Source organism: Trichosurus vulpecula, chromosome 7, assembly GCF_011100635.1.
Source record: "Trichosurus vulpecula isolate mTriVul1 chromosome 7, mTriVul1.pri, whole genome shotgun sequence".
Classification (NCBI taxonomy): domain Eukaryota; kingdom Metazoa; phylum Chordata; class Mammalia; order Diprotodontia; family Phalangeridae; genus Trichosurus; species Trichosurus vulpecula.
This window is the reverse complement of record NC_050579.1, coordinates 148,233,293-148,377,471: the sequence shown is the minus strand read 5'-3', so window position 1 is coordinate 148,377,471 and position 144,179 is coordinate 148,233,293. Positions and strand designations below refer to the sequence as shown.

Below are 144,179 nucleotides of genomic sequence, written 5' to 3'. Positions count from 1 at the left end.
CACAGAGGTAAGAGGTAGAATGTCCTGTATAGGGAACGTTGATTTGTCCAGACAAGCTGAAATGAAAGTCTCAGAAGCTGAATTCTGATGGTCTAAATTAATTGCTCCAGCAGGAGGCTGTCCCACCTGTATTAAATTCCTAAGACTTCTCTCCTGTATGAATTGTCTGATATCAAGTTAGAGGTTAGGTGTGGCCAAAAGTCTCACCACGTTCATTGTGTTCATAAAGTTTCTCTCCAGCAAGAATTCCCCATCCTTGTGAACAGTAAACTTTTCAGAGGGGATTAATTTTCTATTTCTTTTAAAATGAAATGGTAACTCAGCTGATGTCATTTTGGCCTGTGTCCTGCAGGTGGCAGGTTGGACCCTGATAGCTCTTGTTGTGCTTGCTCTTCTGATTTTCACGTCCATCACTAGATGCCGATCTCCAGTTAATTTTCTTCACCTTAAGTTCTGGAAACTATATTGTCAAAAGGAAGAAGAGATATTGATGAATGAAGCTAAGCAGCACGCTACTGAATTAGCAGAAGAGAATGTCAAATGCTTCTTTGATGGCTCCCAGCCAAAAGAGTTCAGCCTACCAAACTACAAAGCCTGGAAGAAGATTTCACTGCACCATACATTCATGCCTGAGAGTCAATATTACAGTATATTACACAAGTATGTTAACAAGCAGGAGGATGACAGTAATACTTAACCATCCAGAAAGGATGTTGTGAATCCTGTTCTAAGTTTTGTGGATTCACTTGATCCTACCAATTCTGTTAATGTAATGTAATAACAAACAAACATTATATGATACGGCATAATGCTATATGTGGAACAATGTAACTACATGTAGAAAATATTTCCTATTTCTACTTCCTTTTTGTTAGATATCAATTTTGCTAATAAACAGGTTTGTAATTCTACTATACTTTGCTTTTTGGTGGTGGTACCTTTGCTATTTCATCGAATCATAAGATATTAAAGCTGAAAGGGACATTAGAAGTTATTTACTCCTACCCCTTTATTTTACAGGTGAGGAAATTCAAGGCCCCAGTCACACCGACTCTAAAATTTACTAGCTGTGCTACCATGGACAAATCATTTCACTTCCATTAGATATAGTTTACTTGACTGCAAAATGAGTGCAAATAATACTTGTACTATATACCTCACAGGGTACTTAGGAAAGCATTTGCATTCAGTCAATTGAAATTTATTAAACAACATGCAAGGTAGTTAGGTGACACAGTGGGTAGATTGCTGGAGTCACCAAGAAGACTCATCTTCCTGGGTTCAAACCCCGTTTCATAGACTTACTAGCTATGTGACCCTAGACAAGTCACTTAACCCTGCCTGTTTGCCTCAGTATGTAAAATGAACTGGAGAAGGAAATGGCAAACCATTCTAGTATCTTTGCCAAGAAAATCCCAAATGAGGTCAAGAAAAGTTGGACATGACTGAAAACACCTGAACAACAAAAATAAATTATTGTGCAACAATCACAGTGCTAAGCACTGGGATATCAAGAAAAGGGGAAAAATCCTTTTCCTCGAGGAGCTTATATTCCACTGTAAATAACTAGGTACATACAAGATATGTGCAGAATGGATGGCAGAGCAAACAGGATTAGCAACAGGGGAGACAGAGAAATGCCTCTTGCAAACATGGGATTTGAGGTTAGTCTTATAGGAATCCAGGGAAATAAGAATTGGAGGTGAGGTGAAAGAGTATTTTGTTAATGTGTAAGTGTGATTATGTCATGCTCATACACACACCCCAACTTAATAAACTCTAGAGGCTCCATTCCAGGCAAAGGGGGATAGCTAAACAGTGCAAAAGGCACAGAGAAAGGACATGGAGTGCCAGGAGGAATATCAAGTAAGCCAGGATTGCTGGATGGTAGAATGAATGGAGGATGAATGAGAAGTAAGGTAATTAAAAAGGTAGGAAGTGGCCACTTTATTAAGGGCTTTAAATGCCAAATTATTGTTGTTTAGTTGTTTTACTCACATTTGACTCTTCATGACCCCCTCTTGGGGTTTTCTTGGCAGTGATACTGAAGTGGTTTGTTATTTCCTTCTCCAGCTCATTTTACAGATGAAGAAACTGAGGCAAATAGAGTTAAGCGACTTGCCCAGGGTCAGACAGCTAGTGTCTGAGGCCAGATTTAAACTCAGGTCTTCCCAAGCACCCTGGTACTATACTCATTGTGCCACCTCCTGCTTTATATGCCAAATAGTAGCTTTCATATTGATCCTGGAGATGACAGGAGCTACTGGAGTTCATTGAGTTGGTATGTGTGTGTGTGTGTGTGTGTGTGTGTGTGTGTGTGTGTGTGTGTGTGTGTGGTGGCTGCACCCACGCTTTAGTAGTGCTACGAAAGAAGGAATGGAGTAAGGAGAGACAAAATGAGGGCATCAATTAGGAAGCCAAACCAATAGATATGATCAGCATTTTGGTGAACTGGGCAATTAATTCAAGTATAGGAGATAGTGGAGAGTTGAATTAGCCCACCAAGGAGTGAAGATATGAAAGGAAGAAGAGTATAACCAGTGCAGGGGTAATATCCTGAAGAAGAATTTGGGGGGCAGGGGGAGGGGATAAAAAGAACAAGATTAAAGTGTGCACAGCAGAGAACAAAAGAAAACGCAAGAAAGCAAAGAAAAGATGGACCATTCTCAACACAAGGTATATTATTTCTCATACAGGCTTTCTTGAAATGAAAATTTATTGTTACATATTTTGAATCCTCTCCTATGTTCTGCTATGCACATGACATGTTTTTTTTTCTTTTTTACTTTATATTTAAGTATATAATAAAAAAAGAATTCGGAGTGAAGCGGCTGGAGAACATGGTGAGAACTAAGGATTAGGTTAAGGGTTATAGGCATAGGGAAAGTTGGAATGATGAAGATTATGATAAAATAAAGGGTTTGTGAATAAGGAAGTATTTTTGTTGTTCTTCAGTCATGTCTGACTCTTCCTGACTCTATTTGGGGGTTTCTTAGCAAAGATACTGGAGTGGTTTGCCATTTCCTTCTCCAGCTCATTTTACAGATGAGGAACTGAGGCTATCAGGGTGACGTGACTTGCTAGTAAGTGTCTGAGGTCAGATTTGAACTCAGAAAGACAAGTTTTCCTAACTCAGGCCCAGCAGTCTATCCACTGCACTGCCTAGTTGCCCAGGGAAGTATTTTTTAGATAATGGAAAAAGCAAGGGCAGGATCATTTATATGTGTAACTGAAGTAGAATGAGTCAAGGGAACTGAGTAGATTTGTATTTGGAGAAGTGTAAGTCTGTTATTTCCCCTAGAATGAGGAGAGGAGTTAGAAAGGAAAGAGAAACTGTGAGCCTGGATTTACTGAGAAAGAAAGGAGAATGTGCTGTGGATCGATAGTTAAGGGCCACTGGGATCTGGATTGAATGTTAAATTTGGATGAGAGGTTATTGAGTGACAATAGTAGTGGGAGAATCTGGAAGTGATGATGGGGAGCAAGAGGATTTTGACAACTAATTAGAGAGTATGAGAGAAAGTGTAGCCAGTACTGGACAGGTTAGCAAGGGAAGAAAGCCAGGTCTTGGTGAGTACCAGAAGGTGGAAGCAGTGAGAAAGAGGGTTAAGATGAAAATAGGTTGGTAATTATGGAACAGGCATTTCAGAATTCACAGTGGAAGGAGTGGGAAGATCTGGAGTGGGGCATTTGGGCGGGGGTAGATATTAATGATAGTAAGGGAATGAGTAGTTGGGGATGGGGGAAATGGTTTATATAACAGTTGTGAGAATGAGTTTTAGAATTACTGGAATGGGGAGATTATAAGGGAATGGGTATGTGTTAAGCATTAATGAGTAAGCTCAGGCAGGGTAGCAACGGTTGAAGAGAGGTCTGTTGAGGGATTCAAATAATTAGACTGTTCTCAGCCTTCTCTTAAGGTGAAACTTGTGGCAGGTTGTGATGATAGCCCCAGGAGGGCTGTCTTGTAGCCGTTAGAGCAGGAAAAAGTATAGGAACTCATTGGGAGGCAATGTTTCCTTTTTTGAGCTGGAGAAGGTCCTAGAGGAATAGGAAGTGGAGGGAGGCTTGTCCTGAAGCTGGCCGGTCTGGGAGACTGAATGCTAGTGAGTGTTGGTAGAATTGTACTCAGAAACTTAAGATCTTCCCCTTTGGCCATCTGATGTTGACCTTGAGCTCACTTTCTTGCAAACTGAATCTTGCCCAGGATTTCAGTGACCCTAGCATATTATACTGGACAGACAATGTGACATAAAGCAGCAAGAAATACTTCCCTTAAGCATGAAATCTATGATTTGAGAAAAGGGTGTTTTATTTGGTATCTGGAGATTTCCATATTTGTTTTAAGTTTGAGAAAAAGTTATGTGGCTGAAGAAGAATCAGAAGGGTTTGTTTTGGTGGGAATGAGAAAGAAAAAGAAAAGAAAAATGAAACAGAGAAACTAAGAGACTACATTATTGAGAGAGATGGCTAAAAAAAATTGGAAAAAACTGCTAAATGGGATTCTGGGAAAGGCACCCAAAAGATCTGAATGAACTAAAAAAAGAAGAAATAAGTAGAACTAGGAGAGCACTTTACATTATCACCATAATATAAAGGAAAATAGTATTGAAAGACTTATGAACTGTGTTCAATCCAATGACCAAAAAAGATTTCAGAGGACTGACAATTAAGCATCCTTCTGTTACGACAGCGGTGGTAGACTATCAGTTCAGAATGAGACATGCATTGTCAGACACGGCCAATGTATGAATCTGTTTTGCTTAATTGTACTTTTTTGCTTTAAGCGGGGTTCTATTGGAGGTGGACAGGAAAAGTCATTGTAAAAGGACCCTTGGGAAATAATGGTGATATAAAAAAACACCTAAGAAAATGTTTAAAAAGAAAAAAAGAGCAAAATTTAAATCCTAATCTTGTTGATTAAAGAGTTTTTGTTATTGTTTTTTGCATTGTTGTCAATGTGCTATTTGAAACTTCTGGAACTTTGGCTCTGCATTGCCCAAACAACTCCTTGTGGATTCTATCCAGGCCAGAACTTTGAGCTCCTCTGTCTAGTGGTCATTTTTTCCAAGAACCAGTGGAGAAGTTGCCAAGGACTCTTCCAAAAACCCAGTTAGCACAAACTTAGGATCCAGGATCTCAAGATCTCTGACTCATAAGATGGCCTCCACGTCTGGACACGTTCATTTTTTGATCAACGTTCAGTCAGGCAAAGCATGAAAAGCAGCTAGAAGATCAGGCTCAAGATTGCCTAGATAAGTCATAGTATTGTAGCTGTGACATGGGAGCAGTCAGCATGCTGTGAGGGGAGGGGCAGGGAAAAAGGCACCCTGTGTTTAAAAAACATCTTTAAAAATACAGGACAGCCAAGTCATGGTTGGACAGCCATTTTTCAGGGAAAAAAGATATCCAAGCATTTTAGTGGATTGTAAGCTTCTTAGCCTTTTGGCTAAGATCAAATGTAGTATATGTCCTTATCAGTTTAATATCTCCATGTCCTCTATTTGAAAAGGACATCCAAGTGGCACAGGGGATAGAGTGCTGGGCCTAGAGTCAGGAAGATTTCATCTTCCTGGGCTCAAATCTGGTCTTAGACATTTATCGTGACCCTGGGCAAGTCACTTAACCTTGTTTGCCTCAGTTTCCTCATTTATAAAATGACCTGGAGAAGGAAATGGCAAACCACTCCAGTATCTTTGCCAAGAAAACCTCAAATGGGGTCATGAAAGGTCATACATAACTGAAATGACTGAACGACAACAAAATCTCAAGAAGATTGAGCAGTGTGATAATATCAGCCAAAAAGCTCATGGGGTTTTAGTCTACAAGAAGAGGAACTCGTGGAGCAGTTTTTGTTATGTCTTGTATATAGTAGGCATTTTGTAAATGTTTGAAAAATTAAATTCAACTGTCTACTAAAAGGAAGGTTACAGTTTGATTTGGTGAAGAGAATCTGTACATTCTATAGTCTATGATCACACTCTCTGATTTTGCTCATAGTTGTAAACACAATTACAGGGAATTTTTTTAATAGAGTCTTTTCTGAAATTTTAATTTATGAATAAATTCAAATATAATTTAAGTACCTGTCAAGTTAAGGATGCTTTCCATCTTCTGATCCATACTTTAAAATAAGCCTACTTTAGATAGATCTTCTAAAATCACAAACATTGCATAATCTTAGACAAATGGCAAATGTTCTTGGAACCTTGTGAACTTGGACCTGCTAAGAATTATGCCTTGAATAGTTGTATGCAGTGGGTGTGGTAGCTATAAAAGATGCTATAGAACACATGCCAAGATGAATAAATCTTTCAAATGACCATTCTGCTCCAGTTGAGATTAATCTCTTCCTGCTTTGGATTTCTCTCTGCTCTACAATTAGACTTTTGTTCTAATTGTGGGCATAATGAAATTTAGCATTTTTAGCATCAGTGTGTAGTGACCAGATATGTAATTTGCTAAATATTTCATGATAAGGTCTAGTAGAATCACACTGACTAAAAAGGCATATATGGTATGATCTGCACCCACTACTATAAGATCATGGATCCATTAAACTTAAAAATATATATATACATATCTATCTGGCACATCGTAGGTGCTTAATAAATGTTTGTGGATTCTTGATTGACCTCCCTGAGTAGATTTATCAGCTGCTATTCATAATACCTAGCATAGTTCTAGGTACAAAAAAAGACAATCAACTCCTCAGAGGTAGTCTAGAGGTAGTCTAGTCTGAGACTAGAACCAAGGTCTCCATGTGAGTCATTTCAAGAAGTGTTTGTTGAGTATTCCCTAAATGAAAGACACTGCATTAGGCTTTGGGAATACCCAGATGAAAAATAATACATCTCTTATCCTCAAGCAGCATACAGTCTAATGTAAAATATGATGCTGTCACTGATAATAATGCAAAGTAGATTATGATTAAGGCAAAGGAAAAATCCAGACAAAGACTGAAGAGGAAGAGATCGATTTCAGATTGTGTGAATGTAGGGGAAGATTCAGGTAATACTTCATGGAGGGTATGAAGGAAGAGAAAGATTTCAACTTGCACAGATGAGAACAAAGGGGGTCCTTAGCATGGGGGATAGGAGAGTCTCATGAAGGTGGGAGCAAATTTAGGGAACAAATAGTTGTCCAGTTTTCTGGAAATGTAGAGCATACAAGGGGGAGAAATGGTTAACAGTGCTAGAAAGTTAGGTTGGAGCCATACTGTGGAGGGCTTCGACGTGAAGCTAGGTTCAACTTTTGTCTTGCAAGGGTGAGGAACTTGTGGCCTTGAGGCTTCATGTGGCTTTCTACGTTCTCTGGGGCTGCCTTTTGATTGAGTCCAAGTTTTATAGAACAAATCCTTTTATTAAGGGGATTTGTTCTGTGAGGTTTGGATTTATTCAAAGAGCCCAACTTGAACACCTAGAGGGCCACATGTGGCCTCGAGGCCACAGGTCCCCACTCCTATCCTAGAGGCAATAGAAAGCCATAGAAGTTTTGTGAGCAGGGGAGTTATGTAGTTAGAGATGCAAACTGGGGAATTTATTTTAGCAGCTTTCTGGCTGACATAAGAATCAGAAATGTCAGTTATGCTAATTTAATAATTCCAAGCAAGAGGTGATGGGGACATAAAATGGCGTGTTGGGAGTGTGAGAGGGCATGTATTTCAGCATTAACAAGAGCTGGAAAGTGATTAGATGGGAGAGAGTGAAGATGAAGGAAGAGTCAAAAATTATTCTGAGGTTTTGAGCTTAGATGACTGGGAGGATGTAAGATGGAACCAACAAAAATTGGGGAGTTAGAAGGGTTAATTTTTTGAGGGAAGATAATGAGTTCAGTTTTGTATGTATTTGAGTTTGAAGTGGTAATAGCTGATTCAGTTGAAGATCTCCAGCAGGCAACTAGAGATTGGATGTTGAGGGAGAAATTGGGACTAGACATATAGTTTTAGTGATTATCTTCATAATTAAAGTCACGGAATTGATTGTAATTACTAAGAAAGAAAATGTCAAAAGAAAAGAGAAGGTGGGTAAGGACAGAAGTTTGTATGATATGAAGACCTGAAGGAGTATCCTGATTTTCAGTTCTGTTTCCTAGAGACCCCAATCTGCCCTGAATTTATCAATAATATGCAAATTATCATAATAGGGTATCAGAAGACTTCACTATAATTTTGTCTTTGAATATGTGTGTATGTATAACAAAATAAGTCTCTAATTCTAAAATTTGTTTTTAAAATATATCATAGTCTTAAATGTTATTATTAGAACTGTAAAAACTTAAATTTAAAAATTCTCTCATCTAAAGAAGGAACAGATTGACAGTTGCCATCAAAGTGCATATGTGGTGTAGCTAATCATACCGTGTAGTATGGCACCTTCTGTAATGCAACATTATGTTAAAGGCTAGATTGTTTGTATATGGACCAGAATATTTTAATTTTGTTCTTTTCATGTTTATGTATATGTTTAGATTGTCATAAACAATGGTGCAATTTTAATACAATTTTAATATGAAAATGTCAAAAGTTTGTATCAACCATTGAAACACAAGTTCCACTTGATTTCATTTTCCTAAATTATAATTTTGTATAATCTGCATATTTAATGCAAAGTAATTTTAATTTTAATTTTGAGGAAAGATGGAATTTGGGTATCTGAGGTTTCAAAAAACAGGGGGCTAAGAAATGTAAAAGATAGCATTAATATTCCATGTCTTATTTATACTGCCAAAAATTAATAATACTTTAAAATAATGATTTAAACTTTAGCATAAGATGCAACAAAAATTATCTTTTAAATTACCTACTTCATGAAAATAGATGCCATCAGGGCTTTCTGTGAAGGGCCTTTTTTTTTTAGAAAAAATCACTGAAATAGAATTCTGATTATGATAAGGGTTTTGTTCATCACTGGCTTTTCTTTTTTTGGTACATGCTGTTTTAATACAGGCTGTTGCAAAAATTGTAACATTTTCACTTTTCTTGGAATGTGCATTACTGGAGAATGATAATGGGCTGTTCAATGTATTCTAATTTCCAGCTATCATTTATCAAATGGTGTTCAAAAGCACTTTCTGAAAATGAAGCTATGGATATTTATGATGTGTTGAGGTGAGCCACCGTGGCATAAACTGTTTTCTTAGACTATCTGATGAATAGTGTTGAGAATAGCCAGGAGGATGCGGAAAGGATTCACTCTTTAACTGTCAGTTCAAGTGGTCCTGTGGACTACAATAACAATCCAATTTAGACAGTCAATTTGACTCTGTACAATTTAGTTTTTAAAATCACAGTACTTCTTACGAAAAGGTAAATATTCTAAGTTAATTATTCTTCATTGACAAATTAGTATATGTCATCCAGGGCCCACGAATTTTGCAGCACATTTTTAATCAATTTGTTTATATGACAAGGGCTGCACAAAAATATTTGCCTATACCTTTTCTCCCCTCTACCCTCACCTGGTATCTATTTATACTTGTATTTAACAGGCTTTTAATTTGTATTGACAATGTTCAAATGTCACTTCTGTAGGGTGATTATCCTCTCTATCTGCTATTACTGGCTCACAATTTCATTTAATATCTCATTCCAGGGTCTAAGGTGAAAGAGTATCTTGACTTCAGGGAGTGTTTTTTTTTAATATTTCCCCACTAACTACTAAAATTGCAAAATCTCTTATTAATTAATCAATTGGCTCTGAGCCCCACCCCAGTTTATTAAATGTTGCTCATTAAAACAAACAAATGAAGCTTTTTAAATAAGAGTTTGCTCATTTCAAAATCTTAAACCCTCTAATATCATTGTTTTGTCGTTGAGTCATTTCAATTGTGTTTGACTCTTCCTGAACCCCGTTTGAGATTTTCTTGGCAAAGATACTGAAGTGGTTTGCCATTTCCTTCTCCAGCTCATTTTATAGAAGAGGAACTGAGACAAACAGGGTTAAGTGACTTGCGCAGGACCACACAGCTAGCAAGTGTCTGAGGCCAGACCTGAACTCAGGAAGAGGAGTCTTCCTGACTCCAAGCCCAGTAATCTCTATCTACTGTGCCACCTAATCTCATAGGCTGACATAAATATCAAGGTTGCTGGCTATACAATTTACTAACAGTATAACAAATAATAAAACCAAGACAAATGATTATTTATAATGTTTTTGCAGTGAGGAAGATCATAGCCAACGTTGACTTTAACCATCTCAACGAGTGTTAATTTCTCCCCAGTTTTAAGCAGTTTTCAAAAGTAGAAATTAAAGCTATCTATAACCATATGAAATAATGTTCTAAATCGTTATTGATTAGAGAAATGCAAATTAAAACAACTCTCAAGTACCCCATCACACCTATCAGATTGTTTAAGATGACAGAAAAGGAAAATGACAAATGTTGGAAGGGATGCAGGAAAATAGGTACACTGATGCATCGTTGCTGAAATTGTGAACTGCTCTAATGACTGGAGAACAATTTGGAACTATGCCCAAAGGGCTATCAGACTGTGCATATCCTTTCACCCAACATTACCACTACTAGGTCTATATCCCAAAGCGATCAAAGTAAAGGGAAGAGGGCCTATATGTTCAAAAATATTAATAGCAGCTCTTTTTGTGGTAGTACAGAATTGGACGTTGAGGGAGTGCCCATCAGTTGGGGAATGACTGAACAAGTCGTAATATATGATTGTGATGGAAAAGACTATTGTGCTCTAAAAATGACAAGCAGGATGGGTTTAGAAAAGCCTGGGGAAATGTATATGAACTGAGGCAAAGTGAAGTGAACAAAACCAGGGAAACATTGTGCGTAGTAACAACAAAATTGTAACTATGATTAACTGTGAAAGACTTAGCTACTCTGATAAAGAAAATGATTTAAGACAATTTTAAAGGACTCGTGATGAAAAATGCTGTCCACCTCCAGGGAGACAACTGATGACCTCTGCATTCAGATTGAAGGGTATTTTTTTTCACTTTATTTTTCTTATTTGTTTTTTTTTTGCAACATAGCTATTATTCAGAAACATGTTTCACATGTATAATTGATATATTGCTTGCCTTTCAATGTGTTTGGGAGGGCAAGGGAGGAAATTTTGGAACTCAAAATTTTTAAAACCAAATGTTAAAAATAAATAATTTTTAAAATTCTCCCCTGTTCTCAAAAACACAACCCCACCTCCCATCTCTGTTGGAATGCCAATGAAAGTCTCTTCCCAAGCATTCACTTCATGTTTCTTAACATGTTGAAATAGTTCTCAATCCTTTGTCTCTATCCTCTCTCAGTCTCTTTCTAGCCATCGTAACGAATAGTTTCCCCAGTTCAATTGCCATTTCCCAAAATTCTATTATTTTTAGATATACAGTATCAGTAGCTAATGTCTCTGTAGTAGAGGCTATTAAAGCTGTTTTTATAGTTTGTGCTTTTATAGCTTGTGTCTTCTATATACGCTCAAGAAGCTTCCTCTAGAACTAACTTCTACCTATTCTTGGGATTCAGGGGTCTGGCCCAGGTGAACCATGAAACACTCTAGGCCCAGTTGTTGCTATCTATAGTTGTATTTGTGGAAATATGTTTCATAGCAAAATAGATTTTTGAGAGTCAATCAATCCACAAGCTTTTATTAAAGACCTATGATGTTGCAGGCAATCTGCTAGGTGATGGGGATGTAAATACACATGCAAAGACCTTGCTCTTGATAATCATTTAATATCATTTTTGTAACTTCGATAAAGGCCAGAGTCTGAACTGATTAACCAGAGGAAGAGACTGAACTGATTAACCAGCTGAACCTAAGCTTCTTTGTTCTCTGAGTAAACTCAGAGAATACCTCTTCCTATGTCAACAAGGCCTGATCAGGCTGACTTAAGAGCATTCTTTCCTCTTAACTCTATGGCCATTAAAGATAAGACCTTTAACCTGAGAAATTATCTTGAGTAATGTGACTTTTTCTTATCTTAATATTTTATAGGCATATACTATATTATGGCATGTTAATGGTAAATTAAACACAGAGATCCTAGGTTGTAATTTCAATTGACACTTTGTCAACTCTCTTATCTTACTGTATTTACAACCTATTCAATTAAGGAAAATCCTTTTCTTGTATCATGGTTAAACATACGTGGGGATCATAAAACTGAAGTAATGCAGTCATGCTGAGTTGGGACTAAAAATGTATTTAAGCCTTCTCGTTCTTTTGTTCAGGCTGTCAGATTTTGTCTGGCTCCATACATGTATGTATCCACTAGCTTTAAGGGAATAAACAATATGAATTTACATATCACCTAGCTTGTTTGCCTACTTTAGCCAAACTTTCAAGTCAACACTGTAAAGGAGCATGCATTCTATCAGGGGAGACAACATTTGTGCATGTATACACCCAGACGAGCATAAATACAAAGAAGTTTTGTAATGGTTGCAGCATGAAGATCTATGATAAGAGGGTGAAGTTAGTACTGTGCTAAGCAATGCTGGATATCTGGGGCAGTTGTGAAACCAGAACAAAAACAGTAGTAGGATATTGAGGTCAAGTGGGAATAAATGAAGTGAGACTTTAATCAGCCTAGTTTTCTCTCATTTGGGGGATGCATGAATTGTCTTCCAAGGTAACTTCTTTAAATAATTCATTTGAATGTACAGAATCTGATTTGCGTCAGTCAAAAAATTGTTAAGCATTTACCACACACTCTGCTAAGTGATGGGAGTACAAAGAAAGACAAAAGACAATCGCTGCCAACAAAGAATTTGAAATCAAATAGAGAAAGACAACACACAAAAAGAAGCTGAAAAGGGATTGGGGGGGGGGCACCTAGCTAAAGGACATAACAAAGACTTGTAGCCAGGTAGGATGAGGAGATGGCAACACTGGCCTGCTTCCTTAATTAGAGGATCCAGCAGAAGCACTTTAATGTCCACCCTTCATCCCTTCCAGTCAGAAAGGAAGGGCCACAGGGCCATCGAATATTGAGGAGTAAGTTACAAAGTTGATTCAATATTGCCAGAAGATGAGTTATTGGAGATATTGAGGTCCAGGAGATCATCAGGGTGGGAAATGTATGTGTGTATTTATGTATGTGGTGTTTAAAGTGTTCCAATTACTTTAAAAGCACATTTCATGCTTGTAATATGATTTAGATTGGGTGCTGATTTGGAAATAAACACTGGACTTCCTTAAATTGAATTGTGGAGACAAAAAGCAGTCAATAAACATTTATTGAGCACCTACTATGAGCTAGGCACTTTGTTAAGTGCTAAAAATACAAAGAAGAGCAAAGAACAGTTCCTGCTCCCAAGGTGCCCAAAGTCTTATGGGGGGAAGGGCATTTGAGGTGAAGTAGGAAGTAGTTGTTTGTCCTTCATTCTTGAAGAGGACCATGACGTCAGAGCAGTGATGCCATGATATACAAGTGAATTGGATTGAAGTGAGGGAGGGCTGTGCAAAGTCACCAGCCTCACTTTCTCCTCCAGAGCCATCTGGATCCAGTCGGGGGTAGAAACAACATACAAACAACCAAGTACAAACAAGATAGATAAGGATTCAATGGAAATAGTCAACAGTCTGTCAATAAACATTTCTTAAAATCATTTTCTACCTGTCAGGCACTTTGCTAAGTGCTCAGGGTACAAAGAAAAACAAAAGACAGTCATTACCTGTCCTCAAGAAGGTCACAAAGTGCTGTGGTATATGAAGGTAATGGAATACTGTTGTCCTATAAGAAATGGGGATGATACGGACTTCATAACAACTTGAAAAAACCTACACGACGTAATGCTGAGTGAGCAGAGCAGAGCCAGGAGAACATTATACACAACCACAGATATATGGATTCTGCGAGGACCAACCCTGACAGACTTCGCTCTTCTCAGCAACACAAGGTACAAAGACATCTCCAAAAGACTCACGATGGAGAATGCTATCTACATCCAGAGAAAGAACTATGAAGTATGAATGCAGATGAGAATCGATGAGGTGTCTGCCCTGAGCCCCCTCTTAAGATAGAGGATCTCAAAGGAGCTCCCTTATGCCCACCCTTCATCCTGACAAGGGTCAGGAGGTCCCTAGGAGGTATGAGTTCCAGAGTTGATCTAATCTTGCAGGAAGATGAGTTTTGGGAAACTGTGATGAAGAGAGAAGGTGGTAGTATTGAAGGAGAATGGAAAAAGGCTTCCTATATAAGGTAAAATTTTTGCTGGACTTAAAGGAAGCCAGGGAAACCAGGAGACAGAGATGCAGAGAAAAGAATATTCTCAAAGGGAACATTCAGTGAAAATACATGGAGTGAGGAGATGGAATATCTTCTATGAAGAAAAACAAAGGAGCCAGAGTCTGTAGATCATAGTATGTGTGTTTTTATGGGGGTGGGTGGTATAGTACAAAGGGTAAGAACTGGTAAAGTGGGAGGTGCCAGGTTAAAAAAGGGTCTGAATGCTAAACAGCATTCCTAGAGGTGATAGGGAACTATTAGAGTTTAATGAGTAGGAGAATGATATAAGTTAGACCTGAGATTTAGAAAATCACTTTGACAGCTGAGTAGAGAATGGACTAGAGTGGGGAGAGACTTGTGGCATGGAGACCAACCAGCAGGCTATAGTCCAGGTCTGAGGTGATGCGGACCTGAACTGGGGTGGTGGCAATGTCAGAAGAGAGAAAGGGCATATGTAAGGGACGTTAACAAAGGTAAAATTTACAGGACTTGGCAATAGATTGCACATAGGGAGTGGGAGAGAGTGAGGAGCTGAAGATAACACCTAGGTTGCAAGTCTGGTAGACAGGGAGGGTGATGGTGCCCTATAGACAAGAGGGAAGTTAGGAATCCAGATTCTCTCTCTCTCTCTCTCTCTCTCTCTCTCTCTCTCCCCCTCTCTCCCTCCCTGTTGACTGCAATCAAAACTTAATAAATATTAATTCATCTTTTTTGGAGATGACATTTGATTGTTTTCAATTGTAGGTTCATAGGATTTAGAGTTGGAAGGAGTCTTAGAGACCATCTAGTCCTTTTACTCCCTCATTTTATAGGGAAAGAAACTGAATTTGCTGGGCATTTCTCCATATCAGGATTTATCTGCAGTAGTCACAATTGCCTGCCATCCATTGAGTGTGCTCCTTTCATTTGTTTGCTAAGCCAGCATTAACTCCCACTCTCTAGAATTGTACCCAGGAAAAGAGGCGGAAATGGATCTTACACTAGTGGTATTATATCTGACTTGTAAAAATCTTTTCCATTACTATTACTTTTCCATCACTACTACTACTACATAAGATTTGGATTGTAATGTTATTATAGTAATAACTTACAAGTTCAGTTGTATTAATTATCATATATCGAGAGAGAGAGGCAGAAGGAGAGGGGCCAGAGGAACAAAGAGAAGGAGAGGGAGAGAGAGGGAAGCAGAGGGAGGGAAGGAGAGAGAGAGAGAGAGAGAGAGAGAGAGAGAGAGAGAGAGAGAGAGTAGCTTAACAAACATCTGACTATCCAACTGCTAAGTACCCTAAATAGCTAACAAAACAACTATAATATTGATTGCAAAAGCTTGCTGCTGCACTTTTGCTGCACTGGCGCCCTCTAGCAGGTTTTCTAAGCCACTACTCTAAAACTAATTTTCATTTCCTAACCCAGATTAATTTGATTAATTTGAAACTTGTAATATTGGTCCTAGAGTTGAAATAGACATTTCTTTTGGATGAATTTGGGGATTGGGAGTCTGTGACTATAAAGAGAAATACTGAAACTTCTAGAATTATTTTCTCAAAGCTTCATAAACGCCAAATATACTCAAAGAAATTACTTTGGGATAATAAAAAACAAAGCTAAACAAGCTTGATACTACCCCCACCCAGAAGCAGTATGTTATATTCAAAAGAGTAATGGTTAACATCAGAGGACCTGGGTTCAAATCCTAATACTACTTGTACTATCTATGTGGAAATTTATTTAAATTTCCTTGGCTTCAGTTTCCTAATTTGTGACCAGCCTAACCCTTCTAGTCTGAGAGCAAATGATCCCTTATGACAATTTCTTTCTAAAGATGCTGAGAAATTCAAAGAGGGGAAAACTGTCAGGAGAGATAGAAGTTTGAAAAGATAGATGAGGTGCCAAACCAGACAAAAATTGTTATTGATATCTTTTGGTTTTCCGTTATCTTTATTTCTCAATATATCATTCCCTTACCCCCCTCAAAGAACTATCCCTTATGTCAAAGAATAAAAAAGAAAGAAGAGGGGCAGCTAGGTGGCGCAGTGAGTAGAGCACCAGCCCTGGAGTCAGGAGGACTTGAGTTCAAATCTGGCCTCAGACACACGCTTACTAGCTGTGTGACCTTGGGCAAGTCACTTAACCCCAATTGCCCTGCCAAAAAGAAAAATAAAGAAAGAAGAAAAAATTGGTTCAATGAAACTAATCAACTTATCAATCAAGTTCCCATAATATGTGCTGTTCCACCTTCATAGTCCTCCTGAACTTCTTTACAGAATGGATGGTGCTTTCTATATTTCTATATCTATTGATCCTTCATTCTCTCTCTCTCTCTCTGTCTCTCTCTCTCTCTGGTTATTGGGGTTAAGTGACTTGCCCAGGGTCACACAGCTAGTAAATGTCAAGTGTCTAAGGCCGGATTTGAATTCAGGTCCTCCTGACTCCAGGGCCCATTCTCTATCCACTGTGCCACCTAGCTGCCCCTATCCTTCATTCTTAGAGAGGCAATGGCAAAGTAACAAAGGGAATCAGCATGCCTGTAGAAGAAATGGAACCACCTGGTGTGAAAATGGCAGTAGCTGAGGGTGGTGGCATAATGGTGAGCATTCTTAGGCTTAGCCTTGTGAAAGGAAAATGAGCAAACTTATGTTCTCAGAGTTGGAGTGATTAATGCACAATGTGGCAGAACAAATCCAGTCCCCTCATATTACTATGGAGACTATCCAGGTATTTTCTGAGAAGTTGTTTTGACTTTCTTGCATCACAGCAGGCATTTCCACAAGCATTTATTTAAGCCCTTACTGTATGCCAGGCACTGTGGTAAGTTCTAGGAATACAAAGATAAGTGCAAAGAAAGTCTGTTCTAAATGAGTTTTTATTCTAATGGGAGAAGACAGGAAATAAAAGAAAGCTGAAGGGAAAGTGATGAAAACAGCTAGCACATGGGGGCATGATAGAGAAAGTCCAGAGTACATCCAAAGGGGTTGGTTCCACTCACAGTTCTCCATGTTAGAGGTAGGGGTGATGGAGGCATTTAGTGCCACCACTCCATAGTAAGGAGGCTGGGGCTTAACACAGATCCAACAATTTTTGCCCAGTGTGTGGTAGAGCTGTTAAGTGTCTTATGAACAGCCGATAAAAGGGCAAGCAAGGAAACCTGATAGGTGTGGGGTTTCTGAGTAATAGGTGTTGGGGCAGGGATGGCTAGCTTACCTAATGGGGCAGGAAGTTTACTGCCCGCTGCTGCTGCTGCAGCAGCTGACAGGCTACTCTCATGCACGGACACAAACACATACAGGCACAGACGGACAGACAAAAAAGCACAAAACACAAAACAGAAAGACACCCCGGGACATATACCAGAAACCAGAACAGGCAGAGGCCTAACGTCTTAGCGCATGCTTGGGAGATTGGTACTTTTTTTCAGAAGGTGGGCCTCTCAGACTAATTAGGTCTGTCTCCCAGCCTTACTGACAGCTAAAGCAGAGTGTGGCCCCAAATCTCCACCAGAACCAGAAGGGAATTCCTACCAGAAACCAGAAAACAGAAACCTGACTCAACTTACCCTCTGGGGCTCTGGAACATCTCAGAGATTGTTTTCCCCTACAGGTTTTTTCCTGGATCCACAAAGTCCGAATAGAGGGCAGGTCGGCATGGGGGAGAGGTGGGTTAGTTCTCCTCCCTCTCCAGCTCCAGGGGCTCTGAAACGTTTGGAATGCCTCAGAGGCTGGCCCCCCTAGAAATCGGGAGGAGGAGACGCCCACTACCCGAGGACGAGACCCTACCTGGCCCAGGTCTCGGGGGGGTGCCACAGACCACCCCCAAATCTCGCTGGGGCCTCCAGAAATGTTGTGCTGAAAAAAGCAAGCAAGACCCAGATATAAATTTAGATGTGGATTTATTGAAGCTGGCAACTGTTTGGTGTAATTACTCAAATCAAACAGCCCTGAGCAAAGGGAGAGAAAGAATATTTAAAGGGAAAGAACACAATTAGATTTCTGTGGAGATGGGGACACAAACAGTGGGGTCCGTGGAGATGGGAGTACAAACAGTAGAGTGAGCTGGGGCAAGATGGAGAAACTGAAAAGGGGGGGCGGGGTAGGGCAAACAGTTTCACCTATGAACTGAACCAGTGAGAGGGGCAGGGCCTTCTTCCTCTGCTCTCCCTTTCATTCCTTGGCTCTGAGAAATATGTGTGTGTGTGTGTCTGTGTGTGTCTGTGTGTGTGTCTGTGTCTGTGTCTGTGTGTCTGTGTGTCTGTTTTCTATTTGGTGTCATTTGTTTTCAGTTTCAGGTGCTGGTGGTGATCCTCACCCAGCCTGGGAGTTCAAGCCATGATGACCTTGGAGTCAAGATTCCAGGCAGGATGTTGCAGCCAGCCAGCCCAGCAGGGAAACCCAGAGAATCCAGGGTGTCTAGTAGTCAAGCCTAAGGGGGCCAGGTTTGGCTTAGAACTGGGACTGTGCTATGTAGGAACAAGGCTAAGCTATTCTGCTTCTCGCCTGTCAGGGGAGAAAGTTTGCATACTTCTGAGTATACCTTTTGGATTAAATATTCCTTTGTAAAAGCAAATCTATCAGTGGCTAAATGGAACTAGAGTGCAAAGCACACCTCCTCCTTATACCGGAGGAAGTGCCATTGGGGGTGTTGGAGACATTTGTAGAAAGCCTACATACCCTCATCCCCCTTAAGGGTTTCTGAGATCCCTGGAGGAGGAGTGAGATGTAACCTACTTGTCTAGGCAGTAAGGTGGAAAGTAGTTAGTATTACACAAACAGTAACAACCCCCCTTTTTCATAATCCTCTTTTTAACCCCCTCTTTGACTACAGATAGGAGGGAGATTAGGTTCACGGTTTAACTCAGTTCCTGTATAGTTTAGTCCCACCAAGTTCCAAGTCCAAATCTCCTCCCCTCCCTCCAACCTTGGACTTTGTCCAGAGCAACATTGTTTCTCAGGGCTTCCCTGATAGACTGGAGCAATATCCAGCCTGGAATACTGATCCAAGGTTGCCCAAAGCTTCAGCTCTCAGGTGCTGGGACTCTATCACTTGCTGAAAAGGATAGATGCAGCAGACCAAAACCCCAAACCCATTTCTTGGGTCCACGGGGCCTAAAGGTGAGGGAGAGTGGGCTACCTTCTCCCGCCGGGTCAGGGCTAAGTGCCTAAGCCTCTAAGTGCCTAAGCTTCAGGTTGTAATATCAATTGAGTTGGGACTTTCTTACTGTTTTAAAATGATTAATTAAGTGTCTTTGAGTCTTACTAGGTGCTAAGCCCCAGGTCCAAACCCCAATTAGGTGCTAAACCTATGTGGGTGTGAATTGGTAACCAAGGTGGGGCCTCAGGTGGAGCTAACTAAGGGAGGGCCTAGTTTACACATGAGTTTGAGTGACATGTTTGGGACATCAGAGGCTTTTAGACCACGTGGGTTTAAGTCGCCTCTTTGTGACGATTCTAGGTCACGTGGGTGAGTCACATGTGTGACTCACCCTGGGCCTGAAAAAGATATAAAACCAGGGGTTGGCTTTCTATTCTTTGGAGCTCTTACCCACAGCAGTGGTGGCGCGAGTGACTCTGGGCCAGCCCTCGTTATGAGCTCCCGGGCTGAACCTAGATGTTGGTAACTATGAATCTATATTTGGTCTGTCTGTCAATGTTTGTAATTTGTTTAGGGCTCTCACTCACGGTGGTGTTGATGTGGAGACTCCGGGCAGCTGTAGCTAAGGGCCTTCCAGCTTGTAACCTGGATGCTGAGACCTTGTTAAATTCTGGTAACTATGTATTGGGATTTGAATCAGACAAGGTCTGTCGATGTTTGTAATTTGTTTGTATTTTGCTCTGAAGTTCAGGGTACTGATTTTTTCCCCTGAACTAAGAGAATGATATGTGTATGCTGAATTAAAGTAAGCTTGTCAACCCTTAACGTTGCTTTCCTTACTAAAGCACCTGTGCTTTTGCAGTGTGTTGGCAGCTTTCTGGGTGCTGGTTGTTGGTGGATCTTACACCCCCACAGAAGCTGCTAGCCAGATTGTTGAAACACAGGTGAATGGGAACTTCACCCCTCTGGACACCACAGGAAAAAGACAAAGACACTGTCTCAGTCTGGTAGTTTTAAACATGAAGCCTGTTCTGTCTATGAAGCTAATGGATGGAAGCTAGGGGATGTTCCTACCCATATGCTGCCAACACAGAATGTCTTCTCTCAGAAGCAGGTCCCTTGGTCCCTTGGTGCCTTGGTGCCTTTCACTTGAGTGCCTCCATATTGGGTGATCTGGACATGCACAAAACAAAGCCCTGTTACATATCCCTTAGGATGCATTCAATGTTTGCTGAAGGGATTAATATCTCAGAAACCACAGGAAAATATGTACCTATTACTTTTCTTTTTTAAGTAAAGGGGAAGAAGAATATAAGAATTCAACTCATAGATTAGGTTCCTTTGTGGTGGGGTTTTTGAGTTTCAGGGTCAAAGGTCATCACAGCAATGTTCAATTAGAGCCAAATGGACAGACCGACCCTAGAGGCCATCAAATCCAACTCCTTCAGTTTATAAGTGAGTAAGCTGAGGCACAGAATGGTTAAGTGACTTATCCAGAGTGACACAGCTAGTAAGAGTCTAAGGTGGTATTTGAGCCCAGATTTTCCTGACTCCAAGTCCAGAGATTTATTCATATCCCCCTGCCTCCGAGTCTGTGTCTGTTTATGAGAAAAAAGTGCTCAGTGGTTGTTTACTTAGGCTTTTGTATGTTTTGGAAATCCAGATCATTCTTCACTATTTCCAAAAGAAAAAATAAAATTCTACGAACCCTTAAACAGCCAATTAAGTTTTTATCTGCTCTTTGCAAAAATAAGAAAAGGAGGAAGGGAGAGAAAAATCGTCTGCTTTCAATACTTAATATTTGTATTAGGAGGAGAGTTTGAACAAGAGAGAGATTAGATAAGAGCAAATAAATTCCCATATGGGGACAAAGGAGAAAAGAGAGCAAGTAGAGGTGTAGGATTGCCAGGCCAGAGCTAGATCTGTGCCTGAAACAAACAAGCCTGAAACAAACAAGTTGCCAAGTTTATGGTTTGGTTAGCTGTGCTGATGGCCAGAGGCAAATCCCTCTCCTTGGCACTCCCCAGGAGTCCTATGGCACACCATCTGGAATGAATATATGTTAACTAATTTATAGTTAGACTTTCATTTGATGAGGCAGCTACGTGGCACAGGACATAGAGCGGTGGACCTAGAGTCAGAAAAACCTGAATTCAAATGTGACCTCAGACATTTTTTAGAAGTATGACTGTGGATAAGACATTTAACCTCTTTCTGCCTTAGTTGCCTCAACTTTAAAATGGGGATGATAATAGTCCCTACCTCACGGGGTTGTTTGTGAAAATCAAGTGAGATAATATTTCCAAAGCACTTAGCACAATGCTTGGCACACAGTAGGTGCTTAATAAATGCTTTCCCCTTCTGCTCCTACTGGAAGAGGGGGGTCTCCTTTTTTTTCATTTTTTTTTTGTTTTTTGGGGTTTTTTAAAATTTATTTAATATATTTAGTTTTCAGCATTGATTTTCACAAGAGTTTGAATTAAAAATTTTCTCTCCATTTCTACCCTCCCACCCACTCCAAGATGGCATATATTCTGGTTGCCCTGTTCACCAGTTAGCCCTCCCTTCTGTCACCCCACTCCCCTCCCATCCCCTTTTCCCTTACTTTCTTGTAGGGCAAGATAAATTTCTACGCAGCATTGCCTGTGTATCTTATTTTCTAGTTGCATGCAAAAACTTTTTTTTTTGTTTTTGAACATCTGTTTTTAAAACTTTGAGTTCCAAATTCTCTCCCCTCTTCCCTTCCCACCCACCCTCCCTAAGAAGTTAAGCAATTCAACATAGGCCACATGTGTATCATTATGTATAACCCTTCCACAATACTCATGTTGTGAAAGACTAACTATATTTTGCTCCTTCCTAACCTATCCCCCTTTATTGAATTTTCTCCCTTGACCCTGTCCCCTTTCGAAAGTGTTTGTTTTTGATTACCTCCACCCCCATCTGCCCTCCCTTCTATCATCCCCCCCCTTTTTTTAAATCTACTTCCTTCTTCTTTCCTGTGGGGTAAGATACCAAATTGAGTATGTATGGTATTCCCTCCTCAGGTCAAATCTGATGAGAGCAAGATTCACTCATTCCCCCCTCACCTGCCTTCTCTTCTCTTCCTACAGAACTGCTTTTTTCTTGCCACTTTTATGCGAGATAATTTACCCCATTCTATCTCTCCCTATCTCCCTCTCTCAATATATTCCTCTCTCATCCCTTAATTTGATTTTATTTCTTTTGGATATCTTCCCTTCATCTTCAACTCACCCTGTGCCCACTCTCTCTTTCTCTCTCCCTCTATATACACATACTTATATACATACATACACATTCACTTATACATATATATACATAAACATATATATATATGCATATTCCCTTCAGCTACTCTAATACTGAGGTCTCATGGATCATACACATCATCTTTCCATGTAGGAATGTCAACAAAACAGTTCAACTTTAGTAAGTCCCTTGCAATTTCTTTTTCTTGTTCTTTTTCTTGATTACCTTTTCATGCTTCTCTTGATTCTTGTGTTTGAAAGTCAAATTTTCTATTCAGCTCTGGTCTTTTCACTGAGAAAGCTTGAAAGTCCTCTATTTTATTGCAAATCCATATTTTGCCTTGGAACATGATACTCAGTTTTGCTGGGTAGGTGATTCTTGCTTTTAATCCTAGCTCCATTGACCTCCGGAATATAGTATTCCAAGCCCTTCGATCTCTTAATGTAGAAGCTGCCAGATCTTGGATTATTCTGATTATGTTTCCACAATACTCAAATTGTTTCTTTCTGGCTGCTTGCAATATTTTCTCCTTGATCTGGGAGCTCTGGAATTTGGTGACAATATTCCTAGGAGATTTCTTTTTGGGATCTATTTGAGGAGGCAATCAATGGATTCTTTCAATTTCTACTTTGCCCTGTGGCTCTAGAATATCAGGGCAGTTCTCCTTGATAATTTCTTGAAAGATGATATCTAGGCTCTTTTTTTGATCATGGCTTTCAGGTAGTCCAATAATTTTTAAATTATCTCTCCTGGATCTATTTTCCAGGTCAGTGGTTTTTCCAATGAGATATTTCACATTGTCTTCCAGTTTTTCATTCCTTTGGTTCTGTTTTATAATATCTTGATTTCTCATCAAGTCACTAGCTTCCACTTGCTCCAATCTAATTTTTAAGGCAGTATTTTCTTCAGTGGTCTTTTGGACCTCCTTTTCCATTTGGCTAATTCTGCCTTTCAAGGCATTCTTCTCCTCATTGGCTTTTTGGAGCTCTTTTGCCATTTGAGTTAGTCTATTTTTAAGGTGTTGTTTTCTTCAGTGTATTTTTCAGTATTTTTTTGGGTCTCCTTTAGCAAGTCATTGACTTGTTTTTCATGGTTTTCTCACATCCTTCTCATTTCTCTTCCCAATTTTTCCTCTACTTCTCTAACTTACTTTTCCAAATCCTTTTTGAGCTCTTCCATGGCCTGAGACCAGTTCATGTTTTTCCTGGAGGCTTTTGGTGTAGGCTCTTGCACTTTGTTGACTTCTTTAGGCTGTATGTTTTGGTCTTCTTTGTCACCAAAGAAAGAATCCAAAGTCTGAGACTGAACCTGGGTGCGTTTTCGCTGCCTGGCCATATTCCCAGCCAACTAACTTGACCCTTGAGTTTTTCAGTGGGGTATGACTGCTTGTAGAGTTTAGAGAACTATGTTCCAAGCTTGGGGGATGAGCCAGCTCTGCCACACCAGCACTCCTCCTTCCCCAAGAATCCCCAACCCAGACTTGACTTAGATCTTCAGCAGGCTCTTCACTCCTGCTCTGATCCACCACTTAATTCCTCCCACCAGGTGGGCCTGGGGCCGGAAGCAACTGCAGCTATAGTTCTGTAGCTGCCCCATCTCCGCTGCCCCTGGGGCGGTAGCCGAACCATGAACTCCTTCCACTCTCGAACTCCTTCCACTCCCGCAGCTTTTCCCACTAACCTTCTCTGTTGTCTTTGGTGTTTGTGGGTTGAGAAGTCTGGTAACTGTTGCAGCTCACTGATTCAGGGCGCTAGGGCACACTCCGCCAGGCTCCTGGTCTGGTTGGTCTGCGCCACCCACACTGGGCTCTGCTCTGCTCTGCTCCCAGCTCCGTGTGGGATAGACCTCCCCCAGAGCCCATCCAGGCTGTCCTGGGCTGGAGCCCTGCTTCCCTCTGCTGTTTTGTGGGTTCTGCAGTTCTAGAATTGATTCAGAGCCATTTTTTATAGGTTTTTGGAGGGACTCAGTGGGGAGCTCACCCTAGTCCCTGCTTTCCTGCTGCCATCTTGGCTCCTCCCCTCTCCAGGGGTCTCCTTTTTGAGTGAATAAATCTACTGCTAGAAGTTTTAGCTACTGGGTGAGTGGAGCAGAGAAAGAAATATTTCCTTCCTCCCCTCCCCCGAACCTTGCAGGGTTTCACTCCACAGCTGCTTTGAGCTTTGACTACTTCCCACCCGAGAGTTGCTGGGTACTTTACTTTTTACATCGATTGGGCACAAGGAGTGTGGCTGATTCTCTCAGGCACTCACTAGATCTTTCCTGTAGAGTATCAGTTGCCTTTATCCAGTGGTTAAGGTCTTATAATTCTCTCAGTGGATTGAGAAATTTCTTCACATCTTGTGGATTTAAAAAAAAATAACTCTTCAACACTCTCTTTGGGGTTTTAGGAAAACTCCTAAACAGCTTTATAACTTTCACCCAATTAAGATTTGCTGGTCCCAACAAATCAACCATAGGGGATTTGAACCCGGGAAGTCAATACAGAGGGCAGCTGGGTGGAGCAGTGGATAGAGTGTCAGGTCTGGAGTCAGGAAGACTCATTTCCAGTGTTCAAATTTTGGCCTCAGACAATTACTACCTGTGTGACCCTAAGCAAGTCACTTAACTCTGTCTGCCTCAGTTTCCTCATCTGTAAAATGAGCTGGAGAAGGAAATGGCAAATTACTCTAGTATCTTTGTCAAGAAAATCCCAATGGTGTCCCAAAAGGTTGGACATGACTGAAAAACAACTGAACTACTGAACAATCCAGGAAACCAAGAATATGAAACAGTCAAGGTGTTTTCTTGGGAATATGTGGTTTGAAATGAAGTTCACCAGATTAGAAAGTAAAACTAAATAAAGCCACTTCTGCTAAGCATAGCAATATTCTACAAGAATAGGAAATTCCCACACCCCTCTCACCTCTGATGCCTCCTCTTCCTCCTCCTCCTCTTCCTCCTCCTCTTCCTCCTCCTCCTTCTTCTTCCCAATTCAGAGTCAACAGAAGAAACCAGGCAGAGGTAGCCCACACTTCCTGAGGTCGGGAGATGTTAATGACCCCTGCTGGACCTATGCAACAAACACCACAGAGTCTTGGGCTATAGCTTGTTGAGCTGGAAATAGTATTCCATTACTTGTATAAACCACCATTTGTTTAGTAATTTCCTCAATTGTCTAGACAGCAGCCTGAGGAACTATCTCCCTTAGGGTCAGGAAGTTTGTTTTACTTATAGATTTTCCCTCCCTTCTATTATCCTCCCCTCTTATACCCATCCCAGCTTGAATATTTTAAAAAAACAACTTAACAAAACCCACTGTTGCACATTTAGAGTTTTTATTGGCTGCCCCCTCCCTGTCTTTCAAACTTTTTCCTTACATTATTTAACAGTATATTCTTTATTTCTTTTTAAAAAATTTTATTTTTTATTCTGAACTTAAGAAATAAAACAAGAATTTCCATAGCATAGTAGAATAGAAAAAAGATGATTGCATGCTATTCCTTTTAAATACATAATAAAGTTATCATGTAACTTTCTCTTTTTTTCCTTCTTTTTCTATCCTTTCCACCTACCCTACAGATGGCTACCATTACATATTTCTATTTATCAGATCTTCCTCTTGATGCAGATAGTGTCTTCCTTCATATGTCCTTCATAGTTAACTTGGGTATTTATAATAGTCAAAATTACTTAGTCCCTCAAAGTTGTTATTAAAGCAATATTGCTTTTACTGTATACAAGGTCCCCTTGGTTCTGCTCACTTTGCTCTCCATTATTTCATACAAGTCTCTCCATGATTTTGTAAGATCATCAAGTTCCAGGGGTGCAATTGATTACCATGCAATACTTATATAGCTCAGCACACTCTACAGACCTGTCACACTAGCCTCCTTGGTGTTCTTCACAGATGAATCTCCATCCCCTCTATCTGTGGTATTGCCCTCTAGAGTCAAATCAAAGACCACCATGCAATAGGAGACCTTTTCTAGTTTCCCCTAGGTGCTAGCATCTTCTAAAGTTAAACTTTATCTACCTAAGATGTGCCATATATATATATGTATCACATAGGTGTATGTAAATATTTATGCATGTAGTTGGACCATTTCCTCCTTTTCCCCCACCACCACCACTGACTTAGAAATTCCTATTGCAATAGTCTCTTAAATGGGCTTCCTGTCTCATCTTTTTTTCCTCCTAACTATCCTCCACATTATTGTGGAAGGACTCAAAGGAGGGATGGTCAGAAAGGAAAGGAGGGTCTGGAAGTGGCAATGGAGAGCAAGGAGTTTGCCAGTTGCTTCTCCAGGGCCAAGGTCTTAGGGGATATAAATGTCTAGCATCATATAGGACTTCGAAGTTTGCACAGCACTTTACATACATTTACTCTTGTGGTTTTCACAACAACTACCCTATGACAGTACGTGATATTATTATTCTCTTTTTACAGATGAGGACAATGCCCAGGGTCACTTGCCCAGGGTCACACAACTAGTAAGTGTCCAGGATGGGAAGTGAACACAAGTATTCCTGATTCCCAGCCCAGGACTCTAACCATTCTACCATCTAGCTGCCTAGAGAAGACACACTAGTTCTGGAAAGGATGACCATGAATCCGGTAAAGACCATCAAGATTTCAGTATATTTATTTAAGGTATATGCTAACTGGGGGCATAGCCAAGATAACAGAGTAAAGGCAGGGACCTGCCTGAGCTCTCCTCCAAACCCCTCCAAATACGTTTAAAAATGACTCTAAATAAATTCTAGAGCTGCAGGACCCACAAAAAGACAGAGTGAAACAAATTTCCAACCCAAGACTGCCTGGAAGGTCGACAAGAAAGGTCTGTTGCCCCAGGGTGAGAGAGGTGAGCAGTCCAGCGCAGGCCAGGCCAGCTCAGACCAGGCCCTGGCAAAGTTGGAGCAGGCCTTGGGGGTGATTGAATTACTGGCAGCAGTGATAGTTTCCAGACTTCTCAGCCCATGGCCTCCAAAGACAACTTAGAAGATCAGCAGGAAAAGTCTGTTGGGCCTGGGTTAGAGAGGAGCACAGAACAGCACGGGCTTTTGCCAGCACAGCCCCAGCCCCGGCAAACCAGGAGCAGGCCTTGGGAGTGACTAAATCAGCAGCGGCAGCAGCTGCTTCCTGAGCACTCAATGCACAGATGGTAATGGGGTTGAACAACTGGTCAGAAGGAGATTACAAGGGTCTCTTTGCTAGCACTGAGGCAGGACTCTGTTGCTTTGCCCATACTCGGATCTGGGTGGCAGATGGTGGCAGAGGTGGCAGTCTCAGGGTGAGGAGGAGCACTAGCATGGCAGAGCTTGGGGTGCAGTGAAGGGGGGACCCTCCTCACAGTTCCAGGACAGAAAAGAGTGCTTGTGGTCGCTCACAGACCAGACCACAGGCCAAGAGGGAGTAAATACCTCTTCTTAGATCATACCACCTCAGAATAACTGAAAACTTACAGCTCTCTAGAAGTATCTCTGAAAAGAACTGCATAAAAACCCTGAAGCTTGGAACAGTTTACCTTCTACCCTGGAAGCAGAACTCTACCTTAACAGAGTTAAAAAGTCAAGTAATAGGCTGGGAAAATGAGAAAACAATGGGAAAAAAACTCTGACTATAGAAATTTACTTTGGTGACAAAGAAGATCAAAACATACACTCAGAAGAAGATAATAAAGTCAAAGCTCCTACATCCAAACCTCCAAGAAAAATATGAATTGGTCATGGAAGAAGCTCAAAAAAGGTTTTGAAAATCAAGTAAGAGAAGCAGAGGAAAAATTGGGAAGAGAAATGAGAGTGGTGCAAGAAAATCATGAAAAACAAGTCCACAGCTTGGTAAAGGAGACACAAAAAAATACTGGTAATACCTTAAAAAACAGACTAGGTCAAATGGAAAAGGAGGTCCAAAAGCTCACTGAAGAAAATAATTCCTTAAAAATTGGAATGAAACAAATGGAAGCTAATGATTTCATGAGAAATCAAGAAATCATAAAACAAAACCAAAGGAATGAAAAAATAGAAGACAATGTGAAATATCTCATTAAAAAATAACTGACCTGGAAAATAGATCCAGAAGAGATAACTTTAAAAGTATTGGACTACCTGAAAGCTATGATAAAAAAATAAGAACCTAGACATCATTTTTCAAGAAATTATCAAGGAAAACTGCTCTGATAATCTAGAACCAAAGAGTAAAATAGAAATTGAAAGCATCCACTGATCACCTCCTGAACAAGAACCCCAAATGAAAACTGCCAGGAATATTATAGCCAAATTCCAGAGTTCCCAGTTCAAGGAGCTGCAAGCAGCCATAAAGAAACAATTCAAGTATCACAGAGTCACAATCAGGATAACACAAGATTTAGCAGCTTTTACTTTAAAGGATCTGAAGGCTTGGAATATGGTATCCCAGAGGGCAAAGAAGCTAGGATTACAACCAAGAATCACCTACCCAGCAAAACTGAGTATAATCCATGATGGGAAAAAATGGATATTCAATGAGATAGAGGAATTTCAAGCATTCTTGAGAAAAGACCAGAACTAAATAGAAAATTTGACTTTCAAATACAAGACTCAAGAGAAGCATGAAAAGGTAAATAGGAAAGAGAAATCATAAAAGACTTATTAAAGTTAAACTGTTTACATTCCTATATGGAAAGATGGTATTTGTAACTCATAAGACCTTTTTTATTATAAGGGTAGTAAGAAGGAGTAGATAGATAGATAGATAGATAGATATAGATGATATAGATATAGATACATAGATACATAGATATAAAAAGAGAGAGAAGAGGCAAAGACAGAGACAGAGAGAGAGACAGAGAGAGAGACAGACAGAAAGAGACAGAGGGCACAGGGTGAGTTGAATATGAAGGGATGATATCTAAAAAATAAAATTAAGGGATGAGTGAGGAATGTATTGGGAGAAAGAGAAAGGGAGAGGTAGAATGGGGTAAATTATCTCACATAAAAGAGGCAAGAAAAAGCTTTTACAGTGGCGGGAAAGAGGCGGGAGGTGAAGGGGAGTGAGTAACTCTTATCAGAATTGACTCGAAGATGGAATAACATACACACTCAATTGGGTATAGAAATCTATCTTACTCTACAAGAAAGTAGGGAGGAATGAGATAAGAGTAGGGGGAGGAAGTGATAGAAGGGAGGACAGATTAGGGGAGGGAGTAGTCAGAAGCAAAACACTTTTAAGGAGGGACACAGTGAAAGGAGAGAGAAAATAGAATAAACAGGAGGGGGAACAGGATGGAAGGAAATACAGTTAGTCTTTCACAGCATGGCTTTCACAGTATGGCTATCATGGAAATACTTTGCTTGACTACACATATATAACCTATATCAAATTGCTTGCCTTCTCAATGGGGGTGGGTGAGGAGGGAGGAAGAGAGAGAATTTGGAACTCAAAGTTTTAAAAATGAATGTTAAAATTGTTTTTACATGTAATTGGAGAAAAATAAAATACTAAATTTTTTAAACAAAGAAAAAATACACAGAAGAGAACAGAATAAAATTCAGAAAGAAACAAAGACAAGCAGTATAGTTTGGCAACTAGCAAGTGAGTTTATTATATACACTTTTTAAAAAGGCAATCAATATGGCAAAAAAATTCAGTTACATATGCAATCCTCTTTATATTTCCTATTTCGTATATAGAAATTCTCTTTTCCATGTCTTACAATCAAAATAAAAATTAAATATAAAATAGGAGATAGTGAGATGAAAGAATTACAAATAATTAGCCAAGATTACATGGGAGGCATTATGGCTGTTCTCAAATATGTATATTGTTGCCATGTGGAAAAGGAATTAAACTTATTCTGTTTGACCTACCAGGAATAATCAGAAGTAATGAATAGATTTTGCAGTGGTGCAAGATTTTTGTTTGTTTTTAAAATTTGTGTTGATGTCATTTGCTTATTACATGATCTTTATATCTGAATAGATATTTCCTCCTCACAAAAACAAAGTATATGCTAACTTTAATTTATATTGTTCAACTTTCATTCATTCACTGAGGCAGCAAATAGCACAGTGGATATAGTGCTGAACCTGAAGTCAGTTAAGACCTTAGTTCAAATCTAGTCTCAGACACTTATCGGTTTTTTGACCCTGGGCAAGTCGTTTAGCTTCTGTCTGCCTCAGTTTCCCCATCTGCAAAATTTGGATGGTAGTAATAGCACCTATATTCCAGAATTGTGAAGATAAAAAAGTGATAAGACATTTTATAATCCTTAAAGTACAATATAAATGTTAGATTTTGTTATTATTTTCCTTATTACTTATTATTTAATCTGTCCTATTTTCTTTACATGTGACAGACTATATTCTAAGCATCTAAATTTTGCAAGAAATTTCTATTATGAACTGTAGGTCCCTGAGTTCACTTTCACTTTCTTTGTGTTGTACCTTTCCTAAATCCTGGATTGTAAATCACTCATGTAGTCAGTCAATCAGCTAGCATTTATTAAGCATCTACTACGTCCCAAGACCTATGCTAGGTGCTGAGGTTACAAAGAAAGGCAAAAACCAAAAACAAACAAAAGCAAACCCCCAAACCCAACAGTTCCCATTTGAAAATAGCTCACAGTCTATTGTGGGAAGGGAGGCCCAGCAAGAGGAGACAACATGCAAACAACTAAATGACTCTGTGACCCCATCTGGGAATTTCTTGGCAAAGACACTGGAGTAGCTTGCCATTTCCTTGGAGTCTCTTCTAGCTGAAACATTCTGTGGTTCTATGAAATAAAAAAATAGCATGAATACCAAAAAAAGTGATACAATTTGGCTCCAGCTTATTAGCAAAATTAATATTTATGTAAAAGATAGAAATCCAAATCCCTGGGCCTTGGTTGCCTCATTTGTGAGATGTGGTCCATTCCAACTTTAAATCCATGTTCTCAGGATCGTTGATGACATATCCTTGGTGTAGTATTGTGGACGATTCCTTGGACTCCTTAATTTCAATCAGAAGCAGGATTTTGATGAGCATAATTTCTTACTGGCCTGTTGTTAGCATATTCGTGCAGTGCACTATAAGCTGTATCAGTGGGCTCAATCACTTCTGAAATCTCCTTCCACTCATCAGAGCCTGGAATTCTCACACTGTCTAAGCGGACATTTTCAAAGAAGCACTTGACATTTCTTTCTGCCAATTCAGTAGCATACTTCTTTGATTCAGTAGTTAATATCTCCTTTTCCTGTTTCTTATAGATTTTCAGGAACTTTAACTGAAGAAAACTAACTTGTGATTTGCAAAAGGTACAGAACTTGGCAGTCGCACAGCAAACCATGAGAAGAGTTATCAACCAACCTAACATCTTTGGAAAAGAGAGCAAGACACAGCTGGGTTACAATTTAGCAACAACAACAAAGATGATGACAATGATGGTGATAATGATGATAGAAAAGTAAGAAAGAAAAGAAATCTCCCCCCACCAAAAAAACAGATGTTACTCTTTCACTCTTCATGAGGCTGGAGAAACACAACCTGAAAAGTGAAAAGGGCTAAATCCAGACCAGGGATCAGTAATGTTATCACTCACAGGTAACACCTGCATACTTGGAAAGTCAATCCTGTTCCTAGGAATGGCAGGGCCCCAAGGAAAGGTCCTAAACCATACATCCCAAATGGAAATTCAAAACCTAAGCAGTTGTGTGACTCAGTATAACCCAGGCAAAGGTAGAATAGAACATTAGGCTTGTTAATTCCAGTCTTTGATTTAATATCATTTTGCATGTTGGAAGGAAGATTCTAAGAATGGGATTCTAAGGATAAGTTCTAACTAATCATGTCAATTCTCCTTTTTAGGGGAGCTTGGACTTCATTTATTCACTCAGTAAATGTTCCATTAGGATAGGATCTGTTTTATTTTTGTCTCTGTAACATCATTGCCTAGCACAAATCTTGGAACATAGCAGGTGCTTAATAAATGCTTGTTGACTACTATACTAAACACCTGTTGTGTGCTAAACTTGTTCAGAAATTCAGAATTTAGCCGAGTCACAGTCCCTGTCCAGGGTGAGACAAATAATACAAATAATCATGTAACCAGGCTTCCACTGAAGCCTGAGGGTGGGGCTCCCACTGACTTAGCCTTTTTAATTCTCGATATTACATGATAGGTACATTAGAGAGGTGGAAAACAAAGTCTGAGGTACAATGATCCATTCTTTTCCAAGTCAGACTTCCTTGAGGAGATAGCTTTTATGTTGACTTTGAAAGAATAGCTAGTAATTCAACAAGCTAAAGAAGGATAGAAAAGGCATTGTAAGAACAGGTAATTTAGAATGGTTCCATCAATCAATCAACCAGCAAACACTTTTTTAAGCTCCTAAAATGTGATGGGTGCTGAGCATACAAAGAAAAATGAAATCGTCCCTGACTTCTAGAAACTTACTTTCTACTGAAGTGAATGTAGAGGAATAATGTCTACACATTCTACCTAGAAAGAAGTTACAAAATAATGGATGCAGAAAGAGGAAGGCATTAATTAGCCTCTGAATATCACAAGTTTCTAGTTTCCAACTTAGGCCTTCTGTGGGCTCCCCTGCATTTCTCTAACCAGTCAAGTTATATCCTCTCCTGTATCTCCAACCATTTCCTTTTCTCTGCCCCCACTCCCACCCCCACTGATCAGAATTGTTTTACTTTCTGCCTGAGTCTTTACCTGGGATTGAGCCCTGAGCATATTCAAGAGTCCTTGGATCTCCTTGGAATTTGTCTTCTGGCAAGGCATCTGTAGCACTTCCTTAGTACAGTTGGGTTTCTGCCCCTGACATAAGTACTTTTGCATCCACTCATTTCCACTGGCCGCACACTCATAGTAACTACCCCCAAGCAGCGCCACTGCAATCCAGGTGAATGGTGCCAGGGCAGCAGTCAAAGTGATTCGACTGCACGTCACCCTCCAACAGCACATCTTCATCCTGCTGTAACCAGGCTTGTCAGGTATCTCCTCAGAAGTGTCCCCCTGGTCTCTAGCACAGCAGCCAGTCATCAACCGAGCTGCCTTAGTGCTCAGCAGGTAGCCCAGAAGTAAGAGGATTAGGGCGGGAACCAGGAGGAAGAAGAGGGAATAGGGCAGGCTCCAGTTAGCGTTGCAGGGGCATTGGAACACTACATTGGAGAAGAGACTCTCCCCGCCAGCTGTCAGCAAGCTCAAGAAGCTCATGCCCAAGGTTTTGTGGTGTTTCGTGAGGTGGCCCAACAAAAGACGATACTTGTCCATGGCTTTCCTTTCTTCCTTTTCTCCTCCTCACTCCTGGACTCGTCAAGCAGATATCCTGTTGCCTCTACCTGGTTTCCTCAGCTGGATCTGAAGATTTTCTTACTAGGGAAAGGAAATGAGGGAGCGCAGGGCCGTGGAGAATGGTGTAGAAATGCTACTGCTTTATAAAAGAGGTTTCCTATTACAGGTTCCTTAAAAGTTTCACTTTCTTTTTTGATAGCATTAAACCAAGACCTTTGAATTTTGATTCACTTCAAACATGTCTAAGATAACAGTTGTGAAAATGCATCCCCTACTGGGAGGCTGAGGTGGGGGCGGGGACTAGGCAGTGTGGGGAGATCTCAATACTTACGCCAATGGTTACACAGTGAGCTGTAGCCCTGCCAATGAAGGGTAACAGTAACAATGAGAGAAGTTTGATTCATAGTAGGGCTTCATGACCAAAAACAATTCTGGAATTTTGCTATGGCTGAGATCATCCAGAGGGTAAACACAAAGAATTATTGTTATTCCAAATTCAGGGCACAGCTGGTTTGTTGGGCCTTAACTCTGGAAAACAGGGTGTCTCCTAATATCTTGGCACTGACCTAGAGCCAGAGATCCTGGAGAATGAAGTCAAGTGGGCCTTAGGAAGTGTTGCTAACGATGAAGCTAGTGAAGTCATGGAATTCCAGCTGAGCTATTTAAAGCCCTAAAAGTTGGTACTTTTTTGGGAAGGGGGAAGGCAAGGTAATTGGGGTTAAGCAACTTGCCCAAGGTCACACAGCTGGTAAGTGTGTCAAGTGTCTGAGGCCAGATTTGAACTCAGGTCCTCCTGACTCCAGGGCTGGTGCTCTACTCACTGTGCCACCTAGCTGCCCTTAAAGATGATGCTTTTAAAGGGCTGTATCTAATACAAAGCAAATTTGGAAGACATAACAGTGGCCACCAGTTTGGAAAAGATGGGTTTCTATCCCAATACTAAATAAGGCAGTGCCAAGGAAGGTTCAAATTACCAAATAATTTGCTCATTTTACATGCCAGCAAGGTTATGTATAGCAATATATGAATGGAGAATTACCAGGTGAGCAGGCTGGTTTTTGAAGAGGCAGAAGAACTAGAGACTAAATTGCTGACCTTTGCTGGACTTTGGAAAAAGCAAGTGAGTTCCGGAAAAACATCTACTTCTGCTTCATTGATTACACTAAAGCCTTTGTGTGAAACACAACAAAATGTGCCAAGTGTTCAAAGAGATGGTAGCAACAGGTCATCTTGTCTCCTGAGGAACCTGTATGCCAGACAAAAAGTAACAGAACTGAACATGGAACCACTGATTGGTTTAAGGTTGGAAAAGGTATATGAGGAGGCTGTATATTGTTGCCTTATTTATTTAACTTATATGTAGAGAACATCATGCAAAATGCCAGGCTGGATGAATCAAAAGCTGGAATTAAGGTTACTAGGAGAAATATCAACAATCTCAGATATGTAGACAATACCACTCTGGCGGCAGAAAGTAAAGAGGAAATGAGAAGCCTCTTGATGAAGGTGAGAGGAGGGTGAAAAAGCTAGCCTGAACTTTAAAAAAAACCCTAAGATCATGGCAACTAGTCCCATCACTTCCTGGCAAATCAAGGGAGAAGAAATGGAAGTAGTATCAGATTTCAAATTCTTGGGCTCAACTATCACCGTAGATGTCTATCGCTGTCATGAATCATGAAATTAAAAGATGCTTCTGGAGGGGGCAGAGCCAAGATGGTGGCTGGAAAGCAAGGACTTGCGTGAGCTCCCCCCAGGTCCCTCCAAACACCTATAAAAAATGGCTCTGAACAAATTCTAGAACTGCAGAACCCAAGAAATAACAGAGCGAAGCAGGGGTCCAGCCCAGGAAAGCCTAGATGGTTTCTGGGAAGGGTCTATTGTACAGAGCTGGAAGTGGAGCAGATCAGAGCCCAGCATGGGCAGCGCCAGGTCCAACCAGACTGGGAGCCAGGTGGAATAGGCCACAGAGCCCTGAATCAGTGAGCTGTGGCAGTTACCAGACTTCTCAACCCATAAATGCCAAAGACAACAGAGAAGGTTAGTGGGTAGAACAGCTAGAACAGCCCCAGCCCTGGGGGAATGGAAGTGGTGCAGCTCTGGGGTTGCTTCCAGCTGCAGTTACTTCTGGCCCCAGGCCCACCAGGTGGGAGGAATTGAGTGGCAGATCAGAGCAGGAGGGCAGAGCCTGCTTGAATCTGACTCACAGTCCAGGTTGGCGGTTCTTGGGGGAGGAGGAGTGCTGGTGTAGCAGAGCTTGCTGTGTAGAAGTAGCTCTGAAAATAGCAGCACAAGGCCCCTAAAGCTTGGGACAAAGTACTCTCTACTCTACCTTTACAAAGAGCTCAAGGGTCAAGCAGTTGGCTGAGAACATGAACAGGCAGCGAAAACACACCCAGATTCAGAATCAGACTTTGGAATCTTTTTTTTGGTGACAAAGAAAACCAAAACATTAAACCACAAGAAGTCAACAAAGTCAAAGAGCCTACGTCAAAAGCCTCCAAGAAAAATATGAATTGGTCTCAGGCCATGGAAGAGCTCAAAAAGGATTTGGAAAAGCAAATAAGAGAAGTAGAGGAAAAATTGGGAAGAGAAATGAGAGTGATGCAAGAAAACCATGAAAAACAAGTCAACAACTTGCTAAAGGAGACCCCCCGCAAAATACTGAAGAAAATAACATCTTAAAAAATGGACTGACTCAAATGACAAAAGAGCTCCAAAAAGCCAATGAGAAGAATGCCTTGAAAGGCAGAATTAGCCAAATGGAAAAAGGAGGTCCAAAAGACCACTAATTAGATTGGAGCAAGTGGAAGCTAGTGACTTGATGAGAAATCAAGATATTATAAAACACAACCAAAGGAATGAAAAAATAGAAGACAATGTGAAATATCTCATTGGAAAAACCACTGACCTGGAAAATAGATCAAGTTGAGAACATTTAAAAATTATTGGACTATCTGAAAGCCATGATCAAAAAAAGAGCCTAGATATCATCTTTCAAGAAATTATCAAGGAGAACTGCCCTGATATTCTAGAGCCAGAGGGTAAAATAGACATTGAAAGAATCCACAGGCCCTCTGGTACCTTTTCATTTTAAGTAGCTTTTCTAAATAGGTCAAGAAGTTACTAGCTTAGTTATTTCCTTGGTCCTTGAATCTGGCTCCACTATGTCTATTTCCCTTTTATCCTGACTCTTTGTCTTAGGCAGTTTACATAGATATATTCCCATGTCCCAAATCCTCCTTTAACAAAGACCAGTGAATGTTCATGTTTTGTCTACCTTAAAATATACTCCTGACAATGCACTAAACTCAGATGTTTTTGTGCTATGTTTATTACAGCAGTTCTCGGCAGGTGGTTAAAAGCATCCTTTTCAGGAATATTTTAATCCAGACATGACTACAATTTTTTAATGGAACAGTCCTCTTTTACCAATTCACTCTCTACCCAGTTGCCATTATTCTATCCATTGTTTCATCATGGAAGAGAATTTCAAAAGCTTTTGTCTTCTAAGTAGAATAAACATAACTTTTTTCAATAGCCATGGTCCTGGCATTATCACCAAATATATTTCATCTTAATGTTGATCTGAAACTTATGTGAAATTTCATACTTCTGAGGATTTGAATTACTGAAAATATGCCGCCTGATTTCATCCCAGTTGAAATCATAATTAGAGACAATGAAATTTGTAGTTGTTTTGGAAGGGACCTGGAAGGTTATCTACTTAATACCCAGCATGAATTCTTTCTAGGATGTGCTTAAGTTGTTGAAGAAGTGGCTGGGTAGATAGAGGACTTGGCTTGGAGTTAGATCTGAGTTTAAATTTGGCCTCAGACATTTGCTAGCTATGTGACCCTGGGCAAGTCACTACTTCTATTTGCAACTATAAAGTGAAGATAACAATAGCACCTACATCCCAGGGCTGTTGTGAGGATCAAATGAGATAATATTTGTCAAGCACCTAGCCTTTTTTTCAGGGTTTTAATATCTTCATTAAGTCAAGCAGGTCAGTACTTTGCTCTCTCATCGCTATAACCCTTGAGTATCGTTGGAATAAATCCATGACCCTAGCTGACAGGTGCTCTACTGAGCATCAGAGCTCCATGGAGGCCATGAGATGCTCAGCTGAGGGGTGAGGGTGGAGGGAGTACCAAAATGAAGGAGGCTATGGTAGCCATGAGGAATGGGCCCTCAGGGACAAGAGGATGTTGGTGCTGAAGAGAGAGTGAGCAGGGGTCATGGCTGCTAGTCTCTGTATTCTTGGTCCCAGGGCTGGAGGTAAATGAGTACCCTGGCGAGAATAAAGCTACTCCAGGTACAGCGTCCATGGAACATTTGGGATGATTGGCTTGTAGTCTTTGTGGACTGGCACATAGTAGGCACTCAATGCTTATTTCCTTCTTTCCTTATTATTCTGTCTTACCTTGAAACATATAAGAATGCACTATTTTACAAAGCAGCTCATTCCATTTTGAATATCTCTAATTGAAAGTCATTTAAACATCTTAAACATTAAAGTCATAAAAACATTAAACAAGGTAAAGCACAAGTTCTTGAGGACACTCTATTAGAAGCCCCCTTCTGCTGCAGATATCAAATGTTTTGTTTGTTATTACTCCCATGGCTTTGCTCACGCTGTTCTTCAAGTCTACAGCTGTAGCCCCTCCCACTCTCTGCTCTCCATGCAGCTAAATGTTTCCCATCCATCCCATACTAATAAATTTAATAATAGTAAAGATAATAGTAAAGTCCTAGAATTGGTGCAAAAAATCAACTGCACAAAAATAGGCTGAAGAAGAAATTATTGAACAACTTTGTAATGCCAGAATGAGTAAGGTAATAAAGCTACTGTGCCTTGCCCAGACTGGTCCACAAAGTGCTTAGTTTGGGGTACCACTGGGTTTTTAAATTTCTTTTTCTTTGTTCTTTTGCGGGGGGTACCACCTATTAGCAAAGTGTAAGTAAGGTGGATTTTAGTGTGTGTAAAATTGATTTTTATTATTATTCCTTAAAGTTCCTTTTCCCAGGATCCATGGTTATAACAATCTCTGTTTCCCAGACTCATGGTCCAAAATATCCCCACCATGCTTGCACAGCATTATATAATGATAAATAAAATAAACACGTGTGCTGAATTGTAAACATCCACTGCGACTGCACAGGGACGAGGTGATATAAACTTGTGAGGCTGTTGCTGGCAATATGCCTTGTTTGTCTGTTGCCCTACAAATCAGGTGGGCACTGGTCAGTGAGCTGGGGAACCTTAGGGTTGAATGGAAGCTGGAATACTGTGCATGCCTTGATTGGTCTCCATCAAGGCTGGGAGGGAATCTGTGTTTGCCTCAACGGGCCCCCATTGAGGCTTGAGGGGATTTAGGGGAATGCACAAGCTGTGCCTGTCTCTATTGACCCCATGGAGACCTAGGGGTAGTTGCCCCCATTCTCACCCACCCATGCAAGAAGGGTGATCAGGGAATGCTGTAGGAGTTTGTGCTTCATTATCAGCAACCTTTGTGAGAGGACTAGACTAGAATAAAGTAGGATTATTAACCCCTTTGAAGCTGTTTTTCCTCTCTGACCTGATCAAGAGAAACTGTGCTAGCAGTCATCCTGTGTGTGTTGTTATCTGTCTTACACCTTCTAACCCCTAACTCATAGAATCTTTAATTTTCTTCAAGACTCATCTCAGGCATGCTCTCCATGAAGCCTTTTCTGATTCTTCCAACTGCCCTCCTTCCCTAATTCCCTTGTATTTGAGTATTTTATATTTATTTTGTGTTTATTCTACAAACATTTGTTTTCTATGGAGTATATATGTATGCACATATATACATAAATAAATGTGTGTACATGTGTGTACATGTATAGATAGCTACAAAGATATGATATTTAAATATAAAGGGCAGTTAGGTGGTACAGTGGCTAGACTGCTGGGCTTGAAGTCAGGAAGTGTCATCTTCCTGAGTTCAAATCTGGCCTCAGACACCAGCTATGTGACCCCAGGCAAGTCACTTAACTCTGTTTGCCTCCTGCAAAATGATCTGGAGAAGAAATGGCAAACTACTCCAGTAGTACCCCAAATGGGCTCATGAAGAGTCAGGAGTGACTGAACAACAACAAATACTCAAATGTGGCTTGTGGGTTGCATGGCATATATACTTATCTTTCCTGATAGAATGTAAGCTTCTTGAAAATGTGGATTATTTCTTTTCTCTTCCTTCCTTCCTTCCTTCCTTCCTTCCTTCCTTCCTTCCTTCCTTCCTTCCTTCCTTCCTTCCTTCCTTCCTTCCTTCCTTCCTTTCTCTCTCTCTCTCTCTCTCTCTCTCTCTCTCTCTCTCTCTCTCTCTCGTTCTTTCTTTCTTCCTTCCTTTCTTCCTTCCTTCCTTCCTTTCTTTCTTCCTTCCTTCCTTCCTTTCTTCCTTCCTTCCTTTCTTCCTTCCTTCCTTCCTTCCTTCCTTCCTTCCTTTCTTTCTTTCTTTCTTTCTTTCTTTCTTTCTTTCTTTCTTTCTTTCTTTCTTTCTTTCTTCCTTCCTTCCTTCCTTCCTTTCTTTGTTTCTTCCTTCCTTTCTTTGTTTCTTCCTTCCTTCCTTCCTTTCTTTCTTTCTTTCTTTCTTTCTTTCTTTCTTTCTTCCTTCCTTCCTTTCTTTGTTTCTTCCTTCCTTCCTTCCTTCCTTTCTTTCTTTCTTTCTTTCTTTCTTTCTTTCTTTCTTTCTTTCTTTCTTTCTTTCTTTCTTTTTTTCCTTCTATATTCTCAGCAACCAGTACATTTCCTGGCACATAATAGGTACTTTATGTTTGTTGATTGATTAGTAAAGTCACATAGTGACGAAACCAGAATTAGAACCCAGGTCCTCTTATTCCAAACCCAGAGTGCTTTTTATACTGTATCAGTCTTAGCTATTGATTGCTTCTAGGATGCTGACAGTGTAATGATAATAACTAATATTCATATAATGCTTTAAAGTTTATTAAGGGATTTACATGCATCGTCACATCTGAACCTTACTATAACCATGTGAGATAGGTACTAGAGGTATTATAATTATCACCATTTTACAGATAATGGAACTGAGACTCAGAGCAGTTGTAGTAAGTGACCACACAGTAAGTGTGCAAGGGAGGATTCAAATCCAAGTTTTCTTCATGCCAAGTCCAGCACTCTATCCATTATTCCATGGAGCCTCCTGGTCTCCTAAATGATGTGAGAATAATGATGAAATTTTAAACCAAGGTTACCCATTGCTTGGGCTAGTTTGTAAATCAGACACTTTGGGATGCTACATTAACTCTCTTACATCCCTAGAATGTGTATTTCATAGAACACAGAACTGGTGTAATTTGCTAACTAGTAGCTGAAAGACTCTTGTAGCTTTAGTGTGCTTGATTCTAGAGATTATCTTAGGCACTGTACACCTAAGAACATGGTCTGTATTTCCAGCAAAACTGTTTCAGCACAGGAAAGTAGAACTGGAAACCAGAATTTTTTTCTTTGTTTTCAGGTAAAGAGGAATTTCTTTAAATGAAAATCATGTCTCCTACCCAGGAATATCCTATGTCTCCTTTTCTTCTTTTCTTTTCTCCTTCTTCACTTCTCTAACATAGGTTCTGAGCCTATTGCATGAAATCATTGGCATATCACAGTAGCGGGTTGCTATACACAATGGTTTATACACACACATACACAAACACACACATATCTACACACGTATATGTGTGTATATATACATACATACATACATACATACACGGAGTCCTTCCCTGAGGTACCTCTCCTCTCTGTGAAGGGGACAATGTGCCCAATTATTGTTCCATCCTTACTTAGAATCCTGTGTTAAATAACCAAAGGTGATCTGTCCTAGCATTAGAAGGGCCCTATGACCTCAGAGTATTATATATTTCCTGTTTCCAAACAACATGCTTATCTCTAAGACCAACTGCAAAATGGCAAAGTAGGCAAAGCTGGGGGGCTTCTCTAGTCTCTGTTTAGTTTCTTTTTTCAATCTTTTGTCAAATCCTTCCTGCAGAACACCCAGTACCTTCATGCTTCTCCCAGGGGTCCAGGACTACAGCACCCAACCCACCTGCCCTTCCTACAAATCTTTCATGCTTTAGATCTTTCCCACTTCTGACTCACCTATCAAAACTGACTTTGCTTATATTCCATCCTTCAAGCTCCCACTCTTGAAGCTAGTTAATCTGATAAAATAGTACCTGGATTACTCTTTCCAGATGATATGTGTGCATTTTAACTAAAGATCTTTCAATAAAATGGCCATCTATGGGTTCCACTACTATGCCAGGTTTCTAGGCTAGAAACACTGGAGTTAGAGAAGGAGAAGTGGGCTTGGACTTAGAACCCTTGAAGTCAAATCCTATCTTATCTACTTGCTGTGTGACCATGAGCAAATCACTTGCTTTCTCTGTGCTCAACTCTCTCGTATGTAAAATGGAGATGCCCACCTAGGATCATGGGATTTAGAGCTGAAAGGGACCTTAGAGGCCACTAAGTCCAACCCCATCATTTTACAGATGAGGAAACTGAGGCATAGAGAGAAGTGATTTACCTACTGTGACATAGTAAGTGACTGGGGTGACATTTGAACCCAGATCTTCCTGCCTCCAAATCCAGCACTCTATCCACTATGCAGATTTGCTTTGAGAATCAGTTGAGGTCATGTATGTAAACTACTTTGTAAATTGTAAAGCACTATACACATCAGTTATTAATAGCATACTCTGGTACCCAATGTCACTCTTCCTTCCCAAAATGCTGCTTTCCTCACATAACACCCATGCTCTCCTTTTTTTAAAAAACGGCTTTTGATCGTCTCTATACTTAAATTCCCAAGTTCTGGGCGTTTTCAATCATCATCTTCATGACGCCAGCTAAACTATCTCAGTGCCAACCGAAGACTGGTGCTGTTCTCTGAAAATGCATCACACACTTTCATCTATTTCTCTTTTGTGGGTTCTTTAATTTTTCTCAAGCAGGAAAGAGTTTCCATCTTAGGTGTGTTTTTCTGGCCTATGGTTTCCAGAGGTAAAAACATACCACAAATTCTAGCCAAATATGGAAGTACTCCCAAAGTAAATGATTTAAAATCCCCAACTTTCTGGTGGGGACATTTCATGTTCTGAAGAATCAACACAGATTATTTTTCCCCCTGTATTCTCAGCAATCTAACATCATACCTCAGTTTGTCTCAGATAACATGCCCATAGTCCAACTTCTTCATCTTACAAATGAATGAAATCTAGTTCTTTAGAATTTTAAGGATATTATTTTTAAAATATATCATTTGTAACTAAGGTTACCATAGACTGTTTCTTATGATGGAAGCAATGTAGTGTGCAGTGGAAAGAGTGCTGGAACTAAAGTCAGAGGACCTGGGTTCAGATCCCAACTCCAGCATTTACTATTTATTATGTGAACATAATTCTGGGCAGGTAGGTAGCACAGTGGGCAGAATGCCAGACCTGGAGCCAGGAAGACTCATCTTCCTGAGTCCAAATCTGGTCTCAGACACTTCCCAGTTGTATGACCCTGGGCAAGTCACTCTATCCTGTTTCCCTCAGTTTCCCCATCTGTAAAATGAGCTGGAAAAGGAAATTGCAAACTACTCCAGTATCTTTGCCAAGAAAACCCCAAATAGGATCATAAAGAGTCAGACACAACTGAAAAACAGCTGAACAACAACTAAATATGAACTCCTGCCTAGGCCTTAGTTTTTTCCTCTGTAAAATGAAGGGAATAGATGAAGTGGCCTCTGAGATCCTTACATCTCTAAATCTATGATCCAACAAAAACACCTAAAATTACCAAATAGATGAATGTCATTTATTAATAGTTTTGGAATGAATACATGCTAAAGAGGACACTGACATAGTAACATGCCTTTGAAGCTTGCAAATCAAATACCACTTTAGTAGGTTAATGAAATTAAGTTAACTATAAGGAAGAATGGAGCAGCTAGGTGGCATAATAGAGCCCTGGGCTTGGAATCAGGAGGACTCATCTTCATGAGTTTGAATCTGGCCTTGGACACTTACTAGCTGTGTGACCCTGGGCAAATCACTTAACCCCCTTTGCCTTAGTTTCCTCACCTGTAAAATAAGCTAGAGAAAGAAATGGTGAACCACCCCAGTATCTTTGCCAGGAAAACTCCGAATGAGGTCATGAAGAGTAAAAAAACAGGGAAGAAATCTAAAATCCCCTTATCAGCTCCCTAAAACACTTGGGGAAGTGTTTCAACTTTGGCAGTGTTACCACAGAGGACCTCATACACTGATTCTCTTTGTTCCTTATCCATGATACTCCATCTCTCTTCTCTGGATCTTTACACTGACATACCTGGCATGTTCTTCCTCAAAGAGTCCCTCTGCTCCTTAAGGTGCAACTCAAACACTTTCCGCATGAAGCCTCTCTTGATCTCCCCAAGTGCTAGGGCTCTTCTTCCCAAACCACTTTTTATTTAGGCTGAATATATTTACACATGTATTCATTATCTTCTCCATTAGAATGTAAGCACCTTGTGAGTAGAAGTTGTTTCATTCTTTGTACTCAAATCCCCAGCATCTAGTTTAATAAATTCTCATTGATTGTTGATAAAAAATAGCAGACAGTCAGCAAATCAACAAACATTTATTAAGCACTTACTATGTGCCAGGCACTGTGCTAAGCACTTGGGATACAAATAAGACAAAAACAGTAAAATCTAATTTTCCCCCATCTGCTCAATAAGAGGAAATAGGTAAACTATTATTCCTTTTCTTCATGCCTATGAGTATGGAATGACTAGGTAGGACTGTGCAATATCGTGAAATTCATGCTCACTATATTACATAATGAATTACTTATTTTAAAAGGCCTGTAGTTCTGCAGATTGGGAGAAAATGTAAGTTTACAAGGAGAAAAAAGTGCTATGATGTCTAGTACCAAGCAATTCCATTTTTATGGCTAAGTTATGCTTTTTTTTTTAAAGCTTGCATGACTTTAGCAAAATCAAAACTTCAGGGCCATATATAGTCAATCGGCCACTCCCTAAAGTGACTTCCTGTGGCTTTTGTATGTTGCTCTTCATTTTTTCCGTCTGTATTTTTTCTCCTCCAGCTTCTTCAGAAATGTGATTCCTATTTCTGTAACTTTGTCACCTTTAAGTCTGTCTTGCAAGAATGTAACATCAGCAGTCAAATGAATCTAGAAGAGAAAAACCCAGGGTTGTCATTTTATTTTTAGCACGCCCCCACTCCATCTTCTCATTCAGTTTTCATTTCACCAATATGGAATATATCTTTCCTTAGGGGAAAATAAAAGTGAAATTCTAATTATATGCTTAATTTACAGGACCAGGAAAAGCTAGAATGGTTCTGAGGCAAAACCAGAGATTTGAACCCATATGAGGCCATTCCTGTGGGTTTGGTTCAGCCCAATATGATCGGTGGTGTTGTGACTCTACCTCAGAATGGATCCATACCCCCAAAACTGTGTCAAAATTGGAGCTGTGGATAACCCTGAATCTGGAACTGTAGATACTTTTCAGGGTTTCTCCACTCTAAAGCAGAAAACAACTTTCTTCTCCCTCCCTCTAAACCTACACCAATACGAATACGAATCTCCTGGAATCAGAAATAAATTCATCTCAGTTTCTGAGGATGGCTAATAGCATCTGGCTAAGAGTAAGAATTAGGGAAGTATATGTCTACATAGGACTAGTGAAAAGTTAACATGTAGAGTTATTTTTAACACATTTTCATCAGCGTTATACTTCTACACTTCCCAAGATCTCCAACTTACAAGAAAAAGGGGCCATTTAGAATAAGTATACTTATCAGGAAGTAATTAGGTTACTTTAATTGAAAATATGATACTGGTTCAAGGTAGACCTTTTGTGAAGAAATGAAGATCTTAATGATGACTTTCATTTTGATTTGCTATAAATTATTTTGTCATATGGCAAATGATACAGTGATTTAGAGACTTTTTAAGTCTTTGAAAGCATTGAAGTATCTAATAAATTATGAATATAAAAGTAAAGATTAAAATTACAAACATAAATATTTGATACTCAAGATTTGTTTCCTCCCTAAGACTTTTTTTCTTTTTGGAAGTACTTAAGTATGCAAGTATAATATATATCTTCCTGTATTCATTCATCTCTATTCAATAATCCAGTGTTTCTTTTTTTTCTCCTATAAGGTTAACACATACTACCAACCTGCCATCAGCAGGTCACGAATTTTAAGTTGAGAAATAATATGGTATTATTGAAAGAGAAGTTTCAGATTTGGAGTTAATGAACCTGGATTCATATCTCAAGTCTGCCAGTGTGAACTGTAGCAACTCATTTGATCTCTTTGGACCTCGGTATTCTCATCTGTTAAATGAGGAGGCAGGATTAAATGACTTTTAAGATCTCTTCCAACTCTGCTTTCTATGATCCTGTGAATTGGTGCAGGTTAAAGTCACTTTGACATTTGGTGCCATATAAAGCTTGGTGTTAGCCAGCATTATGAACTCCTATTATCTATTCCACTTTGTATTATTCATGAAACCTAGAGCCTTCTCTCCTCCTGGACCAAGTCAGGTCCAAGAGTCACTTCCTTCTGTTCATCAGTTTCCTGCTTCCTCCTATTACTGCTCACTGATCCCAAGGCTATTTATCTTAGCGCCAACTTGGGAAGATTCTGGATACGGAAGGGCATGTTTGTGTGAATGACTGCAGATGAGTTTGGGGTTGTTCATGCTTTTTGATCACTTATATGACTTTCTGTGTTCCTCCCTCATTAACATACACGGATAATTATTGTAGGATAGACCAAGATGTCCCTAGCCAGAAAAAAATGAATGGTGTGCTTTACCATTTCCAGGGCACCTCTAATGACTCCACACAGCAAATTACAGTAACAGAGAGAAGACCGTCCAGCGGGGAGCTCCTCTACAAACTCCACCAAAGGATTCTTGTCCAGAATTAGAGAGAATTCATTTCTACTTGACTCATTACGTGTCACACTAGGTGTGATTCCCAGGTACATCTTGAAAGCAACCTGAAAAGGGAGGAAATACAATTGTTGTTGACATTTTGGCTAGAATGAGTATCTTAGATTTTACTTCTTAGGTTTCTACCGGTATGTTAGTAATGTCATTGACTCTTTAGAGAAGGAACCAATGAAATTGCCTTTTCCACGGGCTATGAGAAATTTAATAAAATTAATTCTGTGAATGACCTCTGGAAATGAATTCAATTTTTCCAAATTTTGAAACTCTCTTTAACTGTTCAACAGCATTTCAGAGTGAAAAGACTACATAAATATACACACACACACACACACAGATATCTAGAATATATTAGATGTATGGGAACCATATTTTGTGAATGATAAGCATGAGACTGAATACATGGCTCAATCTTGATATTTAAAAAAAATTAAAGGAAATGGTTTTCTTAGATAATTCTCAAAGCAGAGATTGGAGCCATTTTTTCAACTCTGCAGAAACTCATGGATACAAATGATGCAACACTATAGGCTTTCAAGTGTGTTCCTGTCCCAGGAAATGCTTTTCTGTTGGCCACCTTAACCTTCTTCTTAAAAATACAGAGAACATCTTCCTTGGATGCCCAGGAAATTGGCAGGAGAAAGGGGAGAAGAATTTGGTTATGTCCATTTTAAAGAACTATGAAAAAACATGAATTGTTAAAAGCATGTGTTTCTTCTAAAAAAAAATAAGTAGCTTGAAATTAAAACAAAATACCTAAAAGGACATTCTTCTAAAGGAGATGGCCAAGATTTTCATGGAGTAGAAGTGGACTAGGAAGCAGTCTGCAAAATGTGATTTGAGAAGTCCTAAAAGCTTTTTTCATGTTCCTACTGCCACCAAACATGCTTTTCACTGGCCTGAGAGAATGTCTATAATCCCTACTATAAATTACTCTTTTGGTCTACGTCATTACCCCCAGGGGACTTCTATTAGCATGGAAACATTAAATTGGAAGAAAATTTTGTAGGTTTGGATTCAGAGGACCTGAATTTGAGTCCCAGCTGTGCCATTTTCCTTGGGTGGTTTTGGACAAGTCACTTAACCTTTCGGAGACTCAGTTTTCTGATCTGTAAAATGAAGGGGTGGTACTAGATGGTCCCAAAGATCTCTTCTGGCTCTAAACCTAGAATCCTAATAAAATCCTAAATCCTAATAAATGCTCTTATTGATATAGCTTCTCGAGGTTTAAAAAACATGCTCCTCACAAGGACTTTTTTAGGTAGGTAGTTCTAATGCTTTTATATTCATTTTGTAGCAAAGGAAACTGGAGCTTAGGAAGTTTAAGAGACTTGGCTACAGTTATATCACTGTGTCAAGGCCTTGACTTCAACCTAGGCCATTCTGTTTTCAAGGTCACTATTGTACTCTTTTTTTAAAGACTCTAGTTCATCAAATCATTATCAGTCATTAACATCTTAGTATGAATTAATTTACTGGCTTCCCACCTCCACCACCTTAGTAGATAATAGGGCCTTGCAAATGAAACTTGGGATAGTTAAATTTTGTGTAAGTGGAGAGAGAATTCTTCTACAGAGAATAGGCTTGAAGATTATATTTGGAAGGATGGTGGGCCTGGGCAATAAAGGAAACCAACTTCTAGATGAGTTTCAGGGGTGGGGAACCTTCAGCCTTAAGGCCACATGTGGCCTTCAAGGCCCTCAAGTTCAGCCTTCTGACTGAGTCCAAGTTTTACAGAACAAATCCTTTTACTAAGGGAATTCATTCTGTGAAGTTTGGATTCAAAGGGCCACACTTGAGGACCTAGAAGGCTACATGTGGACTCAAGGCCACAGGTTCCCCACCCCTGACTCAGTGGTAGTAGTCCTGAGTGGCTGCTTCATTAAAGAGCAATAGAGAAGCATTAAAGGCAAATCTGTCTCCTTTTCAATGTTGTCTAGGGCCAGCCCTACACACAGAAATATAACATCTATTCCCATTTTCTATAAAGCTCTTACGCGTTTATAAAGCACTGTCCTTACAACAACCCTGAAAAGTAGTACACATTTTTGTTTTTTCTTTTTTTTTAACAGATGAGGACCTGAAGCACAGGGAGATGAAGAATTTCCCTAGAGTAGCACAGTTAACAGTCTTGTGGTTCAGTGGGGGAAAAAGCTGGATTTGGAGTCAAAGGATTTGGTCTTAAATACTGACTATGCCACTTAAAACCTGTGTTATTTTTGGACAAATCACTTAAGGCTGACAGATCTCAGTCTTAGTTTTCTCATCTATAAAATAATCAAGATGGACTACATGGTCTCTGGCAGCTAGATGGCTCAGTAGATAGAGCAGCAGACCTATAGTCAGCAAGACCTGAGTTCAAATCCAGCCTCAGATACTTACTAGCTATGTGACCCTGGGCAAGTCACTTAATTTGTTTGCCTTAGTTACCTCATCTGTAAAATGAGCTAGAGAAGGAAATGACAAACCACTCCAGTATCTTTGCCAAGAAAACCCCAAAAAGGAGGCATGAAGAATCACACACAACTGAAAAACAAGGTCCCTAAGACTTGCTCCCTTCTTGTGAAATACTACAGCTGGGCACATGAACCCAGTCTTTGCCCTCCAAGAGCAAAGCTATTTTTACATAGTATGCTATAAGTAATACACGCCTTAGAGTCATTCTTCATCATGATCTGCTGTCATTTGCTAAGGGTTCTTATCCTTTAATTTATTAGCTCATGTAGAATGCATTTCCAATGATTACTTGAATGTGAGAAATGGCATAAAAAGATACCATTGAGGAAAGGTGAATGGGCCTGTCATACAGCAAGGATTAAGGCAAAAAATAGATACCTCAAGTGGTACATGGACACCTGTGAGATATTAAAAGGATTAGAGGAAGACCTCCAGCAAATGGAGGGGATCTTTTCTGAAGGATTTACAGAAAGACACGGATAAAGGGCACACAGGATGAGGAGGCCCAAGGGAATTGTGATTTGTATCAGTGGAAGAAAACCAGTGAAACCTCGGATTGATCAAAAAATCAAAACTTGAGTAGTAGAGGGAGAAATCAGATCCTTTTGTTGTCGATTCATTTACATCTCAAAGGTTCACGAGCTTTGTTCTGAACTCAAACAGCTATTGTCTCTTTACAATTGGGCTCTGAAATGTTTCATTTCAACTGGTATCAGGCACATTTTGCAAAAGACTAAAATCAAGGTGGTTTTGCACACGCAGAACTTGGTTATGGAACTCTGCTTTTCTTAACTCCAGTACATGTCCCCTTCCTTTAATATATGTTTATATTCTTAAGAGTCTTACAGATATAGATTAAAAACCTCAGAATACCAGGATTTGGTATCTACCTATCTAAACCAATGCATTTTGAGAGGGCTTAAAATATTCACTTCCTCTCCAAGCTTTAAAAATGTAAAGGAAAATGAATTAAGACACTCTGGGCTTGGCTTTTGGCTTGTGATGAAGTGTTTGAAATGTGTGCATGTGTCAGTGCCTACACAGCTGGAAAATTCCTGGGATGGTTGTGTAAGTGTGCACTTCTCTATTTCTCTTTCCAAAACCATTTCTGCAAGTCCACTATTCACTTGGATGGACTTCAGCTGGCTTTTGATTCAGTTAGAAGGTAATGTTCCTACCAGCAGGAGGCAATATCTGAACATGCTCACTTAGAAATATTCATTCTTGGTGAATGACATTGTTTCCTTATCTGTGGCTGTACCAAATCTGAGAAAGGAACAAGACTACTATTTCTGAAGACAAGCTCCTCCCTACTGCAAACCCAGGGAACAGATTTCTGCTCAGCAGACAAACATCGCCTCCTCCCTCCCTTCTGTGAATTTCAAATATGGATGGGATTCAGAACATTTTTAAATTCCTCACTAATCAGAAAAATGTGATTGGGTACAGCTTTATGGCTTTGCTGACTCTAGGAGGTGAACGGCTCTTCTCAGTTGTTGCTTTCAGATGTCCATGTAGCACTGAAAACTTGGCCTATGGATTGGTCTTTCTCCTTGCCCCAGCCTGGGTGTTACTGATCATTGGGTACTTTTTGAATAGCAGGATGTGGAGACTCTTTACAGGCTGCTGTGTGAACCCTAGAAAAATCTTCCCCAAGGGGAATAGCTGCCATTTCTTTTATGTCTTTGGTCAGATCACTTTAAATGCCCTGGTGGCCCCTATGATGTGGCTTTCTGTGGCCTTGCTTAATGGGACCTTTTATGAATGTGCCATGAGTGGCACTCAGAATCCACATCTCTTGAAGATGATTTGCAAGGACAAACCCTCTGTGTGCTGGGAAGAGCTGCACAAAGTAGCTTGTGGCAAAACAAGCATGTCCTCTATGGACACCCAGGAACTGAAGCTAACTCTACAAGCACAATCTCAGGTAAGATTTAAAAAAAAAACACCTTGATTTTATTCTCAGTGCCTTGCTTCAAAGGATTGATTCACTCTGTTCTCCTTGCATCTGATGCTTAGTCTTTCTTATGATCTTATTTGAGTCTTAGGGTCATAAAATTATGTAGAAATGTCAATAAGATGCAGCAAAAAGACAAATTTTCATAAAGTTTTTAGAGGGCCAGATGGCCCAGTGACAATTACAATTTGTTGTTTTGATTATATCTCTTTCATTTCTGAAAAGAAGATATCCTATTTGTCATGTACAGCATATTCCCATAGTCTCAGTATAGTTTTAAGCTATTAAAACTTATATGCCCAAGTACTTTATAGAAACCTCTCTGGGTTTATTGTGTTAATAATATATAACTGTGAAACATGGCAGGAATTAGTGTTAATGGCAAAGCTTGTAACTGGAAACCCCTGGCTTTTGACTATACATTTCTTTTTTTTTTTTTTTTTAAGCTGGCTTCCCAGAAAAAGCTTATCTGGAGTGTGTTCAGTTATTGTCATGGAGCTGAGCCAAATGAAAGGCCAACTTTCCAAAGCTGGGTCAAATCTCTTACTCCGAATGCTAAAATCATGAATTTCAATAACACAGAAAACCAAAGAACCATTATTCAATGTCGCTTGAATGAGCTGATATCTCCAAGTTGTTTTAAATACAGGAAGCAAGGGCTATTTAAATAGTCTCCAATGAAAGGAAATCACAGTCTCTAGGAAGCAGGTGGACTGACTACACCTCTAAGTTTTATGCCAGGGTAGCAGCATTGGGAAAGAAGAAATTTGGAATGGTCCAGAAAATGAGAATATGTTAACTTAATGCTGTCTGGCTTTTCCCTTCACAAAGAGAAAGCTAAAGGAGGTAGCTGAACAACAAGCAGATGTGCACGGCCTGCGGCAGTTCACAGACTAGTGCAGTTTGACTTCCTGTTTTAGGATGGCAAACAGGAAGTCAACTGGGCATTCCTCTGCCAAAATTACCAATGTAGTAGAAAAACAGCATGTCAAGAATGTTGTTGGCTTTTACAGTAAATACACTGAATGTTGGTAACCTTATACCTCTAGGGTCTGCCCCATTCATCATCATTCATGAAATTTGGCTTCAAAAAGCATCCTTATAAAAGTTGGGCAATGTGGCAATGGTCTTTTCTTAAATTAATAAGTCTCAAACCATAATATGCAGTACTTTTCACCAACTACCACCACTAGTATATCCAATATATAACCGAGAGTCCCTTCCCACTAAATCAATGTCTTTATTTGAAGATGTTTGTGAATTGGAGATGTAAGTCATAGCCAACTGCTTATGTAATTACAAAGTGCCTGGTATATAATAGATGTTTAATAAGTTTTTGTTACCTTATTTATTTACTTATGACCTGCTTCATCATTCCAGTAGAATCAAATACTCAAATGGATCTATGATTTCATTAATGTAGACATTCCCTCCAATAGTGTAAAACACAATCCATCCCTGTCTGAGTTACTCTTTGCTCTTACAACATGACCAGGTCATCATCTTTTCTCATTTCTTTGATGGCACTTTTTCCTTTGCTTCTTCATAATTCTTTTTTTTAATGTTGCAACCCGCTTTCTATTGCATTGTGATTATAGAATTTGAGAGTTGGAAGGAACCTTAGTGACCATCTAGTCTAACTCATAATGGAAAAGGAATCTCTACCATAAGGGCAGCTAGGTGGCACAGTGAATAGAGCACTGGCCTGTGAGTCAGAAGCACCTGAGCTCAAAACTGATCTCAGACATTTAATATTTACTAGCTGTTTGACTTTGGGCAAGTCACTTAACCCTAATTGCCTTGCCTTCCTCCCACCAAAAAAAAAAAAAGAATCTCTACTATAATATATTCAACAAGTGGTCATCCATTTTCTGCTTAAAAATTCTCTTACAAGGTGGACCCCACCACCTTCAGAAGACAACACATTCCACTTTGGGACAGCTCAAATGGTTAGGAAGTCAATCCAGATGTCAAAGTGAAATTTTCTCCTTTGAAAACTTCTACCTATTTCCCTGAGGTCTACCCTCTGGGAACAAATGGAACAAGTTCATAGAATCATAGATACAAGGGGCAGCTAGGAGTCACAGTGGTTAGAGCACCAGCCTTGAAGTCAGGAGGACCTGAATTCAAATCTGACCTCAGACACTGTGTGACTCTGGCCACCTAACCCCAATTACCTCCTTAAAAAAATAGAAAGCTGGAATCCAATCCAATCAACATTCATTAAGTGCCTACTGTGTGCTAGGTCCTGTGTTAAGCTCTGGGTATACAATTAATAAAATGAAAGATAGTCCCTGACCTCAAGGAGCTGTTGGAGGGAGAAAACTCACAAAAGGAGGAAGGAAGAAAGCAAGTGGGCATCTTGTTCCCTGGAATTAAAACTAAGCAGAGCATCAGATACAAAGTAGAGTAATCTAAGTGTCCAATATCTGCCCTTTATAAAGGAAGGCATCAGGGAAAGTTTGATATTCCAGCCTCCAGCCTGCCAAACAGAGGGGAGAGGATACTGACTGAGAAAGGTAGTTTCACTGAAGGTTTGGGTTAGCAGCATGATGATGAGATTGGAAGTGATGAGTTTGCCCTGGGAGGGACATCTTACTCTGTGGAGCAGAAACCAGGCAAAGCAGAAGATGCAACACTGAGCACTCTATCCAACCAACTTCGTTTCATAGATGAAGAGATTGAAATAACCGGGAGGTAAATGACTTGCCTAAGGTCTCATGTCAAAATTGGGATTGAAACTCAGGTCTTCTAACTCCAAGTCAGTGTGTTTTTTCTGCTGTAGTACTTTGCCTCCATTCTCATCTCTTCTCCAACTACACAGTCTTTCAAATATCTGAAGAGAGCTATTCCCCCCTCCCCCATTTTCAATTCTCCCAAGACTCATAGCTATATAACACTGAATTGTCAATCAAGTGGAAAACTCCTCTAATTATTTGTTGATGGGTTATTGTGGGGTTTGGAGATTTTAATTTTTCTGTTTTGCTTTTGTTTTTGAAATAGCTATAAGGAAATTCTAGATACATTTCAATAAGTGAAAGATGAATGATCTCATTTGTGTGTTTTTTAAACTCCTTTATTTCCCTGGTTCTTCATATTTCTAATGTGTCTGCTGGTCAGTACCTCCACCAAGGGGAATAGAGAATTAAAACTCAAGTTCTTCCATCAGGTACTTGCTAGCAGCGCTGATGACCTCGTAATAGTTAGAATATTGAAACCAATGTTCAAGAGGTGGTGTGGTATTTATCTGTGTATATATTATGGTTTATAGGAGGAAGTCAGTTTGTTTGGAGATCAGTATACAGATCTTCCAAAGATGCCTTTGAGCTCTGCTCAAATTCAGAAACATGAGTGACCTCTGAACTAAAATGTCAGGTTAGAGTGAGGGGGTCAAAAGCCATCGGGTGGATGTCCAAAAGGTATGAGCTAGAAAGGCATGTGAGGTCTGAAATGGCTAGATGAAGATCAGGGCGGGGTGTGCTGGTAAATGTTTAAAAAGCATCTCACCAAAAAAAAAAATGCAGGAAGGATGTACTTTTAAGTTTACTCTGAATTATTAGCATTTTCTCCATCATGTTCCTAAGTCTAGACAATCAACAAAATAATACCTCAGGCCCTGAGTTGTAGCATTTGTCAACTTCTAAAGTGTAAATGCTCACAGTTAAAATTTAGTAATCAGCTCCCTCTAATCCCTGGAGAGAGGTTAGGGGTCGGATAGAAAATGGATTAAAGTAAGGGATAAGGGGAGGGGTGATAGAAGGGAGGGCAAACTCGGGGAAGGGGTAATCAGAATGCATGCCAGCTTGGGGGGGGGGAAGAGATGGGGAGAAATTTTGGAACTCAAAATCCTGTGGAAATGAAGGTTGAAAACTAAAAATAAATAAATTAATAAAAAAAGAAAATGGATTAAAATAAGGGATTTGATAGATATAGAATTAGGGTTAGAATTAGAGTTAGAGATGTTACAAAGAGGTCTGTTGGCAATGCAGATGTGAAGTGAGCTCTTGCTTATCTGCATGAAAAAAAATAAACCCCCCCAAAAATAAACCCAAACAGTAAATGAGTTGGAAGAAGGCTAAACTTTCTGGATAGCTAAAGTCAAAATTATAATGCATACAAATGACTCTAAATGATCTTAAACATTTCAAAGCAACCAGGGAGAGCTGAAAGCTAAATCTGCAAACAGGTCAGTTTTCCTCAAAGAATCTGTAAACGTATACATGTCTCCCATTGCCATAGATATTCCATTTATCTCATTTCTCTCTAGTAATAACTTACTTAAATGAGGTACTTAACCCAGACAACATACTTACTGAGTACTTCAAGGCTGTATGGTTTCATTAGAGGGTGTACTCCTTCTGCTGACATAGACAGGTTGTTATCGCCCTCTGCCATAGTAAAAGGACTTCATAAATTACCATGGCAGAAAAATTCATCATTTGATGACCAACCCTTTGGTGATGAGTCTCTAGGCACTCTAGATCAGTTTTCATAAGGCAGATATAGTCTGTTGCTAGGACTATATTTAAGGAGGCAGAATTGTTTAGTGGACAGAATGTTGGACTCAAGTCAAAAAGGCCTGGGTTCCAATTCTACCTCAGGCAGTTGCTAGCTGCCTGAGCCTGGGCAAGTCACTTAACGGCTCTGAGTCTTAGTTTCTTCCTCTGTAAAATGGGGATAATAATTGAACCCTGTCCCACAGGGCTGCTGTGAAGCTCAAATGACATAATAGAGGTAAAGCAGAACATAAAGCACTCTCTAAATCTCAGCTTTTTTACTTAAATCCTTTCCGACTTGTGCTTCACTGGAGTAGCTGTCAAGATCCCAAGATCACTCCATGCCAGGGTGAGAATTTTAGTGGGAGCGCCAAGTAACATTATAGAAGTGTCAGTCCCTTAGCAAGACATGCACATTGCCTGTGCAACTTGGCTAAAAAGTCACCAATATCAGAAGAACATCTGCTTAAAAGATGATGTTTCTCTGCCCAGATTTTCTTAGCTCCTTCGTTGTTATTCAGTTATTTTTCAGTCATGTCTGACCTTTGTGACCCTGTTCGGGGTTTTCTTGGCAAAGATACTGAAATGGTCTGCTATTTCCTTCTCCAACTGATGTTACAGATGAGGAAACTGAGGCAAACAGAGTTAAGTGACTTGCCCAGGGTCACACAGCTAGGTCACAAATTTGAGGTCAGATTTGGACTCAGAGAGATGGGTCTTCCTAATTCCAGGCCCACCACTCTATCCACTGAGCCACCTAGTTGCCCTTATTTCTCAGCTCCTAGAATACTGCATTTTGAACCTATAATTATTACCGATTTCTTCACAGAATAGGAAGCACATAACAACATTTTAAGGATCAATTTTGAAGTTATATCTGCAGTGAGAGTAATGTGGGAAGTAAAATATTTGTAAGAAATAAAATTATTGCTAAGAAAATTCATTAATATCTGATATACTCTCACCTTAAGATTCATTTCTGAGGGGCAGTGGTTCAGTTGTTGTTGTTAGTCCTTCATTTTCAAAAGGACCAATGACATCCAGGTTGATGCCATGACTTGAGCATGAATTGGATTTAAATGAGGCAGAGTTGCGCAAATATGATTTCATTGGCATGGAGAATTCTCATTTGGAAATGCCTTCCACTGATGCATATTGTTCAGTCATCTGTAACTTACAGTCCTATAAAGTTACTTGGCACAATGAAAATATCACTTGCCCTAATACACAGCTAGTACATTATAGTACCATAGTACACAGGAGAAGGAAGACCTGAATTCACATAGTCTTAATTACAAGGCTGGCCCCCTATTCCCTAGGACACACTACTAGGGATCACATATACCTATAAATGTAGGAGGGGCTAGGAAGTTGGTCCAAACATGGGTTCTTAACCTAGGGTTCATGGATAAACTTCAGAGAGTCTTGTGAACTTAGATGGGGAAAAATTACATATTTTTTCTCTAACCTTTGGTTTTCTTTGTGATTTTGTGTATTTAAAAATATTATCCTGAGAAGGTATCCAGAGGCTTCCCCAGGCTAACAAAGGGTCTATGTGGCAAAAAAATGTTAAGAACCCCTAGTCTAGAATATAAAACAGCAATTCTGATGAGAAACAAGAAATTATATTATTGTAGTCTCTGATTGCAAATGTATTTACCTTTCAATCATTTGTTCAATCCAGAAGCATTTATTAAGGGCCTACTTTGTGTGAGGCACTTTGCTAGAATCTAGAAATATTAAGACAAATAACAAAAGTTTGTTTTAAGATAAAAACAATACAGTTGATCAGTCATATTCAAAATTATCATCTCCAGAAGGCCACTCTGCTGTTGTACTATGAAGGGGATGAATGGGGAAGAACCATGTATATTAAATAAAAGGGTTTGTTTTTAGCACATTAAAATTTATACTCAAATGTTCTAGATATGACCTTAAAATATTTTTGCACAACAAACAGTGTTTCATGAGAATATAAAAAACAAAAGAAAAATAATTATGAACCATTCTCATAGCAGATATATCTGTCTATTGTGTGAGTCCTATGCAGAGATCTGATAGACTATATACTAGAAGATAATCAAGAAACTAAAATGTCATTAGATTTACTAAAAATGTTCAAGTTACCACATGTCAGCCTCTAGCAAAGAAAAACTATTGTGCTCTTTATGCTTGGTGAGTTAATGGGAGGAAGTAAGGGGGATGCAGACTGTGTAATGCCCGGCAAATTAAATGCAATATTTATTGACTTGAAAACATTGACTTTATGAAAAAATGACTATATGAAAATAGCGCCCATCTCATTCTTAGTTCTTGTTGAGTCATTTCAGTCGTGTCTGATTCTCCGTGACCCCATTTGGGGTTTTCTTGGCATAGATCCTGGCATTTCCTTCTCCAGCTCATTTTACAGATGAGGAAACTGAGGCAAACAGGGTTAAGTGACTTGTCCAGGGTCACATAGCTAGTAAGTGTATGAGGCCAGATTTGAACTCAGGAAGATGAGTCTTCCTGACTCTAGGCCAAGCACTCTATCTACTGTGCCAAGTGGCTGCTTCCTCAGTTCTAATACTATACTTTTTATGAAAATTAAACACAAAATGTATACAGATTTTATACTCTGTGAAGATTGAGGTAAAGGCATCAAAGTCAGTAAAGCCTCCTTTGAATAATCTCTGAATAAAGCCCTTTGTGTGAAAATGATATTTTCCTTTAAAGAAAACACTATCACATTGACAGAAAGACCTCAAACCACAATGGCTGCACAGTAATAAGCAATCAATGTTTAAACTGATAATTTGGTTGCTGTTGTTGTTATCCTTCATTCTCTAAGAGGACCGAAATGACATCCCTATGCTAGAGTCAAGTTTCAGTGTGTCTGACTGTGGTTGATCAGACCAGTACGGGCTCTGAATGCTCTACCACAGGTGGGGCACAAATAGTCCATGTGAACTTTTGGGGTGGATACTCCAAACTTGCGCATCCTGTGTTTCCTTTGAGCTGTTTCAATTTTGCTCATAGAGCATAGCACCTTCTCTGATGCAGGCACACCATGCTGAGTGGTTCTGTGCCATTATCTCCCATGTCCTACAATCAATTCCAAAGTTCTTAAGAGAGGTCTTGAGAGTCTCCTTGTATCGCTTCTTCTGACCACCATGTGAACGTTTGCCCTGTGTGAGTTCTCCATAAAACAATCTTTTTGGCAAGCGTACGTTTTGCATTTGAACAACGTGGCCAGCCCATCGGAGTTGTGCTCTCTGAAGCAGTTTGAATGCTTGGCAGTTTAGTTCAAGTAAGGACCTCAATATCTGGTACCTTATCCTGCCGGGTGATCCTCAGAATCTTCCTAAGACAATTCAAATGGAAGCAATTCAGTTTCCTGGCATGGCACTGGTAGATTGTCCAGGTTTCATAAGCATACCACAATGAGGTCAGCACCACAGCTCTGTAGACCTTCAGTTAGGTAGTCAGTCTAATAGTCTTCTCTGCCATACTTTCCTTCGGAGCCTCCACCAGAAGTACTAGTCTTCCCTGAACACACCCTACACCTCGATTACTGGGGAGGCCATAGCCTCTTCTATTTTCTGTTACTGCAACAGGGTATATTCTTATTAGCAAATTCGGAATGTTTGATGGTGGTGGTATAAATTCTTCTTTTCAGCAACACCTGTACCTGTACAGTGACTTGAGTTTGTATCAGTGAGATGGACGGTGTAGAACACCTGATTATAGAGGGAATGTTGCCTCACCTTGATCTCAGCAAAGTGTCATCTTGCTTTCTTTCACTTATGACTGATTCTTTAGTAGTGTCAGCTCTTAGTTACCCAAGATCTGAGTGAGTATTCAAGCCTTGGGTTATAAGCGTGAAATTCATTTAGCCATAGATTGCCTATTCATCATACAATGTAAAGAGACAGTAGGGCCTGGGTTCAATTCTTGGTCTTGCTACTCAATGCCTGTGTGACAAGTCATTTAATTTCTCTGGGCTTCAGTTTCCTCATCTGTAAAATATATCAGTTCCACTAGATGGCCTCTGAGTTGTTTTTTTTTTTTTTTTTTTTATCTCCAAAGCATGATTTAGCCAAAGGCTCCCCAGTGATGGGGTTGGACAAGATGACCTTTAAGTTTCTCTCTAGTTCTAAATCTCTGATGTGCTAATATTATGTCAATTTGAATAATTGAAAATTCACTGTTCCTCCATTTTCTTTCCAAGATCCTAGGGTGGTGTGTGGTTTCCATGGCTGCCTTCTTCTCTCTCCTCACCACCTGCTACGTCAGATGCCGATCTAAGATCAGCCACCTTCAGATGAAGTTCTGGAAGACCTATGCAGACCAGGAGAAGGAGCAGTTTGAGAAAACTTTCCAGCAGTATGCAGCCAGGTTGAGTGAGAGGAACTTAAAGTGTTTTTTTGAGAACAAAAAGCCAGATGCTTTCCCCATGCCAACCTTTGAAGCCTGGGAGGCTGCCTCAGAGCTGTACTCCTTCAATCGAACTCAGCAACACTATAGCACCCTCCACCGTGTGGTGGAAGATGGGCAGGGAACCATTGGTGAAGAAACAGAGACAGCTTTGGACTTTGTGGACAACCGGGATATTATCTAGCATTCAGAAAAGCATCATTTCCACCCTCTTTGTATTTTTACAAATGTTCTGTGTCTTACATTTGGGGGAATCTCCACATTTTGTTAACTGAAAAAAGCTTTTCAGAGGCAGTGTGTTATAATGATCAGAGCGGCATAGAGATTAGCTGGTCTTGGAGTTAGAAAGATCTGGGTTGAACTCCTTCCTCCAATTTGCACCAAACTGGCCTATTTGTTGTCCTGCATGCATTTCATCCCATCTCCTATCTCAGTACAGGCTGTTCCTCGTGCCTGGAATGTACTCCTTCCCCACTGCCAGGTCTTGGAATCTCAAAGCTCAGCTCAAATGCCACCTTTTCCAGGAGGCCTTAATGCTTGTGCTTTCCATCCTCCCAAAATTACCTTGTTTTTACTTTGTATGTATTTTGTATTTGCTTTTATGTGTATACTTCTCCCTAGCTCTGTGAGAGCAGGGACTATTTTATTTTTGTCTTTTTATGTTCCTAGACCCTAGCAGAGTGCCTAGCACATAAATAATCGGCATGGAATAAATACATGCTAATGGACTGACGTCACATTTGCTATAGTAGCTTTCTGACCATGGACAAATCATTTAATCACTTTGAACCTCAGTTTCCTTATCTGTAAAATGAAAATAATAAAACTTGTATTACCTGCCACACAGATTCAGATGAGCGTATATATTTGCAGACCATAAAGAATTATGTAGGAATCAGTTGTTTGTGGCAATGTTGTTATTATGGCTATTATTACTGAGAGGTGGTGTAGTGAGTAGCTAGATGGCACAGTGGGTAGAGCTCTGGGCCTGGAGTCAGGAAGACCTGAGTGCAAATCTGACCTCAGGCGCTTCCTAGCTGTGTGACCCTGAGCACGTCATCTAACCCAGTTTGCTTCAGTTTCCTCATCTGTAAAATGAGCTGGAGAAGGAAATGGCAAACCACTCCAGTATCTTTGCCAAGAAAACCCCAAATGGGGTCATGAAGAGTCAGACGCAACTGAAACAACTAAACAGCAACAAAATATGTGCTAACTGATCGACCTGATGCTGTTATAGTAGCTTTCTGACCATGGACAAATCACTTAATATGTAAAATGAAAATAATAAAACCTGTGTTACCTACCTCACCAGTTTAAAAAAAGAGAGTGTATATTTGCAAACCTTAAAGGGCTACGTAGGTACCAGTTGTCAGTGGCAGTGTTGTTAATTATGACTGTTATTACTGAGACATAGTGTAAGTATAGTAGATAGACAGCTGGTCTCAAGTCAGAAAGAACTGGGTTACTCCGGGTGTGTGCCCATAGGTGAGGTTCAGTGTCACAGGTTAAAACCCTGTGGCGGAGCAATGGAAGAACAGGTATCAGTCAGCTTTGGCAGAGAGAGTTTCCTTACCAAGAGTTCCATCCGCTTAGGGAATCTCAGACCTGTTCCAAAAAACCATCATTATCATCATCATCACCACTTCTATTTCCTCTCCCTTATGTCTTCTTCACAGGGGAAAAAAAGAAAAGTCATTTTGAGGTTATCCCTCGGTCATCATATCACATAAAAGTTTGTGCAAGACTTTCTAGTGTTATATTTTAATAAAACAAATACCAAAGGATATCTGTTAAAAACAATGTGCTTTACTTCCCTACACCACCACATAATCAAGAAATGTGTACTCTCTAATGTAATTACATGAAGGAAAGAAGTGACTCCATCTGGACATTCCGAGAATTCCAAGGCCTAACATTTCACTGAGTGTCTGCGGAACAAACAAGTAGTCATAGAGTAGCAAAGAGCTGCCAGCATCTTTCCTTGGGAGAAAATTAGGCACATAGATGACATCTCGTCTGCAATCTTTCAGCTCTTTATTCCATTTATACTTTGTTGGCCCATAGATCTCTTAGATAAGTACTGTATCTAATTTTTTCACTATTCAGCTCTTTCTCTGGAGGATGTTTTTAAATGTTTTTAGATTTCTCCCTATTCTGTTCATGATCTCTTGTCTTGAGGGAAATGACAAAAGTCAGGGAAAGCATGAGAGAGACAATCTTGTCTAGTAGCCCACAGTTTGTATGTGGAGGCAGAGTAAATTTAGATACCTTAAGTATCCTTTAGTTACAGATCTGGCCTGTTTGCTGGTTCTTGGGTAGCTCTCCCCAACCCCATATCTATTTGGCCCATTTTGCATTTGTACAGGTTTCCTTGGGAATATCAAGATATAATTCATGTCTAGCGCTTCACAGATGTAGGTAAAATAGCTTACTAATGTTGTAAGAGACGGCCTGAGAAGGACCAAACAAAGATTATGTCCTTTCAAATGGCAGGATTCTTCAAATGCCCCTATTCCCAGTTGACACTGTACAAATTGCACTAAGCCCTACCTAGTATGCTATAAAACTTCTTCAGTGACTCCGCAGTAGCATGAAGGAAATTGACTGGTTTAACCATCTACACTGAAAAATAAGTGGATGAAAAATATATCATATACGATATGTGGCTAGATGGATCAATTGCCTATTTAGACTATCAATATGTGTGTTTGCAACTCTTTGAGGCTTTAAATCCCATAGCAGTAGCTGATCTACATTGGTACAGGGAGTTCCTGTCGTGGAGTTATCTACACCAAAGGAAATTAAAGAGACAGGCAAAAATATATACAATAACATGATACATATGTATTATATATCTTGGACAAGTATAGTAGATGAGTCAACTATTTGTGGCTGCAAAAAATGGTTGCTAATGTGGTATGACTTGAGAGCCACAAGAAAGGCATCTCAGCCTCGAAAATCCCTCCACGACATGCCTTAGTTTCTATCATTAGTGATTCATTCTTTTGGATTAAAGCCTTATGCTTCCAGGAGTCCATTGTATAAAATATGAATATCTTCGGGCTGGTTTTGGCCCTTAGCACCTTGCCTATGACAAAATGGAACAAAGGACAGCTAAATTCTGAGACGTATGTAAGGGGAGGGGAGCTGGGGGGAAAAGGTAGGTACAGAGAACAAAGGGGAACCCAAGGAGGCCATAACTGTAGGGGAGTGAGTACTATATTGAAGGCCTTTGGGTATCAGGGGATAACATGAAGGTAATGGAGTTCCATGGAGATACGGCAGGAAGAGTGGGGAAAAAGGGAGGCAAGAAAGTGCCACTTAGACTTTACTTGTATTTCACAACTTTGCAGAGAGCAGAATAGTTAAATACTCCACAAGTCCTAATGCCTTTGGCATATTTTTCCACTTTTAATCTATTTCATTGGTGGTTGCTGTTTCTATCAGCTTCTCAATTCCCCCTCCTCCTTCCAAGGGCCTCTCAACTATCAGCAATTAATTGAATAATTGGACATGAGCTGGCAGGGACCTTAGAGAACTCTAAGTCCAAGCTCTTTATGTAACTGAAGAAGAAATTCAGTCAATCAAAGGTAGCTAATGTTTGCCTATTGTATGCAAGGTACTGAGCTAGTTGCTAGGGTTACCAAGACAAAAATGAAACTGGACCTGTCTTCTAGGAGCTTACATCTTCCTGGCGGGATTCAGCATGTACACATATAAATAAATGAGGGTGTAATGGATAGAGCTCTGGACTTGGAGTCAAGAAGACCTAAGTTCAAATGCAGTCTCAGATACTGCCTTGCTGTGTGGTCCTGGGCAAGTCACTTACCCTCAACCGTAAAATAGGGATAATTATAGCACCTACCTTCCAGGATTGTTGTGAGGATTAAACCAGAGAACATACAGGAATAATGCTTTGCAAGCCTTAAAGCACTATATAAACACCAGCTATTAATTAATATCAATATTAATTATTATTAGCTAGCTATTAGTTAATGCTTCTTCTTTTCCCTCTTCTTTCTCCTCTCTTCTTTCCCTACCCAAGCCCCTCTTCCTCTCTTCCTCCTCCTCCTTCTCCTTCTCTCTCTCCTTCCCCTTCTCCTCCTCCTCCTTCTTCTTCTTCTCCTCCTCTTCCTCCTCCTCTTCTTCTTCTTCCTCCTCCTCCTCCTCTTCCTCCTCCTTCTTCTTCCAAAGTAATTTCAGAAGGGAAGAAACACTAGTGACAAAGAGGATTTGATTTGAAAATGCCCCCTGCCCTCCACAGGAGGTAGCACTGAAGCAGATCTTTGAAGGAAGCTAAGAACTCTAAGAAGTGGATATGAGAAAGGAGCCAGACTCAGAAAGATGAAATGACTTGCATATGGCCACATAGCTGATTATGATTGAGCTGGGACCTGTGTCTTCTGACTCCAGTCTACAATACCACGTTGTCTTAACCACACCTGTGCTATTAGTTCTAACACCTAGAGCAGAAACACACACTGGGGTCACCTAGTCACTTTTGCTTCCTGGTGTGCTCTGGTGTATAAGAGTCCTTGGATCCCCCCATCCCAGCCTGGTCTAACATCCCTGTCAATCTCTTTCTAGGGTTCTTAACCTATTTAGAAAGCTTATGGATGAACTCAAGTTGTTTTGTTTCCTTTGGCCTCTATCTCAGCAGGAAAATGATACTGGATGAAGAAGAACATTTTGACAGTGATAATATATTCTAGTATTCGCAAAGAACCTTGAGAACTTAGTATCAATGATGATATAAATGACAATACTTATTAATATTTCAATGTAGCGCTTCAAATTTAAGTTTTTGTTGATATCCTTTGTCTTTCCATCACCTTACCTTCCCAGTATATACCCTGATGCTACCCCAAAGCTAGCCTTATAATAAAGAAAAAAAGAGAAGAAAAAATAATTCAATAAAACTATCAAACGCATTAACCAAATCCAATATTATATGTAGTGATCCACATTCATAATCACCACATACCTGTGGGGGGAGGGTAAATTTTCATATTTCTCCTGTGGGGCCAAGCTTGGCCCTTATTATATTTAATTGTTATTGTTTTTTCCAAACAAATTGTTGCAATCTGTGTATATAATAAATTCTATTTTTTCTTACTTTGCATCAGTTTTCAAGTCTCCCTGTGCTTTTCTATATTCTTCATAGTCATGATTCCTACAGTGGAATAATATTCCATACATCCCTATACAACTTAAGTCGCTACCTAGTTGACAGATATGATTTTTCAAAGCATTTTAAATTCCAATCTCTTCTCACTCCACATCCAATATTCTTTCCCTTTTATTGAAAATATGAGCTTATTATTATTAATGAAAAGCAATTTGTGTGTGTTTGTGTGTATATACATTCCTACATCTTCTTCTATACTTCTATTATTGAACTAGGCAACTGAACTAAGCTTCAGAAGATTATTGTCTAAACTGATCTGTGTTTTGCATTATGGTCTTATGGTAACTTTCCAAATTCTTTTCAGATTTCTGGAGCCCAGAGGCATGTAGATGGAAACTATGCAAAAAAAAAAAAAAGGTTTCCAATGTTTTCACCCGGGTAAAAGTTGAAGACTTAAAACAGTTCAAAAATAACTAAACCAAATGGAGAGTGTTTTCTGGATCTGATCAAGTTTAAAAAACAAAACAAAACACCATAGAAATGAATTCAGGCTGAGCTAAAAAAAAAAAATTGTGCTGAAGAGCAGTTTCCAAATACTTTCTTTACTAAATGACCTATGAGTTCAAAACCAGTAGATAGTACCTTTCTGTAACTACTAATGATACAGTAATGCTCTGTTTCCTGATTATACTGAAGTAAGAGACAACTTTGCCTTAGACATATAATGACACAGTTGGGAGAAAACCCTTAGAAGTTATTTAGAGGCTCAGTGGATAAATCACTGGGCCTGGAGTCAGGAAAACTCATTTTCCTGAGTTCAAATTTAGCCTCAAACACTTACTAACTGTACGACCCTGGGCAATGCACTTAACCCTGTTTGCCTCAGTTTCCTCATCTGTAAAAATGAGCTGGAGAAGGAAATGGCAAAACCACTCCAGTATCTTTGCCAAGAAAACCCCAGATGGGGTCATGAAGAGTCAAACACAACTGAACAGCAACAAACTCCCCCCATCTCATTTTACAGGGGAAAAATTGGAGAACAGAGGGTCTAGGGTTGGTGGGGCACTAATGATGGACCCCTAAAAGGCAAAGAGCCATCTTTGGACCCTGGACCCCAAACCCCCTGAACCTAGATCTCTGGTGAATACCTGAGGCCCATCCCAATCAATAATTCTTTTAACTGCCCTTTCTGAGGGGCTCTCCCAACACTAACTCCCTCAATTGTCTGCACCTGGCCCACCCCAGGCTACTTGAAACTCCTTAATCCCATCCAGATCTCCCAGCAGTCCTTCTGTACAACGATGTCCATCTTTCCTCCATTAGATTGCTCAGAGTCTTAAAATCTGGCCCACCTGCATTGGCCTCACAAATAGCACAGACTCACCAGGAGTCTTGCCCACCTCAGTTGGTGTTTTAATAAACTACTTGAGGCTTGAGTGGTTGAATTCTTTTGAGGCAGCTATTGTGCCTTCTGTCCTTGCATTTTGGGATTCTCAAGACCCCTAAGACCACAACAGGGTCACAGATAGTACTAAGTGATAGATTAGGGTTGTTGGCTATTGTTGTTGTTGAGTCATTTTTCAGTCACGTCCAACTCTTCCAGACCCCATTTGGTGTTTTCTTGGCAAAGTTACTGGAGTGGTTTGCCATTTTCTTCTCCAGCTTATTTTACAGATAAGGAAACTGAGGCAAACAGGGTTAAGTGCCTTGCCCAGGGTCATACAGTTATTAAGTATGTGGGGCCTGATTTGAACTCAGGAAGATGAGTTTTCCTGACTCCAGGCCTGGTGCTCTATCTATGCACCACCTAGCTATCTCAATAGAGCAGAAACTTGCACTCAAATCTTTGGACTCAAGTCCAATATACGATATTGATTTTTTCCTTTACAAGAGAGATGGGAATATTATTTTAGAAGCACACACTTTTAAATCATTGCTTATGAAATAAGTGTGATCACTGCAGAAGATGATGGTGGTCACAGGGAAAGAAGAATCTCGCTTAGATTCTTAGTTTACAGTCTCTCTGGTCTCCAGTCCATCTTCCCGACAGTTCCTAAAACAAAGCCTTCCTCAGCCACAAGTCTGTCTATGTCACTTCCCTGCTTAAGAATCTTCTGTGACTCCCCATTGCTTCCAGAATAAAATACAACCACCCAGCTTGGCCTTTAAAGACCTTTTCCATCTGACTGTACTTCACTTTTCTCAGTTCATTTCACATTACTCCCCTCCATTGCGCTCACTGCATGTTCCATTCAAACTTGCTGTTTCCAGAACAGAGCATTCCATTTCCTACTACCTCTATATATTAGCACAGATTGTGGCCTAGGCCTGAAATCCCCTTCCTCCTCTCCCTTACTTTTTAGGATCCTTGACTTCTTGGAAGGGTCAACTTATTTGTCATATCCTACAGGAAGCCTTTCCTGACACCCTTCCCTCCCCTTTCCCAGTTGTTACTGTTTTCTTCTTCCTCAAATAATCACACACGTATACACATGTATATGTATATATGTATGCACACATATATGTATATGTTGTGTATATACACACGGGTATGCATGTGTGTGCATATGTGGTTACATATACAAATATAACGTGCATGTATGTATACATATGTTTCCCCTCCTGCTTACATATTATCATTCTTTCCTAGAAAAATGTAAGCTCCTTTAGGTTAGACTTTTTATTCATGTTTTATTCATGGCTCCCAGAGCCTAACACAGTGACACACACATTGTTGTTCAGTCATTTCAGCCATAATTCACTCTTCATGACCCCATTTGGGGTTTTCTTAACAAAGATTCTTTTTAAATCCTATTTTATTTTTTCCAATTATATATTAAGACAATTTTTAGCATTCATTTTTATAAAATTTTGAGTTCCAAATTGAAATATTGGAGTGGTTTGCCATTTTCTTCTCCAGTTCATTTTACATATGAAGGAATGGAGGCAAAAAAGATTAAGTGACTTGCCCAGGGTCACAAAGCTAGCAAGAGTCTGAGGGTGGATTCAAACTTAGGTCTTCCTAACTCTAGGCCTGGCTCTCTATCCACTATGCCGCTCCATCATGCTAGAATTCAGCTAAATACTGTGAAGATCTAGTTTAAAGAATTCCTAAAAGGACAGGTTAGTTCTGGACTATCTCAGAGGGATTGTGACTTTAGGGAAACCCTGGAGAGGCCTTGGATGTCCTGAAATAGAGTTAAATTTTTGGATCAATGAAGATCTGAATGAGCTTTCCAGGAATCATGACCCCAGGTTTTTGAGAATCATTCTGAAATAACTCTGGGCCCTCAGGCCTACCTGGATAAAGCCCCTTCAGGATTAGAGGCAGTGAGGCAAAGTTCTCTAGGGTGTTTACTCATTCTCTGGCCTTCACGTCACTGTGGGACTCTGCTCGTAAATAGTTCTGCTAATGAAATGCCTCGGGAGCTATTGAGGTCTCCAAACTGCCAAGTATGATTTCTATTTTGTGAATAGATTTCTCACTCTCTCCATCAAAATTGAAACAGCTCTGCAGAAAGAAAACAAGACATTCCTGTGACAAAAGAAAGAGCAGCTCACAGCCCTGAGTAAATGAAAAGATGGATGAAAAAAGCATTTATTCAATGCTTACTATTGGCAAAGCACTCTTCTAAGTACTGAGGATACAAGGAGGAAAAGGAGCTAGTTCCTGTTCCCCATGAGTTGACATTCTAATAGTACGAGGCAATACATATACAAAAATTCACAAACGGGTCCCAACCTATCATATTTCCTCTTTGGACATTGCTTCATGTACTATGAGATCCAGCCAAACTGGCCTTCTCTCTGTTCCTCGCTCACAACACTCCATCTCCCATTTTCATGTCTTTGCCCTGGCTGTCCTCTCTGCCTGGAATATACTCGCTCCTTACTTCTACCTCACAGAGTTCCTTTTTTCCTTTAAGATGCATCTTGAGCACCATTTTGTGTGTGTGTGTGTGGGGGTAGATAGATAGATATAGATACAGATATATAATAGACACATCCATGCGTATATACACATATGTATATTTGTGTATATATGTTTACTTTAAATTTATGTTGTATAGATTTTTTTATCTGTACTTGTTATTTCTCAACCAGAATATAGTTATCCCTTCCACATTGTGACTTTCCCTGTCACAGCTTTCTATATGTCATGGGTCAGCATAAGAAATTAAATGGGAGTTTGGGGGAAGTTTTAGGGAAGCTGTAGACCGTACACAAAGGCCAGCAGATGACAGAAAAAGTTTAGAAATTCAAAAATGCATAAAGTATATGTACAGTATTAGATAATACCAACACATTTTATCTTTTAATACCATAATCATTCAGACTTCTTCTCTGGTGTGAAGGGAGGGCCCAAAAATTTTATGTGGATTTTTCAGATCACTGGGGCACCCTAACCCCCATGATGTGGAAGGGATAACTGTATAAACTCATTACAAGTAGGGATTATTTTATTCTTTGTTTCTGTATCAGCAACAACTAGAAAAGTGCCTGGCATTATAATAGGCAATTAACAAATATTTGTTGATTGATTATTGTAAATCTGATAGGAAGGCCTATTAGTCCTTAGCGCACAGTGGCAAGGCAGATGTCAATGTATCTTGTTTAATATCATTCCATTGATAAAGCCATATCTGCTAAACCATTTGACAGTACTAAGGTCTTTGGTGATGAGAAATTTCTTTTCTGGTGTTTTAGTGGCTGCTAAGGAGGCAGGGGCTATTTCAATGTGCCCAGGTATCTGGAATTCTGATGAGGACTCTGAGGAGCATCACCTTGTAAAAGTACTAAAATGATAGATGTTCCTAAAGAAAATACATCTGCCAGGTAAAGTACAAAAAAAAAGTAAGACAACTGTGTTCAAGGCCCTGCTCTACCACTTATCAGCTGTGTGATATAGAATAAATCATTTAACCTCTCTGGAACCCAGTTCTATCTGTTAAAAAAAAAGCGTTGGATTAAATGCCCACTGAATTTCTGCAGTGCTTAGAAAAGCAATAGGGATCAGATAACCATTCTAGTTCCTAGGAATGCTGGAATTAGACCCACAGTGTTAACTCAGAGTGATTTTAGAGTACTGTTGAACCTTTGGGTGGGGGGGGGGGTGCCTTTTCTGGTTGAAATTGTACAGGCAAGATACAGGATTCCATTGGGTGTCCCAGAGCTGTCTCAGGCATCAAACTGCTTACTTCAAGTTAAGCCTCTCCTTTTATCTCAGTCCCTTATCTTGGAATGGGGTCTGTTGTTGTTTGTCCTTCATTCTTAAAGAAGACCATGATGTCAGAGCAGTGATGCCATGATATACAAATGAATTGGATTTAGGTGAGGGAAGGCTGTGCGAAGTCACCAGCCTCACTTCCTCCTCCAGAGACATCTGGGTCCTGTGGCAAAATATAGATCTAGATGACTGGAGATGGGCCTGGATGACATGGGAGACCTTGGCCTTTATAAGCTAAGGTCTTCCCTAGGTCTCAGTTTGACTGAAGCAATGCCCATTCAGCGATTAAGGCTAGGTAAGAAATGAGGCAAAGAATGGCCTCTTTAACCTAGTCAAAAAAAAGGGAAAAAAAATCGATCTGGGAGGGGAAGACCCTCAGGGTTCCTGACCAAAACAGAAACAATTGCTATTTACATTCACTCTGAGTCATTGTTGGCCCATCAATGAGAGCCAGAGTGATCTGGCTTTAAGATATGGTTCTAAAGAAAGAAATCTAGCCCATAAACCCCAAGATATCTTGTGAGGTTTCAGCTATTAAAATTTACATTCCTTTGGGCAGAGCACCTGCAAGTAAGGATATTATACCCTATATGAACAGAGGAAGAAAGAGAGGAGAGAAGAAAGGAAAGGACAGGACAGGACAGGATAGGAGAGGAGAAGAAAGGAGAGGAGAGGAGAAGAAAGGAGAGGAGAGGAGAGGAAGAGAAGGAAGGAAGGAGAGGAGAAAAGAGGAAGAGAAGGAAGGAAGGAAGGAAGGAAGGAAGGAAGGAAGGAAGGAAGGAAGGAAGGAAGGAAGGAAGGAAGGAGGAAGGAAGGAGGGAGGGAGAGAGGGAGGAAGGAAAGAAGGAAGGAAGAAAGGAAGAAAGGAGAGAGCAAGGGAGGAAGGAAGGAAGGAAGGAAGGATGGATCTGTGTTGTCCAACTGGAACTGGCCAGTTAGATTCTCAGGGGGGCAGCTCATGCTACTCACAGGGTCTATTGTGCTTCTCCATAGGGAGGTAGTTACTCCCAGCTTAGAGTCTTTTCAAAGGCAAATGACATAAAAATGGTGAAAGAAATGCTGAATCTTCAATGGCTATAGTTTTTCTTTCCCACAATACCTTGCAAGGAGCTGTTTCACCTAGATATATTGTCAGCTAGAGGTGGTGCAACTCCAAGCCTCCAGTACAACTTTATATCAGTGGAACCAAGTAGAATGATGATGTTCAGTGGGGGCAGAACAGAATAGTGGATTATACATTTGAGACACTTATTGAGTACTGAATTTTAAGTTACATTCCTAAGTCCACTGAAGTCCTACTCTGATAACCTGTGATGGCATAGAAATACTGATTTATTGAAAGCTGTGTCAGAAGAACACAAATATTTCTAGTCCTACCCTGATGGAAAGATGAACCGTATGTGTCCTATCCTTTAAGCTCAGAGGCTAATGACCAGATGATTGATTACCAGATGCTCTTTCTTTGTGTGTGGGAGAAGAGATCATGGAAACGCGTAGAAACAATTCACTAAAGTATAGATGAGTTGTAGTCTTTAATGGTGGACTAATCGTTGAAAACTGCATGTATCCCAGGAATGTATTTATTTGTACAAACCCTTTTTAATTTGATGTAATCAAAATTATCCATTTTGCATCTATCTCTTCTTTATTCATATCCCTTTTTAAAAAATAAATTTTATAAGGAGTAGCTCTCTGAGAGGAGCAGGACTGAGAAATATATTAGGAAATACAGGAGATATAAAAAACAAAATATATCAATAAAATTTATTTTTAAGAAGTCAACTAGAGTCCTATGTATACCAACATTATTTATGGCAATGCTCTTTGTAAGTGAGAACTATCATCTCTTCCCTACTCTCTTTTTCCTCCAAGTAAAAGACAATAATCTATCTGCCTCTTATAAGAGGTGTGTTGTAGCTATGCAGATGAAAAAAGGTAGGCATATTCTATTTAAGACAGTTTAAACAGCTTGTAGGAACATGTAATCCTAGAGGAGAGCTAGAGAAGCCAGACTGGTTGCCTCCGCCACCACTAAGTACTGCAGGCCACACTACTGCCTTCTTTGAGGAATCATCCAACTGACTGAACTCTCAAGCCAGGTAGCTATCCTTGTATACAAGTGGAAACAATTCTCCTTTCTCTCCTCCAGCTCTTTACCTTAAATAGAAACTGTCCATTCCAGGTTATGTTTATATAATCCCCTTCTTACTTTCCCCAGAGCCATCTCCAGCACTGACTGTTTTTAGGGATCAATAAAAAAAGAAAAAGAAAAAGAAAAAAATAGTAATAAAAGGAATTCCCATCCCCCTCAAATAAACAAAAGCCATCCCCTCCTGACACAAATACTTGCCCTGATGTTGAACCTCAATAGAAGACCTCACATGGTTTAATCACATACCACCCTCAATGGACCTCTCTTCCACTACTTATATTCTTCCTTGAATGAATCCTCAGTGGTTACTATGCTTCCATTCCTTCATTCTTATCCCATCCAAGTGATTTTGAACCCTAAGCTCCTGATGTTCAAATCCTGCTCCTTGTGTCCAACCAGATGCTCCCTCACCCCTACCTCACCAATGTCCCACTCCAAATTTGCCTGCCCCTTCTACTATGCCCTCTGGAATACCTATTCCATAATTTAAATAATTCTTTTTATCTTAAAACTCTTTCTTTCTCACTCCTTCCATCCTTTGGCCTTCAGTGAGACCTAGCTTCCTCCTGATCACTGCTTCCTTTGACAATCCAATACTGACTATGCCTCTTCTGATTCATTAGTCATGGTGGAACATTTCTTTGCTCCCCACTGCTACTTCTACAGAACCTCTCTACCACCTCTGTTACGGGCCGAGTTAGAGCCGAGCCCTGCCCTCCTCCGACCTCCACGCCCAGGGTCCTGCTGAGATAAACTCAGGGCTCTGAGATTTGGGTGGAGCCAGGAGGAAGGGTCTCGCCTTTGTTGCCTCCCTAGCAATTCCAGGTCTTTGCCCGGACCTGCTTGAGCACATGGAACTTCCGGCTCTCTGTCTGGGCTTGCCAGAGCACATGGAACGTCTGGTTCTTTGCCTGGGCTGCCGGCCCGCAGGGAGCTTCAGGTTAGCTCGGGAAGAGAAGGAGAGGAGAGTAGGCAGAGTCGGGTTGGTCCTAGTACCCAGGTGTCTTGATTTTACCTGTCCTTTCACCCACATAACCAAAGAATGTACCTACGTCACCAAAGATATAAAAATGCTGCTTGCTGAAATAATAAACGGAGTCATTCACCACCTTTCAGCTCCCACCCCATACATTGTCCTCGAGATCAGGCCCTTTGCTAGGCAAAGGCCAGGGTCTTGGGGGGATCCCCGAGTTGGTTGCGAGGCTGGAGGCCCGCAACACACCTCCACTAAATACCCTCTCCTTTGAGGTTCATGCTAGCCAAATTTATCATCCAATCCAGATCCTGCTGGCTTTCATCTCTCAAGCTCCAGGACATTCTCCTTCCTTCCTCAATGAGTTCAAGCCCAGCTTGCAGTCTTTCTTTCTTCCCCAACTCCTGCTCTTATACCAGGGAACTCCAACATACATCTAGATGCACTTCAAATATTCTAACTCCCCTCTTCCTCAATCTATTCAGTTCCCATGACCTCCTTCTGCACTTCACCTCAGCTATAAGCAGTGATGGTTCTTCATCTTCATTTCTTATAATGCAATAATATTCTGTGACATTCATGTATCATGATACATGGAATGAGTCCTCATTTGAGGAATCATTCAATGAATCACAATACATGAATTTCCAGTTTTTTATACCTACAAAGAGCATTGCCATAAATGATGTTGGTATACATAGGATTCTAGTTGACTTCTTAAAAATAAATTTTATTGATATATTTTGTTTTTATATCTCCTGTATTTCCTAATATATTTCTCAGTCCTGCTCCTCTCAGAGAGCTACTCCTTATAAAATTTATTTTTTAAAAAGGAATATGAATAAAGAAGAGACAGATGCAAAATGGATAATTTTGATTACATCAAATTAAAAAGGGTTTGTACACATAAAAACAATATAGACAAGATTAGAAGGAAAGTGGAACATTGCGAGAGGATTTTATAAGTAGTTTCTCAAATAAAGGTCTCATATCTCAAATATATAGAGAATTTTGTCAACATTATAAGAATATGAATTATTCCTCAATTGATAAATGGTCAAAGACTATAAATAGGCAGTTTTGGGGTAAAGGAATCAAAGCTATATATAGCCACATTAAAAGCACTCTAAATCATTGATTAGAGAAATGAAAATCAAAATAACATTGAGATATCATCTCACACCTATCAGATTGACTAAAATGATAGAAGGGGAAAATGACAAATATTGGAGGGGATGTGGAAAAATTGAGACATTAATACACTGTTGGTGGAACTGTGAATTGATCCAGTCTTTTTGGAGAGCCATCAGAATTATGCCAAAGAATTACAAAACTGCATATATCCTCTGATACCACTATTAGGTCTATTTTCCAAAGTCATCAGGGAAAAGGAAAAAAGAACCTACATGTTCTAAAATATTTATAGCAGCTCTCTTTGTAGTGGCAAAGAACTGGAAATTGAGGAGACTGGGGAAACGGCTGAACAATCTGTGGTATATGATTGTCATGGAATACTACTGTGCTGTAAGAAATGATGAACAGGCTGATTTTAGAAAAATCATGGAAAGACTTGGACGAAATAATGAAAAGTGAAATGAGCCGAACCAAGAGAACACTGTATACGGTAACAGCAATATTATTCAAAGAATAACAAGAAATGACTAAGCTATTCTGAATATTACAAATATTCAAATCAACTACAAAGGACTTATGAAAGAAGATGCTATCCACCTCCAGAGAAAGAACTGATAAACAGAAGTGTGCTTAGTATGGTTTTACATGTAATACACACACACACATATACGGTATGTCTATGTGTGTATCTGTGTCAAATGGTAGCTTTCTCTAGGGTGGGGTGGGGGTGGAAGAGGAAGCTTAGAACTTAAAATATAACAAAAAAATTAAATTTAAAAAAAATTTTAAAGAGATGAACCTGTTAAGCAAAACTAACTATAACTAGCATCAAAAAAAACCCTGATCTTTCCATGCATGGTTCCATACCCATAATCTCCCTACTTCTGCAAAGAATAGAGGGAGGTGACATCTCATATCTCTCTTTGGGGCCAAGCCTAGTCATTATAGTTTCACAGCTTTGTTTCAGTTCTTCTGTTCTGTTTTTTTCCATTTACATTGTTGTAGTGGTTGCATTTATTATTTTCATGGTTCTGCTTTGAGGCCAGCTAGGTGGTGCCTTAGCTGGAGTGTTGGATCTAGTCAGGAAGACCCGAGTTCAAATGTGACCTCAGATATTCCCTAATAGTATGGTTTGGGGCAAGTCACTTAACCTGTTTCCCCATCTGTAAAAGGGGCATGACAATAACACCTACCTCCCAGGGTTCAAATTAGATAACATTTGTAAAAGGTATTTAGTACAGTGCATGGCACATAGTACATGCTACGTAAGTGCCAGTTATTCTTATTACCAGTTCATTTGTCTTTCCTTGCTTCCCCATATTCATCATACTCATAATTTCTTACAGCATAGTAACATTCCGTTATATTCATGTAGCACGATCTGTTTATCCATTCCTCAGTCAATGGTCGATTTTATTTCCAGTTCTTTACTACTACAAATAGTGCTGCCATAAATAGCTTGTTTGTCAACCCTGGTTGACTTTGGTGCAAACTTCTCTACTGTAAATAATAATAGATCACATTTATTTTATACTTTAAGCTTTACAAAGTTTTTTTTCTCCTACAAAACAACTCTGTGAGGTAAGCAGTGCATCTATGCAAGTATTACTGTTGCTATTTTATAGATGAGAGTACTGAAACTCAAAGAAATTAAGTGACTTGCTCAGGGTCACACAACTAGCAATGACCAGAACAAGGACGTAAATCCTGCCTTTGAGTCTTTCCATTATGTCGTACTGCCTTGAAAAATAGCCCATTGAGTCTGCCTCTTCCAACTGTTCTTCAGTCAAAAAGCATTTATTAAGCTTATGTTATGTGTCAGGCACTGTGCTAGGTGCTGAGTATAAAATACCACCCGCCCCCCAAAAAAGAAATTATATCCTCAAGGAACTTGAATTCCAATTGGAGAGTCTGCGTGTAAATAACTAAATTCATACAAGATATGCAGAGTTTAAATGGAAGGCAAGCTCAGAGAGGAAGACACTATACGCTCAGGGAATTGCAAAAGCCTTCCCAGGAGGTGAGACATGAGTTGAGTCTTGAAGGAAACCAGAGAAACTAAGAGGTAGAGATGACAGAGCAGAGGATTCCAGGGGTTTGGGACAGCCAGGCAAAGGCAAGAGAGATAGTAGAGGGAGTGTTGTGTTTGAGAACTGCAAGTAGGCCAGTGGAGCTGGATCATAGAGTGTGTGAGGGGGAGTAAAGTGTGAAAAAGACTGGAAAGTCAGAAAGAGACCAGATCCTTTGCCACCACAAAAAGAGCTGCTATAAATATTTTTGTACATGTGGGTCCTTTTCCCATTTTTAGGATCTCTTTGGGATACAGCCCTAGAAGTGATATTGCTGGGTGAAAGGATATGCACATTTTTATAACCCTTTGGGTTCCAAACTATTCTCCAGAATGACTGGATCAGTTCACAACTCCACCAACAAAGTAACGGTGTTCCAGTTTTCCCACATCCTTTCCAGCATTTATCATTTTCCTGTTTTCTCATGTTAGCCAATGTTACAGGAGAGATGGGGTATCTAAGAGCTGTTTTGATTTGCACTTCTCTAATCAATAGTGATTTAGAGCATTTTTTCATATGACTATAGATATCTTTAATTTCTTCCTCTGAAAACTGCCTGTTCATATCCTTTGATCATTTATCAATTGGGGAATGACTTGTATTCCTATAAATTTGACTCAGTTCCTTGTATATTTTAGAGATGAAGCCTTTGTCAGAGACACTAGTTGTAAAAATTCTTTCCCAATTTTCTTCTTCCCTCCTAATCTTTGTTGCATTGGCTTTGTACAAAAATTTTTCAGTTTAATATAATCAAATTATCCATTTTGCATTTTGTAACACTCTCTTATCTCTTATTTGGTCATAAATTCTTCCCTTCTCCATAAATCTGACAGGTAAACTATTCCTTGCTCTCCCAAATTACTTATAATTGGAAATCAAGGAGATGCTCATCAATTGGGGAATGGCTAAACAAGTTATGGTATATGAATGTTATGAAATACTATTATGCTATAAGAAATGAGGAGCAGACAGACTTCATAATAATCTGGAAAGATTTATATGATATGATGCTGAGTGAGGGGAGCAGAACCAGGAGAACGTTATACACAATTACAGACACATGGTATCTGTGATGACTAACTTCGATAGACTTGGCTCTTCTCAGCAATACAAGGCTCTAAGACAGCTTCAAAAGACTCATGATGGAAAAAGCTATCTACACCCAGAGAAGGAGTTATAGAGTCTGAATGCAGATGGAGGCAAACTATTTGCTCTCTTTTTTTTCTTCTTTTTTGGTTTCATTTCTTTTTTTTCATGGTTCATTCCATTGGTTATAATTCTTCTTTCCAACTTGACCATTGTATAAATAAATTTAATATGAAAGTGTATTTACAGCCTATATCAGATTACATGCTATCTTGGGGGGAGGGGAGAGGAGAGAAAGGGGGAGAAAATTTGCAACTCAAAGACTTGTGGAACTGAGTGTTGTAAACTAAAAATAAAAAATAAATTAAAATAAATAAAACAAAGCTAATTGCACTTGTAAAAAAAAAAGGACCAGATTATGTCAAAAACAGAAAAGAAATAGAAGCCCCTGAAGTTCATTGAGCGGGGTGAGAGGGGTGGGACATGGTCAAATCTATGCTTTAGAAAAATCATGTTGGAAGCTGAATGGAGGATTGATTGGAGTGGGGAGAGACTTAAGGCAGGGTGGCAGGGTGAGCAACCAGAAGGCTGTTACAATAGTCCAAGCAAGAGGTAAGGAGGACCTATGAAGAATATATAAAGGCAGGGGAAGACACATATGCAAATTTGATACAAATAGATCCAGAAAAAACAATATACACAATGATTGCAACAGTGTAAATGGAAATGACAAATATAAAAGGCTAAACATTATGTAATTATAATGATCAAGCCTGAGTCTGAAGAAAAGGTGAGAAACACCTTTTTCTTTTCTTTTCAAAGGCAGGGGACTATGGGCGTGGGACAAGGATAGGGAACCTGTGGCCTCCTGGCCTCTAGATCCTTGGGTGTGGCCTTTTGACTGAGTCCAAGTTTTACAGAACATATTTTTTTAAGGGGATTTGTTCTGTGAAGTTTGGATTCAGTCAAAGGGCCACACTTAAGGGCCTAGAGAGCCACATGTGACCTTGAGGATGCAGGTTCCCTACCCCTGCATGGGACCTTGCCTATATTATCAGACTTGGCTGATGAGTTGAACTGCTTCCTCTTCTTCTTTTTCTTTTTTATTCTTTGTTACAGAAGATGGCTCTCTGTAGGGTAGGTTGCATAAAATAAATGTCATATAGAAATAAAAGATAGCAATAGTTTTATGAAGTTATCCAGACATACATATGGGCGCATGATACTAAAAATATTTCACATAGAACTTCCAATTTTTGAGGTAGTCTAAATAGCTTATAGAATTAAGAGCAAATTTACATCTCCAAAAAGTAATTCTTTCTTCTAAATTTTCTTCACTGCACTCCTGTTCCCTCAAATTGCTATTTAACATTAAAATAGTTCTGACATTCAACTCACACGGAAGCCGAATTCAGTAAAATATTCTCTTTCATAATGATTTTTACATCCTAGCATTACATTATCGCATATCATGAGTCCCTTTTTAATTGTCATCCTGTTCTTTAGCGTACTCTTTCACACAATGCTAATTTAATTAGATCAAAATTTGTAAAAACAGAATAATTAGATAAAAATGTTATAATTTCTCAAAGCTGTTTAGCAACTTTTTGAAGCACAGAAAGACATAACTTCTAGATGTTGCTTTAATTAAATCAGCTAAATTTGTGTAGCTGAAGGATAATTTAAACAATCACTAGAAAAAACTTTTAGAATTATGAAAATAGAGTGTTGCTTTAGAGAAGTAAAAAATCTACTTTAAAATTCCCTTTTTAGTATTAGATGATTATATAACCATATTGCATCATTTCTGGACTGAGTCGACCTTTGTATCTGACAAAGTGGTAGCTGAGTACAATTTATAGACAATATCCTCACCTAACACTGACTCAAGGATTCTGGGGGCATGTTGTACTGACCACTGGAAATGTAAAGTTTGAGAAAGAGAAGAAATGTGGTGCAGGAAAAAGGATGCTAGATTTGGAGTCAGAGAACCTGGGTTCAGATCCTGATTCTGCTGTTCAATATCTGTGTGACATCACATTTCAGGACCTCTGTTTTCTCATCTATAAAATGAAGAGTCATTTTGACTATTATAAATACCTAAATTAACTACAAAGGACATAGGAAAGAAGACACTATCTGCATCCAGAGAAAGAACTGATAAGTAGAAGTATGTGTAGAATGGTTTTACATACATATATACATATATACACACATATATACCTATGTGTATGTATTGATTGATACATACAGACATATACACATATTTGTATTTAATGGTAGCCATCTCTAGGATGGGAGAGGGCAAAATTTACACAATAATTTTATTATATATTTAATAGGAATACAAATTATACACTATAGATTTGCAGTTTCATGTACAATCATTTTTTTTTCTATTCTACTATGTTATGTAAATGCTTGTTTTGTTTCTTAGGTTCAGAATAAAAATAAATAAATTTTAAAAATAAAATAAAATTAAGAGATTGGACTACATGACTTCCAAGAATCCTTCCATTTCTAAATCTATGATCCTATGAATTTATCTAAAGTTAATTTTCAAGAAATAAATGGCTTACATTTTTAATTGCAAACTGGGAACACAGAGCCTCCACTCTATGGAGGCACCTGGAGGTAGTAAGCATCAGGTACAGGATTTGTACATAGGTCCTCCAACTCTTTCCACTGCTTTGCCCATTCTCTTAATAATGGTCTATAACATTCTGACCATAGTTGATTTCAACCAACAATGTTTTATTATTCTGTGAACTTCTTAAACTGTGTATCTTCTGAAAGCTTTTACCTTTACTTTTCTCCTGTAGAGTACTGCTTTGATGCCTCCCCGGGACATGTAGGCTTCCCTAGTTTCTCAAAGGCTATGCCAGTAAAGCTCAAGGTTTGGCAGGTTCAACCCAGCTGGAAAGGACTGAAGTGAGCTTAGTGATGAACTTAGGTATCATCCTAGGACCAGTCTAGCTAAACCGAGAGCAGCTCATTCATCCCCAGAAGACTGATCACCAGGCAATAAATTTCAAGCTTGAGTTCTCACTTACTAAGATGGGGAAAGGTTTGTCATCTGCGTTATGATATAAATTGTGACTAAATCCTTCAAGTATTGCTTAACTACTTTATTCTCTACTAAAATATATAGATGTTATTTAGGATGCTGATAGAAAACGCAATTATTTCCCATCATGTTTTATTCCTACTTCTTTCATATTAAATAATATTTACATAGAACTGTAAGTTTTACAAAGATCTTTCTTTACAATAGTATTGTTGTGTTTTTCTTCCCACTTTGCAGATGAAGACAGAGAAGTTAAGTGACTTGCTCAAGGTCACATAGCTAGAAAGTATCAGAACCAGGGCTGGAATGAAACCAAGCTCCCCGGTTCCAAATCCATCACTCTTTCCACCACACCACGCTGCTTCTATGCACATAGTTATGACATAGTTATTTGTACCTATGTTTCATTAACCCTATGAAGTTGTAAGCACATTGCATTGCACATAATAGGCACTTAGTGAACATTTGAATTGAATTAAGGAACTAGACCTATCTATGGATTCCACTCAGCACTTCAGACAGTGCTTTGCATATAGTATTTCATAAGTGTTTGAATTGGCTACCAACCAAAGGTCTCTATGCCCCAATACTCTTTCTGGCTATCAGGTAACAGAAAAATACCCACTATACTGGTTTCATCACCATAAATTCTACTCCATAGAGTCTTTGAAAGAAGAAAAAACAAGCATAAAGAAGGAAACCATCACTAATGGGAGGGGGAAAAAGAGAGAACCTTTGCTTTCTTTTCACGTGGGTAAAAGAACAGGATGATAAAAGCACATTGTCCATATGTAAGCAAGACTTCATGAAAAATTGCAGTGTGAATGCAATTTTAAAAATCTACAATGCTCTGAAATGTCATAGTGATTTGACCACTTATTTGGTAAAGCCTATGGAACAAGAAATTTAATATTCTCATATGATTCTAAAGTCATAAGAACAAATCTTATCTATTTTTCCTAAAGCTTGCACTCTTGTATAAATAGAAAAAAATCTGATGAAATTATCAAAATTATTTCACCATCTATTATTTAATTAGATTTGGATATGTCCTGCCAAGGATCCTATTACAGCTCAAATCTTGTTATGATGATGGGGGAGGTATGTCTAGACAATGGTTCATGTGAAAAAGAACTAGGAGTTTTACTGGACCACAAGTTTACTATGAGTCAGCAAATGTGCCATGGCAGCCAAAAAAGTGAGAATCGTCTTCCTGTTTTTAAAGAAACTACAACAAAGTCTAATGCCTTGAAATGGTGGGAAGTTGACCAGAGGTTCTTGAAGGCTATAGCAATAGAACAGAAGTTCTACTAGCTTGGAAAGGTTTTCAGTCTGGTCCTAAAAGCATTCTGTGTCTGTTTTTTCTGGGACCAGCTTAGCTAAGCTAACTATGGAAAGGCTCATTGCCAGCAGGCTGGGAATATGAAATCTTTGGCCATAGAAGGCTATGAAATAAAGAAAAATACAAAGTGACTCTCGATCTTTTTGTGGCCCTCCTATATCTGCAGTGATAGTTGCAGACAAAGAGAAAAAGGACATAGAATGCTAAGAATGATGCAGTTTAAACTTTAACTTAGCTATTATGGTACTCTAAATGAGACATCTTGGGCCGATGGCAAGCTAGCAGATATGCTATCTTACTAGAGGAACCATTTTTTCTAGAATCTATTTTGACATTCTCACTACACATGAAAGCAGAACAAAGAAGCAAGAACAGCCAAATGAAAAGATGACCTACGGGTTTTCCAGAAAATGCAAATAAAGGAATAGGCAAGAGTGCATTTTTACTATGAGCCCAAGGTCAATAAGGAAACATCATTTCATGGGCTGTTTAGTCATCTAGTATTGTAGTGCTCATCATAAGTACTTGCAATAAAATCATTGAAATGACAGTAGCTAGAATCTACGTAATTACAAGGTTTGCAAAGTGATTTGCATGTTACATCATTTAGTCCTCACAACAACCCTATGGAGGCAAGTGCTGGTATTATCCTCATTTTACAGATGAGGATATCGAGCCTGAAAATAATCACGTCTCTTGCCCCAAGTCACACAGCTAGTAAATCCATGAGGCAGAGATTTGAACTCAGGTCTTCCAGACATTAAGTTCCACAGTCTATCCACTATACCGCCTAGTTTAGGCATGAGCACTTGTTGCAGAGGATGAAGAGTTTGAAGTAATCTTCACATCACATGCACCCACCCAGATCATCTTGTATCTGTCTGCCACTGGTACCCCACTTTTTTCCACATGTACCTCCAAACCTCTCGACCTCCAGAACCTATCCTCCTAGCCACTGGAGAAGGAAGTCACTTGTGTTTGGAATGCATTCTTCTCCTAGTTTTATTGCCGATTCTCCAGATTTCTTCTACCATCCCAAAGCAGTCGTCTCACCTAGGAAATTCACTCTGTGTTCAAATCTAGACTCAGACACTTGACACTTAGTACCTGGGTGACCTTGGACAAGTCGCTTAACCCCAATTGCCTTGCCTTCCCTCCTCAAAAAAAAAAAAAGAAATTCACTCCATCCTCGGACTTCTCATGGTGGTGGTACACTGTACTTCTGCTGCCGCTTCCTCTGATTGGCTGGTTTCTCCCCAAACCTCCACTTTACGGATGGCCTAGGTCATCCATGTCTTCATTCCTCTCTAGGTTTCACTCCTGACTTTCTGGACTTTCTCTTTCATACCCCTGCATGGGTACCTTCTCTCCCCAACCCCTTTCAGTTTCCTTTTATGTGTTGTCTTCCCTCATTAGAATGTAAGCTCTCTAAGGGGAGAGACTTTTTTTCTCCTTGTATTTCTATTCCCAGTTCTTAGCACAATGCCTGGCACATAGTAAACACTTAGTAAATGCTAGTTGACTTGACTAGTGACTAACTACAAACTACCAAGTCTAGTATTTATCTGGCCTCAGATTCCAGAGTCTGTTTGATCTTCACATCCCATTTAGCTATCCATCTGTCTGCAAACACTTATATTTCCTACTTCCTATGTCTTGCTCTAGGCACAGAAAACAAATAACAATAATTCCATTACTTCTAGAAAGGACACACCTCACCATTGTTGGGAGGATAACATGAGACAATGTTTGCTGAGATCTTTGCAAACCAATATAAATGCTAGCTAGCTATTGTTGGTAAAATATGATAGGAGAGAACTAGACATAGTAAGTACTCTAGGAAAAAACTGAGAAATGAATGATCACTTTCAGGTAGGGAAATGAGGTTAGACTTCATGGAGAAGGCAGCATCTGAGCTGAGCCTTGAAGGAAGAGAAGGATTTCAACAAAGATAGAGATAAAAAGACCAGATTTCAGGCATGAAGGACAGACTTCATAAATCCCAAAAGGCATCAAATGAGATTGGAGAGCAACCAGCAGTTCAATTTGGTTGAAATGTAGGGTACATGAAGGTAATATAAAATAAAGCTAGAAAACATGAACTGATGCCAGAATGTGAAGAACCTTCAATGTCAGACTAGACTAAGTACTTGCTATTTTATTCAATGGTCAACGCAGAGCCAAATAAGGTTTTTGAGTAGGGGAATAGAAAAAAAGCACAACACAGATGAAGTAACTATGATAATTATTTTTGCAGTCTTTTGAAGGCTCACACAATCATAGACTCATGGCTTTCAAGCTGGAAGAGACCTTATAGGTCATTGAGTTTAATCATTTGATTTTACAGATAAGGAAACTGAGGCACTGTGAGATTGGGTGGAGAGATTTGGGGATGCCAATCAGGAGGCTATTGAAATAGTGTAAGTGAGATGTGATGAGAGTCTGAACCAGAGCAGTGGTTGAGTGACTGGAGAGGAGGGAATGGTAGATACTAGAGCTATTGTGGGTTTAGAACTGACAGGAATGGGCAACTGATTTTTATGTGTGGTGGAAAATGCTAAATTTGATTGCAAGTTTTCAAGCAAAGGAGGAGAGGATGAGTAAAGAAATAAAAAGGCTTTTTTAAGCACAGAGAATTGGAGCTAAGTATGGCAAAAGACTTTAATTTCAGTAAATTAGGAGGTGAGGTTTTCCGAGTGACAAAGTTGAGAGGGTTGCATTGGGGACTTGAGGAGTCAGGAGGAAGTTGTGAGAAATATTACTGGCATTAATCATGGATGAATGAAAAGATCACTGTACAGTGGTAAAAGCCTATCCAAAGATGGAGAGCTTCAATGTCTAGTCAATGCACAGTTACAGGATTTCCTTCTGTAGTCAGTCACCAAGCACTTATTAAGCCCTTTCTTACCTACGGGTCAGGCACTGTGTTAAGTGCTGGGGATATGCAAAGGCAAAATTACAATGCCTGATATCAAGATATTCACATTCTAATGGAGGAGAAAATACGCAAATAGCTATGTATGTACCAGATATATACAGTATAAATGGAAATTAACCTCAGAGGTAAGGGACAGAGTAGGAGGCAGGTAGGCGGCAATGCTTAGAGACTCAGGAATGAGCACGAAGAGTTGAATGGTGGGGGAGACCCAAAGTTCAGAGTTAAGGTCATAGGACTTAGAAGAGGAAGGAAATTTAGAGGTCATTGAATCCAACTTGTTTTCCAGATGAAGAAATTAGCATCTTGGGAACAAAGGGACAAGTATTCGAGAGGAGAGGGCAGTCCCTTATTGAAATGGTGAACTATTTTATTAAAGATAATTTCATCGTATTGACTGTTACTTTTTGTCCTCCTCACAGTGAGGAGGGCCACAGTACCAAGCGTAGTGCTTGGTACATAGCAGGTACTTAATAAATGTTTGTTGACTGATTCAAATAAGTGGATGTTAGATTGCTGTCTAAATATCTTTTCATTATACAAAGATTTTTCTCAAGCCATAGCAGCCTGATTTAAGGGTGTGCCCCATATCAGCGAATGTGGGCTACCCCCCTCTACTGGCTGGAATAGGAAGCATACTCTGTGCAAACAGTCACAGATTTTCTATTATCACTTAAACTGGTATTTTTAGAGTCCCCACATTCCAGGCACTATGAGGATGAAATACGAAGCATATAACATAGTTATTGAAGAATTTATTATCTTACTGGAGAGGCAAGACTTCAACACATAAGACAGCCCTAGTGAAGAGGGAAGCTGTCAATCAATATTTGTTGAAATATATTAAATTACAGAATTATAGAATATATCCAATTAAATTGTATTAAAGTATATACCGATATATTGTGTGTATATGTATGTATGTATACATACATACATACATATATAACTTTAATGGGCCAATGGAACCTAAGTGTGTGTATATATATAGTATGTATACATATACAGTACGTATATATGTGTATATATGTATGGGGGGAAGAGAGGAGAGGAGAGAGAGAGAGAGAGAGAGAGAGAGAGAGAGAGAGAGAGAGAGAGAGAGAAATAGTTGGTTGTCTTTGTTCTCAAGGAGAACCAAAATGACATCACTATGGGGTCAAGTACAGTGAATCTGACTGTGGCTGATCAAACCAACATGAGTCAGAAGGCTCTACCACAGGTCAGGCACAGCCTATATTCATATATGTGTGTGTATATATGTATATGTATATATATGTACATATAAACATATGATACATAATAAATTACCAAATTAACTATAAGAGCTCATCCTATAATGAGCAAGACATTTGGTCCAGATTCTGAGTTTTCACCACTGTGAATGAAAATATTTTTTTAAACGGTGTATAAATTTAACTGATAGTTGTGTGATGGACAGAGAGCATTTACACAAAAGGATAAATTCAGCAGCAGGTCCTTTAAAGCAAGTAAATTTATACCTCACACACAGAATTGCACTGCAAAAAGTGATTAAAAAACTGAAACAGAACACAGGCTTATTTTGTTTGGTGGGAGAAAGGATTATTGAAACAAGAATCAGTCAGCAATTGCTTTCCCCTTTTCAAAGGCCAATCCTGGTATTTTCACTGGGGAGGAGAGATGGAGTGAGTCACCTAAGGATTTATCCCATGCCTTAAGAAGGACAAGCTGATTTGCAGAACATGGTCTGTGCTGAGATGCACTGCGAGATACACTGGTGCTTAAGGAAGCACTCTTGGTTCTTCCATTTTACTCAGAAACATGTAGGAAAATTACTGGGGCCAGGTTGTTATGAAAAGGGGCAGGTACCCAGGAATCACTGGCAGGAGTTTCTCTGGTGACAAGGTATTGATTGATTCAAGAAAGCACTAGTAACTTATTCCCCATGGTTAGGATTATGACGGGTAATATAAAAAAATTATAATAGTGAATCTGGAGATTCCTGGAATTCTGGAGAATCGTGGGAGGCAACTCCCCAGATTCATGTTACAGGCTATTCTAATGGATACTTCTTTGCAGCCCAATGAGCATTATTAATTAGCTAGTTATTCAGATGGCTTTTTTGTAAAATTGGCCCTTAATGCTATATGCTAAGAGCTACGATAAAGGATCTGACTCAATATCAGAAATGATCATTCACCTTTAATCATTTATTAAGTCTGAGGTACCTAGAATCACAAGCACAATGTTTCTTTAATTGGATTGAGTGTTACAAGAAAGATCAGTCAGTCACTGCATATTTATTAAGCACTTATGTGCCAGATACTGTGCTAAGCACTGGGGATGCAAAGAAAGGGCGGGGGAAAACAACAGAATTCAGGATCCATTGCTTCGAATTTCAGTGTACATCCAGACAACTCAATATAGATCCACATACTTGCTGCTCCTGTTGCCCTGCTGGGTCCCAGCTCCAGGTCTGCCTCTTCTTGGCTATTACTTTTTCTATCTGCAGGCCCTGGATATGCCTAGGACATGCTCTATTTGTTAAAAAGGGATGTTAGCAGCTGTTTCTGGGTTTAGAAAATTAGAAGCTACACAGGGTTAAAAAAAAGGTGTTAAAATCAGATTCCCAGATAACTTATACTTTCTCTCTGGCATAATAAGGAATGAGAGACAATTGGAAAGGGAAGAACTTTGAAGACAAACATGGAGAGTGCTCCATAAGTATTTTAGATGGCACAAATACTCTAAAAAAATAGAGAATCTGTTCATGGAAATGCATCACATATTTTAAAATTTTCCAGGATCCTGCTTAAAGGACATTGATAACCTTACATAATGAATGAACCTCCATGATCTGCATAACTCTATTTTTTCTTAGAATTTTAAGAAATGTTGTAATTCAATGAATTTGTTAATTCATTAAATAAAAATCTTCCATTCATTCGACAAGGAAACTGAGCATTTATTATATACTTAGAGTACTTGTAGAAATTCCTTTACCTCCTCCCTCTTCTGGATTAAGGCATAGTGGAAAGAACCTTGGACCTAGGGCTAGAAGACCTGGGTTCTAATCCCAGCTCCATCACTTTCTATCTGTGTGACCTTTTGACAAGTCCCTTAATTTCTTTGAGTCCGTTACCTCATCTGTTAAATGAAGGATGATGATTTCTAGGGGCCCTTCCGGATCTAATATTTTATGATTCCATGAACCTGCAGGTGTTTCCAAAAAAAAAAGAAAAAATACAATCCATACTTTACAGAAATTTACAGTATAGATGGAAAGAAAGAAATATGTACACGAAAAAGTTAGGTAACAAGTAAGGTCAGATATAAATGCTAAAATGACTGGCACAGAGAGTAACCAATTAAATATGTCAGAGCAAGGAGAAATCACTATGAGGTACATTGGGGAGGATGATTCAAGGAGAAGATGAGCTAATCTCTGAAGACTGGTTAGGATTTGAATAAATGGACAAGAAGGGAAATTTGAGAAGGAACAGCACAAATAGAGATTTGTAGAGTGAAATGAGTATAAAAAATGTGCTGGGCACTGTAGGGAATTGGTCTAGCTCAAGCTGATAGCTTAAGTGGGGCAACAAGGAAGATCTCTAAAACAAAACTCACCATTTTTCTTCCTCTGACCTCAAACCAGTTTCTTTTCCTAATTTCATTCCTATCAATAGCTCCATAATCCTAATCAGATTTAAATCTTTACTAGAATTATCTTTTCCTGGCTTCCTTTCTGTGACCTTGAGCTTTATTCCTACCATGTTATGTTCTATCCTGCCTTAAAGTTGTGTATTTCTAATACCTGTAGTATATATGATGTATATGAAATACATACTATATCCCAACCCCCTTTCTAGAGTGTAATCTTCGTGAGGGTATGATCTATATCTTAATTATATTTGTATCTGGACAAATTACTTAACATTTCAGTGTCCCAGGCAATGCTATAAATAATAAATTGCAGAACAATTGCCAAGTTGTATCAGTAGCAAGAGTTACTTCAGCAGCAAGGCATTCCTTATGCCAATGAAATCACAAGTACAGAGGAAAAAAAAGGAAGAAACTCTCATTTTTGAGGCATCAGTTTTTAACAGGTAAAAATAGTCTTTTGTTTAGGATTAAAAAGATCATAGAGCTAGAGCTGGAAGGACTTTGAGGTCATCTGTTCTAAACCCTTTAAATTAACAAATGAGGAAACTGAGGTACAGAGATGGGGAGGGGGCTTGTCTAAGGTCACATAGGTAGTGAGTAGCAGAGCTATGTTTTGAATTCAGGTTATCTGACTCCAAAGTCAGCATTCTTTCTATTGTACCAGGAAGACAAGTGGTCCCATATTTAAAACAAGCTTTTCAGCCTAATTCTTCCTTTTAGGTTTAAGAAGATACCCTCCTGAGTTGAAGAGAAAGTTGCACTCATTTGCTTATCTAGAACCATGGCAGGAAGAGAGAATAGGCATAAACTGCAGTGACAAAGAAATGCTTTAAGGTGAGTGGTGCCACTTGAGATACATTTGATGAAATGAAAGGCAACATGGTACAGTGGAATTACTTGGAGTTAGAGGATCTAGGTTCAAATCTTCACTCTGCTACTTACTCCCTGTGTAACCTTAGGCAAGTAACTTACCCTCTCTGGACATTAGTGTCCTCAAATATAAGATGGAAGGAAGTGGGGGAGTTGGACTAGAAATCTGTGAGATCTCTTCCAACTCTAAATCTATGATCCTGTGAGTTATAGATTAATTAATAATAGTATAGAATGACTGACTTCTCGAATACCCACCCTCAGTAATAATGCTCTTAAAGTAACCAAGCCTAAGACCGAGGGGACAAAATAATTCAAATGGTTACTTTTATCTATGGGAGACTCATTCCATTACAGAAAGGCATATAAGAATACCCAGCCATATTTGCACTTCCCTCTTCTCTGTACCTGCCTTCTTCATTCCTGGACTGGTAAGATTCTGAACTTGTAGTCTACTAACTAGCATTTAAGTTTTGCAAAGCATTTTACAAATATAGTTTCATTTGGTCCTCACAACAACTCTGTGCTACTATTGTCCACATTTCACATATGAAGAAACTGAGGCAAACAAGTTTAAATGACTTGTCAAGGGTCACATAGTCAGTAAATGTCTGAGGCAGGATTTGAACTCAGGTTTTCCAGACTCCAGGTCCAGCACTTTATGTCTTGTACTACCTAAAGGAACCTAATTTTAAGTGAATTGTGTCTAGAGTACAAACACAAAAGACCTGGCTCTGTTGGCAAATATCAAGATAACTGTCATAGAAACTTAGGAATTAGTAATCAATGGATTAATTTGAAAGATTAACTTGCTAGAGTTTCAGCTGCCATTTATGGGACCCAATGCTGACCAGCACAGGTACTTTGACCTATTCCATTTCTAACCTGGTCCAGTTCACCCTCCCTTAGGCAATATGGTGGCCCTCTGCTCTCAAGGCTAACCATAATGGTGCCAAACATTATTACAAATCAACTTAACACGACTGCAGCTCAGAACTCCCAAGCTCATGTGACTGAACAGTCTCAGCCTTGCCAGCAGCAGAGATTATAGGCATGGTTTACAAGACTTTCAAATATAAATTTACTTTAGTCTCTCCAAGCAGTAAAAGCAGTAAAGGGAAAATTTTTAGAATAAAACCAAAAACAGTGTGATATCATGGGTAGTGGATAAGTTTTAGAGTCAGAAGGACTTGAGTTCAAGCCCTGCCTTTAACACATACTGGTTGGACAACCAAGGACAAGTCACTTAACCTGTCAGTGTCCCCAGGACAATTCCCTAAGGTAAGATATAGAGGTGGTGTTGATCTGTGTGGAGGAAGAGAGTAATGTATTTATGCAAGGAGCTCACCTCACAGATGAAATTATAGGTCTGAATAAAAAAAAGTCAAGAAAAATAGATTTGCCTTTATTTGTAATAGTGACTTCTATGCAATGAGGTACCCAGTGAAGCCAGATCCCAACTTCCAAGATTTTGTTAGTGCCTAGTATCTGACCGTATGATCCATATCCTCCTGTAAATTCATCAAGGGTTTATGAGGGACTTTATTGAATTCCCTTTGCTTTGTATACCTACCAATGGAAGACACAAGCTGTCAAGAGTAGGGAAGATACTAGACTACTTAAGAAAAAATATATATAGATTCAGATTCAAAAGGAATTAAAACTTTTCTTCCTTTCTTCTTTCTTTCTTTCCTTTCTTTCTTCCTTCCTTCCTTCTTCACTTCCTTCCTTCCTTGGAGCTTCCTATCTCACCGAGGCTAGATTTGCAGCTGCCACTTATGGGACCCTGCTGACCAGCACAGGAACTTTGACCTACTCCATTTCTGATCTAATCCAGTTCACCCCACTTTAGGCAATATGGTGGCCCTCAGCTCCCATAATGATGCCAAACATAATATGATATCTGATCAGCTTATCATGACTGTAGCTCGGAGCTCCCAAACTCATGTGATCCACCAATCTCAGCCTCTTCAGCAGCAGAGATTACAGGCAAGTGCCACCACTCCTGGCTTAAAACATTTCCAAATGTAAATTTGCTTTATCTTATCCCGAGATTGAGTCGCTGACTTGAAATATTAGACATTGTTTAATCATATCACAATTTAATTACGTGGGTATCAATCAATCAATAGGCATTTATTAAGTATCTACTATGTACTAGGCACTGTGTTAGGTAAGTTAGAGGATAGAGGACAAAGAATGAAATAAACCCTCTTCACAAGGATCTTACATTTCTAATGGATTTTGGTGAACATGAGAAATGTGGGAAGCCCCAAGATGTGGAAGAGGATTTGGAAAGTCATGGAGATCTGTTTCGATTTTGTAGGTAAATCTTCCATAAGGCTTTCCTCTGAGCAGCTTGTCTTTTCACTGAGTTTATTTATGAAGGTTTTCTTTGCATAAACTAGTACATAAAAGCAGGATGGGCTTTTTCCTGAGTGAGATCAATACTAATTGTGGACTACTCAGACCAGAGTGACAGAGAATGATTGTCTTTTTTTGCAAGCATCATATATTATTGTTACTCCCAGTAGATTGAATGAAAAGATTGAGGAAAATGCCAGCACAGGATGTCTAATGGTGCCTGACTCTCAGACTTTTAGTGCACAGTACTGGAATCTAATACACTGGACCTGTTGGTCATGCATGTCTCTACTCTTGAAAGCAAAAAAGGAAGCCCTCTAAATCTAATGATGAATTTGAAGTTGAAATTTTACCTTAATTAAATAATGCAAGCAACGATTTTCTGTTGAGTGATGTAAAAATCAATGATATAATTGAATGCAAATGCTTATAGGTTGCAATATAAATTAAATCACCCAAAACAGAACATTTAAAGGAAATCTAAATGGCGTATCCTTTAGAAAGAACTTAAAGGCATAGCCTTTAACTACCAACATAAAGAAATGTAAATGCCAGTGAGATTTTTTTCATGAAAGCATCAGTATGTTTTAGTATTTTCCAGAATCTTCCTCTTTCCAAGAGTGTGGTCATGTCTGTTAGTCAGTCAACAAGCATTTATTAAGGGCCTACTATGTTTCAGGCACTGTGCTAAGCACTGGATGTTTATGCAGACATTACTGACTTGGTCTACATTGTTAAATTCAGTCAGTTGGTTCAGCTGATCTGTACACTAAGTCCTGGAAGCCTCATCTCTACCTGTCTCTAGTATGGAGACAGGGTCCAACAAAACAGATGAATCAAATTTAATTGTCCTTCATCTGACCCCCACTGGTCCATTACTTTGTCTTGCTTAGACCATCAAAACTGTTGATAACAATTCAGCAACCAGCATAGGAGGGCATAGACATGCCCCTTTATGACTTTGTGTCATAGATACAAAGACCTCAGAGGTCATTCAGTCTAACCTGTGCACTTTACGTCTGAGGAAACAGAAACCCAGAGAAGTTAAGTGATTTATCCAAGGTAATAGGTAGAAAATATAAGAACTAGCATTTGAAGTTAAGTCTTCTGCCTTCCCATCCAGTATTCTTTATACTGCAGTGCAGAGAAGAGTCACATAGGATAGGAAGGCATGGATAGTTTGTCATCTACATTGCTGGAGGAGAAAACCCACGTTAAGGAGATGAACAGTTAAAAGGAGCTATTAGAGTCTCTGGTAGAGCATAATTTTGAGGAGATAGGATGTGAAAATTTTATATTGGCTTTCTAATTGACTTGTTCTGTGACCTTGAGCATGGCACTTAGCCCCTATAGGCCTGTTTCCCTGTTTGTAAAAATGGAAATAATAACAGCTTTCCTTCTCTATCCCATTTGTAAGAACAAATGAGGTAATAGATGATCCAAACTTTCAAAAGAAAGACTATGTTACTAAAACGTTTCAAAATTATATTATAATGCTATTGACCATTTTTGGTAGGTTTATGTGTCTTACTAAATGCTTGAACTTGTACCCCTAAGTAACTATCACAAAAAAACATGACCTTACATATTAAGCAAGTTGTGTAATAGTCACAAAGTGCAGAAGAGGCATAGGAATTTTTCCTCTGCCATTTTTTCTTTATAAAAGTGTATGGCAGTCTTCCTGCTTATTTGTCAGCCTGGCCTCTGCCTTAGGGGCCACAGGATGTCCTTGTCTGGTATTTAAGAATTATTAGAATGAACTCTTGGAAAGCTTCTCCTATTCTCCAACTGCCTCACCTACAGAATATGAACAACGAGGGAGGAAAGGAAAAAAAAAAAAGAAAGAAAGAAACTATTGCATTACCCTAATTTCCAGACTAATCTCACAGAGGCAACTATGTGTTCTAGACCCAGCACTGATATCGTCACTTAATTTCCCTGAGTATAATTTCTTCCTTTGAGGGGGTTGACCTAGAAGATCTTCAGGTAGAATACTAATGTAGAGTCTATACTTAAGAATCAGGAGCACCTTCTCTATAGTCATATGAAAAAATACTCTAAATCACTATTGATTAAAGAAATGCAAATTAAAACAACTCTGAGGTACCACCTTATCCCTATCAGATTGGCTAATATGACAAAAAAGGAAAATGATAAGTATTGGAGGAGATATGGGAAAACTGGGATGCTAAAGCACTGTTGGTGGAATTGTGAACTGATCCAACCATTCTGGAGAGCAATTTGGAACCATGCTCAAAGGGCTATAAAATTGTGTGTACACCTTGATCTAGCAATACCATTGCTGGGTCTATAACCCAAAAACATAAAAAAGGGAAAAGGACCTACTTGTACAAAAATATTGACAGCAGTTCTTTTTGTGGTGGTTAGGAATTGGAAATTGAAGGGATGCCCATCAATTGGGGAATGGCTAAATAAGCTCTGGTATATGATTGTGAGAGGATATTATTGTGCAATAAGAAATGACAAGCAGGATGATTTCAGAAAAAACATAGAAAGACTTGCATGAACGGATGCAAAATGAAGCAAGCAGAACCAGGAGAATGTTGTACACAGTGACAGCAATATTGTACAATGAAGAACTGTGAATGACTTAGCTATTCTCAGCAATAGAATGATCCAAGACAATCCCAAAGGACTCATGATGAAGTATACTATCCACCTCCAGAGAAAGAACTGATATTGTCTGAATATATACTGAAGCATGCTATTTTTCACTTTCTTTCTTTCGTTCTTTTTTTTAAAGTCAAGTCTTCCTGTACAAAATGACTAATGTGGAAATGTTTTACATGATTGTACATGTATAACCTATATTTGATTGATTACCATCTCAGGGAGAGGGTAGAGGAGAAAGAGAGGGAGGTATAGAATTTGGAACTCAAAACAAAATATATATGTGTATTTATCTATATGTGTGTGTATATATTATATATATGTATATGTATATATGTATGTGTGTGTGTGTGTAGATATATATATATATATGGAGCACCAGCACCTGGGCTTAGATCCCAGCTTGACACTTATTAGCCAGAGGCAAGTGACTTCATGTCCCTAAGCCTCCACTTCCTTATCTGTAAAATGAATTCTTTTTTACCTATATGTTGGACCAGATAATCTTTGAGTTCTTTCTAATCCTATGATTCTGTGATGCTAATAATTGCTCTCTACTCCAAAAGACTCATGCTGGAAAATGCTATCCACATCCAGAGAAAGAATTATGGAGTCTGAATGCAGATTGAAGCAAACTATTTGCTCTCTTTTTTATTTTGTTTCTTCTTTCTTGTGGTTCATTCCATTAGTTATGATTCTTCTTTGAAACATGACTAATGTGAAAATATGTTTAATGTGAATGTACATGTAGAGCCCATATCGGATTGCATGCTGTCTTGGGGAGAGGGGGAGGGGGAAGGATAGGGAGGGGGAGAAAATTTGGAACTCAAAAGCTTGCAGAACTAAATGTTGTAAACTAAAAATAAATTAATTCATTTAAAAGAAAAAAAACCCTAGAAAGGGCAAAGAAGATGGAGGTAAAATAGAAAAAAAAAATTGCTCTCCTGTATGTAGTGCTTTAAAGATTATGAGCATTTCCCTCTCTGCAGCCCTGTGAAGTAGGTAGTGTGGGTATGATTATCTTTGTTTTGCAGATCAGGAAACTAGAATTCAAAAAGTTTAAGTGACTTGCCCATGGCCACCCAGCTACTAAGTGCTAAATGCACAGTGTAGGGCCTGGTCTCTTTTGACTGCAAGCTACTTCTTGTTTCATATTACCTCATGAAAACATTCTATCTAAAAATGCCTTATATTATTAATTATTATGATTTTAAATCTCTTGCCTTATTGAGCAGTTGTCTTTCATTCAGTTCATTACTGGAACATGAGGAACACAGAAGGTGAGGTAGTTTCTTAATATTTGGGGAGACTGTCAGACAATAAGGATTGATTAAGCACCTACTGTGTGCCGGGCACTGTGCTAAGTGCTAGGAATACAAAGAGAGGTAAAAGACTGCCAAGCTCTCAAGGAGTTCACAGTTTCACAGGGTAGACAAAATGCAAACAAATCCATACGAGCAAGCTAAATACAGGATAAAATGGAGGTGATCAACAGAGGGAAGGCCCTAGAATTAGTGGGGATCAGGAAAGGCTTCCTGTAGAAGGGGGTATTTTAGCTGATAACTGACTCTAATGCAGTACAATCGGTATCAGCATGGCCTGATGCAGCATGCGTCCAGTGGTCACTCTATTCTTGATCTTGCTGATGACCCTGTTAATAGCACACAACTACAGTCACAAGACAACTTCCTCTGGCTTTGATCTCCCCTTCTGTAAAACATGCAGCTGCCCACTTCATAGGGGCAGTATGAGGATTAATGAGATATTACTAGTAAAGGGAACTTAGCATTTTGATGCTAGGCATTCTATTTTTTAAAAGTATTAGTCATGGAGTGTGTAACTAAAGTCTAACCTTTTATCAGTGTCAAAAGAAGGATCCATGCATCAGGTGTCATCAGCTGGAGGATGAGAATGTAAAATGATTAAAGGGTTGGAAAATTTTGCTTTGAAGGAAGTCTAAAATAATACGAGTTAATCACTCTGACGAGAGAGACAGAAGCATTTTGTGCTGTGGGTGGGGCGGGGGGGGGGGGCCTGATGCAATCACTTCCATAGAAGAAGATGCTGGGGAGCCTGTCTCTGGAAAGGCATGATGATATATAATGGAAGTGTCCTATTCTCCATTTTGGAGCATAAGCAGATGTTGCATTCTGCTAGTCACATAACAAAGAAGTGGCTGGTTGATTCTGACGAAACTGAAATGCATTCAGAAGGAACCAGGTATCCAGAGTCATGTTCTTGGTCTGGCTCCTTCCTGCTTTGTGGCTTTCTGGTGAGAGAGAAAAAATGCCATAAGGGAAGAGACCTAGGAACCACCTTTATTTAAAGCCAACAAACAGGTCTCTGTTTTTGTCCTTTCCTGTCTTGGGTGAAAGAGATTAGGAATAGGTATGACCTTGTGAGCTTTGAAAGATTTGGAGAGTGAGCTCCCCAAAGTCCTGGAGCCGGATTCCATGACAGGATTTTCTGGAAGCCAGATAATGGGGAGCAAAGTCCTGAGCACCCATCCCATCTAGGCCAATCCAGCAGTCATAAAGATGCAAACTCATCCACCCACTGGCCAAGCTGAATTTGGATGTGAACTTGGTGGGGTGAGTGCTGTGTGGAAAGTGTGTTAAATCTGAACCCATTCTATGTAAGGACCAAAGTGTTATAGGGGAGTGTGTGCACCCAGGTATTGGGAGGAAATCTTTGTATTTCTGTTGTTGCAATGGCTTCACAGTAAATGTCCCTTTGGAAAAGCAAATCAGTATTAACTGGTTAAATGGAACTGGTTAACTCTGTGGGGGGGAAGGGGAGGAGGGAAGAAGGGAAGAAAAGAGATGTGAGAGAGAAGAAAGAAGGAGAGAGAGAGAGAGAGAAAAGAAGGAGGAGGAGGAGGAGGAGAAGGAAGGGAGACAGAGAGACAGAGACAGAGCGAACCATGCCAGAACCATACCAGCTGATAACATTAAAGAAGACTCAATCCTTCATGAGGTTGAGAACCCCGAGACGGAGGTAGAGATGTAGCTGGCCTGCCTCTAGAATAATGAGTTCAGAGCCATTGCTATATTTGCATTAATATATGATTTACAGTTTACAGTGACAACATTCTTAATATTATTTATTTTATTTTCTCTTTATAACAACCCTAAGGGACAAGTAGGGCAAATATTATTATACCTGTTTTACAGAGGCAGTGTAGTTCAGTGGAAAGAGCTTTGAATTTGGAGTCAGAGAATCAGTGTTCAAATTATGATTGTGACACTGTATGGTCTTGGGGTGGGTCCTCAATTCTTCTTCACTTGTAAAAGGTGGAAGTTAGACTTCATGACCTTCAAAGTCCTTTCCAGTTCTAAATCTATGATCTTATGAGAACATCAAGACTCCTGGTCTATCATTAAATTACTTAATAGGTATTTATTATGTGCCATGTACAGTGCTCACCACTGAGGATACAAAGACAAAAGTTAAACAGTCTATGTCCCCAAAGAGCTTACATTCTATCATGGGGGACCCAACATGTGCATGTATAGGTGTATCTTAAGTCTGAAAAAGGTTAAGTGATTTGTTCAAGGTTACACAACAAGGACAGTCCAAAGCTAAGGCTCAGACTCAGGTCTTCCAGTTCTAAGGTCAGTGTTCTTTCCATGTTGTTTCTAAATAATTGTTTATTTTATTTTATTTTTTGTAAATATGAAGTAAGAATGGATACGGGAGGAAAACTATAGATGAGCTATTAGGAAGAACTTCCCAATGATCAGAATTTTGAGATTTGGAGCCATGTAAAAATCAGAGGTTAAATAATTTCTATTTTAACATTGAAAGAATCCAATTCTTATAGGGCCAAAGCTATGCATTATTTGGAACTCAGGAACCTTTTGAAGTTCCAATAACTCTTTCAGGCTATAGGGGCACTAAGGAGTCTGCTGGAGTCCATATACTTCAGTAAATTGAAGTATACAAATATGGTCATATTATAGGTTGCATGAAAAGCAAGACAGAGGACTAGACATTTTTTCCAAACCTCAGGAACTCCCCAAACTCCCCCAAAATAAGAATTATGCACAATAGATAAAGTAATTAAAGCTGAGTTTGCAGACTAAGACACCAATAATAGGGTAAAGACTGGATGAATTAACATCAGAGAGTGCTAATCCCTAAACTCAAATTCAGTCAGCACCCCTTTTCCCACAAACCATGCTCTGTCAGGACAGCACAAACCAATCCATAGGGTTGTGTTGGATAGGATCTACTCAGCAATCTCCTGGATGTTGCTATTGTCTATAGGGTATGGTACAGCGTACTCTGCCCCTGCCTTCACCCTACCATTCTGTGATACTAAGCAACAGACCTCAATTTTGCCCACCCCCTTCTTAAGTGGAGAAAAGGAAATTTAGGGGAGTGGAAGGAAGGGAGGTATACGAAAGAAGAAGTGTGCTTTTCCTGGAGGTGGAAGCAAGGTACAGCAGCAATCATCCAGAAGATTAGAGAACAGAGGGACCTGGAGTAGGGCACTAGTGTGTGTGTTTGTGGGGGAGGAGGAGAGGCCTGTGCCAGGTCGGAAGGAAATGAGATTGGCATCTAAATGGAGCCAGTTCTGTCCCTACCCCCACCCCAGAAGCCACTTAGGACAGGGCCTGAAGCCAATGAAAAGTGAATTTCCCAACAAGGCAAATTTTGTGGTATAGCCCTTGGGAAATCCATTACCAGAGCAGGAGGAGTCAAAAAGTGAGTGGTAGGGGAATATAACAAAAAAAGACAAATTGTCAAAGATGTCAGAAGGAAGAAAACTCAATTATAAAGCTTAAGCACAATCAGATAAATCAACAGGGCAGGTATTAAAACAGAAGGGAAGATGCTCAGCAATACATCTAAAAAAGTTCAAACATCTCTAAATAAATATTGCAAGTCAAAAGAAATTGAATCAACAATTAATGATGCAGAGAGATAAAGGACACTCAGGATTCTAAAAAAGTCATGGAACAGCAGCAGGATGCTCCTTAATCATTTAAGGGAAAAAAAGAATCATGAATGCAACATTTAAGGCCTGCATAACAGAAACAACTGGCAGAATGGGAAAAAAAAAAGCTTGAATCCAGTGTTAAGTCTCTACAAAGATGTGAAAGAGAGAACAGTTCATTGGAAATACAAATACACATAAGCAAAGGACCATCTGGAAGAAAAGAGACAAAAAGCAATCATATTGAAAAAAACTTGATCTTTATACGAGCAAAACATAAGAGACAGAAGACACGATGCAAAGAAACAACTTAAAGACTCTCATTGTTCTCATCAATACGTGTACTCTCCCAGGTGATGGAGATCTCAATCTTACCTTCTCAACTTGAGTAACTCTTATACATGTCCTCCTATAGATCCTCCATAGGTGGTCCACCCAACACATCAGAGGCTTTCCTTTAATTTTAATATCATCTGGATACTAGTGTAGCAGGTAGGATATCCATCAGTTATTCTTCACTTTCACTACATGACACTGTACTCACTACAAGTCTCCCAGAAGAATGTAACAATTCAATTTAAAGAGACTGAATACCATTATGCAAGAAAAAATACAAGAAAACGTCCTAGAACTTACAAATACAGGAAACAAAGGGTCACTAGAAAGAATCCACACATCTCCAAATGCAGTCCTATTGCCCCAACCAGGAATGGAGAAGGAGAGGGAATGCTTCAGCCTAACACACTTAATGAATATGGTTACAAAAAGTATTCTATGTTTTGACTGTGTGCCTTTTCACAGTCTGTCCCCCAGACCAGGAAGATACTGCTTCCTTATTTTTGCTTTTTAGAATCCTTAGATCTCACCAAGCTTCACTTCCTACAAGAGAATTTTCCTGATTCCCTTCCCCTATAATCAAAAGAATTTTCCTTCACACTCTAAAATTACTTTGCATGCATTTAGTATTCATGTATATCTATTAACCAATTAACAAGCATTTATTAAGTGCCTATGTATCATTCCCCACACTCCCACTTCCATTCAGTTGTATATAAGCTCTTTGAGCTTTTTTTCTATAATCCCAGATCCTAACACAGTGCCCTGGTACATAGTAGGTGTCTAATAAAGACTTGAATTTAACTGAAGCAAGAAACACCAAATTAGCAACTATTGTTGGATAATTTATATGCATCCTTCATACTGAAATTGAAGTACACTTCTCTTGCACTTAGTGGAAAAAATATCTTCTCATCACTTTCTATAAATTATTTCTTCATGAAAAGGATTACTAAATCCATTATCAGCCTTCTTTTGTTTAGCCTGGTTACCAAAACAAAACAAAACAAAACAAAAAAACTTTGTGTAGCTAAGCTATTGGGAAAAGCTATTTCGTTGGCTTTTCCCCAGAATTCTGGATAGCATAAGGAATATATAACTGTCCTTAGGAATCTTAAATTTCAAGGAGATGTGAGCTACAAATGATGTAATGTACTATACTGCGTACTCATTAACCACATATTTAGATAGACAGATAGATAGATAAATAGATAGATAGATAGATAGATAGATAGATAGACAGAGATTATATATGTGCAATATAGATTATATTTTATGCTTAGCTTTTGGTTTCTAATTTTAACTTTTGTAAATGGGAAATTAATAGCAATGTCAAAGGAAGAAAAAAAGGTCATTAAACTATTGGAAAAAAGCACACATAGAAAAGAACAGAAAGAAGTTTAGACAATCAGGACAGCTTTGAAACTAACATGTTGAATTAATTATATGTTTTTAAAAAGCAAGTTCTTTTTAATAAGAGATTCATGGTTTCATATATACAACCCTCTTTCTGTTCTTTTTGTACAGAAATGTTCATGATAGTGTCTTTCAAGTTTGGAATAACAAAAATAAAAATCACTCTGCTATGTACTATATGACTTAATTCAGCTAAGCAATTCACTTCCTAGACCTCTGAACAATGAGAGGGGTACACTAGATAATCCCTTTTATAATCCCATGAACCTATAAATTGTAATTTAAAATTCTACTAGCACAAAGATCTGTAAACCTGTTTTTCCTTTGGTTGTATTATTTTTGATTTAATGCTATGCCAGCTATCAGTATTACCTGACTCAGTAAATAAGACAATGAACAGGATTATTTTGAAGTTAATTTTGGTCAATCACTGAGTGACTGGCTTTTAAGCTGAAAGTGTCTGTGACTTATGGATATGGCTAATAACAGTGAGTGCCTCTGTGGTAAATCAAACACACCAAGTACTATTTGAAAATGGAATGAACCAGAATGATTTCCCAGATGTTATCAATAATGTTATCTACTGTGAGAGCCAACATATCTATTGTATCCAACATATATTGAAAAATAGCTGAGCTATGACCACTATACTCTTGCATTTTGATGGATCTGTGCTCTCATTGATGTGGGTGCTCTCCCAAGTGATGGAAATCTCAATCTTACCCTCTCATCCTGAGTAACTCTTATCATGTCCTCCTATAGATGCTGCATAGGTGTTCTACCCAACACATCAATGGCCTTCCTTTAGTTTTGATATTATCTGGACACTAGTGTAGCAGATAGGATATCTATCAGTTATTCTTCACTCTCACTACATGACCTGCCCACCTCACTTATTTCTCTGATGATATCCTTTACATCACTTTTCTGAGGCAATTATTTATTGTTAACCTGTTACAGCCTACCTACCCTAGCTGCCCATTGCTCTTTGGGTGACCTGCAAAGAGAATTCTTCACAAACTGTGGTATTGTATGACTCATGGTTATACAGTAGCAGGAGAAGATACTGTTGTTAAAAAGATTAGCCTTTGCTTCAAGGAGATGCTTGGGGTCATTAAAAGCATTGCACAATTTCCTAAAAGCAATCCAGCCCACTGGATTCCTCATTCATTGTTCATGCTCAATGTCTGTCCAAGGTAGAAATGCTGATGAACTTATGGTTGTCCCATGAACTAAAATATCATAGTCTAGACAAGAATCATTCTTCATCTTTTTGTTTTATATTTTTACTAGTTGAACTCTTTTGAGCAATTATGGATCTTAGTAGTCTCTATAATGTTAAAATAAGCACAATGTGATCTCCAAGCAAGAGCAACTAGAGGATTTCATCATCTGTAAGAAATTCCTCTTCCACTTGAACTCTGCACTGAATATTCTCAGTGAGAGTACAAACTCCTCTGACAAACCTTCATCTCCCTGCTGGAGGTAATCAAATGTTTGCTGGATGAAGCAGTTTCTGGGTGTCCTGTTGTAACAATTGATATTGGATTGGTTAGACTTGCTTAGAACATAGCAGTAATATGTCAAAATTTATTCTTTTATGCATCCCCCGCCTTTTCTGCATCAACACCTTGTTTAAATAGGTTAGGTTGGAATTACTTCAGTTGCATATTGTATCTCACTTTTATCATTTCTTCTAAATTGGTTTTGATTTTGATCATTTCTCTTACAAACTTAGGGACCGAATGTACACAGGCAGTTGATTTGGAAATTTTTGCCACATCAGTAATCAGCAATTTCTGGTCCATCAGATTACAACAAATTTTTTTTTGTGATCTTATTCAAGGCTTGCTATGCTTCCAACTCCAGAATAAACTGTTCATTCAATACCAAGATAGTGAATAGAGTTCTCAGCCTATAGTCAGGAAAACTTGGGTTTAAATCCTACTTTTGATGATAATTATGTGACAACATGAAAGTTACTTAACCTGAAACTCATTTTCCTTATTTGTAAAATAAGGATAATAATAGCCATAGAACCTACCTCAGAGGGTTATTGTGAGGCTAAGATAATATAAAATATTATTATATAAATATTATTAAATTATATTAAATAAATTATATAAATATAAAATATAAATATATTTCGTAAATTTTAAAATGTCATATAAACAGCAGCTATTATACACATACATGTCTATATCTATAAGTTTTAGTAGATTAAAATGACACTAAGACTTTTGGAATACTCTGTGTTTGTATGTAGACATACAGATATAAATGTATAAGTACATATTATTTCTAAAACAATAGACTTAGTTTTTTAAACTATGGCACAGAGATATTAAGTAAAACAATACAGTTACTTCTGTATTTTCCAACCATATGCAATATATATTTGGTTATGACCCTAACATCTTGGACCAAGATAGTAATGAGACAGGGCTGTAGAGGCAGTGTATTAACAAAGTGAATTGATTTCTTTAGCCAATAGCCAGAACCAGGATGTGCAGTATCACAGCTCCTTGGAAAACCAACATTTGTTGACTTGTTTATAAACATTCCACACTTAAAGGTTATTCCAGTTGGACTAGATGACCTCTAAAGGCCCTTCTGAACAAAGTTTATATGATTTTTTTCAAAGCTACTAAATGCAGTCACAGAATTAAAGACTATGAAAATAGGTGTGACGGAATTGAAGAGTATTTACCTGTGCAATTAGGTCAGCAATTTCTGAGTAGCTATGACATTTTTTTACACAAGAACGAGCCAAAAAGTCTTCCACTAGTCGTATTCCTATGCCATAACCCCTGTGAATGAGATGAAGGAAAGATGGGTGAATGTCAAAAGCAGTGTCTGGTCATTTAGAATGTTGTTAATTGTGTTTGAGAAATGTGATTATCTGGTTGTGCTTGGTGTACGCATTGGGTAAATGCCATTTTCCTATACTGCTGTTGCTCAGTTGTTTCAGTTGTATCAGACTCTCACTGATCCCATTTGGGGTTTTCTTGGCAGAGATACTGGACTGGTTTGCCATTTCCTTCTCCAGCTCGTTTTACAGATGAGGAAACTAAGGCAAACAGGGTTAAGTGACTTACCCAGGGTCATGCAGCTAGTAAGTGTCTAAGGCTGGATTTGAATTCATGAGTGTCTTCCTGATTCCAAGCCCAGTGCCCTATCCACTGCACCACTAGCTGCCTCTTTCCTGGTTAAATTTTCTGGATTAAGTTTATTGATATGATAGATACCTGCACAGCAAGAACAATTTTATGGCATTCAAGCATGATTGCATGGATTCATCAGGAAGCCCTGAAATAGAGTTAATGTCAGTATTATTCACTACCCTATTGACTATTTTATTCATCCTTTGGAATTAGAGCAAAATAAGGATGTTCTTTCTGTGAAGTTAACGAAATATCTCATGTAATGTTCTTTGCAAATCTTCAAATGCTAGTTATTATTACTACTAATAGTGATATCATTTATAGATTTAGTTCTGTAAAAGAATGCAAATATAATGCAATATTGTTAATTAAGCAAAGTAAAATAAGCTAGACAAGTGAAATTTATATAATTTTGCTGTGTATATTTTTTCAACACTTAGAAGATAATCAGTGTTATAACAAGGGCAAATGAAGAACCAACTTAAGGTCCCTATGTCTCAACACCAAAAGAGGCAGCTTGGCATAACAGAAGGCCAGCATTGGAGTTAGGAAGACCTGGGTTCAGTCTTACATCTTACACATTTCTACTATGTGATCATGGGTAAATTGGTTTAATTTTCAGCTTCCCAATCAACTCTCTATTATTGTATTGCCAAACTGCATTGGGGGAGAGTTTCCATACTGGGAGTTCAATAAATTGATGCAATTATATTTCTTACCCACTCTTCCCCCTGCCAAATCACATTAGCTGTGCTTTTTGTTTCTTCTAGGGATATGCATGCCTCACTAAGGATACAATCCCAAAAACTGTGTTAAAAAATCAATCTGAAAAAATAAAAATAGCTTCTTAAATAAGAAAAAAGACTGAAAATATAGAGAGAAGTATGTTTTAGGGAGAAACTCAATGATTCAGAAAAATGATCTTTTGGTCTCTTTTTATCAATTTTTTCCTGAAAAAAATTATAACACTCTCTTACAATAATTAGTTTACATTGATTATATGAGAAATACAATGACTCCTAATATCCAATAAGTTTTCTTGTCATCAGCTTTAGGAAATCTATTTTAAATAAAAAGTTCCTCATTCTCCAAGCTAAGAAAAACTTATAATACTTAGCCAGAGTCTGAGTTCTCTTCCTAACTTTACATTATATCTATCTCTAGTTAACCCCTAACCTTTTTGTGATTGAATCAAAATTCAATTTATTGGAAATATTTGGGTAACAAAACAAAATTTTATGTTACCATGCTTGTGGATAGGCATTAGGAAGGTAAATTTGGGAAAGAAGTGACCTTTTCATCTGACTTCCTTAAGCCTGCAATGCCTGATGATGCCAAGCACTACCCTCAAAATCTCCATTTTCTGCAACAGCTAAGTCTTCCCTCTGTTTCATGTGTGCTCCAACCTCCCCTGTCCAGATGATCAGACCCTCTTCCTCTCTGCATCGGGAGACAGCTTCTCGATATCACACAATTGCTTCGACTGACTTGATTACTCTCAATTCTGATTGTGCTTTCTACCCCACCTTTATATAAATAAATCTCCTTAACCTTGATCTTTCATATTCAAGGTGTCCCAGTAGTCAATCGAATTGCTACAATGCTAGGCCACCTAACTTACTTAACTAAGAAGGCCTAATGCAAAGCTCTCCTAACCTATATAAGCAGGAAGGCCTAAAAAGTTTTAAGGATCATCATACTGTTAATTTCCTTGATATTGTCCTACAAACAAGAGACACAAAAACACGTTGACTGCTTTCATTCCCCAATTATTTGTACATGAACTCTGTTCAAAACCAGTGCTCTTTAAATGACCTCTATTTAACCAATAATGAAATTATTTTGAGAACATGGTTGAGATGGCTCAGGAGGAGAGAGTGAGGCTGATGACTTTGCACAGCCCTGCCTCACTTAAATCCAGTTCACTTGGGTGTCATGGCATCACCTTCCCGATGTAGTGGTCCTCTTCAAGAATGAAGACAAACTACAACAACTACGAAAGAGTTTTCTTACAATAAGGATGGCCCTTGTTTTTAAGAGGGGCAATCAGAAAGAGTTTTAATATAATTGTAGGAAATTATATGAAAACAATATGCATAAAAGTTGGACCTGTGATTTTACTGATATAGGGAACTCCCTGGTAAGGAATTTTCTACCACTATATGTCAGCATTTCTCCTATAGCTTAGTTTTAGATAGCTGCTAGATCACTGAGAGTTTAAATGACATACTCAGGATCACACAACCAGTATGTGAGAGAGGCAGCTCTTCTTGGCACTAGGGATGGCTCTTTACCCACTATGCAATACTGCCTAAAAAATGAGGAGATTTCTGTAAGTGAGCATTTATGATGAATCCACACATCTCTAACATCAGCTCCACCATGTTTTGGCTAGAACTGAATGACAAAGAGATTTATTTGTCTTCTAACCAATGGGGAAAAAAAGTGTTTCATGATGGTTTTTTTGCATTAAATTTGTGAACAAATATCTCCCTTTAATGACTTCTGCCAGCCACACAAATGATAGTTTTGGGAGTCTTGCTTTAAGGGTCATAGAAATGAAAGTCTTAGAAAAGAACCAGGGAATCTGATTTTTTTTAGAAAAGCGAGAGAAACTGATAATTAATATACAATGCAGGAGAGTCCTCTACTTACATTTTATCTAGATAGTTATTCACATCTTCATCCTTTTCATAGTCTTTGCACAACTGGGCCACCAGAGCTCCATAGGTGAGTACAAAGAGATCTCTGTTCTGTCAAAAAAAAAAAAGAAATGGCATTTATGCTATAGTAAAAAACTAAGGACAAAGTATTTTAAAATTTGTCCTGCTTCCTACTGAATAGTGCAACGTTGTTTAATTTTCAGAAACAAAGTGGTGCAGCTCATAGAGCACTGCACTTAGCTCAAACAGGCTTGGGTTCAAATCTCACCTTTGACATTTACTAGCTTGTGAACTGAGGCAAGTAATTTAAGTTCTTTGAAACTCAGACAACTCTCTACTAAGTCACAGATGGGCTACAATTTGGTTAGTGGAGGGAGGTCTCATACCAGTTCCCTACCCTTCCAAAAATCACAGACTATCCACATACTCTGTGGATAGTCTGTGGATTTTTGAGCAACCATTGAAGGATACACATAGAAAAAAGCTTTCCTGAAGGGATAAAAACCTAGTGAGGAGGGGAGGTAAATCAAAGCATATTTTATCCTTGATTTCAATTACAAAAGTAGAGATATGATCTTATAGAAATAGTTTTTAAAATTCTAAATTGAGGACTGGGCCCCTCCATCACATATTATCAAGCATTTTCAAAAGCTGGCTCCCCGAGCATTTATGTGGATTGGCACAGGTAGGACAGATTGTATATGCTTGAAGGACTAAGCCTCTATTGGCCAGTCCTCCATCACCCTTACTAGTGAGGTAACTTGGGCAAATCATTTAACCTCCTTGGGAGTCAGGAGTTCCTTATCTGTAAAATGAAATGGTTGGATTAGAAGGTCTCTGACATCCTTTCCAGCTCTGGACTTCTAATTCTGTGATCCTAGCTATGCACAAGTCATGAAACTTCTGAGGCTCAGTTTTCTCACCTGTAAGGTGGGAAGAATTTTATTACTTAATGCACAGTAGCGTGATGTAGTAAATAGAGCACTAGACTTGGAATCAGGCAGAGCTAGAACTAGCACAGGTGGCCAGGGCTTTTGTCCCAAAAGCCAATATCTAGGAGGTGGGGAGGGATCTCTCACCTCCTGCAATTTCTGGCTTTCTTATCCTGTCCCTTGAACACCCAAGGGTTCTATAGCCATCATGCCCTTCTGCCACATGGGCTGACTATCCTTGAGAAGCCAGCTGACCTGGGGACTCATGCCATTTGGGAGACCTGAATTTAGTGAGGAATTAATTCAGGAACCCAAAGCTGACTGTCTCCTTCCTATCATAATTCAACACTAAGCCTCCTTAGACCCAGTCCTCTTTCTCCTTCCTTTTCTACTGTGCCCTCTGGAATCCTTCCCTATTGCTAACCAGTGCCCATTCATTCTAGATTTCTTTCATTTTCTAGTGCTCACCAAAATCTCAGTTCCTCCCCAGGATGCCACATCACTTGGTTCCCTTTCCAAAGATGGCTGCTCCTTCTCCCATACCCCAACAAACAGTCAGGACGAGTAATTGGCCTGATCCTTGCTTTTCCTGGCCACTTTCAGATTTGCCCTGCCACCATCACTCAATAATGATGTCTCTTGCTTTATTATTTATTCCATCTTGTTCAGATTCTCATTACAGTCATCTAAGAACCTTGAATTCATTCTCATTTCTGAAGTAAGTTCAGTAACTGACTTACTGTTTTCTCCCCTCCAATCCCTACTTGCTTTCAAATACCATTATCTTCCAGTTTCTCATCTTTCTCAACTCCCATGAGTTCTGTTTCCAAATGGCCTTACTCACATGCACAATACAAAGTACAATCTTAAAACCCCTTCATCTCTCATGAATTTGCCCCAGGTGTCAAAATTCTTTATGGCTCTGCAGGCAATTCCATTTCTGACACTAAATAGTCATATGACTATGAGCAAGTCACTTAATTTCTCTGAGCCTTGGAAAACCTCCTAAGACTTCTTCATTGTTCCAAGCTAGAACCCTTCGAAGAATTGCTATCTGTATTAGTGGAGGAAATTTCCCTACTGGTAAAAAATCACAGATCTTTGAATATCTTGACATGATGACCTCAGAAAATTGTTGTTACGGAAGAATTTTGTAAACTTCAAAATATTATGCAAATATGAACTATTATTAGTAGAGACATGCTCAGAATATGCTATATGGAAGCTCAATCCACCATCAAAAGTTATTACTCTGTTTTAGTTCTGACGTTGGTATGATATAATGAAAGAAGTCTTGACTTGAGGTCACTTGGCTCAGTCACTGAATGAGGCAAGCTACCTAACCTTTCTGAGCCTCAGGTTTCTCATTTATAAAAGGGCAATACCAAGACCAATAATTATGCTACCCAGCTAGTGGTGAGGAAAAGTATTTTGTAAAGCATCTAACATCATATAAATATGAGCTGTTATTATTTTCTCCTACGGCACAGAGATATGATTGAACAAAACTCACAGGAGAGGGAACCCCTTTCTGCTAATGCAAATCTACTCTTTCTCTGAAACTAGTCATGTTAAAGACCTACCCAGAGCACTTAGAGGTTAAATGATTTGTCCAAGGTCAAACAACATATGTCAGAAGCGGGACTATGAACCCAAGTTTTCCTGGATTTAAGGTCAGCTCTCTACCCACTACATTATGTTTCCTCACTAATGAGGCAATTCGGTACAATGAATATACTTAAAATATTTAAAATGTGGAGTAGCCATGATCCAGATGTAACAATCAAGAAATTTCCAACTGAAACAAATGGGTCATCCTGGGACTCTGCCAAGCCATAGCAGGGAGTGGGTTCTGGCCGCTGAGGCCTGCAGCGCAAACCCATCATAAAAGACAAAAAATGTTTTGAAACTGGAAACAAAATGTTCTGCCTACCATGGCATGTGCTGAAGCAGAGGATGAAATTGCTGGTAAATGCCAATCCTACAACATAAAAAGAAGCAAAAGTGAAGGAAGTAAAAAAACAACCAAGTACTGCATGGCTTTATGTTGCTGCTAACAGCCAAGGAAAACTGATGTGTAACAAACATGCAAGAAAAAGGACTGGACAAACATTCAGTTCGTACCCATATACCCTGGCTTTAGCTTTATGCCAATTTATAATTTATATCAAGTTAAAACATTTTCTCAAATCCTAATTAATAATTAGAGTTTGGTGGCTAATTATATATACATGTAAATGTATATATAAATGTATATATAATATATGCACATATACATGTGCGTATATATAATACAAATGTGAATATATTTTATATATTATATGTATGTTATATATTATATATATACACACATGCACATATATAGTTTAACCTTTTAGATACCCGTTCCTTTAAAAAAAAGCACAAACTTGGAATTTAATTCCTTCTGGCAAAATGAGAGACTATTTATGGAACCAAATTAGCAAGCTAACTACACATCACAATCAAAATTTTCATTTTCTAGGGATTATCTTTAGAATTATCTTTGTCCTCTGATGTAGGCAGAGTTCCATACTCTACTCTGTTACACTGGCTTCTTCTATGCTATTCCTTGTAACATCCTTATATAAAGTGACCCTTTCTCACTTAACCATAATGCGCCTAGGCATAGCTTCTGTCTGAGCAGCCCATGCATGGCTTGGGGACCATAAATGGATGCATTCCAAGGGTATTTAAGCAATAATGAGTTGGAGGAAGGAAGCTCCTTATAAAAAATATTGTGGAGGTTCTTGGAATGTTAACTTGTGATGGGCAGAGTTCAGGGATAGAGACCTTCTGCTTAGCAGAGGTTCAAACCTGATGCTTCATATAAAGAATGAATGGCAATGATTCTAGCACTGTATAATTCTCATTTTGTTTCAAATGCAATTGAAAAGGGAAAAATCAACAATGAGGAATAAATGTAGTAAATTAGATCATATTTCATGAATAGTTTTAAATTATCAATTGATTAAAAAATGGTAGCAATGATGCCAAGGTTGCAGGTTCAATCTAAATTTAGTTTTCATTCTGTCTCTTGATTATAAAGCACACCCTGAGTTATAGCCTTTTTTGACAAATGAACAAACACTCTTGGGCATAATAGAGACCAGAATAGAGAAATGTAGATTAATCTGAAACAAATTCAATCCTACTCCTTTGAAAACTCCTCAAAACACATTCCCCACTGGACAGCAGCTTCATCTTCAGTAGCTGCATAGTAGGTAAGGGAGTTGGACCTGAATTCAGGGAAACCTGAGTTCAAATCCAACTTTAGACATCATTTGTGTGACCTGGAGCAAGTCACTTAACCTGTGTCTGCCTCATATGTAAAATGAGAAATGATATTAGCACGTACCTCTCAGAACTGTTGTGAGGATAAAATGAGATGATATTTGTAAAGCAGTTTTTAAGCCATATGAATACATAAATGCTCATTATTATCTTCACAAGTAAAAGACAATATATTATCATCATTATCGATGATTCTCTGATGTTTTGAACATCTTAGAAAAAAAAGTTATTTTAAGTCCCATTTAATTATAAGAGATATCATCAAGCAACTTAAGGACATCCACAACCAAAAGTATCATTGTTTTATTTAAAAAAAAAACCTTTGAATGCTGCATAAAATTGGTATGAGCATCGTTTAGTATCACGAGTATCATAAAAGGCTCTGCAAGTGTTTTCAACAGTCGTCTTAGAGCCTGCAACAGTAATTCTAAGTGCCACCTGCTAAAAAGTGATTCAATTGCTGTCTTCTGATTCGATGACCAGCAGTCACTGGCAGTGTGAGTTTGGGAATTATTAATCTAAAATGAGTTTTCAAATCTCTGACTTCTCTGTATCTAAAATTGCAGTACTAGATAAGAATTATGAAGTAATACTTCCATCACCACCACCACCACAGGCCATTAAAAAAGTCCAAGATTTTCTTTTAAATGACTCAGAATTTAGAGCAATTTTCTGAGAATACCACCAGAAGATGAATCATAGAAGTGATCACTAAATTTAAGTATATTAAGAAATATTCTTACTGTATGGACTTTAACACCTACCATTCTTATGTCAGCTCCAGTTTAATTTAACACAGTTGAATATATGTATATTACATATACTATATATATACATATTTATTACTTAATTCATACAGCATCAAACAACTCATTAATCGTATTATAATTATGGAGTTACAAGTAAAATAAACTTGCCTTAGTGATTATTTCACAGTCCCTCTTAGGATGGCTCCAATTAGACAGAAAAATACATCCCCAGAATGTTTTATGAGATCTATCACTCCCTTGGAGTACTTTTAATGCTTCACCATAATTATAAATATCCCCAGAGGTGTCATACATACAGGTTTCACTAAACTATCTGTTGATAGATGAGCAATTTCAATTACTACTACTCCGTGGAACAACTTTTTTTTTAATCATCCCTACAAATTGAGGTTGGGTCAAGAAATCCTGTTCTTGGAAATAGAAAACAAGAAGTTAAATATATTGATATGTTAAGAAAAATCTTACTATTTTATGGTATTCTGGTCTTCTGTTTCCTGGGCGAGACATGGTACTTGAACAGTGAAGAATGGGATAATCAGGTTCTTTTCTTTTGCCTACAATGTTGGAGGCCTTTCAGTCTTCCCCCACTCTAAAGTATCTCAGCATTCAGAAAAGGCTGCTTCCAAACTCCCCAATTCTTGTTGCTCTGTGTTCAATTGTGGAGGTGAAGTTTTATGGACAGAATTGACTTCTAGCCCTAATAGCTTGATACAGATCAAATAACTGCTCCACCCACGAGGATGGATCTACAGACTTAATAGCTGAATATCTCTGTGTGAAGTTAGAACCAGCCGGGCATCTCAGCTCAGAGATACTGAGAATTCTTTTGCCTTAGGGAATATGTGAGTGGTATTCTGTTCTCATGCCAAGATTTTTTTTTAATCACAAATAAACTTTCACAGTCCAAGAGAAATCTCAATGCTGGCATTACAAACTCCTTGCATTGACTGTTCTATAAATTAGATAGATGCTTTCATCAATTTATAGGTTCCAAGTTCTGGTTTTAAAACTGAAAAAAAATGTGGCTTTTAATAACATAAGATATTTTTAAAAATTCATAATTTCAGAATATAAAATAAACATCTTTAAAAGATTTTAAATTAGGGGATGAGGAGGAAGGGCTAAGAGATTTAATAATGTCCCTTTAGAGTTTGTAGTCATGTTTATTATATTCTGGTCACTTCTCTCTGTCTTAAATTTTTGAAGGATTTTAATTACCTGGAGGGTTCTGCTCTTCCTCTCTGAAGAAATTTGGCTGAGAAACGTTTACTTAAAAACAAAATAAACATATCAAGCTACTGTCTCCCTTCAATTATGGGGAACAAATATTGACTGGTTGGGGAGGGTAAGACACCTTTTCCTCTTAACTTCCTGATTCTCTCCTTCATGTGAGCTTAGCCCCAGGTGAGGGGAAGAATGAGTTGGTCACCACTGCTAACCAAACCACCAATAATGCCCAAAGGGTAGATAAAGAGGACTGCCCTTACAAGTTTGAATAGTAAGGCTAGTATGCTTGTGAAAAGTGTTGAATGAGAAACAAAGAATTACCCTGCCCACAAATACAATGTGCTTTCATTTTGGGGGGAGGCAATCAGGTTAAGTGATTTGCCTAGGGTCACACAGCTAGTAAGTGTCTAAAACTGGATTCGAACTCAGGTCCTCCTGACTCCAGGGCCAGTGCTCTATCCACTGTGCCACCTAGCTGTCCCAATGTGTTTTCAAAAAGATATATTTTTAGATGAGCTAGATTGCTTACACAGTATGATGTTATGAAGGAATGAATGAATTCTTTCATTGAAAATTAGCATGTACTAACCATTTCCTAAGTGCAAAGCAGTGGAATATAATGAAACTAGTAAGGCAGTTCCTGCCCTCCATCAGTTAATATATATTCTATGGGATGAGACAAGACATATGGAAGATTTCGGCTACAAGTCAGATGGAAAACCCCATTGTCCTTAGGGTACAGAGGCAGAGCAGATAGTGATACCTTTTCTTAAAAGCCATTTTCACTGATAAAATGATTATCAGTTTTAGACAAAGAGTGATTTGATAGTGCCAAGGACTTTCTTTTCAGAGTCTTCAGCAGATACGGCTATAGCTCCCACAGGAGCAGTAGCCAGACTATACATTTCTATAGGGGTTCCTTCCTAGAATGATGGCTGAGGGCTTTGGGCTGGAAGCATAGCTACTCCTATGGCTCAGAGACCTGGGCTGTCTCCATCAGTATCTAAGGAGAGATGGCAGTCAAGATGGTGGTGGTGGTATCACTTATTTGCCACATGCTGCCTTCTCTCTCTCTCTCTCTCTCTCTCTCTCTCTCTCTCTCTCTCTCTCTCTCTCTCTCTCTCTCTCCCCCTCTCCCCTCTGCTCCCTCCCTCTCTTGGTGCCTTGTTTTTTCAGCTAGGCTGGTTTACCCACCCTCTAATGGCTGGTTTCTGACAGTCAGAAGAGATGCCTAGAACCTTCTCCATAGCATTTCCTCCCCTAGATGATGGCTGTGGTGCCTGGGCTAGTAACAGGCTTTGTGGTCTGGGGAATACTGCCACTCCTCATGCTTGTCTGCCTCTTGGTGGTATTTAGTCAGCAGGAATAATTAGTGGTGATGAAAAAGGTGGACCACCTCTGCACAATAACTTCTCCCCTGTAGGGAATGGGCTGAAAGTAAACTTGGTGGTTTGGAGGGTGCTGCTATTTCTAAGGCTCTTGTGTTCAGAATCCTAGGCTATTTCCATCAGGGTTTGAGGAGAAAGTATGGTCCTGGTGGTGGTGGTGGTGGTGGTGGTGGTGGTGGTAATACTGGTCATTTAATTTGCATGGCACATACTGCCTCCTTTCTCTCACTCAGTGTACATTGCTGCTTCAGCTAGACTGATTTCCTGTTTTGCGGGTGGCAGTTGGATGATTGCTGGAGGAGATGGCTATAACCTTCTCCACTGGGTTGTTTCCCCGGATTATGGCTGGGCTAACTGAGATAAGAGAAAAAAAATCAAGAAAGTCCCTGATGTTGTAATGAGTAGTGGATCTTCAGACTGGTAGGCAAATGGATAGTCTGGAGTTTAATGATCTATAATGATACTGATAGAGAAACAAAAGCTCTTGTCTCTTTTCTAATATTCCCCAAGACCCTCAGATATCAAAGCCTATTTATGCAACATTATAGACATTTAAAGTTCAAACAACAAACACTGTTATCTCGACAACTTTAAGGTGCATTTGATCAAAGCTTTTCCAGAAATAGAAACCTAAAGTTCAGTTTGAAAGTAACTCCAGACTCTTCATTGCATAAGTCCATTAGCCCTATTCAATTTGGCAAATATCTAACTCTAAAGTAAGAAATTAGTGACCACTTCAAAGTCCCATTACCAGAGACTTTATTATAGATGAGACTTAAAAGCCAAAAGATAGCAACATATGGAATTTTAGAGTAATTAATGTATAAGCATCATTTTCCATAGTCTCAGAAGATTTGCCGACCCAGGGAAATAAATCTGTGTGGTTGTTAGGGGCCTCTCCAGGGATAAAGTAAGGCAGTAATAGTTCTTGGGAGGCAAAAAAAAGGAGGAACCAAGGTGAGGTGACATCATAGCCTGCACTCAGTTCTGCATTCTGTATGAGGTCCGAAGATGATAGCAAAAACAATCAGGAAACTGGGGAGAGAAGTGCTGCTGTATGGTAAGGAGGATGACATTGAGTTTAGCTGGACAGTTCCAGGTTCTAACCTCAAAGCCATTTTCAGCTAATAGTCATGTAGACCACTACTACCATCCCTCGCCTCTTTCCTGTTAATTTTAGAAATATATCCATGACTGTGAGGACCAAAAACACAGAGGTTAAGTTTGGCCAGGCAATTGCTGTGCATGACAGAGAACAGAGTGCTCAGCATGGTATGTGGGCAGTCTTCTTTGTTCACCCAGGATGGCAAGTTCTTGTCTTTCGATAAGTGCTATTTCTTCGGCATCCCAGAACCCATTGATTTTGTGTTGTGTAAAGGTAGGAAGGTTAGGGAACCATGGAGAAGTTATTTACTCATTATACACATACATTTGGCAAGACCTCAACCCTAGTGCTTTGGTGGCTTATTATGACTCCCTCTGATTCTACCACCCCTCACTTTCCATGCTAAGGAAACCAGGCATCTTGGCAATATTTCCAGGAGCTTGAAAGCAGGAGAGAAAATGGAGCTGAAATGTAAGTCAGAATGTATATTATTGTGTGAATTAACTGGGACAAAGGAAAATAATTAAATTTATTGACTTGCGCAGTGAACCTTACACTTTTTTATACCTCTAAACAACTTTTAATCTCCAAATGCCCTTTTGCAGCAATTGGTTATTTTTAAATGATTTGGCATTGAGTTAATAATATTTTGAGATATATTCTTTAATTTTTTATCATGAAAACAAACTTAGCACACTGAGTATTAAGTGTATTTTTGATAAATAGTCCATTTTTTTCTGCAGGTCTTGCTTATGTCCCACAAACTTTCAATGAATATTTAATTAGATGAATTCCCAGACCTTGAAGCATGTTTATATCCATCAGATAATTTGTTAAACTATCATGATGTGTAGGATGGCAAAGTTATATTTCAGTATTTCATCTCCATTTGGGAATTTTCCTAATTCCAGGACAATTTTACTTCTCAGTATCTCAATGTATCTATCAGAGTTTATCATTTCTTCAATGGGGACAAGACTTCCAGGTCCATTGAAATTAAAAAAAAACCTCCTAAACATTTTTTGGGATAGATATTTTTACCAGATGATGAAAATGTCTATGTCTTGTAAGCTCTGAACATTATTTTAGCATAGCTTTGAATAGAAAGGTGAGTTTTATCAATAAAAATTGTCTGATTCATAGTGACCCCTTTGTGGTGTTTTCTTGGCAAAGATACTGGAGTGGTTTGCCATTTTCTTCTCCAGCTCATTTTACAGATAAGGAAACTGAGGCAAACAGGGTTAAATGACTTGCCCAGGGTCACACAGCTAATAGTGTCTGAGTCTGGATGCAAACTCAGGTATTCCTTACTCAGAGCCCAGCACTCTATCCACTGCACCACCTCACTCCCTTATCAGTAAAAATTATCTTTTTCCGAACTTCAGTATTCTTTTCTTTGTATTGTCTTGTGCATGACAAACATTTTTTTTCTTCATGATAATGTTTCTTCCAATAGTTTGTAGGGTTTTGGTGTTGCTTTTAATTTTTTACTGAACTTTCCTTTATTCAGAAGGTTATGAAGACATCATTAAGTGTATGTAGTGAAAACAGCCTGAAGCGTATTGTACAATGACTAACTTTGATAGACTTGGCTCTTCTCAGAAATGCAAGGTTCTAAGACAACTCCAAAAGGCTCATGATGGAAAATTCTATCCACATCCAGAGAAAGAATTACAGAGTCTGAAAGCAGATCAAAGCATACTATTTGCTCTCTCTCTCTCTCTCTTTCTCTCTCTCTCTCTCTCTCTCTCTCTCTCTGTCTCTCTTTTGTTTTGTTTCATTTCTTCTTTCTCATGGTTTATTCCATTGGTTCCAATTCTTCTTTACAACATAACTAATGTGAAAATATATGTGAATACATATGTAGAGCTTATATCAGATGGCACACCATCTTGGGGAAAAGGGAGGGGAGGAAGGGGGAGAAAATTTAAAACTAATGGAACTTGTGGGCTTATGGAACTGAATGTTGGAAACTAAAAATAAATAATTTTTTAAAAAATTTAAAATTTGATTAAAATTTAAAAATAGGCTGAAGAATTTCATTTTGTTAGTTAGGCTACTTTCTCGTTGTCCCATAGCTCCTGTTTTTGTTTCTGTTTTTTTCCCATGTGTTCAATTTACTACCAGAAGGTGACTCAGGTCTATAGAAACACTTTAAAGGCACTAGTGAAAATCATCTCAAATGTAAAAATGTGGTGGTTTCCATCACTAGGGCCCAAGTCAAATCTGGGTAATAAGAGCTAGCCATTGTGTAGTACTTTGAGGTTTGAAAGTGCTTACATATATTGTCTCTTTTGATCCTGACTACAACCACATGAGTTATGTGCTATTATCCACATTTTAAAATAAGGAAACAGAGAGTTTAAGTGACTTGCCCAGGGTTGCATTGCTAGTTAGTGTCTGAAGCAGGATTCAAAGGCTGGTCCCTAACATCAAGTCCAGCATTCTGTCCAGTACTTCACCTAGCTGCCATAATAGATGAGACCTACTTTAGACTCCAAACCACTTCTTTCTTGAACCCTTCCCCTCTAAATCCTGGTACCTTTTTTTCTATTGCCTTTTGATGAATGAAACCCTCACCTCAACTCTCCCTACACCATGTTGCCTTACCCAGCTCTACCCTCTCCAGAGGCACTTTGCCTCCTCTCTGTGCTCCATTTCAATGGCCAAAGGTAGCCTCCTTAACTTCAGGTTTACTTGCTAGACTTCTCTCTCAAAAACCAAGCCTTAAACCCAATTCACTCTGGAGCTCATAGATTGACAATAGGTCCCTGCCCTCCTTGCACAGGGTGAATGTAAGTATCAAATAGTAACTGCTTCTCTTTTGGTCAAGAACCCTGAGGGTCTTCCCCTCCAAGTTTGATTCTTTTTTTTTTTTTGAGTTTTGATTAAAGGGCCATCCCTTGAGTACCTTCTTAAAGAGGCCTATTCACTGAATGGGCATTACCTCACTCAAAGTAAGAACCTGAAAAGACCTTAGCCTGAAAGGGCCAGGGTCTCCCAATGCATCCTGGGCCATCTCTAGTCATCCGTGTGAATATCAGAAAACTGGACCAAGATGGCTCTGGAGGAGAAAGTGAGGCACAGCCCTCCTTCACTCAAATCAAAGTCAAGTGCAAGTCATGTCATCATTTCCCTGATGTTATGGTCCTCTTCGAGAATGAAGGACAAAACCAATGCTCCAAGCTATCTTTCCTCTCTATTCCTTCCCCCTTTTTAAAAGATCTGTGATTTTATGCTTCTGCTAATGGATCACAACCTTTCATACCTCAGTAGATATTTCATAAGTTACTGTAATTCAAAAAGAAAAAAATCATGCCCTGATGGCAACCTTCTGATGATGAACCTCTATGATCTTATGCTGGCCTTTGGGCGACAGGATGTTATGAAGGAGATCTTTCACCCTCACACGGAATAGAGCAGAATTCCCCTAAATTTCAGTCAGATCATTTTAAAGGGGCAGACTTTCCCAGCTAAGCAGCCAATGGAAAAAGTCAGCACTGGATGTTCATCCACGCTGTGGTTCTCCAGTCTACAAGTCCCCCAGTCCCCCCAAAGCAGGTCCTTAGTGTCTTCCATATAGATGAACCACCTTAGGTGGTCTAGGTTTATGCCAAATTCTCACTACAAACATATATTAAAAAGTTCACAGATGTCAGATTAAGAACTTCACCATAAGCTTCACTCTTCTAGGGGATATTTCCATTTTTAACAAACCAAAACAAGTTTCTAGTAGGTAGCATAAATAAGCAGTGCTATTTTTGAAGGGGGAACTTTCTTATATCCTCATGTACTTCAGTTCCCATGCAATCCTCAGCATGTCTGAACTAACTAATTTGACATCCTGTTTTTAAAAGTTTGCCTATTCCTATACATAGAGACTGTAGAAAACCATAAATTTACAAAAAATGATTTCCTCACTATTATCTTAGTAATTTTTTGGAAATGAGACTACATAAGAACTTAAGGACACTTTAAAAAGCACTTCAGCCCTATGTTCTGTCTTTGACTACTATGTACCCTGGTCCTCAGACTCAGAAGGCAAGTGACACATGTCAAAATAACCTAGTTTTCCTAAATAAAACACATGAATGAATCAAGTTTAAATAAATAAATCAACAAATTTAGCTAAATAATCTAATTTTCTTTCTATTTTCAGCCTTATTTGGAGGATGACAATAATAAAAACATAACATTCATGCGACACTTTTTGGTCTATGAAGCACTTTATGTTAATTTTATTTTTCATTAGATTAGAACCTTATTAGGTAAGTAGGACAGGGATCACCTTTCTCATTTTATAGATGAGAGAACTGAGAAGCTAAGTCACTTGTCTAAGATCACACAGCAAGTAACAGAAACAAGATTTAAACCTGAACTTCCAATTCCAAATCTTGGACTCTTTCTATTACATTAGAGACACACCGAGTCAATGAGTCCCATGAATTAGCTATTTAGTCAACTGAACAATTCCACCCTACTTGATGTCAAGGTCAGGAAGGGTGGTACTTCGTTTTGGTTTTTCGGCTTTTTTCCCCTAAATTTGCCTACTATAAACTTTAAGGATGCAATGTGGTATAGAAGATCACTTGCTAGCCTTGGAACCATGAAGACGCAGGTTCAAATCCTGTTTCTGACACATACTAGCTATGTGACCCTGGGTAAGTCATTATATTCCCCAGTACTTTGGGCAACTCTCTTAGATCTGGGGGATTGGGGAAGTGTTTGTGGATAAAGTTATTTTGAAAAGGAGTATATGGACTTCACCATGCTGCCTGCAAAAGGGAGCCAAGACACAAAAATTGTTATAAGTTGCAAAGAAGGTGCAACCTCTATTGGTAAAGGGAGCTTCCTATATGAATGAAATCATGAGGTCAGTCCCTAATGATAAGCTTTAGGAGGCACCCCATAGGTCTAGTAAATATTTGGATCTGGTGAATATCTCTGCTTCTATATTTTATGATCTTAGGGAGCTTGATTCTATCTGCTGGAGAAACTTAAAACTTTTAGTTTTTTTCTCATACAGTAACCTCTCCATCACCTTGATTAATTCCACTTACCTTCTCTAGGCTTCACTTTTATGGGGTTTTTTGAATGGTGAAAGCCCTGAAGTGTGTGTGGTATTCCAGGACCACACAAACGACACTCTCCTTTTTACTTCTAATACCTTTCCTGAAGCTTCCCATCATTGAGTTCACATTTATGATCAAAGGAAAACATTGGACCGATGGCAACTTGTAAACTACTTGAGGACCTGTGCCATTCATCTTCGTATCTTCCTCAGAATCTTTGCAGTACTTTACACAGACTAGGTGTCTAAAAAATGTTTGTAGAACTGAATTTCTAAATATTTCCCCGTAACTAAGACATTATCACTTTTCAGTGGGGAGATACCCTGAAGCCCCTTCCTGGGCCCTCACTGTACTAAGCTCTTCCTATTTTTCTTTCTCCTCTTAATTAAGCCATTTTACTAGCTTAGTATTCATTGGGTACATAAGAGAAGATGCTACAGTCCTTCAAAGAGGCAAAGTTGCTGAGTAACAACACAACCAGTTTAACCAGTAGGGTCCTATAAAAATGCTTACAGATGATGGACTGTAGCAAACAGTAAGGACCAAAAGGTCGCAGCTGTAAGAAGCATCCAATGATGGATACAAGCATCAGCAACATTCTGTGTAGTCTACAAAAGAGTGGAACTTTTGTCAATACCTTGATCGCAGCTGTAACGACATGTGGACAACAACTTTTCTCTTCTTTCACATTTAGCTGCCCTTGTCAGCCTGGAAGCAACCTCTATTATGGCTCAGCTTTTCTCTTCATTCCAGCTCTGCTCCTCCTGATTATTGGCTATGCTATGAGCAGTCAAACATGGATGATAACCAGGGAAAGCTGTTGCAGCTCTTCTCCTCATCTGCGCTCTGTGAATGCCCTGCAGCGCAAGCTTGCCTGCCTCACGTTCTTTAACATTACAGGGAGAGCTCTGGTAGCTCCGCTAACATGGCTGGCAGTGGCTCTGCTGACAGGTACCCACTATGAGTGTGCAGCAAGTGAATATGCCTCAGTAGAAGAATATGATGTGTTTAACAATTTCAGTGGCCCTGAACGCCAAGAGATCCTGGCTGAATTTCCGTGCTTCGAACAGATTCCTCCTGACATGCTTACGGTGAGAAATGAAGTGGCTCTTCAGCTCAGGTATCAGTCACAGGTAAGTTTTATCTGTTCTTACTGTCAAACCAACCATCTCATAGGAAACCAGGAAGATTTCTCTTTTCTCGTTTTCATATTGTTTTTAATGCAGAACACAATCTAGCCTCATCTAAAGTAACTATAACCTTTCCCTAAGAAAAAACCTTTACTTTAATTTTAAAATTTTCAGTAAAGGTTATCAGTTTTTCCTGTGGAGGCAGAGGCAACGTGGCACAATAGATAGGATGTTGGAATCCCGAAACCTGGGATTAAATCTTACCTCAGAAATTATGAACTGTGTTATCCTGGACAAGTCACTTAAGGCCTCTGTACCTCAGTATCTCCACATCTACAAAGTGAGGGGATTTGGACTTGATAGCATCTAAGCTCCCTTCCACTTCAAAATCTATGCTTCTATGAGTTTATGATCCTAAGATGGACCTATCATTCTTAAAAATTAGAATCAGGGCAGTGATGGTAGATATTAGAGAGACATATTTTCACATTTATGGTTTGGCAATTCATTCGAAATATTTTTAAGAGGTTATTCAAGATAATTGGCTCCTCACCACTTCCTCCACACTCTTTCTTCTCTCTTCCTCCCCCTCCCATACAAAGTGGTCAGGATAACTTTGAAAATTATTGAAGTTTTTTTCAAAAAATCCCAGTTTCATATGAGATGGCAATTATTAAGAGAAACTTTTTTCTTATATTTCTCTAGGCTGGTCCTGACCAAAGTTAGAATTACAAGGACATATTTTAAAGAGAAAAATCCAACGAAACAATGTCAACCTTCTGTAAGACTCTAATTATAGAGAGAATAGGATGTCACCCACTGAAATTGGGCAAGATTTTCTTTAGGTGGGCCTCAGAATAAAACTAATGTCCAGACTTTAAGATAAACAGCCATTGCATTCAATGTATATACGTTAGTCTGTGAGTTAGGGAAGCTTAGAAAGAAATAATAACTAAAAGCTTCGAAATTAAATATAAATTTGGATTAAAATCACAGAGGTCAAAGAGTAGTAGGAAATAGTAGCATTAGAACTTTTCATGATAATGAAAATCATCAAAATTGCCAAAATGATAATTAACTTAAATCTATTTAGAAATTAAACATAATCAATACTTCCTTGTGAAAGATATCTTATAAGTACCATGAAGAAAGCCATTGAGGGTGTCAATGTGGGCATCTCTTAAACATTTGTAATCCCATGTGGGGAAGACTCCCCCCCTCCCCAAGTTGGACTCTTTTAGGTTGTCTCCTAAGTTTACCAGCAGGGCTGGGGAAGAGGGTCTCCATTCTGCCTTCAGTCCCATTCTGAAGTATCTGAGATGATTTTTGCACCTGTCTCACTCTTCCTCGTGTCCCTTGGGATGTGTAATGGCGAAGTATTTCCCCTGCCTGTAGTGTTATTGAGATGCCCTACCAAGTCAGCTATATACAGATCTATAAGCACTTATTAAGAGGCTTGCCAATTTCCACCCACGGAACCATCACTCTCTGGGTAATAAGTGGGCCTTCTTTACACTTGAGCAATTTGTCTCCTTGCTTCATACAGTAATAATAGTAGCAATCACTTTTTAAAAAGCTGGCAACACTAAGACAACGAGAAAATAACCTTATTTGCCCCTTATCCTCATACGTGTTAATGAAAACATCACAGGCTGTCTCCTCATAAAAACCATCTCACGGTCCTTTTGAAGTATGTTTTATACATGTCATAAAACACCCTAATGAATTCATTTGTTTGCAAAGAAGATTCAGTATTTTACATACTCCAGGACCAAGACAAGGTTACTGCTATCAACAAAAGCCATTTAGGAACATGACACTTTTATTCAAAAATGTTTCTTGTGGCAGTCAAAATTTAATAAGTACATAAATAAAAAGACACGGTCACTAAAAGTTGGTGCCCTAGTTCCTATTGGTCAATATATTGCTGGAGACGACGATATATTATCGGTTGGAACATATTATGTGTCAGGATTCTTCTTTGTTATCTACCACCACAGTCAAAAACTGATTGAGTACCTGTAGGGTGCATGGTGTCATACTGATACCAAGATCCTCGGAGCAAAAAGCCAAGAAACTATTGCACAGTGTTTTAAGTTATGATAATTGGTGGTTACAACATCTCTCATTTTACGGCTAATAGCTAATAGCTGCTCCAGATTACCTATGGCCAAACTTCATTAACTGAAGACCAAAGTGAAATGCCTAGAGCCTTTAGCTTCTCATTAGACCAAAGCCCATATAACATAATAACACTTACCAACATCCATGAAACATTATTGATTTTTGCCTCCATTTTGAAGCCAAGTCCTTGCCATTACCAATCTTGTTAGAATTTTCAAATTTGAGACATTTGATCAATTTCATTCCATCCTGATCAACATTTAATTAACTTTCTTATGTTCTTTTAAATAATGCTTTGTAGATGTTGGGCTGGACTTTAATTGCAGTGGCAGCTCTAGTGGCCTTCCTTTCCTGCTGCCTGGCAAGATGCTGTTCCCCACTTACCTCTCTGCAGCATTACTATTGGTCTACTCACACCCGAAACGAGAGGCAACTGTTCGAACAGGCTGCAGAACAGCACTCCAGAATCCTTATCATGCAACGCATCAAGGAATTATTTGGTTTCATGCCTGGGTGTGAAGATGTCAGGCAAATTCGGATTCCTTCCTGTCAGGACTGGAAGGACATTTCAAGACCCAGCCTCGTATGCATTACTGATAATCAGCAAGGTTGCTACAATTTCCTTGGGGAGAGAGTAGACGTGAATTTTGAAGACGGAAAATCAGAAGCTATTGAACTGACATCCTGACTAAAGCATCTTCCATGATGTTGGGCCAATAAAAAATTGATTACTGTCGTGATGATGATAAGAGTAATTCAACCTCTTCATTGCTTTTCCCCTTTTCTGAGGTTACTCGTATAAGTCTGTCCCAAGTGGTGCTGTCAAAATTGGTTCAAGTGACGATTGTCTTAACTCACTGCCCTCTCCAAAATTTCTTCACCAAACACGTTATTCCTTCAGCATCCTATTTAAAACTTTTCTTTCATTCAAACTCGCCTCACCACTGTTCCCCTACCTTCTCTAACTTCTTACTCAATTCTTTGTATTTAAACTTTTTGTTCATATTCAAGCCTCTTCTACCACCATTTCCTACATTTTCTAATTTCTCATTTCATTCTTAGACAATTTCTCCCATACAATTCTCACTCTTCAAAATTCAATCAGTCAGGGAGCACTTATTAAGTGTTTACTATGTGCCAAGCACTGTGGTAAATACTGGAGATGCAAAGAAATGCAAAAAAAAAATCTCTATCCTCAAGGAACTGCCATGCTAATAATGGAAGAGGCAAACACATATGTACATGTGTACAACATCAGGGTTGGGGAACCTGCGGCCTTGAGGCCACATGTCATTCTCTAGGTCCTTAAGTGTGGCCCTTTGACTGAATCCAAACTTCACGGACTGCCCCCACAGTTGTTTTCTCTTCTTGCTTCTCCAAACTTTATTCCATAGCTGAATCCCTGGAAAGAACACTGGGCTTGGATTCTGTAGTCCTGTTTTCAAGGCCTGGCTCAAATGCTTACTTGCATGGTAAGTATCAAGAGACTCTAGCATACATGACTTAGACGAGTCATTTCAAATCCATAAATTTCAGTTCCCTTGTCTGTAAAATGGGAATAGTCATGTTTATGCTGTCCACTACTCAGGGTCATTGTGAGAAGAGTACTTTGTAAGCTGTCAAGTACTATAAAAAGGGGAGCTATTACTATCATTCCTATTTCCTATCTGTTAATTATCTTTGAAACTCACATCTCTCAAGAACCAGAACAGACAACCCTCTCTGGACTAACTGCAAGAGAGGAAAACTCATACAGGAAACTGAGTCATGCTGCTTCTCCAAGAAGAGGATGCATTTCATCATCCTCATTATTGTTAAATTTGATTAATGTGGCACCTGTATGCTAGGGCGCTTTGTTCTAGGCAGGGTATGTACCAAGCTCCCTCTCTCCATAAAACTTTTGCTCTGGGCTTCCCTCTAGTGATATTATCTACAGTCTTCTGGTTCTTGACCAGACCACAAGTTGTATGCTCACCTTTCACATGAGAAACTTAGATTCTCACCTGCTTCCCTACTTCTACAACTCCTGAAGAGGAGTCGCCACTGCCCGACTCCTCACTTGTCTTGTCTCGCCACCTGTAACCTCTGGAATCCGATGATTTTTTGTGTTGTCTTGATGACTCCTGACATTAGTGTCTGACCTGTGTCTTACTTGACTTGGGTCATGAACACACGCATGACTACATCAACTGGTAAATTTGTTCTTTCCCCAGTCTCGATATTTGACAATTGAGCAGTCTGGCTTAAAAGTGTAAAATCTGATGTGGCATCTTCTACAGTGGATGTAAGTCAGCTATTTCAGGCATTAAGATGGATGGGCAACATGATTGGTCACTTAAAATTTGATCAGTTGTGGATAAAAATTAACATGGGTTAAATTACACATTTTTGTGCATGGCTGCTCCTTTTTATACAACTTTTCTGTCCCTCATACTTCAAAATATCAAACAGAAAATGAAATTTAGAGAAATAAATCATTTATTTAGTGGGGTTTGGAGGTGATATATATATCTATCTATATGTACATATATGTATATGTATGTATATATATATATATGTACATATGTGTGTATACCAAAAACAAAGAAACAAGCAAACGAACAACCAATTAAGAAGTAAGAGGAATTATTTCTAAATCACAGACTTGAGCCCTGAATACTCTCCCTCTCTACCCACTGGCTATAATAACCTTGGACAAGTATTTTAACCTCTTTTTACATCATTTGTAAGGTGGAGATATCAATACCTCTTATACTGGAGGCAGATGAGGCTGTCTCAGATCTACCGAGGTCTCTTCCAGTTCTAAGAACTGGGACTCTAGTTGCTTGAGAATAGAGATTGTTTGATTCTTTGTATTCATATCCCCTTCAGCTCACACAGTGCCTGACACATAGTAGGTGCTTAGTAAATGCTTGTGGACTTATTGATATGTGTGTATATATGTATAATCTATGTAAAGTACTCCAATCTGATTCTGAGGGACTCAATAGACGGCTGCCCTCTCCTGTCAGTGAAATATGGTCATTTTATTGAACCTTATTTAGCCCTCTTTAGTCTTTCATTGACAAGCCAACATGTAGTAGGTTGATATGAATATAGAGCTAAATAGATAGGCAGAGAAATATAGATAGGTAGATGTATATTCTATCTACTATCTATCTATGAGTAACATTCCAATATGTAATAGGTAAATATGGATATAAAGATAGATAAGCAGGAAGATAGATGATGAATAGATAGATAGTATATATTCTCTCTATTTAGAGAATGGATGGATAGATGAATATATATTGATTCTCTATATACAGAGAGAATGTACCCACCTATCTCTATATCTGTATCTACCTACTATCTGCACACACAACAGAGAGACAGAGACAGAGAGATGCTTTTTGTTGCACTTTTTTAAGTTGGGGAAAGAAAAGTTGCCTTGTTCTGTCACCTAGCTCAACAGTCTTGCAGAACCATCAAAACAAGATGGCTTTGAAGTTTCCTGATCTGCGAAATGAAAGAGCTGGACCAAATAACCTTGGAGATTCTTTCCAACTCTAATGTTTTATGGTTCGAATGGATCTGAGGTACTGAATTAGGATGTGGAAGTTAAATCAACACCATGAACTTCACTTAGAGATGGCATTCAGGGAAAATGCTACTGCAAAGAATCTCCTAAAGGAGTAACAGCAAAATCAATGAATGAAACAAGTTCAAAAGCATTACATCATCAGAAATATGCCTAATAGCTATTCACACCCTAACGCCAGGAAACATTTTCAGTAGCTTCGGGAAGCCTTTTCCACATCAAACTCCTTTAAAGCAGCGGCATACTCTTTATAGACTGATCTAGTTAATTTGAGATAGTATAACCTTCCAATTCTCCATTCAAGTCTGACTCCAAAGCCAGAGGGGTGACCCTGGGTTCTTAGAGGATATGCCAGAATATCACAAGCTTTGGCAAGTACTACCAAGCTGGAATGCCCAGCAATAATAGCCTGTGTGTGTGTCTTCTGAAGACTAACCTAGCTAAATTCAGTGAGGCTCATCCCCAAATATTTTGGTCACAGTGACTGATGAAATTACTACATTACATGGGTCATGCTCTGGGTCAGCAGGTCATAGGATCATAGATTTAGAGCTACCAGGAATCTCAGAGCCTCCAATTATTTCAACCCCCTTATCTTACAGATGAGGAAATTGAGGCTCATAGAAGTGAAGATGTCTTGCCCAGGATCAGACGGGTGGTGAGCCTCAGAGTGAATCCAGGTTCTCTGACTCTGAAGCCAGTGTTCTTTTCACTGTACTGTGGAAGGAATGCCCACCACTTGTGAAACCATAGATCTTTGAAAGTTCTGAGACATGTAACTTGTCCAAATTGCTTTCATGAAAACGTAGTTGCAACAACACTCTTAAAGTGTCTCCCAACTTCTCCTAATGCAGGGAGTATAAAGTTTTCTGTACTGTTCTATAGCAGAAACATGAAACATCATCTTGAAAGTTAAAATAAAACATTTTCCTTGTGATTTTTAGTGCATTCTTTCACTTGAAAGGATGGACAAAATGCCTTTTGACAAAGACTGGGAAACCTAGACTTGGCATGAGTCTTAAGAGCCGTCTAGTCTGATTCTTTGAACAATAGATAAATTCTCTTTACAACACTGAGAAATTGTTATCCAGATTCTGCATGGATACCTCTAGTGATAGAGATCTTACTACCACCTCATAAAGCGGCCTATTCTTCCTCAGAGCAACATTCATTTTAAAGAAGTTTTTCTCTTTGTTGAGCCACAAAATCTGCTTTCTCTCTTTTGCAACCAGCTAGACAAAACATGTACAATGAAGGGCAGACATTCTCCCTCTTTGTACTTAATAGAGTTTTAATTATGAAGTCCAATTACAATAATTTCAGTGTCAATACTACTATACATTTTGCTACCAAAGGTTTTTGGCTGCCACATCAAATGCTTGGCATAGGGACATTACCTAACTTCCACGAGAAGCAAAGGGCTTTTAACAACAATTAAGGGAATTGAAGGGTACTTTGGTATATTTTTTACTCTCACTTAACATGCAAAAAAGAGATTCCTAATCCTAAGTATTTGCCTTTCCCTGCAATTCTCACATCCTCCTTGAGAATTAAATTTGGGAACTCAAGCAGGCATAGGGAAAAAACTCTTCAGAATAGTTTTTAGAATTTAGCTAATTAAACATATTTTCTCAACCTCTTTTTGTTAGAAGTACAAGAATATATTAATAATAGCCAAGTTATTAAAAGAATGAAGATTTGAAAGTAGCTCTGGGGGGTTCTTCATGATAGACAGTACACCTGATTGCTTCATTGACGGACAAGCAGTTTCATTCTCAAGCAGTCATTCAGTAAGTCAGTCAACAAGTATTTATTAAGCCCTCACTATGTGTCAGACACTATATTAAATGCTGGGGATACAAAGAAAGGCAAAAATTTCCTTGTCCTCAATGAAATGAGGGAAACAACATACAACAACTATGTCTATAAAAGATATATTACACAGGGTGAATTGGAGACACTCTCACTAGCATTAAAGGATACTGGGAAAGACTTTTTGCAGAAACTGGGACTTTAGACAAAACTTGAAGGATAACAGGGAAGTGAAGAGGGAAAACTTTCAAAGAATGGAGGATAACTAAGAAAAAAAATTTACTCCATGCTGGTAATCTGTTTGTTTCAGTATATGAGTTCACATGGCTTCTGCATTATTTTGCTGCCTATTGATAATACAATACATAGACTATTAGAGCTGGAAGGAATCTCAGACATAATCTACTCTAATATTCTTTATTTTAAAGATGAGAAAATTAGCTGCTTCCAGGAGCCAAGATGGTGGAGTAAGAAGTAAGTCACTCTCACCCTCCCTTATTGACCTCTAAAAGCCCAGAAAATATTGCCCTAGGAAAAATCCTGGAACAGTTGAGCCAGCAGAAAGATAGGGTGCAGCAGTTTTGTAGCCCAGTAAGCTTGGGGGATTAATGGGAAAGGTCCCTCTCACTCTGGGGGAGGGGAAGCAGTACAGGACAGGAGGTGTCCCAGCAAGCCAGTGGCAAGCCCCACCTCAGCAAACCAGGGGGAGATCCTGAGCCCCATGGTGGTAGAGCAGGCAAGTGCCAACACTAGGACCCCTGAGGGCCTCAGCACGGGCAGGGGAACCTGTAGACACCAGCTCAGAAAACCATCACATGTCCAGTGTTCTCCAGCAACCAAATCTCCCAGTGCTGCAGCACAATTCCTGCAAGCACAACTCCAGGAGGCACAGCTCCAGGCTGGCAGATATCCTCCAACAGCCAAACATTCTAGTGCAAGGCCCAAGTGAGCAGGAGTCCCCCGAGGGCCAGACTCCCCACCCCTACCCCGAGAGCTCCAGGTTTGCTGACCCTAGCTGAGCACCAGATAAGCTGCCAGACCCCCATGGCCTCCAGCTGTCAGCACCTGAGGCCCCAGGACACAAAGTCAGTGACCAGGTCCCAGGTTCTTAGCACAAGAAGCTTGGGTCAGTGCCACTCTGTGGTCCAGAAGGAGAGTTCAACTCTAAGAGCCAGGAATTAGGCAAACACTATGAGCAAAAAGCAGAAATGGACAAAAACCATAGATTCTTAATATGGGAACAGGGAAGATCAAGGCACAAATTCTGAAGAGAACAACACTGTCAATATACCCACATTCAAAACCTCAAAGGGGAATATGAACTGGTCTCAAACCCAAAAATCAAGAAGGATTTTAAAAGTCAGATAAGAGCAGTAGGAGAAAAATTGGGAAAAGAAATGAGAGGTATGCAAGAGAGAGTCAATAACTTGGAAAAGGAAGGATAAAAATTGACTGTAGAAAACAAGTCCTTAAAAAATAGAACTGGTCAAATGGAAAAGAGGCACAAAAACTCACTGAAGAGAAGAACTCCTTAAAAAGTAAAATGGGCCAAATGGAAAAGGAGGTACAAAATCTAATAGAAGAAAACAATTTGTTAAAAATTAGAATTGGGCAAGTGGAAGCTAATGATTCTATGAGATATCAAGAATCAGTCAAACAGAAACAAAAGAATGAAAAAAGTAGAAGAAAATGTAAAATACCTCATTGGTAAAACAGATGACCTAGAAAATAGATCTAGGAGAGACAATTTAAAAATTATTGGTCTACCTGAAAACCATGATGAAAAAAAAAGAGCCTGGACAGCATCTTTTAGGAAATCATCAAGGAAAACTGCCCTGAGGTCCTAGAACCAGAAAGTAAAACAGTCATTGAAAGAATCCACCGATCACTCCCTGAAGGAGATCCCAAATTGAAAACACCAAGGAATATTGTAGCCAAATTCCAAAATTACCAAGTCAAAGAGGAAATATTGTAAGCAGCCAGAAAGAAACAATTTAAATATCATGGAACCACAGTCAGGGTTACACAGAACCTTGTAGCTTCTACATTAAAAGATCAGAGGATGTGGAATACAATATTCTGTAAGGCAGAAGCTTGGATTACAAGCAATGATCAACTACCCAGTGAAATTGAGCATAATTTTTCAGGGGAGGAGATGGATATTGAATGAAATAGGGGACTTCCAAACCATTCTGATGAAAAGACCATAGCTCAACAAAAAATTTGATCTTCAAATACAAGACTCGAGGAGTTCCTGGAAGTTTTGTGTGTGTGCGTGTATGTGTGTGTGTGTGTGTGTCTGTGTGTCTGTGTATACACACACAATATAGTACGTTATATATGCATATGTAGAGAAATATATATAAAATTTAGTATAATAATACATACAATATAGTACACACATATATCGCCTTATACTTTACAAAGCACTTTCTTCATAATAATGCTGTATGGTATGTAATAAAACTATTATCATGTTCATTTTACATATGATAGGAGGCCTAGCCAATGAGGTCCTAGCCCTAAGAAGATATTCAGATTTGTCCTTCTTGGTGGGTATTACAGATCATGTACAGATAGTGCCTGCCTGATTTCAATCCAACATATAGAACTTTGGGAACCTTGGTTCTTCAGGAGTTGGCCTGATGTTAGACAAAATCTAATTGGCTGTGGAATTGGCAGAACCAGTGACTCTGAAGTTGAAGAAATGGACTGAATTTTCATGCAAAGTTGGTATATGATTTTAACATTTTAGTTTCAATCTATAAAAAATTTTTTACAAAGAGAATTAAAAAGTGGGTGATTTCAGTAAATAAATACTGAAAACATTTGCATTAATGATGATCTGCATTTAAAGGGAACTCCAGGTCAATATTTCTCATTTCTTTCCTGGTAGCCAGCAAGACTAGAACTGCTGTGAGCTTTTGGGTGGGGGAGCTTCATCAAGCTGCATTCCCCTGCCCTGTTGCCATGTGGTTTTGGGCAGATGGTACCTCTATTTCTTTTCTTTTATGAAAGTTAAAATTTGGAATTCCTTTTTCACTTGAAAGAGAACAAAGTATTGGTTCATAATTTTAACATTTTAGTTTTTATGAAAATTCTTTTTAAAATGATTAAGAAAAGCTAATGATCTTTGTAGACTTAGAAAACATTTGCATTAATGATTATCTGAGCTTTATATAATTAAATGAAACTAGAGCCAGCCAAATTTAATATGCATAGTATAACCATTATCTAATTCCACAACCTCATACTTATTTTGGCTACAAATGCAGTTTGAGTTTATTTTACTCAGAGCCATAGGAACATTTCAAGCCAGAAAGAAAGAAAGAAAAATTAGGTTTTAACTTAATTCAATTTCAGCAGCTATATTTTTCTAGGGAAATAGAAAGTACATTCTCATGTGTTTCAAATGAAAAATTAATAAGAAAGCAGCATCTGTGGGGCTCAGTGACACAGATTTTGGTTACTAAGAATACACAATGAATTAGAGTTAAAATATTTTGGCAAAAGGAAACTGATTTTCAGACAAAACTCATTTCATTGATGGCATACCCACTTTAATTATTGCAACTGAATAGAAAGTGTTAAATCATGTTTAATGAAGATTTCATTAGCCCATTGAAAACATATAACGGCTAAAACTTTTATGTATAATAGGACATTTGGCATGGGGGGTGGGGAGTACATTAACAAAAATGCAAGTTTCCTGGAGTACCCTATGCTACATCTGTCTCATTTTTTTATAAATAAAGCAGGGGTCTGCTTAGCCATTCCTTGGAAGGAAGACCACAAAAGCAAACCCAAGATATGCCTAAACTTGGTGATTCAATAAATGGCCAGAATTAGCATTGGATCTGAGCTTCAGAAATGGATTTAGACTTAGTCACAAATGTTATCTAAGCATATTCTGACGAACAGAGGTAGTGAGGGGATCTCACTCCATTTAGAGACTGCACACTTGAATTAAATGATGCAGGGATCAGAAATGAGAGAACTTCCTATTGTATTTGGATTTTAGATCTCAGAAGTACAAAAAGGAATAGAAGTGGAGCCCCATTTGCTATGCATGTATTTATTCTTGCTTAGAATCAGCTCAAATGCCTAGACCAGGAGCCCAGTCAAGACGTTGAAGTAAAAAGAAGCAAGATGACCAACTGTCTATCTCACCATTACATGACTCAGTCCCAGTCACAGGGGCCACAACATTGTCATTCCTTTCCAATTCTTGGGAGGGTAGAGAATGGAATTAAGTTTAGCCGCTGAGGCAAGGAGGGTTACCTTACTCTGGTCACTCTGGTCCCAGAGGAGGAGGGATCTGGAACTGGAACCCCAGAGGAGAAGAGCCTCCAGAGCTTCTAGGTCGAAAAAAAATGTTGCCAGCAACTAGAAAGAGAAAAAAAGAATTACATTATCAAGAAATCACAGTGGGGCTCACACAAGATTTAGCGACTGCCTCTACAAAAAGTGGAGAGTAAGGAAAGCAATAATCCAAAAGGAAAAAAAGTCTAAAACCAAGAATAACTTAACTCAGTAAAACTCCTATTGTGGGGAGTTGGACCTTCAGTAAGGGACTGTCAAGAATCTTGATGCAACTGAAAGCTTAATAGAAACTTAAATATAAACAAAGGAGTCAAGAGAAACATAAAAAGGCAACTATTTAGATTCCAATCAAGGAGGAAGATGGTATAAGGATCCCATCAGAACCTTTAATGTCATCAGAAGTCATAGAAGAAGTTCAATAAGACTGAGGGCTCGGGAATCCTTTGTAATATTTTAATGATCTTGAAACAAGAAAAGAAAGGAAGGGGTAAAAGAATACCCTAGATGAAAGGGGAATAGGTTTATATCTTGTATGTATGTTTTTTTCCGCATATTATCTCCCCTATTAGAACATGAGTTCTTTAAGGGTAGGGACCATGCTTTTGCCTTTCTTTGTGTCCCCAGCTCTTAGCATGATAGCTAATACCTAGTAAGCACTTAGTAAATGTCTGTTGATTGACTGATATGATAGGTATAAAAGATAACATCATAGACAAATTAGAAAGAAGAAATTACACAAATTAACGAGGAAAGAAATACTATTGAGTATAGAAGTAGCTGGGGAAGAGTTCATGACAAAATAAGTGATAGGATTACAGAAGGTAAAATGGACAATTTTGGTTACATAAAATTGAAAAGCTTATTTACAAACAAAATTCATACAGTTAAAATTAGAAGGGACCTAGTTAACTGAAAAAAAATCAGATTCTCTGATAAAAGTCTGATATTCAAGGTATATATGGAACAAATCAAATACATACAAATAAGAATCATTCCCCAACAGAAAAATATTCAAAGGATATGAGAGTTCTTATATTAAAACAAAGTATTCTGAACCGAAAATCAGCTATGATTTAATACTCATCCTTGCTGTTTTGTTGTATTAGGATTGCAGATTTAGAGGTAGAAGGGTCCTCAGAAGCTACCTGTTCAACCCCTCATTTTATAGCTGAGGAAACTGAGGCCCATAGATTAAGTTAAGTCAGATAGGTGGCATGTAGCATAGCCAGGATTTGAACCCAGGTGCTCTTACTCCAAATCAATGCTGTTGTACCTTTGCCTTGACAGTATTGGTTTTGGGAGTGAGGATGGTGTCACTTTCCTTGAATTCTATACCTTAATTCTCCATTTTACTTTGTATGTGTAGATACACCCTTGGGGACCTTAAATGATGATGTTGGGTTACATGTGTTTTAGAAACCCTTGGCTGTAATGTTTAAGTTTCCATTTCCCCTACCATTAATGTGATTCTAAATCTCTATGTTCCCCATTGCAGTTCCCTTGGTGTTACATGTGTGAGGCTCTTATCTCTGTGAGTAGGCTTAGCTCCAAAAGGGATAAAATAGCCCAAGATATAGCTGATGTGCTGAGCCTAGAGAATGATTAAGTATATTACCAAATTAGAGCTATCAAATGTCAATGACAAGCCACAGGATATCAGATAACATCTAAGTCCAACCCCATCACTTCATAGTTAAGAAAACTGGGATCCAGAAAGTGGCATGAGTGGCCAAAAGTTTCATTGCAAATTAGGGACAAGAGCCAGGACAGGTTCCCAGAGTTCTTAATTCTCAGATTATTGCTCTTCCTGCTATATTGTTTTGTCTCTGGGCCTCTATTCAATGCAAAAACAAAAAAAAACGCAAAAAAATTAGAGAAGAATTAAAATAGCACAATCAAGTATTAATAATCCTATTTTATTATACATGGACTTTACTGTTAAGGAAAGCATACCTGGCACATACCTGGCATAAACCTATTGTCAAGTTGTTGGTGTTGCCTCAGCTAAGCTCCTGAAAATCATGAGGTGAAAAGGAGAAACATGTTCTAGTTGCATATGACTATGCAAATAGCCCTTGAAATTCAGTGGAGACCAGAAGGAAAGAAGGAATAAGAATAGTAACATTCCGCCTTTCCTTTCCCCTTATGCCTGATATAGGGTCCAACCCCACTATCACAATATACTTGCTCTCTCCTATCCCTCACCAGAGGAGACATAAAAAGGCAAGAAGAAAAGAGGGTGCTTCAGATTGGTTTCAGATATTCTTTCTGAGGAAAACCTGGGGTGCTCTCTCTCCTTCCGTACCATTTCAAGTCCTGAATAGAAATATACAAAACAGCTTTATTTGCTTCTGAGAAATAACTCGTCAGAATGCATTAGTAAAACATAGGGGAAAATTTCATCTCAGAAGTACACACAAAATGAAATTCTGAAATAAGAAAAAAAATTGGTCATTGAGACTTTAGAAATAAATAGTGACACTACCGAGATTCTTTTTGAAAAAAAATCTGTTTGGAAAATGAAAACTATTTAAGATATTTTCCCCTCTATGGCTGCCCATCAGGCTCATCAGAATAACATTATTCAAAATCTTGTACAATACGGACATGCTCCAGTACATGAACTGAACAAAATCAGAAGTAAAAAAAAAAAAAAAAAACAAATAAAAATAACCCCAAAGCAAAACAAAAGCTAACTCAGCCCTATAATAATGCTTTATTGATTGTGCAATCACTTAAATCAAAAGTACTGAGCTCACCAGTTGTGTTTATTATATTTTATCTTTAGTTTCATGCCTCCCGTCCTTTCTTTTCACTTAAAAAGAGCTGACATTCAGAAGAATCTATCAGAAAACTAAAACTCCTGAATTTCCATGATCTCCAAAGTAAACAAAATTCACTAGAAATATACAGTTGAAGAGACTAAAGGATAACCTTCACTAACTCCCTTCTTTTATAGATGAGGGAACCATAGCCTCACAGAGATAAAGTTTTAAAGTTTAGCCACATTGCTCATAAGCAGACCGAATGACTAAAAGCAACAGAGAACAGAAGCATTTCACATGTGAAAATAACAGAATTATTCCTAGAATATTCTGCAACCGCAAATGCTCCATTAAAAATTACCTATGTTATTAAAAACCTAATGCTACAAATAAAAAAGTCTGTTTGCCTTGTAAGAATGCTGCTTAGTAACTGTAATAACAATGTTACTAGCAGTTACTGTGGAGGTATAAGACCAACAACACCAGCACACAGGAAGGCTGCTAGCACAGATTCTTTGATCTGTTTTTCTAAGAAAAGCAACTTTAAGGGGTTAACAGCCTCACTTTGATTAAACATGCATATATCATTCACTTAGTTCTGGGGAAAAAGTCAGCACCCTGAACTTCAGAGAAAATACAAACAGGAATTAAAAGCAGAAATTATATAAACAGAGCAAATAACACAAATCAGCAGACAGGGCCTCTAACTGTCTGTCCATAGCAATACATACATAGTTACCAGAGAGAGAAGCACCAACAAAAGCCAGGGGGGCTCCTTAACAGCGACCCAGAGTCTTGTCTGGCCAAATCACATGAACACTCTTCCAATGACTGTGCCCCCAAAGCAAAATGCTAAACTCTGAGTATATATACATGCTTCTTCAGGGTCAGAGGGCGTCACAACCATGTGACCCAAACTCGTGTGACTTAGGCTTTCTTGTGACCCAAGCAGGTCATCAAAGACTCTTGATTCAATCAAACACTTTTGATTGAAACAAAGGCAAGACTCAATCAAAGGCACCCAATCGCCCCAGTGCTGAGAAGCATTCCAAAAGAAAATCACAGATGTAACACCCTTGATTGAACACATAAAGAGTGAATGTGCTAAAATTGACAGCAATGTGGAGTTATTACATTGAGTTCACGTGAATCACATGAATCTTTGCATCACGAATGACAGAAATCATATTGAAGATGTTATTTGTCAATATTCCAATTAAATAAAATGTTGCTGAAAATTTCATTCATTTCATTTCTTGAAAATATGCTTTTTTGCCTATGTGTCCAGACTTTATAAACACCCTGTATTACAGGCAGTCTATAGCAAAATAGAACACAATAGGGTTTGTTAGGGGCTTTTTAACTTTTCTTGAACAAACACTGGGAGATGAGGAGAGAGAAAACATGTTAGGCCCCTCTAAAGAAAGTGAATTGTTAGTAAATTAATTCTCTACTAAAATCTGAATCTGTTTCTTGCAACTTTGATGCCCAAGGAAAGAAGAATCCCAGAAGCAAACAGTAGAGAATAAAAACAAAGGAATAATATGTTTGCTTCCCGAATTTTATCTTTCATCAAAAATTGCCAATCAATTATTTCTGACCTTCTGGTCGCTGTGTTAGTTGTCAGTGGACAAAAGTTTTCCTCTGAATTTGCTTTCAGATGCCCTTGTTAATTCAGCAAGAATCTCCTTACAGTTTTTTCTGGGTGCTCTGGCCTTCATTTTCCCAATTATTGTATAACAAGTTTAGTGGCCCCAATTTGGAGGTTGGTAACAGGTATCTATAGAACCTCCTCTTGCATTAAGCTGTAAATTGTGCATATCCATGCAGAAAGTCTTACGTATGAAATTTGTTCTATCACCAGGAGGGCTCTGGTAGTATCTGTGACTTAGATAGAATTTGCTATTCTGGACAGGACTTGCTTTGTTTGCATAATGAGTCAGTTTGTTTCAATGGATCAATACCAGACCTTGGATAACATCAGTATAGATCCCCCAAAGTGATCCTTGCTGCATTTCCTTGTAATAAAGTACTATTTTCTGGCCTGATGGAGGTGAAAGACAAAGAAATTCTCCTCCTACAAAATGCCATGGGTAAGGCATTAAAAAAACACTCATCTTTGAGGTTATAAATGAGGTACTGGTGATCCAGTAGAAACACTAAACTTGGAGTCACAGGTTGTTGTAGTTCAGTCTAGTATGCCTCTTCGTGACCCCATTTGGGGTTTTCTTAGTAAAGATACTAGAGTGGTTTCCCTACTGCAGCTCATTTTATAGACGAGGAAACTGAGGCAAACAGGGTTAAGTGACTTGCCCAGGGTCACACAGCTAGAAGTATCTGAGGCCAGATTGGAACTCAGGCAGATGAGTCTTCCTTGCTACCCAGGAGTCACATGACCTGAGTCTGAATCCTGGCTCTGCCACTTACTATGTGTGGCAGAGGTAAGTGTGACCTTGGGTAAGTTACTTAACATCTTTGGGACTCAGTTTCCTCATCTGTAAGATGTAAACTGAACTAAAGAGTTAAAGTTCCTTCTCTCTCTAGGGCTATAATCCTAGAATGTCTGTTCTGTTTAGTTAATACTTACTGAACAATTTGGTATTGTGTTAGTTGGAGGTAAGGATGGAGATTTATTGAAGCAAAGAATTTACTAAACTTAAGGATGAGAACCACATCCAGTCTTAAAGCTGTTTAATAGCCATATTAAACATCTTTGAAAGGTAGTGTAGCCTAGTGGATAGAGATCTGGCCTCAGACAGGAAAACCTGAGTTCCAGTCGCTCCTGTCCCAACCATGACCTACTTGGGCAAGTTGCTTATACTGTCCATGCTCCAGGAAAATCTACAAAGTGATAAATTTCAGACAAGGTAAGGTGCCAGTCTGCACTGATAGATGGTGTTTCCTCATCTTGGAGTTCCTTATGCCAATAAAATAATAAGCCCAGTCCCTATTGCTATTAAACCTCTCTGTGTTTCTGATGGGGAAGCTAGGTGGTGCAGTGGATAGAGTGCCAGACCGGGAAGTCAGAAACACTTGAGTTTATACCCAGCCTAAGACACTGACTAGCTATGTGACCCTTGGCAAGTCACCCAACCCTGTTTGCCTCAGTTTCCCCATCTGTAAAATGAGCTGGAGAAGGAAGTGACAAACCAATCCAGTATCTTTGCCGAGAAAATCCAAATGGGTTCACGAAGAGTAGGACACGACTGAAAACCCAAAACAGATGATCTTAAATTTATAAAGTATCTGAGTATACTGAATTGCTTTAAACATAAATTCTGTAAAGACTTCTTGATGTCAATTTCTTGGCCTATTTACAGTTTCTCTTTTTTTCCTGAAAATTATAAATGATAATCCCTAAGGGGAACAATCTGAAATTCTGCCTTTTTATATGGAGATGTTTTGCTAGTGACCATAACAAAATATTTTCTTGGCAGAATGATCATAGTTTAGATATAGATCTGTATTAATTCCCTTGCTTGGTCTAGAATAGAATATAATGAGTCACTACTATGAATATGTTCCTTCTCTGTTCCCATTATTGTAAATCTTTTTCTTCCTTCCCTCCACCCTAATAGTATCTCAAGTACCTGGTAGCCTGGAAGACCTGGCTCCATTTTCATACAGTTATATAGAAGTGGGGTATGAATTGCCCACAAAACTGCCTAAAATTTTGGCAAGTAAATAATAAAGAATTCACCCTCCCCAACTGCTCCACTTAGACACCAGCTGGCTGGCCCCGAGAAAAATCTACCCTGAAGTTCTAACTAGGTGATTAGTGACTCTCTCCCTGGAATCTTCACATCAGGAGATGGCCCAGGTACACTGCCCACTCTATCACCAGCTTGTCAGGGGTCCTTGACCAGCAAGTATCCCTATCTCAGTACGCAATGATGAGCAGAAGCAGGTGTTCAAGGGGATGAGAGCATGGGAAAAAACAGATGTGCTTCAGTAATGTATTGTTGCACTTAGATTAGATGTAAGTAGCGATATCTGGTGGGAAGAATCTGGATTATTGTAAACTATGTTTACTACAAGCATATGGGAAAAACTAGGGCTGTAGTAAGGTAGTTTCCATGGGAGTGTGGGAACAAAGCAGGGTGCTGTCCTACAGTATCTACGGAGGCATGGGAAGGCTCAGGCATGTAGCCAGCTGATATCAGAGCTGTATGAGCTACGTGAGGCACGGGGCAGGATGCCCTTGTAAAGTATCAAAGATGTTCCAGTAAGTAAAGTATCAAAGCATTGTTGTGTTAGGCACTGGTTCAAGAGCATTAGGTAGTGGCCAGCTGGGTTCCTCCTACTGTGCATGTGAGTCCTTGGTGAATGGACTCTGCCTGCATGAGAAAGGATGGCTACCAGAGCGGGAGGGGGGCTGCTAGGGACGGAAGTCTTTCCTCTGGGTGCCTACCGTTCCAACTCCTACTACGCCTGTCTGGTTTTACCCAGGAAACAGGCCAAGCACTAGGGTCCGAGCAGCCCCAGGGTCGGCACTAACTCCCTACACCAGCTCACGCTCCAGACTATTCCATATGCACACCTGCTGCCTGGTACCTAGCAGAAAATAATATGCTTGAAACTGGTGAATCTTATTCCTAATCCCATAATAGAAGTTGTTCTGCCAAGTATTAGCATTGGATTACTCCCGCTGTTTGCTGCTTTTGCTCCTACTCACTTGCTGCTAAAGGAAAATGGAGAAAATCATGAAACCACTGGGTGCACCGACTGGGTCCACTATAAAGATGATGAGGATGATGATGATGAGGAGGAGGAGGAGGAGGAGGATGATAACTAACATTTATATAGCACTATGTGCCAGGCATTGTGCTAAGTACTTTACAATTATTCTCACATTTGATCTTCACAGCATCCCTGGGAAATAGGTGATATTATTATCCCCATTTTACAGATAAAGAAACTGAGGAAGACAGAGACTAAGGGACTTGCTTGGGTTCACACAGCTAAGGAATTAATCCCTCAATGGTTAATATATTCTGGTTCCACCAGCCCTTAACAACCTACTCCAGATCTTCTCACTCCTTCTACTCTGCTCTCTAGAATTCCTGCTCGAGAGGTAACAAACTTGCTTTCATCTAAACCTTTACCTTTCGCACGTCTCCCCTCTTCTTGCACTCTCAGAGATCTGGTTCCCTCGGTATGGCACTGCATCGCCACCCTCATCTCCCATCTCAACCTCACTGGTTATGGTGGGGGAGTCAGAATACTCTTTGTTCTCTGTTGCCACTCAAAGACTCTCTCCCTCTGCCATCACCCAATAGCCTCCTCTCCATTTGAGGATCATGCAATCCATATTTATCCATATTTATCACCCAATCAAGATTCTGTTAGCTGTTACCTATTGATGCCACTTTTTTTCCTTCTTTAATGACTTCGATGACTGGCTAATGGTCTTTTTCTCCTGCTTTTCATATTAAGGCGTCTCAAGATACACACACCTTAACTTCTCACTTCTTCATTTTATTCCCCACGAACTTCTGCCATTATCCCCCCAGTGTTCCACTTCCAGGTTCATGAACTCTTAAATTCTCTTGTCTGTTGCCATGCCACCTCTTCCTCTTCCCTGAAATCCCTGATCCTGTTCTTCATCCTCACCGTGACCTCCAGTGTCTCCACCTCTCAGTTATTTCTCAGGCCGTTACCCTTGGACTAGCTGTGCTCTCCTCCCTTCTCCATCTTAACCTCTTGGTGAACTAGTTCAGCTCTACATCGTCCTCATCCTCTAGCCCCCCGTTCCCTAATAACAAATGTTGCTCTGCTCAGTCTCGGCCTTGGATTGCTCCCACTACTTGCTGACTTTACTCCTATTCAACTTGCTACTGAAGAAAGCTAGAGAAAATCACAAAGCCGAGCTAACTGGGTCCATTATAAATTTGTTAATAATAATTATAATAAGCTAACATTTATATAGTGCTTACTACGCATTGTGCTACGCACTTTACAGTTATTATCTAATTTGATCTTCACAACAACCCTGGGAGGCAGGTGATATTATTATTCCATTTTACAGATAAGGAAACTGAGGCAGACTTGTGTAGGCTCACACAGGAAAGTGTCTGAGGTCAAATTTGAATTCAGGACTTCCTGATTCCAGGTCTGGGACTCTCTCCACTGTGCCACCTGGCTGCTTAAGGTATCTCAACGATGTGCTGGTGAAAAGCCATCAGGAGGCCTTTGTAAACAAGTTATATATTTATCTTGGGCATATTGTTTACATATGGTCTGAACTTGAACTTCAGTTCAAATTTATTCCAATTTCAGTTTCATTCTTCAATCTGATGCTGAGAACACACTGTGCCACTTTCTGACCTATGTGATTCTAAGTAACATTTAATAGAGAAACATTGTCATTTCCTTTGAAAATAAGAACATAAGGATATCTTTCCTATTTAATAGAGTGCTAATAGTGCTGTTATGTTTTATTGATCATCAAATGGACTATTATATTAGCACGTCAAAATAGGTTGCCATCTGTCGGGAGACCCTTTAAAGAAGGCAGGGCACAAAAAAATAATCATGCAAGATGAGAACATAGTAAACAGTAGGGAAGAGGGAGGTCTGGTGGATCCAGTGAGAACGTGGAGCTCTCAAAGCTATTAAGAATGCTGACAAATGCTGTTAGAAAGTTGAGAGACTAAAAAGATATTTAATAATTATACACATATGCACACAATCTAGGTATGTATGTGTATCTCAAATGCTAGGGACTTTCTTCTAGTGCCTGGATACCAGTGGCATAGGTGGGCTCTCCACTGGTTACTCTTTAATATTATAACATGATATTCACATTTAAGAGTGACACAAAACTGGGGGGAAGGGGCAAAGAATGAAGATTCCATTAACAATAGTGTGAAGTAATTACTTGGGCTACATTGAATCTACAAGTTACTTAACTAAAAAACAAATCTACTACACCCTGCTTAGGGAATTGGGGCAGGGAGACTGATTTATGAAATACCACCCAAGTTAACATAACTTCTGGCCAAAAATTCTGCACGAGGGATTTTTTTTTTTTTTAGAACTTGTTAAGCTGAGTGGTAAGGGAAAACAGTCCTGGGCTTGGAGTCAATTAGATCTAAATTCCAATCCCACCTCTAGCATCCTGTTTTTGAAGACCAATGACATCTTGAATGAGTGGGGTCCTGTGTGTGAATTAGATTTGTGACGCAGAGCTGCAAGAAATCGAAAATCATCAGCCTCACCCCATTCTAGTCATTAAAGTTCAGTGGCAAGACAAAAGTCAGGACAGGCAACAGCCCAGGATGCAGAGGATGACCTTGGTGTCTTCCACGTCTTACTACCCTGTGAGCACTCCTTGGCACCTGCTTCAACCACTTTCATGGGTGTTTGTCCTCATCCTCCCATCCTGC

General features: G+C 39.0%; 5 protein-coding genes and 1 non-coding gene across 7 annotated transcripts in view; 4 read left to right on the top strand and 2 right to left on the bottom strand.

The window, feature by feature from the left end:
• LOC118858449 (calcium homeostasis modulator protein 6-like) overlaps window positions 1-829 on the top strand; it is a 3,873-nt gene extending 3,044 nt beyond the window's left edge. The window contains exon 2 of the mRNA XM_036768973.1: window positions 353-829. Within this exon, the coding sequence (XP_036624868.1) occupies window positions 353-697 (345 nt within the window). The 3' untranslated portion in view covers window positions 698-829. The remainder of the gene's footprint in view (window positions 1-352) is intronic.
• Window positions 830-5,429: 4,600 nt separating this feature from the next.
• On the top strand, window positions 5,430-5,622 carry LOC118858887. Its single transcript, XR_005011005.1, has one exon. It is a non-coding gene; the product is annotated as a U2 spliceosomal RNA (small nuclear RNA).
• Window positions 5,623-30,670: 25,048 nt separating this feature from the next.
• LOC118857316 (calcium homeostasis modulator protein 6-like) lies at window positions 30,671-33,912 on the bottom strand. Its single transcript, XM_036767998.1, has 2 exons — window positions 33,209-33,912; window positions 30,671-31,858 (listed from the first exon to the last, which is right to left on the bottom strand). Exons 1-2 carry the CDS (start codon window positions 33,767-33,769, stop codon window positions 31,502-31,504), a joined length of 918 nt encoding a protein of 305 aa, XP_036623893.1. The 5' UTR covers window positions 33,770-33,912; the 3' UTR covers window positions 30,671-31,501.
• Window positions 33,913-44,867: 10,955 nt separating this feature from the next.
• Window positions 44,868-112,772, bottom strand: TRAPPC3L (trafficking protein particle complex 3 like). Of its 2 annotated transcripts, XM_036767987.1 has the most exons (6): window positions 112,731-112,772; window positions 110,117-110,164; window positions 107,244-107,341; window positions 104,135-104,234; window positions 46,649-46,834; window positions 44,868-44,987 (listed from the first exon to the last, which is right to left on the bottom strand). In XM_036767987.1, exons 1-6 carry the CDS (start codon window positions 112,770-112,772, stop codon window positions 44,868-44,870), a joined length of 594 nt encoding a protein of 197 aa, XP_036623882.1. The 2 variants fall into 2 exon arrangements, with proteins under 2 accessions (XP_036623882.1, XP_036623883.1); XM_036767988.1 differs by lacking the exon at window positions 110,117-110,164.
• On the top strand, window positions 50,629-60,838 carry CALHM5 (calcium homeostasis modulator family member 5). Its single transcript, XM_036767985.1, has 2 exons — window positions 50,629-51,168; window positions 59,905-60,838. The coding sequence occupies exons 1-2, from the start codon at window positions 50,629-50,631 to the stop codon at window positions 60,292-60,294; spliced, it is 930 nt and encodes a 309-aa protein (XP_036623880.1). The 3' UTR covers window positions 60,295-60,838.
• An 8,857-nt stretch (window positions 112,773-121,629) lies between the features above and the next one.
• On the top strand, window positions 121,630-124,999 carry CALHM4 (calcium homeostasis modulator family member 4). Its single transcript, XM_036766072.1, has 2 exons — window positions 121,630-122,190; window positions 124,613-124,999. Exons 1-2 carry the CDS (start codon window positions 121,630-121,632, stop codon window positions 124,997-124,999), a joined length of 948 nt encoding a protein of 315 aa, XP_036621967.1.
• The last annotated feature ends 19,180 nt before the right edge of the window (window positions 125,000-144,179 follow it).

Bases quoted from the DNA above. Each gene is read 5' to 3' on its own strand.
- LOC118857316 (XM_036767998.1), bottom strand. From the start codon at position 33,769: ATGGACAAGTATCGTCTTTTGTTGGGCCACCTCACGAAACACCACAAA. The intron at 31,859-33,208 runs GTAAAGACTCAG...TCTTTTCCAAAG, and splicing joins TGCTCAGGGCTCAATCCCAG to ATGTTAGGTTGGTTGATAAC.
- TRAPPC3L (XM_036767987.1), bottom strand. From the start codon at position 112,772: ATGTCTCGCCCAGGAAACAGAAGACCAGAATACCATAAAATA. The intron at 46,835-104,134 runs GTAAATACTCTT...CTCCCTTTTCAG, and splicing joins TTGCTGACCTAATTGCACAG to GTTGCTTTCAAGATGTACCT. The intron at 44,988-46,648 runs GTAAAGCACACC...TTTCTCTTCTAG, and splicing joins TTAGAGGTGCCCTGGAAATG to ATTCATTTGACTGCTGATGT.
- CALHM4 (XM_036766072.1), top strand. From the start codon at position 121,630: ATGATGGATACAAGCATCAGCAACATTCTGTGTAGTCTACAAAAGAGT. The intron at 122,191-124,612 runs GTAAGTTTTATC...AATGCTTTGTAG, and splicing joins AGCTCAGGTATCAGTCACAG to ATGTTGGGCTGGACTTTAAT.
- CALHM5 (XM_036767985.1), top strand. From the start codon at position 50,629: ATGGATGGGATTCAGAACATTTTTAAATTCCTCACTAATCAGAAAAAT. The intron at 51,169-59,904 runs GTAAGATTTAAA...TTTCTTTCCAAG, and splicing joins CTCTACAAGCACAATCTCAG to ATCCTAGGGTGGTGTGTGGT.